This window comes from Zalophus californianus, chromosome 6, assembly GCF_009762305.2.
Source record: "Zalophus californianus isolate mZalCal1 chromosome 6, mZalCal1.pri.v2, whole genome shotgun sequence".
In the NCBI taxonomy this organism is placed as follows: domain Eukaryota; kingdom Metazoa; phylum Chordata; class Mammalia; order Carnivora; family Otariidae; genus Zalophus; species Zalophus californianus.
Window position 1 is genome coordinate 38,123,148 of NC_045600.1, and position 144,179 is coordinate 38,267,326.

A 144,179-nucleotide genomic window follows, 5' to 3' on the forward strand; every position below is an offset into this window, starting at 1 on the left:
CACTTTCCAGCAGTTATTATTTTGAAGTTTAGAATTTCTTTGCACTTTCAAAACACTAAGCAATTTTAAGTATTTGTGACAAGTCTGTACAGTAGTTCGCTATTATCTTGAATTTACAGCTGAGAAAAGATTTAAACAAAAAGGAATTTTTTAAGGATATATAATGAATCAGTGGCAGAACTAGGATACAAATATTTGACTTTCTAGTTTCTAGGTCAGGAAAATTTGTCAAATCATTTAGATAAATGCATTTTGAATACATTTCCCTATTATACCACTGTTCTGGAAATCTCTGTAAGAAGACAAAGTCTTTGCCTGAAAGTTGATTCATTATTTCTCCTTTGGCAGTAGAAAATAGCTTGCAGATGGTACAACTGTGTGTTTCAGGGAACAAGCACTTTAATTGGGTATTTAAGAGATTGGGGATGTTTCCCTACAATAAATATATCCACTCACAGAAGACCTTTGAGGCATTAAGAAGGGGTTATAAAACCAAATGGGATCATAGGTGTGCTTACAATATAAACTCAAAAGAGTACCAGAAAAGAAAACAAACATGCTATAACTTATAGAGAACTACACGTTTCCAGGGTAGTTTTCTTCTGAAGACATAAATTACAATACTTCATTTCCAGTTGAAAATATTTCCCTAATCAGTATCTGTACAACCTCCATTTCCTTTATGGTTCCGCTTCTTTCATTCATGGTTTGTTCTAGATACTCCAAGTAAACCTGGCATATAACATTAAAACTACTATGATTCCAAGTCTCTACTTTGAACAGTACTTTCCTATATTAAGATTTCTGAAAGTGGAAGTTTTAAAATACATCTTGTGGCTACAAACACTGCCACGTAACTCTTCTTCACAAAACATTAGTCATTAATATTAAAATCAGGTATTTATGACTTGGTGCAGTTATAATCAGGGTGACAATACAAATAGCTTAATAGGTAGCTAGTATTATGACACATTTTAATTCTGAAAGCCCACTGTTAAACGCAGTATTTTCTATTTGAATTCTATTTAATAAGCTTCAATTTCATATTTAAAGCAAATCAAGTGATTCACACCCTACCTTCATAATATATTCATGGAAAACTTGCTATCATCTAAAGCATACACTGTGTCAGATGTAGCCATATAACACCTCACGACTGTTTAGTATGATTTTGTTACTCTAGGGGCGCCTGGGTGGCTCAGTCGGTTAAGCGGTTGCCTTCTACCCAGGTCATGATCCCAGGGTCCTGGGATCAAGACCCATATCGGGCTCCCTGCTTGGCAGGAAACCTGCTTCTCCCTCTCACTCTGCCTGCCCCTCCCCCTGCTTGTGTGCTCTGTCAAATACATAAATAAAATCTTTAAAAAAAAAATGTTACTCTTAACTGTCTTTCTATATTTTCTGCTGTTAAGATTTAGGCTGTATTTGGGGCGCCTGGGTGGCTCAGATGGTTTGAGCGTCTGCCTTCGGCTCGGGTCATGATCCCAGGATCCTGGGATCGAGCCCTGCATTGGGCTCCCTGCTTGGCGGGGAGCCTGCCTCTCCCTCTCCCACTCCCCCTGCTTGTGTTCCCTCTCTCTGTCAAATAAAAAAAAAAGATTCAGGCTATGTTCAACTGGCAAAAATTATAGATTGGTAACAAGTGTAATGGAGATGTGGAGAGTCCCTTGTAAATACTGGTAGTAGGAATGTAAATTGGTAATCTTTTTGGAGTTCAATTTGGCAATAATTAAAATTTTTTATATATATGTATGTCTATATATACACACATACACTGTCCAACACACAAATTCATGTGTAGATTTATCTAACAGAAATACCAACCTAAAGTGAGCCAAGATACACACACAAAAGTCAACACAGCATTATTTGAAATAGTGAAAAATGAAATGAACCTGTGCAGAGAAGAGGCACCAGCCAAGTCTGAGATTGCAGTCCTTAGGCCTGCTTGCAAGGCTGGCCCTTGGCTGACATCTGGGAACTTGGCTGGTGAACTGTTCCCTACACTGAAATAAAGCTTTCCCTGAAAACCCAAACCTGTATATGAAGCCATTATGGAAATGACCTACTTTACAACCCAGAGCACCACCCTGCACTGAGACTCAACTGGTTTTAACCTTTCCTTACTGCTTAAGTCACTGCAAAATAGGGTTTTACTGCTTGCAGTCAGAAGTACTCCTCTGGCTTTCCATTTCTGTTGGCTTATATAAAATGACACTGAAATTATAGGCAAGAGCCCTAAATTTGTATCCCAGATGCATCACTTACTAACTCTGTGAATGTGGGCAAGGCATTTACCATCTTAAGATAGTTTCTCCATTGTACAAGTGAAATGATACTTTTTCTTTTGCGTAAGTATTATGAAAAAATAGAGGCCAACTCACTGTGTTAGCGGTACAATGTTTGTAAATGTTAATGATCAGACAAGTTTTAGCAAATAACCTAGTACACAAGAGGCCAATGTTATCTCCAAGTGCCTCAACACTAGAATGTTTAAATCCCAGAAGCTCTGTCCAACATCCACATTATGAAAACTGCCCCATCTACTACCAGGAATATCTGAAATCAGAGGAAATAATTTTGTTTAGTAGCTAATGTGATAGCATACATTCTAATAAACAAAAGTTTACTTGGGCTAGCATCAGTATTTTTATTTTAAAAGATTACAGATTTCACACATTTTTACTTACAGGACATTTGCAAAATTCCTGAATATACAATGCTAGAAAACAACATGGAGTATAATCAACTGTAAGACAGCCTGAGCCAACCACATGATGTGGAGATAGTCGGCTAGTGACAGCAATTCAAACATGGCTTAAGTGATCTCCATTTAAATAAGTGAGAATTAACAGAGGCACATCCACAAAGCTTAGAAATCTTTTTCTGTATCATCTATTCTGTACCATAGACACATTCTGGAATTTACATTGCCACTCTTAAAGGTTTTGTTAGAAATAATCAGTATTTAGTATTCAGTCAGTTAAGTGGCCAACTTTTGAGGATTCCCCCACCCTCTCCCTCTGCCCCACCAGCTACACACGTGCACATGTGCACTCTAAAAATAAATCTTTAAAAAAATTAAAAAATATTTAGTATTTAAATGTATTTAAATAACATACTGAACTAGTCATACATGTATACATATGGACACATGCATACATATATCTATACATACACAAACATACACATATATATACATGTTAGGCCAAAGGGAGCTTTAAAACAAGCACCAAAGACTATTTAATTGATTGCAGAAGTAGAAACTGGGCTTCCTAAATATCAATCATGTAAGTACTGACCACTGAAGTTTCATATGTTCAAAAATAAAGCAAATAAGGCAAAAACTGTACTGCACTTAACCATACAATATATAAAACAGTTAATACACATCATAAATCCATTACCATACTATAAATGTAATTAGCCACTTGCATGTAATAAACATTACCTCAAGAACAAGTATTTTAAATTGCTAATATCAGAACTGTAAGAAGTATAACATCAGAAAAAGTTATAGGAAACAATAACCTGCAAATAACAGGATTATTTCTATTACATTCTAAATCCAAATTTTATTTCCATTTATGCAGATTTCATAAAAGGAAATGTTAAAATTAAATCTTGAAGTAAATTCTTATTTCTAATTTTTTGTTCCTTTATAAATCTAGAGCAATGTTAAGATATTGCCATTTCAGAGAAATAACCTATAGTTTCCCAGAAGAATTATTTTTAATACTGGCAGTCTTCCTGTTCAATATACAAAATATAAATCTTTTCTTCTGTCAGAGATGTCAAAATTAAGAATTCTTCACCGGGTTCTTTGTTCTGTATTTTCTTCTCCTCTTGGGCACAGTGAACTCTAAAGACATAAAATTAAGTCTGTCAGGTCTACAAAATAATACTTTAACTGATAATAATACATTTAAACGATACAGCTGTTTAATTGGAATGCCCTCACAACAAAGCTCCAACAAGAAATCCTAAACCTAACATATACATGATTCTTTCCTTCAAAATGATACTGCAGTTGAAAACTTGCTAAAGTAGATTCTAGTCTTCCTAAATCCTATTTAATAATAAGCTACTATGAAGTGGTTTCATATGGGTATGCTCTCCCTAAACTACAGGCCGGTGCAATGAGACAGAGTGATTAAGATTTGAATTTCACTTCAATTAAACCTGAAAATGAAACCCAAATCACTAGTACCATATATCTTTTTTTATTTTTATTATTATGTTCAATTAGCCAGCATACAGTAAAACACAACATTAGTTTTTGATGTACTGTTCAACGATTCCTTAGTTGCGTATAACACCCTGTGCTCATCACCACATGTGCCCTCCTTAATACCCATCACCCAATTACCCCACCCCCCTCCCTTCTGTAACTCTTAGTTTGGTTCCCAGAGTCCAGAGTCTCTCATGGTTTGTCTTCTTCTCTGATTTCTTCCCAGTTTTCCCTCCCTTCCCCTGTGGTCCTCCGTGCTATTGCTTATGTTCCACATATGAGTGAAATCATATGATAATTGTCTTTCTCTGCTTGACTTACTTCACTTAGCATAATCCCATCCTGTACATCTTTTTGGCTATGACAGCAGATGCCACAACCAACACTCAAATAAGTGTTTATCTAGAAACAGCTGTGAACCTAAAAATTACAAATCATTAAAAACAAAGAAAACAGAAAATACAAAAACATGAAAATTATGAAAGATGTAAAGAAACAAAATATTCCCCACTAATGAAAAACAAAAGAAGAGTGATAGGAAAAGGAACGAGAAAAGACAAAGGAGAAAGTATGAAGAAAAAGAGATTCCAGGAATCTTCTAGGTTCCTAGAAGACAGCAGCGGCCAGGATGGAGTGCAGCAGGCCAAGAGAGCAAACTGTCCAGTAAAGCAGGTCAGAGGTCAGCAAAAAAGTTCTTTAAAAATATGAAAATGACAAAATCCCTAATGTGTTTGAATATCCCAAGAGGAGATTTACACACTGAGGAAGAGTTTGAAGATAAATTCATGTTAAGTCTATAGAAAAAATAAATTAGTAAGACAAAAAGTTATCACTCTCTAGGGAAAACAATAAATGTACAGAGTAAGAGTCATAGTACATTACATGGCTCTGTGGTCAATAACGTTCTACAAATGCAGAATACCTACAAAGCTGAAGTAATTATATTGGAAGGCTGGGGCCTGAGAAGCATACATGTGTTTGAAGTGGGAGGTGAAGAATATATTAAAGAAAACTATACCCTTGCCTTCCTCAGTGGAAAGTCAAGATATAATCCACAGAACTAAAACACAAAGAAGTGATAAAATACAAATTTTTTAAAGACATAAGAGGTAAATACCAAAACAATAGTCAAAAGTGATGAACTGTTGAACACTACATCAAAAACTAATGATGTACTATATGTTGGCTAACTGAACATATTAATAAAAAATAAATAAAAATTAAAAAAGTAAGAAATGGGAGTCAAAGTCAGAAGACTGTGGTTTCTTATAATGAATATAAAATTATCTGAATTAAGTCATGTATATGTCATTATAATTTAACCAAATTTTTAAAAATCACAGATTTTATTTATTTATTCTTTTTAAAGATTTTATTTATTTATTTGACAGAGAAAGACACAATGAGGGGGGGAACACAAGCAGGGGGAGTGGGAGAGGGAGAAGCAGGCCTCCTGCTGAGCAGGGAGCCTGATGCAGGGCTCGATTCCAGGACCCTGGGATCATGACCTGAGTTGAAGGCAGACGCTGAGCCACCCAGGCGCCCCACAAACTAACAGATTTTAAAATGGGACTTGCCAAAGATTCATAAAGGTGTGTTTGTTTTGTTTAACTGTTTACTCACAAAAAAAGTTACCAATCAAGACTGGAAAGAAACTACAGTCTGAAACTCATCACAAGATTGTAAAGGACTATTCTGACTATTTTATGCTGACATCAGCAAATCACAGAAGCACATTTCTGAAAGAACATTCCTTGTAAAATGTCTATTCTTTGTCTTCTATATACTTCTGTAACACCGTTTCTATCTACCATAATGAACTGGCCTGTTTTTCTCCCTAACTAAATTCTAAGGTCCTCGAAGGCACAGACTGATCTGATTCATTCAACAAATATTTACTTAAGTCCACTATGGGCCAGTCACTGTGCTCAGATCTATAATAACTGTGATCAAAATAAAATGGTTTTTAAATTCCAGTAGTATATATCTTTATACCCTGTACATAGCTAAGTGTTTGAAACATGACAGGCACTCCGCATATGCTTGCTGAATGAATATAAAACCAAATGAAAAAAAAGTCATTAGGCATTATTAACACACATTATATTCATTATCATTGATGGATTACCAATTATCAAGCCTAGCCTGCTAAATATAACTTATTCTCTGTAATACTATAATTATTACTAGAGACAGTATTATTTAAACTGTTGTTTAGGGGCGCCTGGGTGGCTCAGTCGTTAAGCGTCTGCCTTCAGCTCAGGTCATGATCCCAGGGTCCTGGGATCGAGCCCCACATCGGGCCCCTGCTCAGCGGGAAGCCTGCTTCTCCCTCTCCCACTCCCCCTGCTTGTGTTCCCTCTCTGGCTGTGTCTCTTTCTGTCAAATAAATAAATAAAATCTTAAAAAAAATAAATAAATAAACTTGTTTAATAAACACTACAAATTATGAAAACTACAACACTAAAAGGTATAGCCATTTTATGTCATGCAATTTACAACTATTTAGTTACAATCATCATTCCATAGGTGAAAATTTTACATTCAAATTTGAAATAACTATTTTTTAACAATAAAATCTCTTTAAAGTTATATTCAGAAATTTGTATTTTGTGAACCAGACATCCTCATGATGAGGTATATTCACATATTAATGGTACTTTACCTATCCTTCACTTCCCGCCCCAACTGACCACTACCTCTCCTTTCCACTTATTTATTAACATTTACTTTTAAGTGTCATGATTAATACTAAAATTCTCTAATGTGTCAAAGAAAAAAGCATCACAAGAACACAGAGCTAACCACCATGCTCCTCAAGTGTTCTAAATCTTAATGCTCTCCGAGCATAACTTTTCATCAGTATTTGACAAAATTTCATCTGTACCTGTTTCACTAACACTTTCATTGTCCTCTTCTTCTTCTGTAATTACAGGCATACTCAGCCTTAACGATTTATCTTCTTTATGTACATTCTGCATGTTATCTGGAAATAGTTGGGAAAATAATTTCATACAAAAACAAAGAATGTTAATCTTTGAGAAAAATTCTTACACAAAATAATGTCATTACTACAACATAAAAATTAGGTATTTAAATGCGAAAATTGGAATGGTAAAGAGAAATATGCATTTTAAAATACATATCTATTTTTAAGTATTATTATATTTGTATCTCTGCTTTGAAAATAATCTAATTCTTATCATTAAATGAAGGAAAGGAAGAAAAGGGAAAAAATGACAATATTATTTAAACTGTTATTTTTTATTTATTTTTTTAAGATTTTATTTATTTATTTTGACAGAGAGAGACACAGTGAGAGAGGGAACACAAGCAGGGGGAGTGGGAGAGGGAGAAGCAGGCTTCCCGCCGAGCAGGGAGCCCGATGCGGGGCTCGATCCCAGGACCCTGGGATCATGACCTGAGCCAAAGGCAGACGCTTAACGACTGAGCCACCCAGGCGCCCCTTAAACTGTTTTTAATAAACACTACTCAAGCTTTATCACACACATTATGGGTTATATCTGCAGATATCAGGGAATAATTGTGTGCCTTACTTCAACTTTAGTAACTAATTACAAATGTAATTCTAAAGGTAACAGCCTTGTTTTTCAAATGTATACTTTCTCTTCTCACTACATCTGCTCTACAAAACAGATTTCTCTAATCATAATTTGCCATTGACTTACCATTTTCCAAAACATTTTTCTACATCAACCTTCTGGTGCCTAAAGAAATATCCTAATCAAATTTATCAAATACCATTGTCTTATCAGGTCTCACTTAGCACTTAACTTTCAGGTCCCAACAGTAATGCCCACATACATTCTCACTCCTTATGCTGCCTTTATTCTTCTCTACAATACTTTCACCACCTGATCTATTATTACATGTTAATTTTTTTCTCTATGGTCTGCCTCCTCCCACTAGAATGTGAGTTTCACAAGGATAGACTTTGGCTTAAGTCAATGTATCCCCAGCACTTAGAAAAGTGCCTGGCATGCAGTAAAGCCTCAATAAATATTTATTAAATGATTAAATATGGGTTCAATGATTTTATACCACAGTATTTCATTTAGTACATATGTTAATACATACCTATCAGCACTTCTCAGAAGGCAAGAAATTAAAATGAAAATAAGCTTAAAGTTTCTGCTCTGAACACATATATGCTGAGATCTTAATGGGGTATAGAGTATATGGAATAGACTGCTCTAAGGTGGAGCTGAGTAAACTGCAGCCATAAGCTTCCATTTAAATACAATTTAAACTTGATAATAAAAAAATACCAGTTTCCTATTAAGTCACTAAAGCAGAATTCTGCCTTTACTTGCAAATCATAAATATTAATTACAGTAATTTATTACATGATTTTTAAGATGGTAGATAATGTTTTAGGAAATCTCTTTTTACATCTAATCACGTTTTTTAAAACTTGAACCTACAAAATTTTCCAGTTCACAAAATTGCAATCAGTACAATCTACCCAAAGTTACTGATACTGTTCTTCACAATCTTTTAGCATGTTCATCCATATCCATTATTAATGACTTTTCCCTAAATCCACATTTACAACTTGAAAGAGTCTATCCAACGTCAAGGTAAGGATTTCTGAGTTAAAAACAGATAGTTGAGGGGCACCTTAGTGGCTCAGTCAGTTAAGCATCTGCCTTCTGCCTTCAGCAAAGGTCATGATCCGAGGAGCCTGGGATCAAACCCCACGTCGGGCTCCTTGCTCAGCGTGGAGTCTGCTTCTCCCTCTCCCTGCACCCCACTCATGCTCTCTCTCCCTCAAATAAATAAATAAATAAAATCTTAAAAAAAAAAAAAGACAGTTAAGAAACAAGTCTTCATCTAGTCACATGATCATTGTGTTTTAGAGATGGATCTCTACATTAAGTATGTTTAAAAAATAAAAAGCAATGTTCTCTAAAAGCTCTTAAAAAAAAATACAGTGCTTCACCCACCTAACATGCAGCCAGGAACCAAGAAGTAAACATACAAAACTTCAGATGTTTAACTCAAAATCCACATATTAAATAAAGCTCGTGAACTTTAGTCACCAGTATGTTCCGCAGACCTTTATCCAGAACCTGATTACATTTATTTTACATAAAACTGAAGTGAACGGCCAACCAGTTTCTGAAACCATTACAGTTAAACAGCAGCAAAAGGGAAAAAAAAATGCTATAAGCCACAATGAGAACCGAAAGACACCTACCACAATAAATGTAACAGAAAAACTTTTAAAAAAATAAGACATAAAAACTGACAAATCTTGGATGTGAGAAAGAACCAGTTCTTAAAAGTTAATCTCAGAGTTTATGAAAATGTTTTAGGTAGCTACATTAAGTAATAAAATATAGTTAGTGAAGGAAGTGATATTTTGTAAATTACACCTGCCAAATATTTAAGATAAAAAGAAACTTTCATCGAAGTTCTTTCCTAATTTTGCACTTGCTCCTCCTTTGTTCCTCAGGCCACATAAAAACAAAACAAAACAAAAAACTGTTTAAGAAAGCCGCTTGGCCAGCTGACCTCTATGCACTTGTATGAGGTTGATTACTAATAAAAACTGCTTGTGCAGCTTTCAAAACCCAAGTTATCTTTGATACCTTAGAAAAAACAATCCTGCAGAAGTTAATTTTTAAATATAATCAAACTAATCAGTCTTTTCCTCATGTCCTCTGGTTTGGGTTTGTTTGGGTTATTGATTTATACATAATAAAAGTCACCAGGATTTTCAATGTACAGATTTAGGAGTTTGGACAAATGCAGTTGTGCAGTTACCACTGCAACCAAATACGAAACAATTCCATCATATCAGGAATTTCCCTGCCCTTCTGCAGTCAACACCGCCCCCCACCCTCAGTACCTAGCCACCTAGGATGTTTTCTGCCCCTATAAATTTTGCCTCTTCCACATTGTCCTTACGCCTTTTGTGTCTGTCTTCTTTCTCTTATTTGGCACAAGGCACATGAGTCACCCACGCTACTACATGTATCAGCAGCTGCTTTATTCTTGAGTAGTATCCCACTGCACACTTATTCCATGGTTTGTTTACCCAAGGACCAGGTGAAGATATTTAGGCTGGCTATCATTTTTCACAATTATGTACAGAACCACTATAAACTTTTGCATACAACTTTTTGTGTGAATATATAAGTTTTCATTTCTTTTGGGTAAATACCAAAGAGTAGGACTGCTGGGTCATAAGTTAAGTGTGTGTTTAGCTTTATTAGAAACTGCCGAACAGTTTTCCGAAGTGACTATACCATTCTGGAGTCCCACCAGCAATGTATGAAGGTTCAGCTGTTCTGTGTCCTATTCAGCTTTCGTTATTGCCTATTTTCTTGTTCTGTTTCTTGGTTTTTGTAGTCATTGCGACAGGGAGTAACAGAATGCCACTGTGCTTTGAATTTGCATTTCCTAATAACTACAGATGTCAGACATCTTTCAAGATGTTCATTTGCCATGCACACATTCTTTTTGAAGTATCTGTTCAAATCTTTTGCCCATTTTTTAATTGGGTTATTACTAAGTGTTGACAGTTCTTTATATATTTGGATACAAGACCTCTATCAGGGTTGTATTTTGCAAATATTTTCTCCCACTCTGTGGCCTGTCTTTTCATTTTCTTAAAAGTGTCTTCCAAAGAATTTTAATTTGAGGCAAGTCCAATTTATCAATTTTTTTCTTTTATGGCTTATATTTTTTATGTCATATATAAAAAAATCTTTGCCCAATCCAAGACATTTTTTATGTTTTCATCTTTAAGTTTTATGATTTTAGTTTTTATATTCAGGTCTGTAATCGATTCATTTTAAGTTAATTTCTGTATATGATAAGAGGTCTAAGTCGAGGATCTGTTTTTTGCATATGGATATAAGATTGTATCAGCGCCATTTACTGAAGACTATCTTTTTCCACTGAATTGCCTTTGCACCTTTGTCAAAAATAAAATTGACCATGTAAGTACAAATCTATTTCTAGATTCCCTATTCTTTTCCATTGGCTTGTGTGTCTACCTTTTTGCAGATAGCACACTGTCTTGATTTCTGAAGCTTTATAGTTATTTCTCAAAACTGTTTTGGCTACTCTAGTTTCTTTCCATTTCCATATACACTTAAGAATCAGCTTGTTATCCTGGGATCGAGCCCCACATTGGGCTCCCTACTCAGAAAGGAGCCTACTTCTCTCTCCCCCACTCCCTCTGCTGTGTTGCTGTCAAATAAATAAAATCTTAAAAAAAAAAAAGAATCAGCTTGTTTATTTATATAACTGTTGGGATTTCTTCTTGGGATTACATTTAATCTCAGAACAATAGGTGACTTAACTGTACTGATTGGTCTTTTTTTTTTTTACTTTTTTATCTTATTATGTTATGTTAATCACCATACATTACATCATTAGTTTTTGATGTAGTGTTCCATGATTCATTGTTTGCTTATAACACCCAGTGCTCCTTCAGTACGTGCCCTCCTTAATACCCATCACCAGGCTAACCCATTCCCCCACCATCCTCCCCTCTAGAACCCTCAGGTTGTTTCTCAGAGTCCATAGTCTCTCATGGTTCGTCTCCCCCTCCGATTTCGCCCCCTTCATTTTTCCCTTCCTACTATCTTCGTTTTTTTAACATATAATGTATTATTTGTTTCAGAGGTACAGGTCTGTGATTCAACAGTCTTACACAATTCACAGCGCTCACCATAGCACAATACCCTCGCCAATGTCTATCACCTAGCCACCCCGTCCCTCCCATCCCCCACCACTGAGATTAAGAATTCCTCATATCAGAACAAACAATGAATCATGGAACACTGCACCAAAAACTAATGATGTAATATATGGTGATTAACATAATAAAAAATAAAAAAAAGAATTCCTCATATCAGTGCGATCATATGATACATGTCTTTCTCTGACTTATTTCGCTCAGCATAATACCCTCCAGTTCCATCCACATTGTTGCAAATGGCAAGAATTCATTCCTTTTGATGGCTGCATGATATTCCATTGTATATATATATACCACATCTTCTTTATCCATTCATCTGTCGATGGACATCTTGGCTTTTTCCATAGTTTGGCTATTGTGGACATTGCTGCTATAAACATCGGGGTGCACGTACTCCTTCGGATCACTACATTTGTATCTTTGGGGTAAATACCCAGTAGTGCAATTGCTGGGTCATAGGGTAGCTCTATTTTCAACCTTTTGAGGAACCTCCATACTGTTTTCCAGAGTGGCTGCACCAGCTTGCATTCCCACCAACAGTGTAGGAGGGTTCCCCTTTCTCAACGTCCCCGCCAACATGTGTCCTTTCCTGACTTGTTAATTTTAGCCATTCTGAGTGGTGTGAGGTGGTATCTCACTGAGGTTTTGATTTGGATTTCCCTGATGCCGAGCAATGTTGAGCACTTTTTCATCTGTCTGTTGGCCATATGGAGGTCTACTTTGGAAAGATGTCTGTTCATGTCTTCTGCCCATTTCTTGATTGGATTATTTGTTCTTTGGGTGTTGAGTTTGATAATCCATGAAGCCCATATTATCTCTCCATTTACTTAAATCTTCTTTGATTCATTGTTTTGCAGTTTTCAGCATACAGATCCTGCACATACATTGTTACCTATATACCAAACTATTTTGTGGTTTTTGTGTTATTATCCTTTAACATTTTTTTCAATCACTAATTATTCCATTGTTAGTATACAGAAATACTAACCTTGTACCTTGTGACCTCATCAAACTCACTTATTAGTTCTGGTAACTATTGTGTACAATTTTTGAGACAGTTTCTGTGTAAAAAATAATTTCATTTGCAAACAGACACAGTATTATTTCTTCCTTTCTAATCTAAATGTCTATTATTTCCTTTTCTTGCCTTACTTCACTGGCTAGGGCCTCCAGTATGATGTATAAGAGAAGCAATGAACAGTCATCCTGCCTTGTTCCCAATTTTAGAGGGAAAGTATGGTTTCACCATTAAGTATGATGCTGGCTGTAGTTTTTCAAAGAAGTCCTTTATCAGGCTGAGGAAGTTCCTTTCTAATCCTAATTTTCTCAGAGATTTTATCATGAATAGATGCTGGATTTTGTCAAATATTTTGTCTACATATACTGAGATGATTATATAGTCCTTCTCCTTTATTCTGCTAATATGGTAAATTATGCTGGTTTATTTCCTAAATAAACCAGCCTTATATTTCTGGGATAAACCCAAGTTTGTCCTACTATATTGTCCTTTTAATATACTGTTGGATTCAATTTGCTAATATTTTGTAAAAGTTTTTACATTTATGTTCATGAGGGATATCAGTCTTTGTCTTTTCTTAAATTGTCAGTAAGCTGGGAAGTGTTCCTTCTTGTGTCTTTTGAAAGAACAGCATAGTATTCCTTCCTTAAATGTTTCCTAGAATTTCCGGCAAAGTCATCTGGGAATTTAACTTTTTTAGTAAATGTAGAACTACTCAAATTCTCTATTTCTTCTTGTTGGTTTTGGAAATGTGTGTCTTTTAAAAAATATACCCATTTTATCTAACTTAACTAACTTATTGGCATAAAAGTATTCATAATTTTTCCCTATTATCCTCTTAATTTCTGTAAGGTGTATAGTGGTATCCCTTACCTTACTAAATTTTGTGTTCCTATGTTTTTTCCAGTGAATTTTCTTTAAAATATTTTTACACATAAAATCAGTCATTTGTAAATCATGGTAATTTTATAATTTTTCTGAAATCATGTCTTACTTCACTCTCCTGTCTAATTACATTGACAGGCAATAGTAATACAACTGTGATACTTCTATGTATTATCAACAAACAAGAGGTGGCCTTTTGTCAAATAACACACATTCACATACATACTTTTCTTGCGTTAAAGTATCACCAACTATTTTTTTTTTTTTTTAAGATTTTATTTATTTATTTATTTGAGAGAGAGAGAATGAGAGGCAGAGAGCATGAGAGGGAAGAGGGTCAGAGGGAGAAGCAGACCCCCCGCTGAGCAGGGAGCCTGATGCGGGACTCGATCCCAGGACTCCAGGACCATGACCTGAGCTGAAGGCAGTCGTTCAACCAACTGAGCCACCCAGGCGCCCTCACCAACTATTTTTATCTGGAGCAGAGGCTGACAAATTATGGGCCCAGGCTAAATCTGGTCTATCACCTGTTTTTGTAAATACAATTTTACTGGAACATATTCCTTTGTTTATGTATTGTCTGTGGTTACTTTTGCCTTACAATGACAGAGCTGAGTAGCTGTGACAGAAATCTTACGGCCTAAGAAGCCTAAAATATATACCCTCTGGCTCTTAACAACAGGTTTGCTGACCCCCTAATCTAGAGGATTCCTTTTTTAATCAAGAATGGATGCTAGATCTTATCAGTCTTCTTGGGTTACTGTTAAACTGAATTCACATTTTCCCCTTTAACCTATTTGTATGGCAAATTATACTGATAGATTCCTAATTGCACCATCCCTGCATTCTGGAACAAAATGCACTCAGTCAAGTTGTTTTATAGCTGGGATTCTTTCAATACATGTAACAGGATTTTTTTTCAGTAATACTTGTAAGTGAGATTGGTCTAACAGGTTTCTTCCCCACATCTGCAGCCTTGTAAAAAGACCTAAGAAATTCTGCTTTTGAAGTATTTCCTAATTATCCTTAACAAATGTGGTCTCTCCTCTGAATTTTCAGTATACTTCAAGCAACTGTTACCAAACTTAATCATATCTGGACTATGTTAAAGGTAATTAACTTCAATTCTCCTTCTACTGCCTCAATATAGGAAGGGAAACATTTATGTTAAAAGGCCATAACAGGGGCACCTCAGTTAAGCGTCTGCCTTCAGCTCGGGTCATGATCCCAGGGTCCTGGGATCGAGACCCGCATCGGGCTCCCTGCTCCGCAGGAAGCCTGCTTCTCCCTCTCCCCCTCCCCCTGCTTGTGTTCCCTCTCTCGCTGTGTCTCTCTGTCAAATGAATAAATAAAATCTTTAAAAAAAAAAAATTAAATAAATAAAAGGCCATAACATATCTTTATATATTGCACTAGTAGCTGGGAGTGTGTTTTATACTAGGCATTGAATATTTACTAATGTTTCTAATGCCTTTTTTTTTTCTTCTGAGCCTGCTAATGAGATTCCAACTTTATGTATGGTGAATATATATTACTCGTGTAATTTTTTAAAAATTAAACTATTAAAATATATAGTCATTTCTTTAAGAATCAAATTCCAAGGTTTTTATAGACATACTAATTTAAAAGAAAAGGTACATCTTAATTAATGCAGCTAAAGGGAAATATAGTTTATAGAATGTATTACTCACCTAATTCTACACATAAGTTTAATTCACACACAAAAAGTACTTATTAAGTATGCTCTGAATAATTCTAGACTGATTCTATAAACAGCTATTTCACTTTTGGACAAGTTATTTAATCTGTATGGACCTAAATTTCATCATCTATGAAATAATAAATTTGATAACTCCTAGGGTCCCTTTAAGCAGTAAGACTCTAAGAATCTAAGATAATTAATTTTTTATATTAAATCTCTCTCACAAAGTTCTCAAACAAGTATCTAATCCCTTTTAATAAAAGGGGGGTGGGGAGGTTGTAAACAAGATCCATTATCCCTTGTTGAGTCTCAAAAAGACTTTAAAAAGTTACCTCTATTTCTGGAAGACATCTTCCTTCCTGCTGATTTCAATGTTTCTTTGTTTCTTTTTTTCCTAGTTGCTTTGATTTGTCCTTGACCAGATGCAGAATCAGAGTCAGAAGAGTCAAGTTTGACTTGACGATGCCTTCTTGACTTGGATGCCTTGAGAGTTAGAAATGCAATTAACCACAATGAATCACAAAATGAATCCAACTGATAGACAATTTAGGAAAAGACAAAATACACAAAGATGAGGAAAAATAAAAGTCATAAAGTACTTTACCATTATACTGGCTTGCTTAATACTTGTTGCATGCATATATATTTATCTTTACAACAGGATAGGCCCCCTGCAACTGTCATCACCATCTACTCAAATTGGGTAAAAAATATTAATTGTTGGGTTAAAATGTAGTTGTTGTTGCATGGCTGGGAAACAGGTGTAAAGGATGAGTACTGTCTTTTACTGTCTACTAACCTATTCTCCCTTTCTTCTAAGAACAATTATGTTCCCTAGTTACCACCATGTCTTTTGAGTGGAACCAATTGATGCCTGGTTCCAGGTATGTGCCACTGACCTAGTCAAAAGGTTCACATCACCACGGCCACTGATTTGTTCATGGGTGGGCATGTGATCTTTATCACAGATCAATTTTAGAATTCCGTGTAACTATTAGGAAGGAAAATTCTCCATTTCCACTGAACTTAAGGCTGGGAACACGCAAAGCTGGCTGTCAGGAACAACAGTTGAAGACAGTGAAAGCAACACAAAAGGTGAGAAACGGAGGGACAGTGCAAGGACATTTTCGTTATTATCAGTCAATGAATTCCCTTGCTTGAGCAGAGTCCTTACAGGAGTTTTCAGATCCAGGTATTAACAATTATTAAAAAAAATTACCATGCATTAAATGTTAATTGTACCTCAATAAAGAAAAAACCTGCAGCTATGTTATGACGCACTCTTGTAACACTTTATGGGAATTACAATTTAATTCTCATAATCTCTTAAGATACACATTAAACATCAATTAGCACTATATAATGTGGAACAGTTCTGGTTTAAAGCAATTTGGATTAATTAACTTATTGTCCTTCGTGCTTTAATTCAACAGTATTTTGTACTCAATTTACTGTGGGGTAACAAATATGTAACACTTAACTATCTAGAATTACTTTTAATTTTTTATTTATTCCTTTTCATTTCTACAGCTAGAAAATGATAGTAATTTCCCACAGAATAAAGACACTTCTAGGGGTGCCTGGGAGGCTCAATCGTTAAGCGTCTGCCTTGGGCTCAGGTCATGATCCCAGGGTCCTGGGATCGAGCCCCGTATCAGGTTCCCTGCTCAGCAGGAAGCCTGCTTCTTCCTCTCCCACTCCCCCTGCTTGTGTTCCCTCTCTCGCTGTATCTCTCTCTGTCAAATAAATAAATAAAATATTAAAAAAAGGAAGAAAGAAAAAAAGAAACACACCCCTAGGCTCATGAAAACAATCGAGGAAGAAATATGGGCTTAAGCACATAAATTTATCAGTTCTCTCTCCTGAAATCCCACTAAAATAACAGTAAGAAAATTTCTGAATAAACTCACAAAACAGAGATAACAGAAAACAACGCAGCTGCTAAAAAAAATTTAGTAGTAGGAACAGTGAGTGATAGCTGACAATAGGAAGAAGAAATCTGAAATCTAATTGCCTGTATTGCGAAAGTTACTATAAAGCAAGCTGATCCAAGTGGATCAGGAATTAGAATCATCAGAAATTTGTCTAAAAAAATGGTAGAGGGGCGCCTGGGTGGCTCAGTCATTAGGCGTCTGCCTTCAGCTCAGGTCATGATCCCAGGGTACTGGGACTGAGCCCCACCTCGGGCTCCCTGCTCAGCGGGAAGCCTGCTTCTCCTTCTCACACTCCCCCTGCTTGCGTTCCCTCTCTCGCTGTGTCTCTCTCTGTCAAATAAATAAATAAAATCTTTAAAAAAAGTAAAAAATATTTTTAAAAAAACGTAGATATGCTGAAAATCTACAAAAGCAATAGTGTCCCATTTCCCAACCTCAAAACTACACAACTGACCTCCTAGAGAAAACAGGAGGCTTGCTCTCTGGAGAGTTGCTAAACCAGAGATGTTGTAGGCCTGAGGAATGGTATAGCTGAGGAAGAGGACAAAGCTTCTTGCTGAAAATAGGGAAAGTATGTGAAACCTGCATAAAGAATGGTAAGCCTCATGACTGATTCTCTCTGTAGGCTCCCAAAACATTGGTGGTTGGGCTTATTTACCCTTCTTTCCCCCAGACAAGGGAACGGAAGACTGCTCTCTGGTAAAAATGATGCGATCCAACAAAAAGAAATACCGAGGGTAACAAGTCATATCTTCACATGACCACTCTTAAATAAGATCTGAGGCTCTTTAAACACTTGAAAAAAGCCACCAAAATGAAACAGATCAAAATAAACAAAACGAGGAACTCTAGGGGAAAAGGCATAAACTTCAAAACACTGTAATTAACATCCTCAAGGACATAAAAGATAAAGATATTGCATCAGGAAAAAAAATACATTTTTTTAAAGAAAAGATTCAGAGAAGGAAAAAAAAAAGACCTTAGCAATAAAAAAGAAAGTCAGCAAAAATAAAAAATTTAATATAATGGTTCACAAGACAAAGTTTAAGCAATCTCCCTGAAAATACAGATTGAAAACAGAAAAGAAAAATAAAATAAAAATTCAAGAGAAGGAGCAAAAATGCAGCAAATACTATCAAAGAAACAATATAAAAAACTCCTCAGAACTGAAAACAGATCAAAAGGATGCCTGTCATGACAGCCAAGGACAATGATGGAGAAAAGATCCACACCAACTTAAATTATCATGAAATTTCAAAACTCAAGGGATAGAGAGAAAATCCTAAAACCTTCCATGATCAGGAATACTAAAAGCTGGAAGACAATAAAAAACAAAGGCATCAAAATTCCAGGTAAACACCAGAAGAGATAACTGAAAGAAAAAAAGCTGAAGATGGATTAGGAATGTAGGCGTGGAAGTGGTAACCAGGAGACTGCTGGGTTATATAAGCTCAAAAGTATTATTAAACTTTTTAAACTATGTACATGTATTACTTTGATGAAAAATAATAATACTGTTAAAAAACCATCAAGTCAATTACCTTACTAAAGAAATAACTTACCTGAACAACAACTGAAAAGGCCTTTGATTTTATTCTCGCTAAAGATTCTGCCCTTTCACATCTCTGGATAAAAAATAAACAGGAATGGGAAAAAGAAACATAAACATTAAAAGAAATTATGGATTCCCAAGTATTTGTTATCAGAAATAAGATGTGAGACGGAAGGTAGGGTCATTTATTGGACACACATTGACCAAAGACATATAAACGCACACTACATTCTCATAGCAGGTCCACAATACCATCCTTATGGCTACTGATTGTTATTATTCAGGATTTAGGGAGGATAATATGAATGAAAGCCTTAGTGATCAGGCCATTACTCCCTCATCTGCCTATGCCCAAAGATGGCTCTTTGTCTCATCCACTAAGATGGATGAAAACTCTGGAGGCAGGAAGCAGTAAATAGTAGCTAGAGCTCCACACTGGTTTAAAGTCAGACAAGAAGTTAAGAAAAGATATACTATAAAAACCCTACTGTCTATGTAAGGACGAAGAACACCCTCCACCATTATCCTCCCCTTTCCCTGAAGAAACACTTACCATAGTCACTCCCAATCTACACTTGAAGTGTCTTTCATAGCGTTTCCAGTGAAGAACAGACTAAGGCTTCAGAGAACTGATGTTTCAGAATTGTCTGAGATAACTATGATAATACTGACCAAGGGTCATGATACTTGTATACAGAATCACAGCCACGTATCAAATGAAAAGAAGCTAACTAAACTATTGCCCTGTGAACAATCATATAGTGAATTTTTCTGACCTCTGATTCTTGTGAATTTCCTTCTCTCTTTTCTTCTCCATCTTTAACGTTTGATTTTAAGGGCGGATTCTGAAAGAAAAAAAAGTTATATATACACATTTATAATTCATATTAACTAAAAATCAACTGCAAATCATTTCAGAGCAATGAGAAACATTTAATTACTACAAAACTAAAAGATCATTTCACATTATTACAGCATGGTTCACCACCTGACATTAAGATCAAGGTTAGGTTTCAGAATAGTTGTAAAATTTATCAACGAAATGCCTAAATCCTCCTAACTAATGAAGGAAAACATACACTTCATATAGCAGTAAGAAAACTGGTTTATTCTCCTTTCCTTCAGGTTTTCAGAAGTCTTAGTAATGCTAATTAGAGTTTATTAAAAGACAGTACTACAAAAAAAAGGATACTATAAGAGAGTACCTAATAGATTTTTACATGAATTGCCTAGGTCATTTGTGTAACTCATTTGTAACAAAGTATTCAAACAGTCTAAAATGTACTGTCTCTCATTAAAATAAATGTGGGTAGAAGCAAATTGTTTCCTCCTTTCTAAGACTGTCATCCCATCACTTTATCTTTTCTAAAATTTAAGTTTTGAGCCAGCTCCCCTTTTTTTTTTTGAACCAGCTCCCTTTATACAATGAAAACCAAAAACTGGCAGCCAATCTTTCTAAAAGACAATATATAAAATAATAATACCTATGTAGCATTTGTGAAAATACTATTATCAGATACATAGTAAATCATCAGAAATTGCTTATGTTTTACTTTTATTTTTTCCCAAAACGATTTACTAAAATAAGACGGAGTAGTGGTTTCAAAGTTAAATTTAGCAAGGCTGGCCACGAGGTTTCCAGAGTAAAAAAGTTTCTCTAGGTGAAAAGGTTACTGTGAAAAATGGGGAGCTCTAGCTAGCATCAGTATTTGGATCAGAAAACTAAATTGAAGATTTGTGTTGATGAGTTTGTAAATGGATAAACCAAGGCAGGGAGAGCATGCCCTATCACAATGGAAGAAGCCACAATTCAGGCCTAGCAGTCTGCTGTGATGCAGAAAGATGGAACCAGTGTTACCAAACCACTGACTTAAAAAAAATTTTTTTTTAGATTTACTTATTTATTTTAGCTAGAGAAAGAGTGTGGGCATGGGAGGAGGGGCAAAGGGAATCTCAAGCAGACTCCATGCTGATTCTGGAGCCCAACACGGGGGCTCGATCTCACAACCCTGAGATCATGACCTGAGCCAAAATCAAGAGTTGGATGTTTAACCGAGTCACCCCAGGTGCCCCCAAACCACTGACTTTTAAGAGAAGTTGGATGTCTGGAATTTTAAGTGAAGTCACAAAAATTTAAATTCTAGTGACTAATTCAACTTTTTAAAACAACATTAGGATCAACACTGTGTCAAACAAACCACACCTGTCTGTAGGATTTGACCCAAAGACTGCCAGTGTGCAACCTCTGGAAAATGCTAAATTATAAAGATAATAAATCTGTGGTATATCAAGATTACTTATTCCTCTACAGTTACACTGATATTATATATAATGTATATTATTTAACACATGTTATAGAATTGTTATTAACAATTGTTTAATTATACAATTACGTAACAAAATCTGTAAGGTTAAATAATACCACATAGCTGATAACTGGCAAAGCCAGAGCTAGAAAAATAAAGCCCTCGAAATCTTAACTCCAGAAGAATATAGCCACTCAACTAAGCTGCCTCTCAATTTTATCACCCATGTCAAGCCATTAGTGTATAATGCAAATACAGTGGGGAGGTATCAAACAAGCAGTCACATACCTTTCTGTCTTTGTGCCACTGCTGATGCTCCAAAACTATGTTCTTAATATTGTCAAAAAAATCATCCTTTATCAAGCTGAGGGCTTTGTCTGGATTGGATTTATCGCCTGAAATTATATGTTTCATGTTCTGATAATGATCATGAACATTCAGCATTTCCTAAAAGTGAAAAGATGAGTCTTTTATTTCTAAAATTTTTGAGGAGAAACTTAAAGGCAAAACCAACACAAGATAAAATGACTAAGTTGATAAGGAATAATATGCTACAATATACTGAAAATAATACAGTCATGCAACGAAAATAGTACAACTTTATTAATGAAGAGGCTGCTTTCCAGAGATAATGGTTCACTGAATTTAACTCAACAAACATTAATATACACTGTATGGAGAGATGCAGGGAAAAGACAGGACATAACAAAAATTATTTGTAGTATACCATTAAATATCACTAATGATAACTAAGATCACATTTTTTAAAATTTTGTATTATCGTTTCAAAGATATTTACATAATTCTTTATGTTCAGCCATAAATTCCTATGTAACAACTCTCATACAATCCTCCACAGAGATGTGCTGACTTTCACAAATCTCACAGCCCATGTGCCTGTAAGCTTCATCATTTTTTCACTAGTAAGATCCAGGATTAAAAGAAATAGAAGGCAACTTATAACAACATTTGAGGAATCATTTATTACTTAGACGTTCATTCCCCAGAACCTCCAGCGAAATGGGCAGATCTATGGGGTAAGGAGAAAGATAATACGTTATAGGCAGACTTCAGAATTCAGATAAAACTGGTATTGAGACTTAGCTCAAAGACCAGCAAAGAACTACTGACACTTCCATCATAGATGACCTCTGCAACATCTGAGTCATCCTCAAGTTAGGCTTATCCATTCATTTCCAGTAGGTTTTGATGGAAGTGACAGATAACTGTTAAAGCAATGAGAAACTGCTGGGTAATGGTGAGTGCTCACATATGCAGGATCTTCAAAGGAGAACAGTGTCCAGCCATAGGGAGCCCCTAACTTTTTTAAAGCTTACAGTGTACTGTACTCCTATATTTTACTACATGCAATACAATACAGGGGAAAGACCACTAGCTGGACCTGATTTTGAGCCTGCGTTCTGTCATTTGCTAGATTGACTTTGAGCAAATCCCTCAATATGGGAATCATATTCCACATTTGTACAAAATTAAGTGATGTCATCTAACCCAGTATAAAAGTATTTATTAAGTGTGCTTATACAAATGGGAGTGTTCTATAAAATGTAAAGCACTATACAAAGGTAAAGGATTATGAAATAAAAGAAAGTACATGGACTTTAAAGCCTTACAGGCTCGGACATTCAAATCCAGTCCGCACCTTACTGTACTGTACTTTATGGAAATTACTTAACTTCTCCGAACCTCAGTCTCCTTGGTTTTTTTTAAAGTTTTATTTATTTATTTGAGAGAGAGATAGCGAGAGAGAGAGAGAGAGAGAGAGAGAGAGAGAGAGAGACAGAGTGCACGAGCAGGGGAGGAGGGAGAAGCAGGCTCCCCGCTGATGTGGGGCTCGATCCCTCATGACCTGAGCCGAAGGCAGACGCTTAACTGACTGAGCCACCGAGGAGCCCCTCCTTATTTTTAAAATTAGGAAAATACCACCTCCTTTAAAGGGTTACTAAGATTATTAGTGAGATAACAACATAAAACGTCTAACATAGTTCCCGGCATATGTTGAAAACTCAACAGTTCATAGCCATTATTATAACTGTAGAAATAAAGACTCAGAAATGAAATGACTGGCTCAGGGTCATATTTAAGTAGCAGAGTTAAAATTAAAAATCAAAAGTTTCTTTTTCCCCATATACTTTTTTTTTTAATTCAGTTATAGTTAACATACAAAGTTATATTAGTTTCGGTTGTACAATATAGTGATTCTACAGAAATCAGAAGTTCTGGTCCTATTCTTTTCATTTTATTATGCCTCCTTAACCACAAAGCTAGAACTAATGAGTGGCAAAATGATGACAAAAATTCAGGTGCTGACAGGCAGACTTAATAGCATCTGGGCAGAAGGAAAGTAAGCAAGTATTGAATGTAAGGATTATCAGTGAGAATGGATCAAAGACTACACTAAGACAGGATAGAGTCAACTGAGGTATTAAGAGATAAGGCTCTCAAAGAAGATCTGAGGCAAGCCAAAGACCCTAGTCAGGGTGACTTCATACAGGAGCTTCTAGGAATAGGCATTCCGTAGCTTGGCCCTTCTGACCCTCCTCCCCAATCACCCTAAAAGGACATGCCTTTGTACATCACCTCAGCTCTGTTCTCTAAAATCTTCCATACCTGTCTGCTGACATATACAATTTTTCTTTTTTAAGAGGAACCTTTAATTCAACACCTTCAGAACCTTTAATTCGTAGAGTAAAAGAACTTAAAAGCAAAAAGCATGTTTAAGAAGGTATGTTGAAAAAAAATTAACATTCTACCACGTTAGTCCACAACCAAAAATTATAACCAATTGGATTCAAATCATCTTTTTCATTAGAAGAATACGGATAAGAACAATGTAATGTCTTGCTGTTCTAAAACACCCTCTGCCTCTTTATGATTTAACCTCAGTACTTCCTGGCAAATCCTTTCTGGTATCCCCAAACCTTTTGTTCTTCACCATGGCTATTCCAAACTTTCTCTATTCTCAATTCCTTGAACCCCCAATGCCCTCTCTTAAAACTTAGACTATCAGGTCTGTTTGCCTTCTACTTTTCTTCTTCACAATAAATCATATGAATCCATTTTCACCTCCTTTCTCCAAGTTTTAAAGGAAGAATTATGCCTTCTCCTGCTCAAGGTAATCTCTCCAGTGGGTTTCAATCACAGACTGCCTACCTCCTCTACAGCAGGAACCCTGCACCTCCTTCTTCCATATAACCTCTCCTAACTCACTCCTTACCCTAAGCCTAAATATAAACTTGAAGTTTAACAAATAATTAAAAATTGTTTAAAACACCTATTTGGCAGGAATATTATGAGGAATAAAATAATCTATACAAAACATCTTGTTTAGCTCCTGCACTATACTATGTCTTTAGACATTTAGTAAATAGCTTCCTTCTAAGGCAGTAATACTTACCTTTTGGTGGGGGGGTGCGGGGTGGAGCATGAACACCTTTGAGAATGTGAAGGTAGTTATAGTACCTCAACCAAGCATCCATACGTATGACAGCTTATCATAAAACATAGGGAGAAAAGGACACATGGACCATCTGAAGGCCATCCATGGATCCTAAATTAACAATTCTTGCCTAAAAATAGTTACTTTACAGAGCACACCCAGAGTACTTTCAAAAATCAATTTGCTAGGCTGCCTGGGTGGCTCAGTTGATTAAGCGTCTGATTCCTGATATCAGCTCAGGTCATGATCTCATGCGTCCTGAGAATGAGCCCGGCAACCTGCTCCACATTCAGTGGAGAGTCTGCTTGAGATTCTCTCTCCCTCAGCCCCTCCCCCAGCTCTTGTACACACTCTTTCTCTCTTTCTCTCAAATAAATAAATCTTTAAAAAAAAATCAATGTGCTACCTTAATTACAAACATAATAGATGAAATCTGATAGGCTGAAGCTATTAGAATATGATGGCATCTAAAACATAGAGAAACATTTGAGCATATCAAAGATCTGATCCCTCTTTCACTCCTGATATAGGAAAAGATTGAATAGAGTTGAAGAAAAAAAAAAGAAGTAACATTTATCAAGAGCCTACTACATGCCACAGGCCATCCTCAGCATTATTCAGAGATAAATCATTTTCAATTCTCACAACTGGATGAAATAAGGATGGTAATCCTAATATTAAAGAGGGGGAAACTAAGGCTCAAACAAATTAAAAAACCTGACCAAGGCTGCTACCTGGTTAGACTCACTCGCTCATGAGAACTCTTTCTCTCTTTAGGTTTAGATATACCCATTCTTTTGAAATGTGAATATATTGTAGATTACAAGGCTGTAGTCAGTCCTGTAATGGGTTTTGTTTTAACCTCGGGGCAGTGCTTTTCCATGCATGTAAAATTCTATTGAGTCTCACTACTGATCCATGTGAAGGAAGATTTTTTTTTTCTCAATACTGAACAACTGAAATAAAATACCAAAATACATTAGCAGGTAAAGCTGCTCTTATCCATAATTCTTGATTTCAAATTTTTGTTTTATCACAATTGCCTCACTGTTTTCAATGGGTTTTAAATAAACATTGTAAAAAGGAACTTAGGAAATGAATACATAATATTAAAAAATAAGTCACTTTAAATTCTTGTTTTACGACCTATCTAAAGTCAAATACAAATGATGGTTTCAGTATTTGAATCTAAATATCCTGAGTCCAAGTACAGTCTTCTACATCTTTTTGCTTGAGTTTCAAGATTTATTCCATAAATTTTCATATATTTAGGATGTATTATTTCTGATACTTTGGAGGAACAATAAGCATTCTATGGTAGGTTAAAATCGTTAGAAAAATTTCAGTATCCCACAGATGAAGGTATAACTTCAATATATAGTTAACAATAAAACAATTTTTTTTTTTATTTCAAGGGCATAAAAAACAAATTTACCTCTAATACATCAGAAGTGATAAGTTTCATTACACGATCATTTGGGTCCTTAAATTCTTCTGTAACTTCAGCTCGTTGAATTTTCTTCTTCATCCTATATGATAGCTATATGATAATGAATGTCTTTTAAGAGATTATTTTTTAGATAATCCATTTTCCAAAGACTATTAGACTTTTATAATAACTTTTAAGATGACAAGCCACATGCTTATAAATTCAGATGATATTCAGACAAGTTACATGGTTTGCCAGCTGATGTCAGAACCAGAATCAGGACTTAATGCTCTTTCTAGTGTCTCAATTGTCATTAAGACTGAAGAAATATATTTTATTAGTGGAAGTTTCAACTTTTCACCAACTGACATTAAAATTCCTTGGTCCTCTTTCAGTAACCTGATGTATGAATAAAGAAATAAGCAAATGGCAGATGCCAAATCTAATTTCCTCTTCTAACAATTTAATAGACAGCATTTAGAAACACACTACATTTAAAAGCAGAGACTAAATTTTTGTTTGCAAAAAAAAAAAAGTAATCAGAAAGCATTTTCTCCTATTTTAAGAAACCTTTCTATAAGTATTAGAAATTACATATGGAGACTGAGATACTTTATAAACAATGAAGCATAAATTCTCATTTTGAAAAATGATCTATTTTAGACAACATACCAATTTGGGCATTGCTGTAAAGTGAAATGCTTTGTCTAGTCGTAGCTTCCTAAAAATATATGCTGCATCAAAATGTTGCGCATTTATCAAATCTTGCTGAAATTTTAAAACTTCATCCCAATCCTTCAGGGCAACTCTAATCTACAAACAAGAAGAATAAAAAAAATATTACTAAAGGTAAATCTTTTTTCACAAATGTATTCTAATTGTGAAACACTGGCATTCCTCTTAAAATCAGTTGGTTGTAAAAATATTGTACCTATTTCCTATTTTGCTGAGGGAAAACAAGTATTACCTTTTGTTTTGGCTGACACAGTTGGGTGTTATATAATCCATACAGCAGATACAAAGCACCAACTCTGATCTGGAAGGTGTATGGAGGTAAAAAATATTGCCAAGCCAAAGTCAGTGCTTCTTTTGTAAACATGTTCTTTTCTAAATTTCTCATTCTACCACTAGAAAACAAAGAGAAAATATATTATGACTCTAAGTAAATAAGTAATGAACAAAAATTAGAAGAGGTATATCCTAGAAGCTGCTAGAAACTCAACGGGCATTCCACATCTGATCCTTTCATGATCAAGCATGACCTAATTTTCTGCTGTGCTTCTCACCCTGAGGCATAGACATACACTAGGTAAACATAATACTCTTTGTAAAGCATCAACTTTACTTGCTGAATTGAGGAGCAAAAAGGGAGGGGTTACAAATTATTCCTGGGTAAGAATTTTAAACATTTAACATATTAACATATTAACAAATTAAAATAATTTAAACAATTAACATATTAAAATAATCATGGTTATATTACAGAATAAAATTTAAAAATTACATGCATTTTAATATATAATGGAGATTTTCCCCAATACTCTCAGGGATTCACCCTACACCTCATTTGTCTTTGAGACACCTAGATGAAAAAGTTAGAGAACCACAATACAACCTAACCCTTGCCCTCCTCCCAATTCTGCAGGGTAAAGCTCACCAAAGTAAAGAAGGAGCAGAGTAGAAAAGCAGATCACCCTATACTCCCAAAGCCTGGGCTCTTCAAATAATAAATATACTAAAAGAATGCAAAATACCTACTGTGGTATTAGCAACCAAAGCAATTTCTAAAGAAATAACATCACTACTCAAGTAGTCCCTACTTTTTTCCTCATTTTAGTTTTTGCTCATTAGCTAAATATTGAAGTAACCCCAGCAAAATTGTCCTTAACTGCGACTTTTCAGGGGAAATGCACTGAAAGACCATGGGTTTTGGATACAGGCAGACATATAGGCTTCAATATCTGCTCTACCACCTACTAGCTGTGTGATCATGAAGATTACTTAACCTCCTTAAGCCTCAATTTCCCCTTCTATAAAACAAGGATAATTATATACCTGCTTTTCAGAGTTGTTCTATGGATTAAATACATTAAGCTATAATCACATCATATTTAATAGCCATTAAAAAATTAGTTCCTGGGGCACCTGGGTGGCTCAGCTGGTTAAGCTACTGCCTTTGGCTCAGGTCATGATCCCAGGGTCTTGGGATCGAGCTCCACATCGGGCTCCCTGCTCTGTGGGGGAGCCTGCTTCTCCCTCTCTCTGCCACACTCCTGCTTGTGCTCTGTCAAATAAATAAAATCTTAAAAAAAAAAAATTAGTTCCTTTCCAGGGTGCCTGGGTGGCTCAGTGGGTTAAGTGTCTGCCTTCGGCTCAGATCATGATTCTGGGATCCTGGGATAGAGCCCCAAGGGGAGCCTGATTCTCCCTCTCCCCTCGTGCTCTCTCTAATAAATAAAGTCTTTAAAAAGAACTAGTTCCTTTCTTTTCATTAACTGTACAACAAATAGCTCTTTATCCTCCAACCATGCAATGTACAAACTACATAAGTAATTATTATATTAAGACAAAAAAGAGAACTTTTATTTTTTCTTCAGGAAAACATAGAGTTTTAATCACAAGAACTCATTCAGCCAATTATTTAGCTTTTGCAATATTATATATGTTATGCTAATGGATACCAAATTCATACAGTCACCGTCCTCAGAGCTCTATGGAGTGGAGGGAAAATTTTAAAGCAATAATAATAGTGATGAATACTTACGGAGTACTTAGAGTGCACTTAACATCTATTAGCTCATTTAACCCTCAGACCTACAATATGATGTATTATCGCCGTCTCCATTCTACAGATATGGACGCTCAGGCAAGTGAGTTCCCCAAAGTTAAGTTACTCTGTGGACTCTGATTCAAAATCAGGCAGTGGGACTCAGTAATCTGCTCTTAACTACTATACTTTACAATAACCTGTGGTAGAAGTCCACAGATAAAATAAGCAGAGTGCTCTCGGAAAAACAGAGTATGAACGCCTCACTTAACTCTAGGAGGGGAAAGGAAGGTTTTCCTAAAGAACTGTCATCTGAGATTAAAACTGAGTGAAGAAAAAGGTGGCCTAGCAGAAAGAGCTGGGGGAAGAAAGCTCCAGGCTTTGGAAACGCCTGAAGAGGGCCATAGGCAGAATGGAGCAATTGAGTGCATGGAGGATGGAATGGCAGATAAAGCTCCTGAGATGGGCTGAGGCCGGTCAGAGAGCGTCTTGCCTGGCATATTAGGGAATTTGAACTTTATCCCAAGGGCAGTGGAAACCACTGGAGTGGTAAGCAGGGGAGTGACAGGCTCAAATCTGCACTTCTGAAAGACAACTTTGGTTGTTGTATGAAAAATGAATTCGGTCGTGCAGGGGTTTGTCCTTGCTTAGGTGTTTGTTTTGTTTTTAAACATGGAGGATAAAGCACGGAGGAAGGCAAATGAGGGGAGATGCGCAGGGTGAGGCAGAGGAGGTGCGAGAGGAGGGTTTAGAAGGACAGCCAGGCAGAAATAACATTCGCCTGGGGACGCCGCAAAAGGATGCAGCCGAAACCAATGAAAGTGCCCAGGAAGAAGGCCCAGGAGAGCTGAGGGCAGCATTCTGAGACTGCCGCCTTTCTCAGCCTTTCCCAGGGGCGGCGATGCCTCCCCCGACCAGGGAGAGGGGCGGGCAGCGGAGTAGAAACACCCACCAGAAGATGGTCCCGAACTTCATACTTCTCCAGAGTTCCGTAAAATCCTCGAAACGCACACTATCCGTCTCCTGGAAGCGGCTGAGCAGCGCCTCGCAGTCAGTCTGTAAGCCTGGAGGAGTCCCCATACCTGCGAAGCCCACACAAAACGCGCCAACGAGCCCGCCCTTGTCGCCGGGGAAACCGGGGCCCAACCTTCCACCCCCTACACGCGACGCACTTCCGCTCCGTGACGTACTATCCGGCCCAGTTAGCTCCGCCTCCAGCCGGCCTCGCGCGAGCCGAGGTTTTCTTACTGCGCATGCGGGGGTCCCTGTCGTTTTTACCTGCTCAGCTCTCCTTAGCAGGGAGCTAAGGTCAGTCCTTTACATTTCATTGAAGAGGTTTATATCTCAAGTGTCCTGTGAGCCCAAGAAGGATTTTAGGTCTGCATTAGGCTAGTTTGTGTTAATTGGCTTTATCCTTACTATCACTTTACTTTAAAGTGACCCTAGTGTGACTAGGCAAGAACAGTTCCCCATCTTCAACCTACCTCCTTGTGGAAGCAGGATCTGAAGACGGTTTACTAAGAGGAATGGACTGGACTCTTTCTGTCACAGTCCACAGCCACATAATATAGTGCTTAATGTGTCTCTCGTTGTAACCGTAGCAGTCTTCTGCAACCACAAGTTGAGAAACTTGTGAACATCTCCCCGCCACCACCCACCCCTATGCTCATAATAATCTAGCACAGTACTTAGCCGAAAGTATTTATTCATATTTATTGATTATTTGGCTTATTGGCTCTCTGTACACTCCACCTCTTAGCTTCTCCCTGGAACTAGATATGGAGCTGTATTTTGTACTTTTCACCATTTTCAGATTGCAGGACATGCTATATTTATTCTTTAGGACTGGTATCCCGATATAATAGCATTAGATGATCTGTCCGTAGATCTGTTCAACTCACGTAACGTTCCTGATTGTTGATCTATTTTTTAAATTTTATGTAATATGTATACAGAAAACCTTATGTAAAACCTTATGTAACATATCTGAGATAAGAAGCATAGCGATGAAACAAATATACGTGTACCTTCTGCCTGTGTAGAACAGGAGCACTACCAACTCTGTCGCATTCATCTGTGAACTCCTCCCCTAACCTATTCTTCTACCACTACCTTAGTAATAACTACCTTGTTTTGCTTCTCATTCTCTTGTATATACTTTATGACATGTGTATGGACAGTATATTGTTCAGTTGAGGTTGGTTTTGAGTCTTATGAAAATGGTATTTGCAATTTTTTTTTTTAAGTAAGTTCTATGCCCAGCTTGGGACTTGAACTCATGGCCTAGAGATGAAGGGTAGCATGCTTTACCAACTGAGCCAGCCAGGCACCACTCCCCTTTCTTTTATTTTTTTTTTTACTTTACTTTTTTTTTTTTTTTGCAATTTCTAATATATGGTCTTTGAATTATTTTTTATTTTATTTTTTTTAAGATTTATTTATTTATTTATTTATTTATTTATTTATTTATTTATTTATTTCACAGAGAGAGACACAGCGAGAGAGGGAACACAAGCAGGGGGAGCAGGAGAGGGAGAAGCAGGCTTCCCGCGGAGCAGGGAGCCTGATGCGTGCGGATCCCAGGACTCTGGGATATGACTGGAGCTAAAGGCAGACACTTAACGACTGAGCCACCCAGGCGCCCCTGAATTATTTTTTACATTAAATAATGTTTCTAAGATTTATTCATAGCTGTAGTTCATTTTCACTGCTGCCTAATGTTCTGTTGTGTGAATACATAGTTTATCCATTATTTCCTCTCTGCAAATTTAGGTGGGTTCTAGATTTTACTATTATAAACAGTGCTACCATGAACACTTTTGTACATGGCTCCTCTTATTTGTAGGATTGCCAGATAAAGTAGATGAGGCCAAGTTAAATTTGAATTGCAGATAAAATTTTAAAAATTACTCATTGTTTATCTTAAACATAGTTTTGGTTTTTTTTTTTTTTTTAAAGATTTTATTTGACAGAGAGAGACACAGCGAGAGAGGGAACACAAGCAGGGGGAGTGGGAAAGGGAGAAGCAGGCTTCCCACGGAGCAGGGAGCCCGATGTGGGGCTCGATCCCAGGACCCTGGGATCATGACCTGAGCCAAAGGCAGACGCTTAACAACTGAGCCACCCAGGCGCCCTGTATCTTAAACACAGTTTAACTGTATTTTTAAGGATGTCCTTTAATTTTGTTTGCCAAAGTTGACAATTTTGCTTACATCTTACAGCAGTATATACATCGTACAGTATAATTGTTAGATGATAATGGGTGCAAGTGTGAAACTTTAAAAGATAATGTTAAATTGTTTTTCCAGCACGGTTGAACTGATTTTCACTTCACTATCAGTGCATGGCAGTTCCATATTCAGCCATATCGTCTCAAAAACTTGGTATCTAATTGTGGTCTTAACATGCATTTCTCTGATTATCAACGTGGTTGTGCATCTTCTTAAATTCTAATTTTTTTCCTATTCCCTCTACTATGAAATGCCTGTTCATATATTTTGTCCATGTTTCAATTGGGTTGTTCACCTTTTTCAGTTGATTGGTAGGATCGCCTTATATATTCTGAATACTAAACTGGTGTATGTTATATGTATTATAAATATCTTTCCCCAGTCTGATTTGTTTTTGTTTACTATCTTTATGGTGATTTTTGTTGTACAGAGATTCTTATTTTTAGTGTAGGCAATTTTTAAATCTTTTCCAATAAGGACTTTTGTCTATAAATATGTTCCCTGTATTTCATTATTAGCTAAGCTAATGCCAGTAGTGTGACTTAATAAACTTAAATGCTCAGTAGCTTAACACAAAATAAATTTTTTTTTCACGTTAATGGCAAGATGGGGCAGGAAGGGGTCTGCTCCAAGAAGTCATCCAGGGACCCAGACTGATGAAGTCTCTGCCATCTTCAGCCATTGTTTTTTTAAAGTCACCCTGAGCATCAACATCTAGTCTGTAGACAGGGGAAGAAAGAATGTGAAAGACTGCATGAGAGATTTTTATGAGCCATGCCTAGGAGTGGTGTACACTCAACAGGTGGTTTGTTAACCTCTGCTGGTCCACAAACTATTTACTACCTCTCTATCACTTAGTAGTACAGAAATTAAGAATAAGTATTTGTAAACTTTTAATAGCAATCTGGCAAAGTAATTGTATGTCTGTTAATTCTAATAATAAAAAATGGGCTTGCATTTGGTCTGACTTTTTAAATATCAATTTTGTGGTAATTTATTTCTGTTTTTGTTTACAAAAGTATTGATCCATAATAAATTGGAGACAAATTGTCCATTACCACAGATAGTTTAAGAAGCACTGGTGTACATTATTTCAGTCCACATCCTGTTATCTGAAAGTCACTCACATAGTCCTACCCCGAGGCAAAGAGACCTGGGAGACATCCCTAACTGGGCAACCTCTTCCCCACAACAACTCTATGGAAGAGGTGCATAATCTTTGTTAAATTGCCAACATTGCTGCCACAAGTTTATTCCAAAAGTCTTAAAGTATTGCCTTTCACTTTTAATTCACTGTATCCATCTAAAAATTTTTCTATGTATGGTATGAGTTAAGGATCCAATTTCACTTTTTTGCATATATATATATATAAAACCATATATATCTATGTATATGTATTTTCCATATGTGTAATTTCTTTGCCCCTCCTATTGAATAGTCCACCGTTTCCCTAATGGTCTAAAAAGTCACTTCTGTCGTATATCAAATGTGCAGGCCTAATTGAAGCCAATACACAATTGTATGGCTCTGCACCTGTTGTTAAGGTACCAAAATATTTACTGTTAGTATATATAATTTATTGTAGCAATTCTCAATACCGATTGCTCCCTCTTTCCCATGGGGCTTATTGTTTTTGTTTTTTGGTTTTTTGTCCTTGTTTATTTGTTTAGTGACCTGGCTGGACTATTTTAGTGAAGTCCATTTCCCCCAGGTGAAGCCTCTTAAGTAGCTACTCAGAGGGTACAGCCCTGGCTTTGCACACAGTTACCTGGGATGATAGTGGTTTTAGGAAGGCTTTCTTTGGCTGTCTCTTCCAGATCTCTCTGTTAAAGAGCCTCTGTTGTTATCACACCCAGCCATTAGGCTCGAGGAATTGCTTATTGATTGCTCCATTGCTTTTGACAGTGTCCTAGGGGCATGAATTGCTCCACAGTCTAATCCAATTACATTTAGGCTCCTTTGCAGAGGTAGTCTTTGAGGCCTGTTCTGATCCCAAGAGGACTTCCTCTTAGTTGTCTCTTTCCTTGACTTTCTCTGGTAGAGTCCTTGGTCTGCAGTTTAACTTGTTGCTGCCATGGAGCTACCAGCCTCTTCTTAATTACCACCAAAACATACATTGTTTTTAACAGCACCTTAGGGTTTGAATCTTCTCACACTCTTCCAAATAGAGTCCATTCCTGTGGGGAGAGCTTCTGAGTTTCTGTTCTAATGGACTTTCTCTCCCTCTGGGCAAAATCTCAGAGCCACTGCTATGGAGCTGGGGATGGGGACAGAGGCCCACTTCTCTCAGAATGATACCTTGCTTTAGGAGCAGGGCTGTAGGAGGGGGCAATAATTCTTCTCAGGCTGCCTCTGCTAGCATGGAACTCCCAGCTTACAAATGTGAGAGCTGAGGTGAAAGCAATTGGGGTCCTACCACTCTTGGCCTGCTGTGCCTGGGATAGAGCCTGTCCTATGAATAGTGTCTGAAAGGAAGAAAGGAGTTCCCGATCTCTCCAATCTCTTACCTTTGCAACATGAAGTTAAAGAGGATGAGAAGTGCTGGCTGCCTGGCCCTCCCAGAAAGATACCATAGCCCTTTGGGATGTAGGGGAAGAGGGAGCCCTTTCTTGGCCACACCCAGCTGGAGTTGAGCTTTTGTCATACCGAGCAGGGTGGGGGAGGCAGCAGGTCATGGCTCAAGTGTCACTAACTCTTGATGTTCTTACCAAGATTTAGTATATTTTCTTAAATAAAATTTTCTTCATCTGCTGTATTCTCTTCAGACAAGTTCAAGAAACTTTAAATGGTATTTTTAAAAAAATCTTGCCAGTTGTAGTTGTTTCACTGGGGAACAAGTCCATGGAGCTCCTCATACTGCCATTTTCCTGGAGATGCATTTAAAGGCATAACTCCCCCATCCAATGACTGATCAGTGTAGGGGTGTAAAGGCCCCAGCCCTCTCTGTAACTTGGGACAGCTCTCAAGGACTATCCCAGGTCTAGAGCTCCACATATGGCTGCTGAAGATCTTTGTTGGGACTGCATCTCAGCTTGGTTTCTCCCTCTACCCACTTCCACTTTTTTGCTTTCTCATGTTGTCCCTTAAAGCGCTAATACATGACCTGCAGTCTCCATCTCAGAGTCTACTTCCTAGGGAACCCAATAGCAGAGACTTGGGCATCATTATACTATTCTCTTTACTTTTGTACATGTTCAAAATTTCCAAAGTGAAAATTTAAGGAAAAAAAAGAATTGAGTCGGACTGGATATGGTGGATACGGACGTAAGTGACAAGGGACCTCTAGGGATTGGTTTGGGACACGGAGCAGGGAATGCAGGAGGAGGAGGCATTTGGAGAACGTATGATGAATCATGTGGAGCACAGTTAGTTTTTCAGAAGCCAAATTTGAGGTTCCTGTGGGGAGCAGTGTAGTCTGGATACAGATTATCAAGCTAGAAACAATTCATGAAAAGAAAAGGTAATGGCGACTCAGAACATCTTAAATGGCCAATAAATATTATATTTAGTTTTCAGTCATGTTTTGCCCAATAACAGTTGAATGTGTGAGTAGCTCATAGAATGGGCTGTTGATGGTAGGCACCACATTCTGGAATATTTGTATCATCCACAGGTCTTAGAATAACATTGTCCTAGTCTGTTCAAGCTGCTTTAAGAAAAATACCATAAACTCGGGAGCTTATAAATAACAAACACTGATTCCTCACAGTTCTGGAGGCTGGTGAGAACCCTGTTACACTTGCAGATGGCTGACTTCTCATTGAATCCTCACACAGCCAAAGGAAGCAATGGAGCTCTCAGGAGAGGCTATCAACATTCCTATCTTGAAACCTAAACTCCAAGATGATAGTTTTAGGAAGTGGGGCCTTTGGGTAGGGATTAGATCATGAGGGTGAAGCCTCATAAAAAAGGTGTCTATTATAAGGGCAGGAATCCCTTTCATGAGGCTCCACCCTCATGACCTAATCACTGCCCAAAGGCCCCACTTCCTACTGGTATCATCTTGGAGGTTAGGTTTCAACATATGAATGTTGAGAGGAAACAAACATTCTGAATATAGCAAACACCTTGGACTCACTCAACCCTCAGTAACTGTTCACTGAATGAATGGATTTCACTGGAAGACTAGAAGATAGTCCTGTTTTCCCCATTCTCTTTCTCTGATCATAATTCTTCTCTGGTCCCCTTGTCACACGAGATCCTCTCCCACCTTTAATCATGTGTGAGTTGTCCTTGTGCAAGCAGAATGGAAGGTTTTAAGGAGCAATCAAAGATGAATCATATGGAATCATGCTGGAAGGAGATAAGAGCTTTACTGGCGAAATGAGACATGCATAAATGACCAATGAAGCTTAAAAAAAAAAAAAGAAGAAAGCTAAAGGTGTAGTGACATGGCAGTTCACAGGGGTGGCAAATATTTGCAGTTCAATTTGCCTGGGAGGAGGCATAGCACCCACCCAGTATGTGTTGGCTCCTCTCTAATTTGTAGTGTTAATACCTCACTTTTGTTTATGCTTTTGTTTTTGCTTTCAATATTCTACCAGCCTACTGGGAAATCAGGAGACAGTTTATGATGGTTTACCCCACAGCTGTTCAGAGCTCCTATGTCTGTCATAGCAGGTATGTGTAGAACCATAAAAAAAAAATGTTTCAAAGAGCAAATATTATCCAGAAATACTTGGAAAGGATCTCTATATAGTGTTTCTTAATGTTTTAATGTTTCAAAGATCTCTAAAAAATAGATTTGACTTAACAGAGTTCTAGTCTACTTGTGAGGCTATATGATGTTTCTCAACTTTTTAAAATGCATTGCCCTTGGTGATAAACATTACAGCCACCCACCCCACCCCCAAGCCTGCTCTGCTCTGTGGAGAATCACCAGTTTATGATTATTAAACATCCATAAGACCAAAAGAGTTGTAGCACTCTCTTTAAGTGGCACCTCTCTAAATCAATAAATACAAACACACAAGATGATTGAGGCTACAGATCAGTTTTTATTAGTAAAACATTTAAAACACCTCGATCACTTTTTAAAAAAATGTACTCTTACTTTCTTGGATATTCTGTTTGAAAAACCATGAACATTGAATTTTCCTGAAGGAAACAATGTAAAATAAAATGTAAAATGTTGGCAACTGTGGATATAAACATATGAGGTTATTAATTTAAACAATACCTTTCTGTGTACTTTTACTACAAACTGCACAATCTTAACATACTAATTACAGGAGATTAAATTTAATGCCGCAGGCTTCTCCGTATTCCATAAACTCACCTCCCTTCTGTCCAACAAGATTATCTTCTCCCAAACTATTCTCAATAGCTGGCCTCAATAGGGTGCTGGCACACAATATTCAAAAAACACGACAAACAAAAAGCAAAACCAAACAAAACACCTGGGGCAGCTAAAGTTCCAATTTACTTGATCAGGGATATCTCAAAGTGCTTTATATAAAATAAACTAAACCTCTGAGTTCCTCATGGGAAATTTATTTAAATAACCGAAAGAGTCCTCTGTTTTTGACCAGATTAGTAGATGACTAATTTTTAAAACCTGTTATATAGTTAAACAAGGTCCAATCTGTTAGGACACCTCAGATATTTTTCTATTCTAATAAAGCACAGCTTCACACCCCAAAGTATTTGGGAGTTCCGCAGACAGCTCCACAGCAACACATCGGGTCTCTGTTCCCTGCATCTCCCAACCCTCTCATGCCAAGAGAAGTGGGGGCAAGGACCAGACATCAGAATTGGACAAATCGGCGAAGACAAAGGGCACTGCTGACCACCAGCGCACCCGGCCCGCCCGTGCAGACGCGGCAGAGGCCGCGCCTCCCACATGAGCTTTCACACGTAGGCGGGCGCCTGGGAGCAGCAGCCCCACGGAGCGAACCCGGCCTCCGAGCCGAGGGCGGGGGCTGGGGTTGCGGTGCTGCGCCCGAGCACGTACCGGGGCGGGGCCTGCAGCTCGGCGGGCGGGGCTTGGGCAAGTTTTTCCCAGCGGCTTGTGTTTCGCATCCTTATCATGTAGTACCGGCGGCACCAGGCATAGAAGGGGTGACCGGTCCCTTCCGCATCCTTCTTATTTTCCCCGCTGAGGGGTCTGTCTGATCAGTGCTGCTCTCAGGCACCTGTCTTTTCTCTCCGTCCCGGATCATGGAGCCGAGACAAGGGAATAAAAGAAATTAAATAGTACAAGGAGATCGGGTGTCTGGGCAGCGTCTTGGATAAAACCGTCCACTACAGGTAAGAAAATTATGTCCAAACCTCTGAAAAGTGTGAACACAATAAAGCTCCAGAAGGCGTTTTATAGGAGGGTTTGTTTGGTAAGGTATAGCTTTTATAGTACAGGGAGACTATTTCATATCAAATTCTACAGATCGAACAACGATCTGTAAAACGATCTGGAACAACGGGTTCAGCGCTATTTTAAGGGATGAAATACGAGTAAAGTGGTTAGTGGCGGACCTAAAAAAAAAAACCAAACACCTGAGTAAAAGATTTTTTTCTTTACACTTTTGTTGGTTACAGTTGGCAACATGCTGGCAAAGGTTTTATTTAACCAAAACCCTATTGTTAAAAAAAAAAGATTCCATATTCTTTGCAACTTGTTTCTGATGTTGCTACATTAGAAATCTGAACTTTTAGAATCTCAATATTTAAGTTTCTGCAAAGCCAGTAACATTAAGCTCATCTTTTCTGTATTTTAGAGGTTGTAGGGGAAAAGAGCTATTTGAAGTAATAGTTGCAAAGTTATACAGACTTAAAATAAACGTGTCTGTTATGCCATTAAGGCAAACAGCTCTGGGAGAACCGTATCGTACATTGGTATAACCTTTTATATTTCGTTGACGGGCTTTCCATAAATCACCTCTTACTTGTGAGTTAATGTCTCCATCACCAGACACCTGAATCTCTAGTTCAAACTCAAAATTCGATAGCACTGTAGAACACCATTTTTACTCATTTCCATTTATGTCTTGCCATTTCTTGCTTAGGACATCCCCTTAGTGTGTTCTGATATCATTACCTTCACCCCACTGCTTTCTCTTGCTATTTAAACAGTTATCAGGGAAAAGGATATGTTCTCCTGAACTGGCTGGCACCCTGTGGTGTTCAGCACCATGGGCTATGTAGTCACTGATGGCCAGCTCAAATGCTTTGAACCTTGAGCTACCTCTCCAAGACTGTTTCCTCATCTATAAAATGAGATATAAATATTAATTCATAGGTGTTTTTTGAAGATTGTGAGATAATATGCAAAATGCTCAGCACAAACTGTAACATATAATACCTGAAAGATGTCAGATTCATTTTAAACTCCTAATCTAAAAGCCACTGTATTTAGCTGTGGTAAGCTCTCTGTGGAACTCTTTTTAGTTACAAAGTTAAAGGTAAGGCTTAGAACAAAAGAACAAAATACACTAAACTCCTTTGCCATACTTTCTTCAGGTGTGAAAATAATACTGTGATCATTCACTCAGTGGCACCAGAAAAGTGGGTGATAGGCATGCATAAGGAGAGAAAAGCTATTAGAGAATTCTAGTTGCTAGAGTAGGGTTATACTTCAGAGAAAGGCATTATAAAGAAGTAAATGAGTCTCAAAGAGAGGGCACAATGCTGGGAAGGAAGGGCCGGTTCTGCTATTTCCAACAGCTTCAAGCACTCCGGGGTGTGTGTGTGGGGGGGGGGGGGGGGATTTCTGATGACCAAGAGGTGGGTGGGTACTTATTTCCTTCCAGTTCTACTGTCCTTTAAAGTGACTTTCTCTTCTAAATCATTGCTCTTACAAGTCATTTTCTGACTCCTGGTCATTACATATAATCTGACCACTTACTAATATTTGAAAACTATACATCCACTTCTAGTTTTCAAATAGAGCTAATTTGCTACCAAAATAAGCAGGACTTTTGGTATTTTGACCTGAAAATATGAAGCAACTATTTTATTCTAAAATACCACCTCTATGCTGAAATGCAGATGCACTTCGCATTGTAGTATTTACAGTGAAATATACATGGCTCCCCAAATCTTGGAGTAAGTCTTCGTATTATAAATTTTTGTTCCCAAATTTTCATGTAATTGTAGTAACATTTTCTTCAGTCTAAGAGAAAAACAGCCACCTAAGATCTGGGGCTTAGTTCATTTTGTTCAGGATATTTTGTTCTTATAACATCAGGTTACAAGACCTAAGGCTCTGGCACTGCCTCTGTAATTTGTCCATAAAAATCATTTGCTGTTACTTCTAGGTGCAGAGGTTCACAGTGATTTTTCATCTTTTTGTACTAAATTTTTTAAAGTGAGAATATACTTTTATAATCAGAAAAGAAATATAGCAAAATAAGTCAGAGAAAGACATATATCATAATAACCTCACTGATAATGAGAAATTCTTAATCTCAGGAAACAAACTGCGGGTTGCTGGAGTGGTGGGGGGGTGGGAGGGATGGGGTGGCTGGGTGATAAGACATTGGGGAGGGTATGTGCTATGATGAGCGCTGTGAATTGTGCAAGAGTGTTGAATCACAGATCTGTACCTCTGAAACAATGCAATATATGTTAAGGAAAAAAAAAGCACGAGGGGAAGAATGAAGGGGGGGAAATCGGAGGGGGAGACGAACCATGAGAGACGATGGACTCTGAAGACCAAACTGAGGGTTCTAGAGGGGAGGGGGGTGGGAGGATGGGTTAGCCTGGTGATGGGTATTAAAGAGGGCACGTTCTGCATGGAGCACTGGGTGTTATGCACAAACAATGAATCATGGAAGACTACGTCAAAAACTAATGATGTAATGTATGGTGGTTAACATAACAATAAAAAATTAAAAAAAAATATAGCTATTCCATAAACAAAATACAGGAAAAATGAGTAAAGTTATTTTAAAAATATATACAGTATCATTAAAACAAAAAATGCAAGGTTTGTTCTAGTTTCATATCAGAGTCAGAAGACCTAAATTTAAATCTTTGGTGTACCATTTATTACCTTGAAGACATGGACAAGTCGATTATCATTTGAGGTCTACATTTCTTCATCTATGAAATGGGAATAGATTGGAAATCTTTAGAGGCACTTCTAGCCCTTACAACATTATGTAACTATAATGTTCAGGATTTGCTTCACTCATCCCAATCACCTGGGATTAAAGCATTAAAATCGGCTTTACTTTAATAGGTTCATAAATTTATAAATGATTTCTTTTCTAAAAGCGTATTTTTTTACAGTGGAACATTATAGTTTGATTTTACTTAACATAACATTTAGGGACACAGTATAAAGTGATAAAGAAAATAAATGTAGAAATAATCATTACTGATGTAATTTTCATAATTAAATTGTTGGTAATCAATTTTATGAGTTGGAGGCACTGAAGCAAATATTTTAACATAAAAGCTGATCAAAGGGGGCCTGGTCCACAGAAGATGTTTATTTGATGTAACAAAACAATACAGTTAGTGTTAGATCCAACCACAAAAAGCAAAAGGAATGAAAAATTTGTACAATGCACATAGAAAAACAAGATGTTTACTGTGACAACTATATATTTCTAAAATAATGCTTCTAAAATTACTCAATTATTGAAATCTATATGAAAACAGAAGGATGTTAATAGCGACAAAGTGCATAAAACCAAACATCAAATTTTGAGCAAATTAACATACTAGGCAATTTTGCTAACAAAGCATGATTTTTTTTCTTGTTCACAATCTGCTCAAAATATCATTATACCAACAGGGTGGGCAGAACATTTAGGTTTAATATCAATTACACAATATTAGCATAAACTTCCACAACTACAGATAGGATATTGTTTTCTTTTGAGCTGGCAAAGTGACTACAGAAACATCAGATCATTTCTCTGAATTGAGAATTTTATCCAAATAAATGTCACATACCTTCCAGATATATGCATATCTTTCTATATCATGTAAATGGCTTTACCCATTTAAATAATAAACCATACAAGCATTTAAGAATCATTATTATATGATTAACAAAGTCATGTTCCAGGTTTAACAATTTCATAGGCCAAAAAAAAAAATTTCTTCTTAAAAACTAGTTTTATAAATGCAGAATATATTGCATGAGTAACTGCTGGTATTTTTTTAAGAAAATATATTGTGCAATTGTGGCTACCATGTACTGCTGGCAAATCATTGTTTATGTAAAATGTGAAAAAACTGAGTAAAAATTTTTCAAACTGATCATGATGAAAGGTTACTGCCTTCTTAAAAAAAATTATATTGGCATCTTATTAAAAATAATTCGATAAGGGACAAACTCCCTAGCCCAAAATAAATAAATAAAAAGGTGCATTTTAAAAATGACGCTACTGCAATGTAATGGTTTAAATACCAAGGAACCGTGAAAACGTGCTGTGATCTGGCATGTACTAAAAAAGAGCATTAATGTAAATGAAGTAGAAAGGGGATCAAGACTGAACTAACCAAGTTTGTGCAGTATTGTAGCCAGGCTTCTAAAATTAGATATAGAAAATATAAATAGACTGCTTTAGGTAATGAGCCACCAGTGTCCAAAAAAAGGAATGAGATTATGAAAAAGCTCAGTTAACTTGATCCAAAGCTCTGAGTAATTCTTCACCCTGCAGTAGGTTTCTGCTGCCTTGTATAGGAGCATTAACTTCACAATCATAACTGGTCAGTTGTGGTAATCCACTCTCATCCATTGATTGCCCCAGCAGTCTACACGCTAAATCTGAAAAACAAAGACATGTGTAAGTATTCATTCACCTAGTCAATGAATATTATTGAACATTCACTATGCTATAGATATTGCAGGAAAATAAAACAAGCTCTGGGTTTTTAGACTATGGTTTAGTCTGTGGTTTTAGGGCAAAACTACAGCTATGTAAACAAGTAAGTGCAATAAAGAGTTACTGGTGCTATGTCAGAAGCAATTAAAGGACACAATGATGGCACAAAGGAGTGATAAATCAGTTTTGAATAAGGCATAGAAATGTACAAGTTTCAGCTTCTATTTAATACTGACAGACATAGACACAGATATATAAATAAGATAATTACTAAAAATTAAAAGTTCCATCTTGAAATAGCTATTCCTGCATTACCACCGCTAACATTACTTTTAATGATGCTAAAGAATGAAAATCACTCTCACTGACAGTAAAGCTTCTAAATAAAGTTTCATATATTTTAATTCTCTGTGGGATGTTCAAGGGTAGAAAGAATAAACTAACCAGAGGGTATTAAAATAATTGTCTTTTGCTCCATTCCACTGTGTTCACTAGATTTGCATCCTTTTACGCGCTTCCAAGAAAGTGATGTAGTAGTTGCACGATCGTCTGGCTGCTGTAATAATGTTCCCTAAAAACAGTAAAGTTATTTCAGTTTTACTGTGTTGAAATTTTTTAAGATCAAAAACGCTGAAATCAGCTTAAGTGTAATAACAGTATGCAGGCATATTTCTTAAATACAGCCCTAAATTTTCTTTCTCTTAATACTATGATAAAATCATTTGCCACTCATTATGGCAATTGTTTCTGTAAATGCTTTCTAGTTAATATGATCTGAAAATATCAGTATGAATTACACCATCCCTGACTTAACATTAACTACTGTTTTTAAAGGGGGGTAAGATGGGAAGTAACTGAAAGCAAAGAGAACAAGACTGGTGATGAATGAGTGGAAAATTTCACTTTTCACTTAAAATACATCTGTATTGTTTGGAATTTTTACAACGAGAATGTATTCATTAAATGTATTTTTATGAAATAGTGCATACAAAGTGAAAGAATTTTTAACCTCTGAAAATACAACTTCTGTATTTGGAAGAAACAAAGAATTACTTATATACAACACATTAGCTAGAACAGAAAAACAAACATGTACTCTCACACTTACAATTCCTACTGCTTGAAAAAGTGAACCATCCTGTTCTATTTTTCGCTTTCTCTGAGCATTCTGCAAAGCTAGTATCTTTGGATTTAGTTCTTCCTCAGGAATGGTAGTTCTGAAAAAAAATATGGTTGCTTTATTATTTTTAAAATATCCAACTAAGTTGTTTTTGAAAATACATAATGTCTGCTTGCCAACATTAAGGAATATAATGTTGTATGTAAGAGAACTTTCCTGATTACTAAAGTTTATTTAAAAGTCAAAGCTCAATTTTTAAAACAAAATTTCTTAAAATATGCATTTACCTATTTATAAAATAGATCTGAACAGAACTAAATGGATATTTTTATAGGTTAAAGTGAAATACTGATTCTTTATTCCACCCAGTAAAATACACAGATATTCTTGGGACTACAGGAATACAAGATTTGTTTCACATTTGTATAGTGTTTTTGTTTATAAAATATTGCATGTTCATTAGTTCATTTTAGCCTCACACCAATCTCCAAGTAAGGAGGTATATAACAACTATTTTATAAATGAGAAACCTGCAGCTTGTTAGCAATGGGACTTTAAGCGAGTTACCTAGTTAGTTGCAGGTATGGAAGTACATTCTAGATTTCCTGATACCCACTCGCTCCCAGTAATCTTTTCCACTAAGCCACTTTGTCCTCAGTATTGATCTGCTTATCAAACCTGAACTATCTGCATTTAAAATTAATATTAAACAGCAAAGAACTGTTTTATGCATCAGGCACATGAATTCTGTTATCTGTTTTGTCTTTTCAAGAACTCCTCTCCCCAGCCCATACACAATCACAATAGCTCCTTGCTCTGTTCCATATAGTTAAGAATGCCATATGGATAAGTGATACATTATTCAAATTGCTCTCCTACATGAGGTTTTGTTTTCTATTTTAAAAAATTCTATGAAACCTTCACTATACAGATAGGCAGGTTTTAAAATTCCTATACATTATCTTTATGAAGTATAACTCTGTCATGTAAATATCATTTCAGTAGTAGTAAAGAAAAAGCCTCTATTTCTTCAAGGTAAGTTCATCTCTTAAAAAGTGTTTAGTGTATACTATTTTGGAACTAATGTGGAAAAAAAACTTGCTAAAGTGACTAGATGTTAGACTTTGGTTTTGACAGGTACACAGTTGTTCAGAAAACTGAACATCCCATAGTCCTCTTGTAGCTAACAGTAAACTGCAAATTCAAGGTCACTGCCAATTCTATAACTATATTCATTCATCCATTTATCCATCTAATAACCATTTACTGAACAAGTATTACACATTACATACTGTACTAAGTATTAGTACCATGAAAATGTCTAAGACATTGTCACAGCCTTAAAGGAATTTGAGTCTAAAGTCAGTTGGTGACATACTAATTTATAAAGTAATGTAAATATTACATTTAAAATTTTTTTTTGTTAAACTAAAGCCCCAAGATCTTTTCCTAGTTCTGGGAAAGGTTCCTCCTAGCATTCTAGGTCAAAATAGTGATGAAGGGCAAGAGAAAAAAAGCCATAAAGTCTTGTTATGGCAGTGCTTTTTTTCTTGCTATTGTTATTAATGGTTTCTTTCCTCCACAAACTGCCCCACTGACTAGCTAAAACTTGTTTCCTCTGACTACAGCCTCAAATTTAAAATATCAAATCCCACTATAAAAGTTATATATAGAAACTATAACTTAAAATTTGGGTGGTGTACAGGTATTTGCTCAAACTAACTCCATAAAAGCAACATCCTACATCATGCTTAGATTCCCGTTATAGCTCTTAAACGATTTAACTTATAATACAGCTAATGTTCTATAAACATGTCATGAAAAATAAAAGCAATTTACACATACATTTTAAAAGAAGGCTTGTAAATACCTGTATTGAATACTGGGGACTGAAGACTATCAGGCTTAATTTGAAATGGGGAATTGGAAATACCCTTACATTGGAAGATCTTTTATTCAGGTAAGCTTTAAAATAACTCGAGACAGAAACAGTGAGGATAGTTAACTAGTCTGATTTAAACAACTACAAGAAACTGGGCCAATTTTTGTACAGTTAAGGACTTACTGACTGCATTACATTTTTTAAAGGTACTGGAAGACCCTCCTACCTCCTACATTTAGATAGGTGATATGGTTATTTTCAAGAAAATAAATACACAGTTAGTTTAGGAACATTTTTTTGAGTGCTTGTTTTACCAGAATTTGTATGTCAATTTAATGTTCTTAAAGCATATTTACCAGAAAGTTAGCTATGTTTAGAAATAAGCTACCACCACACACGTTTTCTCAAAAATAATAAAAGAATGGTAATAACTTTAATGTTATATATAAATACCTTTGACTCAAAGTGACAGATAACACGTTAGGGCTTCTTGGATGAGATTTTTCTGTCTGTTCTATGACTCCTTTTCCTGCTCTGTTTGGTGAGGCTGTCCGACTTCCAGTATCACTGTATGGTGATGTTGTGGCACTAGCAGTTACTTTAGGTACATGGGTAGGAGATGGAGATGCAATCAATATTTTAATGTCTTCTATACCATCTTTTGTCACTGTTTTTAATTCATCAGTGGTAGTGGTACTGGTAGTGGTAACAGGAGGCTCTTGAATTTGCGTCGGCTGGAATACTGTAACTGTGCTCGCACTTTGAGGGTTCGTAGAACTGCTTTCCAGCGGTGACAACTGATCGAAGGAACGTAACTGGAAGTCATCATCCATTGGGATATAAGGAGCTAACATCTCCAAGTCTAAATCAGTGTCCTTCAAAGCAACAAGTATATGAGTTTTACAATGGCCACATCTTATAAAAGAACAAGAAGTTAAACCCAGAATCACTTCAAACTAAAAATTAATAAAGTTTAATAGAAAATATAATAAACAAGTTCCTATACCTGGGTGGAAAATGGATTCTTTGCTTCTGTGTCTTCAGCAAAAAGTTTCTCTACTAATTCCAGCTTAAATTCATTGACCATATCACTATCCACATCAAAACAATATTCACTGGGACTGTTAGGCTGTAAAAGGAATTCAATGTGTTTACATTTCCCTGAGGAAACATGCATATTTTGCTAGTTGTTAGAATTCTCAAAGCACACCTCAGAGAATCCCTAACAAAGTCCATCTCTTCCAACACATTTTATGTAACTAGTGAGAAGTTAAACTTTTGAGCTTACATTTTTAACTAATTTTGCCAATATATACATTTCTGTGTAACATCATTCATAAAATTAGGACTAAAAGATACATTCGTCTGCTTCTTCTGAAAAATAAAACTCCTCTAATAATTCAACTCCCACATGGTACCTAACTGGCCAATAATACACTCACTGGAATCTACCTTTGTTCTGAGAAGCCACACTTCTGTGGGATGTACCTAAAAATCTCACATGTATTCTGGGGTAGGGGAGGGGTGGAGACTTAAGTTCTTCTGCTTGCCTTCACCTTAATGAATACAGTACTATTTTAGGAATTCTGAACAAGGATTCTAACCAATAAACTGTAACTACATAGTCTAAGCATAAACTTTTGCTTCCCTCATTTTAACATCTTTGTTAGATTAAAAACAAAACGAATCAATAGATTTTTATGCTGGTAAGCAGAGTAACCACAGCACAGAATATATTCTCCAGAAGGCTGTGAGATGTCAAATGTCCTACTCTTTGCTTGCCAGTCTGAACTGATAAATATTTAATGTAAAATTATTCACCACTTACTAAGACTTACTTGCGCATCACTCGTCATAATACTCAAGTCTGAGTTGCCCTACTCCTGAGCTTATTTTTAGACACAGGAAGCTCTGAAGTGGAATCATTCTAGATTTAGAAATAGAGCCCTATGTGACATCTTTAGTCCTGGCCTCAGCCTAGCCCTCAAAGACCATTTTCAGTGTTTACAGAAAAACTATTATCAAGACAGAATTTGAATAAAAATAATTAGGGGGGCGCCTGGGTGGCTCAGTCGGTTAAGCGACTGCCTTCGGCTCAGGTCATGATCCCAGGATCCTGGCATCAAGCCCCACATCGGGCTCCCTGCTCAGCGGAAAGCCTGCTTCTCCCTTTCCCTATGCCTGCCCCTCTGCCTACCTGTGCTCTCTGCCTCTCTGTCAAATAAATAAATAAATAATATCTTTAAAAAAAATAGTTATTAGGTATTTACTCTGTGTAAGACTTGGTATTTTCATGTTACACTAATCCAGAACAGTAATGGAAATTGGGCTAAATTAGGCAAATAGCTTAGGGTCCTTTCCCTTTTAAGCTTCGCTAAAATAAGCCTTTTGCTACTTGACAATTCTCCAACTCAAAGGGTAGTTATCAATGGCTTGGAGCAATTACAGGCACACACACTGTTCTCTGTGGATGTCTAAATTCAAGACTTTTTGTATTCCTTTTATGAATACATTCCTGAACATTAAAATATGAAAGTTACCCTCTTCTTATATCATGACACCTACCTCAGGTGAACTTTGTCTAGTGCTTCCATCAGAAGGACTAGCTGGCTGATCTTGAATCTGGGGCATAGTAAAAGAAAGTTCCAGGGACTCTGGATTTGGCTCTAATTTTAATGCAACTTCTTGATTGAGTGCAGGATCAGCACTACTTCGAAGTGGCTTTGGAGTTTCAGAAGCAGGTAAGGGAGACATTGCCAAATTTATACTCTGTAATTTGTCGTTGGATGAGGGGAGCATTACATCATTATACAACGGAACCTCCTCAAGTTGTTGGTCATCAGTTTCTGTGTCTATAGGGAAAAAAATTATTAGTCAATTAAGAATAGCTAGATTTTAATAATATACAGAAATGTATCCAATCAAACAAAAATGTTACCAAATTTTCCTTAATCAGAAAGTTTACAGATATTATAGTATAAACATAAGTCTGAGTTATTTTTCCAATCTACTATTGACAGCTCCTATTATATTTATGGCATAAAAACCCCTGCAATTCCAACCTTTTCATACCTTCTATTCATTAAAATTTAACCAATTCTGAAAAGCAGTTTTTATTTTCAATGTTTGATATTATGGTATTACTGTTTATTTATCCTTTAATGAACTACACTTACTGCAATATAACTGCTACATTGTGGAGAAAATATGGCAATAGGATATAGAAACAGAGTAGCGGAGAAACATTAAAGTGGGAAGAAGAAATACCTAAGAACCCTTTGAAGCACAAGTTCCAACACTGTGAAAGCAGCAGGAATGCTGAGAAATTATAGGGGCAAAAATATTTAAGCAAGTATTGAAAAAAACTCTGAAAAACAAAGTATATAAGACTACAGTGTCCAGGGGTGCCTGGGTGGCTCAGTCATTAAGCGTCTGCCTTCGGCTCAGGTCATGATCCCAGGGCCCTGGGATCGAGCCCCACATCGGGCTCCCTGTTTGGCAGGAGGTCTGCTTCTCCCTCTCTCATTCCCCTGCTTGTATTCCCTCTCTCGCTGTGTCTCTGTCAAATAAATAAAACCTTTAAAAAAAAAAAAAAAAAAAGACTACAGTGCCCAAATGATTACCACAAAAACATGTCCAAGTTCAGTTAAAATAGCCTTGTACCAACAGACATAGTTTTTAGGCAATCAAAAGAATAACTAAAGACCCACCATTGCTGCCGAAATCTAAAGATATGATTGTGTCTCCAGCAGCTGGGGCCAGCAAAGTTAAAGCATCAGGTTCCTTCTTAAGTTTATCAAAGAGACTACTTGTATCTTCTGATTCAACTTTGGTGAATAGCTGAGTCATTTTCATATCTGAAGATTCAACTGGTTTGAGGACACATTCTGTTTGTTGAAGGGAGAAAATCAAGTCGTGCTGAATAATACCACTGTCAAAAAAGAGAGACGAGTAATTCTTAAATGAGCATTGACACAATGTTGGGGGGGTGTCTCTGAAATAACCTTATCTCTTAAAATTCTTCTTTATGAAAAGGAACATTTTAAGATGCCTTATCCTAATCTCTCATGCATACTTGGTCACATTTAGGGTTTAAAATACCAATATGAAATAAACACATATAAAAATTCATAGTACAAGATAGTTCAAATATTTGACCAATTAAGAAAATTCATTCAGCTATCCCTCTGGAAAGAGTGATGGTGACAAAGAAATATAATAGTCAAGTACATGAAGGGCACAAACAGATCTTCACAATTTTTGGGCTGATTCATATGTAATGAAACTGGCACAGAAGAACTCTTTGGGACTGATGTATGAGGCATGACCTAAGGATGGTCCCAGAATATAAAGATACATAAACACCCAAGGCCTTTCTAAGAAGGGTGCCACATTTTCCTTGATGGTAAGAAAATGGTATCATGGTAACACCTGCAGGATAGAGCTGAAGAGGGGATGATGAACAACAGATCCATCTTTGTGTTTGGCTTAAATGTTTTGTTGTTCCTTTAATCAACAAATATTTAAGTGTTCACTAAGTGAAATGAACCAAGGATACAAAGTTTAAAATACCTAACCCTTGCCCTCAGAAGTTTGTAACCCAGTGTGAAAGTAGATGTGCAAACAATTAAAAAACAAAGTGGTAATTGCTAAAATAGAGAAGGTCTGCTTCACAGCGAAGCCAACAAACTGAAACTCCGGCTCAAGTAGGGTTTTTTTGGCAGATGGGGTAGGGGAAAAGACGGACATTCCAAGTGGGTGATTCTTATATAATGGGAAAGCCACAAAAGAACTTTTTGGCACTAATATTAAAACATGAAAAAAACTGTAAGAACAACATTATAGGATAGTGTCAGAAGTGGCAAAAATAAAATGACCAAAGTCTTCCTAAGACAGGTGTCCATAGTTTTAGAAAGATGATGGAATCTGTGAAAGCATGAGAGTAGAGAAAATGACAAGAAATGATGCTATGCAAGTAAGCCATGGTTTATCTTATGATAAAAAGATCTTTAAAACCATTCTAAGGAAAATGAAATTAGATATTCATGCAAGAAAACTCAGCATGGTGGTAATCTGAAAGATGGACTAGAAGGGGGCAGTCACTTGCTGAAGTAGATCAAATGAAAGATTGGTTTATGATATCCTAATATTCACAAGCCAATCAACTAAAAGAAGAGCTCATGAATATACAAGAGCCATGCACCACATTATACAGCCTTTTACAGTCACCTTTATATAGGATTTCATCTAATCCTCATTACAACCTTCTGAGCTAAATGTTATCATCTCTCCTATATGGGTGAAAGTCAAAGAAATGAGAATTTCCCAAGGTCATGGAGCTAATGAGTGAAAGAGCTATGACACAGATCTAACTATGCCAAGGCCGGTACTCTTCCTACAAAAATAACGCAATTACTTGAGATAGTATATGCTGATAGATATATAACTAGAACAAACTAATCCAACAAACAGGAGATCTCTGGGTTTTTTTTCAAGGTCTTTTTTTAAAAATGAGAGTGAAAAGGATGGAAACAGATAGCTACCGATATTAGTAGAATCACTGCAGAATAGCTGGCCTGGACACTCCAGTCAAGAGTACTAAAAACCATAATTAGGTAGAAATGTGAAAATAAATTTCAGGTAACATTTATAATCTTCTCTTCCTATGAAAGAACAGATTATCCAAAAAAGTAATGACTTGCTCCCCCAAAATATTTACTTTCCAAGCTTACCTCACAACATAATTTACACATACAATGCACTGTGGTTGAGAGTTCTTAGTGTTATATATGACAGTTGCTTGAGTTTCAACCCAGACATATCCACCTCTTTTGGCAAGCATCCTGTACTGTCCTGTGGTGACTTGTCCTTTAGTAAACACTAGGAGTGGAAAGGAAAGGAAAAAGAGTCACGCAGAGAAAATAACTTTGAATTTTCAATCAAATGAATGGATGCTGAATGTTGGTCATCATTTTAGAAAAGAGATGTTTATTTTAATGGAATCAACTGTAACCGTTTAAACAGAGAAAAAGCCCTGGCATAGCCAAAAATATACACATTTCATTCTTCTAACTCCCAAAATAAACTCCTTTCCTGCCAATCTTCACTTTAAATAAAATGAAAGCCAGGAATGAAGGACAGCAGTGACTAAAATTCCTTTAATGACTTAGATGTTGAAAGTATCAGAAAGACTGCAGAAAGAATAATCTTGATTCTACAGAGAGCATTTGAGCAAGTGGCACTGCTATATTTCCTTAAATTTCTACTGAGGTTTCCAGAGAATTAACGATGCTTCAAAATAACTGTGCTAGCATATCTGACTCTCAACTGATATCACGCTGAAATCTTTTGACAGTCTAGGCGATCTTAATCTCTTACTGATTTGGGAGAAAGTACTAGATAAACAGTAATGATGACATTATCACGAGGACTGGGGCCCTGACTGCCGACTTGGGCTCATTCTGCAGTTCAAGGCTAATCTTACTAACTCAGTGACATTCAGATATCCCCAATCACACTGGGAAGCCATGTTTTCAGGCAAGTGATATTTCAAAGTCTTACTTACTTGGATCTTTTAAATAACATTCACGAGTAAAACAGAATTGTATCTTATGTCAAGGGTACTTGTTACCACTTGTACATGACATTGATCACCTTCAAATTCATTGAGTTACTGAACAATTATTTTCTGAGTGCCTTCCATGTGCCAACCACTGGTCTGAATACTTAAGTATGAATTCTGAAAATGATGCTGTAATATTCTATGACCTTTAGTCTTTGTATTTAAAATGCCAAGTTAGTTTTATATATTATTAAATGATTCTACTTTAGTATTCGTTATAACAAACACAAAACATAGACTTAATGGTCAAAATCCCTTATGAAGAGTTCTATTAAAACATTTAGTCTAAGAAGGGTGCTTGGGTGGCTTAGTTGGTTAAGCATCTGCCTTTGGCTTGGGTCATGATCCCAGGGTCCTGGGATCCAACCAGCATCAGGCTCCCTGCTCAGTGGGGAGCCTGCTTCTCCCCCCACCCCTTCCCCTGCTCCTGCTCTCTCTCGCTGTCTTTTTCAAATAAATAAAATCTTAAAAAAAAAAAAAAAAGAAGACATTTAGTCTAGGAGAGGCAGCTGGGTGGCTCAGTTGGTTAAGCGTCTGACTCTTGATCTCAGCTCAGGTCTTGATCTCAGGTTTTTGAGTTCAAGCCCCAAACTTAAAAAAAAAAAAAAATGTTTAGTCTAGGAAGACTGGTTAATTTTAACCAAAAAGTTACATATATGGCTAAACAGTAAAGAGACTGCAAGAGTTAAATAATTAGAGTATCTGTAGTTCTTCACTGTACTTACTATCATGATGAGTTTTGGTCAGATGGTCAGAGTCCAAAGCATGATAATATTCATAAATTGAGCGGCCCAAAAGTTCTTCTGGCTCATATCCCATCAATTCAGTAATTCTGTTAAGTAAAAATTATAAAAGAAAAAAGAAACTAAGTGATAAAGAAAAATTTTGCTTCTCCAAAGTAACTGATACGCATTAAGAGCATCCTCCTTTGCTTAGAGTGAGTTTACATCTCACCTTTGGTAACTCTACAGTTAACTAAATGCAGTACACACCATGCACTTCTGGTAAGTCCTCTGGGTTCATCCTGCTACTTGACTCTTTTATCCCCTTCACCCAAACTTGATACCTATTTTTTTTTTTTAAATATTTATCTACTTATTTGAGAGAGAGCGTGCGCGCACAGAGTCTGACATGGGGCTAGATCCCACAACTCTGAGATCATGACCTGAGCCGAAACCAAGAGTTAGACACTCAACCCACTGCATCACCCAGGCACCCCCTATTTTTATCACATTTTACTGTACTTACTTTTGGTAACAAGACAGGGGATTCATAAATAGATAGGAAGTACTGCTAAATTAAATGATGAAAGTTATAAAGGTAGCCACTGACATTTAATTTGAAATATAAGATTAAATCCAGGGCGCCTGGGTGGCTCAGTTGGTTAAGCCATGCCTTTGGCTCAGGTCATGATCCTGGAGTCCCGGGATCGAGTCCCGCATTGGGCTCCCTGCTCGGAGGGGAGTCTGCTCCTCCCTCTGGCCCTCTTCCCTCTCGTGCTTTCTATCTCTCAAATAAATAAAAAATCTTTAAAAAAAAAAAAGAAATACAAGATTAAATCCATAACATTAGTTTACCATAAAACCAGATTCTTTAACAGTGCCCTTAGGCAAGGCTTCACTTTGGGGGATCAATACTACAGAATTTTAATATCACCAACCAAAGACTATCCACACTAAATGGGAACTTAAGAAATACATATTATGTTGGTTTTAGAAGATGCTCTTATACTTAGTTTTTTAAATAATATAAAATTATAGGAATTCATTTCAGATGAAAAATGATATCAAACTGAAAATGGAATAGAAAATTCAGTTACCCCTTTTGGTTTCCAGGCAACTCTTTTTGGACAGGGATTAGATATTACTTTCTATAACGAGTCTGAAATGGAACCCATTTCATGTGAAAGAGAATACTTAGCACCATACTAAACTGAAATGTTCTCTTTTTTCTGAGTGCAAAACATGAGTTAAACTTTTCATTTTCTCAGGCTTTAGAATTTAAAGGACTTTCTAACTGAGGTGTAAGCAAAGTTACTTAATGCACTGTGTCCAAAAAAACTACAAAAAACACACAGGGGAGATATCCTTCTAAGAAATGTATAATAGTAATACTCTTTGTGTTGTCACACTTTAAGGCAAGATGTGCCATATAGTTTATTCCAAAATAAAAATAGGTAAATAGAAAGTGGTTTATAAAAAAAAACAAATTAAACCAAACCAAGCTAAAATCCAGACTTCTTTACAAAGGGATATCCCTAAACACATCTGCACTAGGTGGCAGCATTACAAAGGAAATTATTTTATAAAAAACAGTCCTATTTCTTTACATTATACTCTAAAAATAACTTTAATTGGTTTTATGTAAGTTATTTAAATAAAATTCCCATGGAATTAAAAAAAACTTCCATTATTTAAATCTTTATATGCATAAGTATGCCTGGTATTGTTCTGGGTGTGAAAATACAAGCTCAAAACTCAACGTTTAGCTAATCTTCTGGAAGAGTTACCATACTACTTATGAAATAATGTGCTAAGTGTAATGATGGGAATCTGTTGCAGGAATCAGAGGACCCACCCTTATCCATTGAGAAGAAATAGTCGGGTGAGGGACAACTTCTTATAGGAGACTTAGGAGTTGAACATAGGCGAGAAGCAGGGAGAGCAAAACCATTTCAGGAAGACAGGATACCAGAAGCAAAGACAGAGATGAGAAAATGCTTAAGATAAGAAAATGTTTGACATTGTGTAAACAAGAAAGACTCATGTGGTTGTGGGGGGCAGGTGAGGAGAGATGAGGCTAGAGAACTAGATTAATGAGGGCCTTGTATTTTCATGTTAAGAAGCTCTGATTTAATTAGGTGTCTGGTCAGTACTTCTCAATCTGAGTTGAGGTATGTCTATCACTGAAGGATACAAGATGTTAAAATATAAACAACATATTTTCCTAGAAAGTCAATTTTATTTAACTTTAGAGAATACATAACTTATATTCTGTACCAAAAAGGGGAGTAATTCAGAAAATCCTATCGAAAAGTGTTAAGAGACTAGGAACCTGTGATCTAAAGCAACTATGCAGCGTATTATTCCTTCATTATAAGCGTCCTGAGGATAAGAACTGTTGCTCTTCATTTCTACTTTGCCATGAACTTGTAGATGCTCAAATAAATGTGTTGAATGACTATATGTGGAAATTGTTACAGTAAATATTATTTGTGAGATATTCTGAATGCCAGAAGTTTGATACATTAGATTTTCTCAAAACTGAGCAAATATTTTTCTAGGTCTCAGTTCTTAGAGGTTTTAGATGTGAGAAGTTCCTAGAAAGAGCTCTAACCAGAAAACAATAATCTCCTGGTCAAACTCAAAACCTTACTTGGTTGATCTCTAAGCTGGCAGTCCTTACTCCTCTGTCATGATCATTTTGCCAGTCTTCTGATATAACCAGAGAGAAATGTCATTCCCTTTCTCAATTCTGATTCTAGCTCCACCACTTTCCTTTCTCTCCAACTTACTTCTATACTTTGCTACTGAGTTCTAAAAATAAAAAATAATTCCTCAAAAAGAGATGGGTATCTTGTTCTATCATATATTCACATGAATAATGGCAATAAACACCCTAAAATACTTGTTAGCTTTTCTATCTTCATTTTTCTGATAGTGGACACCAGTGGTAAAGCATTCACTGTGTGTACTAGGCACTCAACAAACTCCTTTAATCCTGGCAAGAGCCTTTCAAAATATTACCCTTATTTAACAGATAAGGATCATAAAATGTGAAATAGTTAAGTTCAAATACCAAGGCCACACTGTAAGTATCAGAGCTGCAAGCCAGGACTGAATCCAGGATTATGTGATTTTAAAGCCAGAGTTCTGTCACATTTCCTTGTCCAGTGGGGAGGGGGATTCCTATCTATTTTATGATTAAGTGCTTAAAATTGGTTTTCTCTTACAGTCTTTAAGTTGACCCTACATAAAGTTAAGTGTTACAAAAGATGATGAAACAAAAGATGCTTATAAAGAAAAACTAATATGCCCAAGATCACCTGGATATAGGCAGCAAAGTCAGGATTTAGTAGTCTGGCTACAGAATCTATGCCTTCAGCTACTATGTTACACAGCCTTACACTAAAAATGGGACAAGCAAGCAAATAATTACAATAGTAGAAAAAATGTTGTGGCAGACATATGCACAAGGAATAGTATAGTTTCTTGAAGGAACAAGGAAAGCTCCACAAAGGAGTAGATGGCTATTGAAAGGTAATTATGTTAGGGATTGAAGAAAACTTCAGTGCGGAATGGGAAAATGTGTGTAAAGGCACTAAGACAGCAAGTCAGCATGTGGTGGTCTGTAGCTGTAGGATGTAGGGGACCACACCAGAGGAATCGCCTCTCTTCCTGATTAACTTAGAGAAATGGGCACAGGCCAGGTCATAAATATCTTTGTTGGCCATGCTAAGAAGTTTGGGTTTTACTGGAGGTCTATTTTTCTTTCAGCTTTTCAAAATGTACATCTTTTGATAAAGAAAAATCTCCCGCCCTCTTCTAATATTTTTATAAACCGAATTTTTTTCTGTGTAAAGATGAAGGGAAACAATTGAGGCATTTCCAAAAGTAGTATGACAGGATCTAATTTTTACATTAGAAAGTCCACTTTTTGGGAATGTGGATGAGAGATTAAAAGGTTTACACACATCTGTTGGCAGAGAGGCAGCTTAGGAGATTATGGCAAAAATTTGAGTCAAAGGTTATAGTAACGAGCTGAAGATTTCAGTGGCAGGAGAGCAAGGGTAGAAAGGAGGGAATGGATCAAGAGATATATGTAGATAGTAAATCTGTAACATTTAGAGACCAACTGATTACAGATAATGAAAATAAAAGTTAAGGATAAATTCCAAATTTTTGCAGGAGTTGTGTGTCTACAGTGGTATACTAAGCATGCTAGCATTTTAAAAGGAAAAGCAATTTTTAAAGTTGTTTTGGGACAATAGCGGTGCAGTTCAGTCATAGAAATATTCAGTTTATTAATACAAAATAATATCCAGATAAAAATATCAAAGTGGCAATTAAAAATAGTTAGGAACATAAATTTGGGAAATGGCAATAGAAATCATGGGCGATATGTAGGGTGAGGAGATGATCAAACACTTTCCTCTCTAGTCCATAACCAAAAGTAATCTATTCTTCCTCAAATTATGCATTGTCCTTGAAATATGTTTATTTTCTTTTTGAATAAGTTAGAAAGGAAAAAGACCTCATCATTGTGATTTCTGGATAGAACCTTGGTAAAGTACTCATAGTGCATAGTAAGTATTCAGTTAATGTGGCTGAATTAATCTACAAAGTTAATGTAATATTACTGAGTTCTACAATGTATCACTGTATTCAACTTAGTGGAAGGAGGCATAAAGTCTTTATTAGAGTGAACAGTAAAAAAAAATGCTAGGGACTAATTACAATTTCAAATTATATCTTATATATCATTTACCTTTCATCACAGTAAGAAAATTTCATATCCAGACTGTGACGACTGAGAAAAGTCTTGCTATCTAAAGGAATTTCAATATTTGATGGATGAGGAATGGGTTCACAAATTAGCACCAAGCACGTCATGGGTGGTTTCTTATACCCACACTGAGATTGGTTACTGTTGGTATCGTAGACATGAATATGGCCTGTGCAGTGAAGTACCTGTGTACAAAGAAAACAGTTCTTTAAAAAATGTAAAATGCTAGTAAAAAAAATGCAGAGATAAACAGCTGAAGTGTGACATGGCAAGGAAGCTCTGATAACGATTATCTTTGAAATCAATAAATGTTTCCCCTATAACACCACGCATGACTCAGGTACCATAAATTACTCTTTAAAAAAATTTCCTTCAGCCAAATCTGGGCTGATTTTTCATTCATCCAGTCAGAGTGGCTTTTTGATTTATTATTTTGTTATTTCTTGCTTTGATGACTGTTTCAACACTGAGCAAAGAAATGTAACAACAATAAATAGAAAATTAAGCTCTATCAAAATTCAACACTGGGTGGATGGCAAAGCCAAATGATGAAGTTAGCTCGGTACACCAGTGAGACAATTCACATAATTTAAGTTCATGCCTCAAACTGACAAATTACTAGTTTTAGATGGTAACTCTGCAAATGCCAATGAACAACTGTATGTTTTCCCTCACAGTTCTAATGCTATCTTAAATATCTGCAGTGTTGAGATGTATACATCACCACTTACAAATCATTTTTACTTACTTTCCATGTTGCTGACTTTATGTTCATAGTTCTCCCCCGGCTAGTTAGGGTACACTTCATTCTGAGAAAAAAGCTTCGCTGTGTATTCTGCTCTTTACCCTTTTTCACAAGGCCTAATGAATGAAAGCATGAAATAAAATTTAAAAACATAATTAAATGTTTAAATTTGTCACAGTAAGAGTAGCACTTAGGTGCTATCTTCAATTAAAAGTCTCAGCATGAATAGCGACTCACATTCCACCACGTCCAAGGGATCTAAGATGCTTCAATCAGTAACTGGGGTTCACAACTACAGTGATTCCCTGGTTTCAAGTAACAGTTAATCACTTCACATTCAAACCAGTGAAGTTGGCAAAATTACAAAGAAATAGAATTGTGCTATCAGTTTACAAGCATACCCCAAAAAAAGAACTTCAGCAAACTCCTCCAAACCTTTGCTAAATGTGTTAGCTCAATTGATAATTGAGCACTCTATGTATTTATAGAACTTTTAAAATAGCAACTTTCTTTTCAGAGCAAATAACATTTTTATATATTTGATTTTTCTTTAAATCTTCCTGTAAAGCAGGCATGACATTATTTCTACTTTGTTACTAGAGGAAAAAACAAAAAAATACTGAATGACTTTTCAAAGCAAAATTAGAGTGAAATAAATTCAGGTCTAGTTACTCCCATTCCAAACCTTATAGAACTAAGAAATGGTGAAAAGGAAAAAAATGAAAAGCACAGAGGTGGGGAATAAAACACATATTCAGGGGACAGTAGATAGTTCAGGTTGCTGCAATATTAAGTACATGCAGAAGGGGACTGAGAAAGTTAGAAAGGCAAGATGAGGGCTGTAACAATGGAGGGCTCTGGATGGCCTAATGGGAGTTTAGTGTTAAATATACAACATGGAGCTTCTAGAAAATTCTGAGATGGGAAGCACAATCAGGAACTTAAGGTACATTAATCTAGAAGCAATATATATGATGTATTAGAATTGAAATACAATGATGGGAATCAGGCTGAGCAGTAGCAGAAGTAAAAAGAAGGGTGACAAAAGACTCATGAAGAACCAGAATCTATAAAAACTTGGAAACTGATAGAAGTAGGTGGGTAGAAGAGAAATTTAAAAAGAAAAAAAAAGATCTGGAGATTTTAAGGCTAGTATATTGAAAGAAAAGTGCCAAGTAGAAAAGAAACAAGGTTTTTTGTTTTTAAGATTTTATTTATTTATTTGACAGAGAGTGACAGCACAACCAGAGGGGAGCAGCAGGCAGAGGGAAAGGGAGAAGCAGACTCCCTACTGAACAGGGACCCGATGTGGGACTCAATCTCAGGACCCTGGGATCACGACCTAGGCTGAAGGCACTTAACCAACTGACCCACCCAGGCTCCCCTGAAAAGAAACAAGATATTAAGTTTAAATTTAGGCTTGCTTAACTAGAAATGCTGGACTCTTGAGGAAGAAGAGTTCCAGAAGAAGTGTTCTAGTTCTACATACTAAAGGAACTAGGCAAGGGGGAGGTTTTGGTGCTGATACAAATTATTTGGGTTTACTCAAATAAGGATTAAATTTGCCCTCCCTAGAAGCATTTGAGAATGGATTTTAAAAAGATGCCACAAAAACCATACTGGTCTCAGTTGCGGTACAGAACTGGGTTGTGGTTGTGGTGCCAGCAGAAATCTACTTGTAAATTCTCTGTGGATTTTCAGTCCTTCATAATCTAAGCTTGAATTGTACTGACCTTTGGAAACCCAAAGCCTTTAAATTAAGACATGAAGATTAATTTAAAAACCAAGGTACTAGCATTTTCCTAATTGGGGGAAAAAACATTTTAAAAGAACTAAATTTTCAGACCTCTAAAAATAAATATTTTTAATAATTTAATGACCTCTAAGTCATCATTTTAGAATTTAAATGAAAAAATAATAGGACTATGTTGTATAAATACACCACTGGTTCTCATTGAAATGTGATACATTGCAGCAGCCCTTTTCTAAAAGTGAAAAGTGCATTTTTGTTTCTCAACAAAACGTCAAACATTCATTACATTAGGAATAATTTTCAGGAAGTTCATGTGTTTTAAAAAACCATTTGTCTAAAAAAATTAGAAAAAGTCTGTTTAAAAACATATATCTAAACTATATTATGCAGAATATATTTGATTTAGAATAATGCATTAATATGATTACCAAATCAAAACAAAATTTCCTAATATCCATCCATTCATAGTCTAGCCCTAGGTAAGCACTGAACAGCCAGTACAAACCTCAGTCTAAACATCCGAAGTCCTATATTAAACTAATTGACAGCCCGCTTAGGTCCCTGTGTGAAGTGTATTTACTCTTCCTTTATACAAAATTCTAAAAATTATACATTTGCTTTCCAAGTTCAGAGCAAACACAAAGTATGAAATTAACAAACAGAAGAGGCCTCCTACTGGCAAGGTTAAAAGTGGTCACAGAATGTAGTGAGAGTTGGTGAACATGAAAGATCTCCAGAGTACTAATGAGTGTAGACTTGAGCTCATCTAACCTGAGCTTAACCTGCAGTCTGCCATTTACGAACCAAGTAATCTTGGGTAAGTTACTTAATAACTCTGTGCCTCAGTTTCCTCAGTAAAACAGAAATAGTAACTTCACAGGATGTTACAAGGAAAAAAGAAAGCATATAATATGCAGAGAACAGTGTTCTGGTGCATAGTAATCTCTCAATAGAGGTTAACTATTATCATAAATGAAATGAGATGAAAAAGAAAACCATAGAAATATTCAAAAAGTGCTATGAACTTGAGTTTCTTTAATATAGAATCAAACAAAAATATACTTAAATTGGAGAACTACAGAGAATAATGACAAATTTTCATTGTGGTAACTATGAATTATCAGTATACTTTAAGATGGCACAGGTGTGAAGAGACTTTCTTTAGTAATTAAGTTTTTGTAATTCAAGAGATATTTTCCAAAAATCTTACTTTTTTTTAACAATTCATTCCTAAGAGTTAAGAGGTCTTAGCGGATCTTTTTTATTGTTGCTAATGTGGGGGCATCCATATTATAATACTTGGTAATTTTACTACATAGTCTCAAATAATTGTGAACATTCTGAGGTCAAATAAGCAGCTATTAGGCTCTTAAAAATCTGGTGAACTTTCTCTTTTCTTTATCTTGGTACTTTAGAAAGCTTGAACACACACTGGTACCTTAAGTGTAATCACTATCTAAAATCTTATTTGATTATGACTTCCCCTGGCTTAAAGTTGTATGTTATAAATTGACTTCTTCGAAGGTCCTGATTTTTATTTACTTTTCCATTTTATTTTATGTGGTATTATATCTATATAATTATTCATGGAATTAGGTGGGTTTAAAAAATTTCTTAGGTATTTTTATGGAATTTCTAAAAAATAGAATAACGTAGATTTCACAAAGCACAGAGCAAAATTTTATTAAACATGAAATGATGTTTTGAGCCTTAGGTTAATACAAGAGCAAAACTTAAATATTAGTACCAGTATCTTATTATGTAAAACCATCTGTCATATTAAATCAAACAAGAGACTTTTCTTCTTACCATTTCTGTGTGTAAGCATTTCTCTCATTTCCTCATGGTCACATGGATGAGTAAAATCAAACACACTGTGTCCAGTTAGTTCAAACTGTAAACACATTAAAAAAATTAGATCTATATCATAAAATCATAAAAACATACAGAGGGCTCTTAATATGTGGGTATTTTACCTGAGTCAATCCCATGTATTTATTCACATTATCAGAAATGTAAATCATGTCACCATCATCTGTGAGAACCATAACAAAACCATCTAGGGCTTTCAAATAAAAGCAATTCATCTGTGCCTTCATTTCATCTTCAATATCTAAATCACCTAAAAAAGGCACAAGAAAAATAACTTAAAAGTTATACTTACATGATAATATTTAGATATTTTTATAAATATATGATACTTTATCTAAAAATTACAATTAGATTTGCCAGCTGTTTTAATGATTATTTAAAGTAACACAGCAAGCAAACCATTGAAAAGAGAAAGAAAGGTCATGTTATTAAAAGGAAGACAAGTAGGAAGTTGGGGCAAGAGAAGAGGGGGAGAAAGGCCAATATCTTAAAAATTCCTTATTGAAGTTTTAAAAGCAGGTAATAAAAATCACATTAAAGAAGGACTGAGTATGACCACCTTCTAATTACTTCTAATTTCTAATTTTTAGGCCTATTACACTTTTGTAAAACAACTCACCAGCATCCAGAAGTTTCCTTACACGCAAATAGCTGATGGTAAGCCTCATAACAGAAGCCTTATCAAGATGCGAGCTCACATTATGGGGAAGTGGCAACTGATGAGCAAGCTCATAAAAAACTTCGGACTCTTTACTTCTCCGAGATCTAGCTGCATCTCTAGACTTTTCTTTTCTACGTTCAGAACTTATCCTATTTAACAAAAAAGGAGGAGGAAGAGAGAAAAAGAGAAAATTTATATAAGTGAGTTTGCCTTTGCTTGGACACTATATATTTTTCTGCTTTTCATGGAACAATTTAAAGAAGCCATGTAAATCAAATTATACAGAGATTTGTCTATTACACGAATGTATAAGTAAGAATGTAAAATACAGCTACAAAAATTTTTGGGTTACTGAAGACATAAGGAACTCTCACAAGAAGTCCAAGATGAAGCTTTAAACCTTTCTGAAACAGGTATTTCCTCCCTGGAATATCAAATTGGAGAGGATGTTTTTGTTTTAACCAAAATCTTAAAAGTCGCCTGCGTATCTAAGGCTATACCCTCACAGCCATTCAGTAGTAGTCTCAACATAAAAAAAAAAAAAAAAAATCACCATTAAGTCTAGAGAAACTAAAGCTGTACATATTAACTTGAAAACAGGAAGTTGTTAAGCAGGCAGACTACAGACTGCAGCTAAAACTGATTTTTGACTCAAGTTTCTTTTGACGCCAATATTTTCCCATCCTCTACCTCTACCCTACCACATGAGCAATACTGACTGTAAGCTATAGATACTTATATTAGCTGCTATAATAAGTTACCATTTTCAGGTTGCTTCTTCTCTTAGCACCCCTTAATCTATTACTGGCACAACAGGTACCAAATAAAGGCAGGAGTAATAGAAGAAGATGTGGTACAACAGTAAGAATTGAAAGAAACAGGTTAATAAAGATTACTAAATGTGTCAAAACAATGACATATCTTTAGGGAACTCTCCCAAGAATAAAGTCAGTCAGAAAGATTTTCCTAAGTCACACCAAGCAGAGACATTTTCCTCTGCTTAACTGTAGCAACATCTACTCCTCCTGACCCAGCTGGAGGTAAACAACGCTAAATCTGGTTCTGTCCTTAGCTTCTTCCTAACAGCTATTTTTTATTAAAACCTACTATGTGTCAAACGCTAACCTGTACCAGGTAACTAGTTCTCTCATAAATTGCAAATAGGTTAAATATTATCCCTTTTTACAGAGGAGGTTATATAGTGTTAAAAACAGCCATTATGTAGCAGACGGGATTTGAACACAGTTTTTTTTTTTTTAATCCTAAATCTTTGCTCTTCCACAGTTGTTTTAAGGAAGAATGCTGTTTCTACCTCAAATACTCGGCTGCTGTCCTATGACAATCAACCTAATCCTGTTAAGTCAATTATTTATTAAATGTTGAAAAAAGCCATTACCATTTATTGAGCACTTAGCAAGTAGTATGGTAAGGACTTTGCCAGCATTATTTCACTTAATCCGCCTTACAGCCTATGAATAAAGCATAATTATATCTACCTCACATCTCTCCTCCCTTCAAATCACCTGCAAAACTGCAAGGTTCAATCATAGAAGCAATATTCTCAAAAACAACAACTAAAAAAAACCAGGCAGGGTTCTCAGCACATGCTCCTACTATGTTGTATAACTAATGAATAACAGTGTATTATATACTAATGATAATGTAGTTTTAGCACTTAAGTTTGTGTGCTTCATCTGACTTTTATAACTTAATAAGGAATGTGAATATTTTGTTTTAGTAACTGAACTTTGATACAAATTATTCAATTTAAGCACCTAGATCAATTTAACTTGAGTGTCTTGAGATTTAAGGTGAGCTATTAAAATTACTACTTATAACTAGTGATCTATGTAAATCAGGATTTTCTTAATTTTGCATAATTTTTAAAAACCCATGAAAATAAATTAGACTGGGGCTATCATGAAAATGCAACAATGTCAACAGTCTGTAACTTCATTTTTTTATGTGCTTAGAATTGCCTCATTGTTCTCATTAACTTTAAGTGAATGTTTTAAATTTGAACTTAGAAACAAATGTACAACAATAAAAGTTTTCAAAATCTATTTTATACATATACCAGAGTTCCCAAGTATGGGGGTAGAGATCCAGTGTGTCCCTCCCCCACCACTGGCTCTAGCACCTAACTTTCCTCACTTCTTTCCCCTATGGATTGGCGGGTGAGAGGAAGGGATGGTAGTGGGAAGCAGATTCCTATCTGGTTGAAGTAAAACCACCAAAAAGTGTGATGACCAATGATCTCATGATAAACCTGAATATAAGTTTAAATGTCACAATTAGTCCAGGTGATCAGAATTTGATTAATCAGAAACTTTCATCAGACTTACTCACCTTCTTCTCTTAATTACTCAACCAAATTTAAGCGACCAAAAAATGACTACCCAAATGAAACACTTGGTAAAAAATTTAAATCCTTTTATTACCTGCTATATGCTTTTAAAGGGTATCTGATTTAGCTAACCATGGTGATTATCTCCATACCTTTAGAAATACTTGTATTGTCCACAACTTTGAAGATAATAATTGTCAAAAAATGTGGCAACTAAATTTATAAGACAAATCCGTAAGAAATGTGAGCTTGGATAAAACATTTAAAGCATAATATACTTATGCAGGGAACACTAGAAGAAGAATTTCAGGATGAGCCAGAATTCTGGAAGAGAAATAAGCCTCAATAAAATAGGTAATATGGTACTTCAAGAGTTGACAAACTAAATTAGATTAGAAAATCAGTGTGTCTTCTATTATATAATCTATCTAGACATAAAACAATCAGGTGACCTATAAAAAAGATTTAATATGGAAATGTATCTTATGTTCTTCACATTTAACTATGGGAGCTCTTAAAACTTTGCTTAGCTAAAAGCTACAACTTCCAAAGTTCTTATGAGTTTCAGCATCTGAACTGCCTAGCTTCTTGTCTACTCAGAGGAAGGCTCTTTTTATCAGTCATACCCCACAGAACTACAGTATTGAACAAGAAATTTCTGGTAGACCACATCATGTAGGCCCCAGAGAGATGATTCCTGTACTACTTATTTACTTACTACTTAGATTGCACAATAAAAGTTTTGTAGACCAGAAGAAAACAGGCAGATTTTCTGCATATAAATAAGGTCACTGTATTTCTCTAAATTATCAATTCCATCTTTTGTTGTTTTTATTAAGTACAGATCCAGTGAAGTTCTGCACTGACAAGTCTACATAAAGTGCTATTTCACATCTGCTAATCATAGTAGAAATCAGTTAAGGGTACAGGAAAAATTCTGTCTTTTGAACAGTTTACCTATTTCTATGACTGTTCTGGGACTACTGTTTGAGTAAAGCAGCAAAATAGCTTAACCTTTGTGGTACTATAGTTTTCACAAACTTATTATTTTATTATTATTTAACATACAGTACTAGACAAGAAGCTAACAACTGTATCTTAAAATTATTTTGTATAGGAAATATATTTGGGAAAATAATCTAGATCCACTGTCACGAAGCTTCTTGTATACAAAGTTAAATAGCAATAGCCATTTTACAGAGAATGCTTAGTATTCTTTAGATTAACAAGAACACAAAATTGCAGATATTTTAATTCATCTGTGTTGTCTAATTACAGGAGAAAAGCCTGTTAGCATTCCTGATTGTAAATATATGTGACTTTGAGAACTGATGTTAGGGGTGCCTGGGTGGCTCAGTCGGTTAAGTGTCTGACTCTTGATTTCAGCTCAGGTCATGATATCGGGGTCATGGGGTTGCGGGATCGAGCCCTGTGCCTGCTTCCGTTCTGAGGGTTTGTCCCTTTCCCTTTGCTCTCCCCTGCTAGCATGCCCTCTTTCTCAAATAAATACTTAAACAAAAAAAACACAAAAAAACACAAAAAACTGAAGTTAGAGCCAGACATTCAAAGTTCTAACAGGTAATCCATCCTATTTCTAATAAAGTTAATGTATACATTTTTTTTAATCTCTCAACTCTATTATTTGTTTCTTTAAAAACTCTTTCTGGCTTTGAAGTTACAAGTTGTTGTTTTCCAGTTCTTATGTTAGTATTTCTACATAGGATAGACCTTCTGAAGTTAAATTCCATGATCTAAAGGATGTGGCATTTAATTTACCTTTCCAAAAAGGTCTGTACCCATTTTTGTCTCTGCTAAGTGATGAATGTGTTTATCTACTTCCCCACACACTCTGCAGCAATATATATTACGGATCTTCTTATCTTTTGAATTTTTGTCAAGCTGATAGGTGAAAACTGTACATCTCACTTCTTTTTTTTTTAAAGATTTTATTTATTTGAGAGAGAGAGAGAATGAGAGATAGAGAGCACGAGAGGGAAGAGGGTCAGAGGGAGAAGCAGACTCCCTGCTGAGCAGGGAGCCCGATGTGGGGCTCGATCCCGGAACTCCAGGATCATCACCTGAGCCGAAGGCAGTCGCTTAACCAACTGAGCCACCCAGGCGCCCCCATCTCACTGTTTTAACTGCCCTGCATGTCTTAAAGTTTCAGGCCAGAGGAAATTTCCATGTTCTTCAGTTGGCATTTTGGCCTACAGCTTTAAATCCAAACTCCAAGGTACTTACTACATACACAATGGTATTCTAAACATTTCTCATCAATTAACTTACTTTTTATTATTTTCACGTTACAGATAAGGAACCTGGTTAAATAACGTATCCAAGTTTATGGAGTTAAATAAACTGTAGAGCCTATATTCAAACTCAAGCAATTTAGCTCTAGAAACTACGCTGTTAACAGTATTATTACACTGCCTCTCAGAAACTCATTCTAATTACTAAGTATGCATACATCCAGGCATTATAAAGTTCAAAATTTGTCTACTTCACATCTCCAAAGACATAAAGAGAGGTGTGGAGGTTGGCTTTGGAATTTAGGACTTGTAAGCCATTCAGAGGGACTCATGGCCAGGCTCTTTCCTGGAATCTAATTCAAAAGCACCTATAATGGCGATGCTCTGGGCTCCACTGTCCACCAGCTCTTAAAGGCAAAACAACCTTTAATGAATACTGCCAACCACTAAGGGAAGAGAATCAGAGGCTAGTAATTCAATCTACCTCAATACTCCCACCAGACTTTAATTTGTACAGAGGAGTTATTCTAACATCTCAGCTCACTACTGTTGGTGTTTTATTTGCTCAACATCTGGATCCCCAAAGTAAAACCAATCTGCATACTCACTTCAGACGTAGCTAGGCATAAACCAATTGCCAAGATACCTAATCACACAAAGTACCATAAGAGAAAAGATGAAGAGAATTTTCCCCTTCTAACATTTACTGAGCACTTAGTATGTGTCAGGCACTGTTTTAAACACTTTCATGTATTAGCTCACTTAACTATAACTCTATATAGAGAACAAAACACAAGATGGGAAGTGGCCTTCCTGAACCTCAGAATAACCTCCTTCATTTAAGAAATACTCATTAAGGGGCACCTGGGTGGTTCAGTCATTAAGCATCTACCTTCGGCTCAGGTTGTGATCCCAGAGTGCTGGGATCGAGCCCCACATCGGGCTCCCTGCTTGCCAGGGAGCCTGCTTCTTCCTCTCCCACTCCCCCTGCTTGTGTTACTGCTCTCGCTCTCTCTCTCTCTGTCAAATAAATAAATTTAAAAAAGAAACATTCATTAAATAAATATTTATTGAGCACCTAGTATGCACTGTGCCAGTTACAAGGAATGTAGGGATACACAGAACAGCCCTCATGGAGCTTAGACAGCTTCCCACTTAGTCTACTGTAGAAATAGTTACCTAATGCCCTATTTTCAAATGCTGGTCTAGGTGCATCATAATTATTTACGGACATTCAACATGTCAAACTTCTGGGCTCTGTCTTCATAAATTCTGATTCAGTAGATCTGAAGCAGGGCCCAAAATTCTGGGTTTTTTAAAACTCCCAAGATGCATACGATATACAGTGAGATTTGGGAACCACTAACTAAACTACTTCACTATTACTCTGCTTTAATTTCGCCCTCAAATTACTACCACAATCATCATTCCAAAATAAGAAATCAGATATTATACCCTGCTTAAAATCCAATCAAATGTATACATAACAAAATCTATTTTCTAAGGAAACTGTTCCCTGTCCATCTCTTCATCCTCATTATTTCCTATATTCTTTGGCCACGTGGCAGTTACTCAAAAGCATAGTATTTCATTCTTTCTGGCTCAGTCTTCCTCTGCCCGAGGTACCCTTCTCAGTAAGAGGCTTGCTGTATTTATGTGAGAAATATTCAGCATTACTTTGTTTCTCTTTTGTCTTCCAAAACTGTTCCTCTCCTCTAGATCTCAAATTCTGATTATTTTGCTAGATACACATGACCCTTGAACAACACAGATTTGAAATGTGTGGGTCCACTTATACATAGTATTTTTTTTACAAATACAATACAGTACTGTAAATGTTATTTTTCTCTTCTTTAGATTTTCTTAATACCATTTTCTTTTCTCTTACTTTATTGTAAGAATACAGTATATAAAACATATACAAAATATGTGTTAATAGTTACCGGTGAGGCTTCCAGTCAACAGTAGGCTATTAGTAGTTAAGTTTTTTGAGGAAGGCTATTTGTAGTTACATTTTGGGGGAGATAAAACTTATACATGGATTTTTGACTGTGCAAGGAGTTAGCGCCCCTAACCACCCGCACTGTTCAGGGGTCAACTGTATTTATCTTCCTCTAAAATTCTTAAAGCTTCTTGGAGGCGGGAAACTACCTCATTCATCTCATTCATCGTTGTATTTTTTTTTTATTTTTAAAGAGTATTTTATTTATTCATTTGAGAGAAAGAGTGAGCGAGCACAAGCGGGGGAGAAGGGGAGAGGGAGAAGCAGGCTCAAAGCCAGGTCCCCACAATCACGACCTGAGCCGAAGGCAGACGCTTAACTGACTGAGCCACCCAGGCGCCCTTCATCTTTGTATTCTTAGTAGAGATGTGCATAAGTTCTACTTGGCTTTAGTATTTGGCCCTAATCTTCTATTTGACTTTGACTTAAGCCCATGGAAGGCTGACTGCCCCTTCAACATTTTTTTAGGATCCCTGAATTTGTGTTTCATCAGTGCTCCTGTGACACTACAGACTGTGGTAATTGAACAGCATAATAATAATCAGTACTATAAACAATGCATACTGTTTGGATTTACTGTGATTACCTGGATATGCACTTTCAAATGTAAGTAAACATTTAGTAAGCATCTGATGTGAGTTAGAAAAAAGCTATTGATTTAAAAAAAAAAATCACCAAGCACTACAACAGTGAATGGCACCAATACTATCACCAAGGAGAGCAGATGACTTTGCCAGAGAAGAGATTTGGAGGCACAGGGAGGAAGCAGAGAAACTAGAATGCCATTTATTAAAAAGAGGTGAAAGGTTTAAGAAAGGTTAAGATTAAGATTATTTTCCCTTATCACTCTAGAGTATAGTATATCACTATACTCTAATGTCTTTTACTGTTTTGTCCTAAGCTAATGTGGACAGGAAAATGCATGAGTTGTAATTAATGCTGTTAACCAATTAAATCAATACCTTTATAATTATGTCTTCCTAGCCCAGCTGGAAACAGAAGACTTGACTGTTTTCTACAATCTTTTTCAAGAAAGTGTTGTAATTTTCATCCTAAGACATGAAAGTTTTCATTAGGTTGATTTCTAATCCTATTGGCTTTTTTCCAGGGCAGGGGGTGGTTACCCTCAGACAAATTTAGAGTATTCTTATGATTATTAGGATTTGTTGTTATATTTTCTACCTGGTAATTGCTGCAAAACCGGAATAGTTCAAACAGGTAATGTTTAATAAAAAAATGTGCCCCTACTTAATGGAAAAAACAGCAAAAATTTGACATTTCAAATAAATATAAATTAATTTTCAGGATAGCTAGCTATTCTTTGTAATTATTTTCTCCAGGAAAATGTCTTCTAAGTTCTAATCAATAAACTTAAAAATGAACCTTTAGGATATTCATGTTAGAGAATGTCATTCATTTATTCAACAAGTATTTCTTAGTCATCTCCAATGAGCCAGACACTGTTCTCAGCACAGGGCAATAAACAAAACAGACCATGTTACTATTCCCATGGAACTTATATTCTAGGACAAATATATCTTTATGTTTCTTGTCTTTATTTGATAGTAGTTACTAGAGTCAACCCCTAACTCACAAAACATTAGGCCTAGGAATAATCGTTGCTTAAAATCAAATAACAAAACTTTAAGAGACAAGGCAAAATCTACGAAAATTAATCTGTGCTTAAAGAAGATGTTATAACACAGCATTATGTGAAAAGTTATACAACAAAATTTGAGTATGAATCCATTTTTGTAATACATGTGTACATATGTAAATGTGTATATAGGTACACATATACATATGGACATGTAACTCATAAGTGCAAAGATAAAACCAGAAAGATACAATATATAGTTAGCAAAGTTTACAAATATTAATAGCAGTTTCAAGATAGCAGGATCATAGAATATTTTATACTTTAAGAAAAATCCATCAGTGAACTGATACTATTAATGCACCTGCATTTGTCAGAAAAATCCGAAAGAAGTAGTCATCTTACTTTTTAACTTGTTTTACAGAAGGATTAATTAGAAATGAGTTAAATGTTTTCTTCATTTTGGGAATGAAGTAGGAACAATCGTATTTCTTTCCAGAAAGTGGAAAGTAGAGACTGAGTAAGCAGTATAATTCAGTATTTTAAGTTTCTCATTCTAATTATTGGCTTTTGAAAATTCAGCATTCATAATTAATTTGAAATTCCAAAATCAAGTGAAGTGGTTTCTAAAGAAAAATATTCAGAATATATGTACTTATTTTTTTTAAAAGATTTTATTTATTTTATTTGAGAGAGAGAGAGAGAGAGCACATGAGAGGGGGGAGGGTCAGAGGGAGAAGCAGACTCCCTGCCGAGCAGGGAGCCCGATGTGGGACTCGATCCCGGGACTCCAGGATCATGACCTGAGCCGAAGGCAGTCGCTTAACCAACTGAGCCACCCAGGCGCCCTGTACTTATTTTTGAAAGAAACTTAAATTTCTTGGTTTAGGTGTTTATTATCTTACTAGCTTGTCAACATCTTGTAAATATCCACAATTGGAATAATAGAGAAAAGATGGATTATTCCCCTTCCAATAACCTCATGAAAATGTTTAAATACTCAATTTTCTAGTGCTGCAGTAAAATAAGCAAGGAAGAAAGAATCACTGTTTTAAATTCAGGGTACATTCTGAAAAGAAAATCTATATCACATCTGAGGTAGAATTAATGTGAAAATGTTCTATTTATACATTAAATAAATTTATTAATTAGCTAACAGATTTACATTTGTTGACAATATTGTATATTAAAATTCTGTCTGTAAAAGAATATGCTTTTGTTTTTCGATTACTCCTAACTAGTGATTTAAATAAACTCTCTCCTGGTTCAAAATTAGTACTGAGCCTCTCAAAAAAAATCTTTTATCTCCTAATATATATAAAGTAGTGGATAAATACCAAAAATGTGTATGTGAGGCTGTTACTCTAAGATGGAGGTTCCCTAATTTTAGTTTGTATCACAGTCACCTGGAGGGATTCTGCAAACACAGATTACTGGGCCTCACCCACAGTTTCTGATTCAGGAGGGCTGGACGGGGCATGAGAATCTCCATGTCTAACAAGTTAGCAGGTAAGTACCAATGATGCCAGTCCGGAGAACACTTTGAGCCTCTCTACTCTTAAGAAAATACTTCATGTGTCTTTCAAAAATACCCAGATGGTTCAACACCTAAAACTGGTTAAATACTTTCTCTCAAAAAATCTGCCCAAATGCTTTACATACCATATCCAACCTCTTAGACATTAACAATGCCACATACTTAGGAACGCAAAAACTACAAAATACACTAAGGACTTTGACCAGATTAGTCATGGGTTGACCTGTGGTATACATCACAATCACCAGTGGAACTCTTTTCCTAGATATCTGTGCCTAAATCCCAACCCTGGAAACTCAAATTGTAGACTTGGCATGTCTCTTTAAAAAACAATCTCCCCCCTCCCAAAAATAAATAAAATAAAATAAAATAAAATAATAAAAAACAATCTCCCAGATGATTAGCACTCTAAGCTATTCAAGGTTTGTGCTTCACCTATGGGTGCTTGTAAACTTTACAAATTCCTACACTTGACCTTAGCCAAAAGGCCGAGAAATGCTAATTTTACAAATTCCTAAATCTCATCCCAAAATTACCAAATCAGAATCTCTGGGGGGTGGGTACCTGGAAATCCTTATATTAACTAAACACCCAGGTGATTCTTAAGCCACAAAAGTTTGAGATCTCTTATAACAGAGATTATACAGGTTAGCCAGCAAATTCTGAAAAATAAGGAAAATTTATTTTTAGCTGCAACTACATACACATACTATGACAACTATGTTTGTCAGGCAGAATACTGCACTGAGTGCGTTGGGTGATACCGTATAGAAAAACTGCTGGGAATAAGAAGCTAGAGGTACAACTCAATGACAAGCAAGTAATAAAGTCTGTGCTTAATAAAACAGAAGAGCATAATTAAGCTTTAAAGATGACCAAATGAAAAATGTAGTAACTGTAGAATGATTTTTTCAAGTCTTGGAAACAATTTTTAAAAATCACCTTTAAATCTCTTTATGAATGCTACAAACATAAAAGGGGTTGAGAATAACTGTCCACGAATAACAGCTGTGTGTTAGTGGCTTTCCCCATATCACCTATTCTATCACTCTTCTCCCTTTGCCCTCTCAGCTTGAAAATGCTTTTGTTTTCCTTATTATATGCTTTTCGATAACAGAACTGAAACTGGAACTTAAAGGTCAGTGACACTACATCAGTGTGTGGATGTGTGTATTCAGAAGGACGTGTCCTTAATTATTTGCTTAAATACAATAGAAGATATGTAAAAGTTATAGTACTTATACAATAGAAAAAATTCACATGTATTAGAATAAAGGTACACACACAGAAATCACATGCTGAAGATTTTTCCTAGTTAGTTCTAAACCCTGACCATAATGAAGATTCTGGAAACAATGACAAATGAGAAGCTCTCCTAAGCAAATGTCTTGGTACTTCACCTACACTAATCTATCCTATCCAGTGTTAGCCAATAAATTCTCCCAACTAACCCTCTGATCCCTATTTCCTTGTATATAAAAAGGGAATGAGTAACACTATTAATTAGCGGTAAGAGAATGAAGCCCCCATATTTAATATAGCCTATGCCTTTCCACAAATCAGATGTTCAATAATAATATTTAAATCAAAAGATTAAAGAAATTTGGGGATGTTTTTATTTAGGAATAGAAATAACTACCTTCATGTATTTGAAAAGGATGTCGTATGGAAGGCAAATTAGGTGATTTATTCAACTGCAGAGAGTAATACATGGGAGTTAAAAGATGGCAAGGGTTTTGCTCAGTAGAGTTAAAGCAGTGTTGAAGGTAAACTTAAAAGAATTTTTAAACTGTGTTCTCATTCTGATGGCAATGTAAGAAAAAGAAAAAAAAAGCATATTCTGGATCATCTAAATGATCTCTACATAGGTCTATATTCTTGCTACAAGCCTTCTGCGTTTGAGGTTACATTTGTTTATGATCAAATTAGTACCAAATGATCACTAAAAGGAACAGTTACATTTTTTTAATGTGCACAATCAGAATGACGTTAGTGGGCATATCTCAAAGGTTCACAAGGATTACTTTGCTCCAAAAAAGATCTAAACATTCGTGAGTGTTAAGAAATACAAGAACAAAAAACTTTCTAACATATCAAGCTGCCAAAAACGAATAGACTATTCTGTGAGAGTGCTTCTGTGTGTGTCTAAGAAAATTCTCAAAGCAGACTGACTTAGCAAACACAATTTAGAAGATGCTACTGTGGTAACTGATATTAGTAACAAAACTTAAATCCCAGTTTGTATTGTTCAAGAATCTCAAACGTGAAATTACTAAAAAATGAAAGATGCAATACATAATGAATGTTATCAATTAACACCACAAACTACTCAACTATGGCCTAAGCCATCACAATTCAATGCTCTGCTTGACAAATTAGATGTACAAATAACTGCTAGATAAATGAATATACAATAATCAGTTACAGGCCATAGTGGTTAGGTGCTAGAGTAATGGTGTCTTGGGTTGAAACCAAATTTTTGAACCAATGAAATAAATCAACTTGTTCACGTTACCCAAGAAAGATACCCCTTCTTCCTTTCACGGTGAAGGCTTTGCTTACTGGTTTGACATATACCCATTTAAACATTTTAGCTATGTTATCTGCAAAGGCAAGGAAATTCCAACTCTCCTCTGCAAACAGGTTAAAAGACATTTAATGAATTCCTGACACCAAAAGAGCATGGAAATGTAGACTTTCTTAATTTGCCATCTCCAACAACCAAATAAAGAGCCTTCAGAATTTTTCTCCTTTACCATTATCACTATGGAAAATGATATTTTAAAATAGCATGTCTATACAAAAAAAAAACCAAGTATCTTCATTTAATCTGCAAAGGCCAGACATTCATCAAAAAAAAACCAATGTAGAGGAAAAGCATCACTAATATTCTACCACTATTATATAGGTTCACTGATGGTGTGGCCCAAAGGACATCATCCTTTGTCAGATTGTCCCAAAGAAGGCTAGAGTGATTCTCAATAATGAGACTTCAAGAGAGTAAAATTCTTCTGAAGAAACTTATTATTATAAAAATGAATCTAATGATAGTTTCTAGTTTATTAAGTCCTTACTTTGTGCCAAGAACTGAGTGTTTCACATGGGTTAATATCTCTTTAATCCTCACAACAATCCTATAAGGTAAATATTCTTATCATCCTAATTTAGAGATGAGGAAAGTGAGACCTAAAGAGGTAAAGCAACTTGTACAAGATCACATAGCTAGTAAGTGGCAAAACAAGCAGCCAACCTTTAGAGCCTAAGTTCTTAGCCATTATTCATTACTATCCCTTTCTTAAGGAAAGGAAATGAAATGAAAACCCTGAATCCATAGAAGAGACTTTAAGCTTTCTAAAAGGCACAGCAAGAATAGCTGCAGAACAGTTATGATTGGTAAAAAACTGAAGAATATGAATTAAGATGATTTTCAACAAAAACCTATAGCTCATTCATTACAATACCAGCAATGATCAAGAGTCCTAGATAAGGAGATAATTAATAATCTACACCAAGACAATCAAATACTTTATAATAAGACATCTGACTCATGTAATCAGGAAACCCTACTGACATGGTTAAAAATGAATAGTCCAAGCAAGGCAAACTGGCATTCAATTTGCCAGGAGACTGATATATGGATACTAGAAAGGAGAGGGAGTTTCTTTTCATTTTTTTAATACAAACTGTATGAATGCAGGCATGGGAATGTGAGGCGCCATTTTTCATACCATACAGATACCCTGTCAGTGGCAGAATGAGGCCAACATACAAGTAGAACAAAGGCATATAAACCAAGTCATATTCAAGAGAAAGTCAGGAATTACACTATGAGAACACCCCTTGAGACTCTAGATTTAACTGTTCTTCCAACCAAAACTAGATTGTGTAAGCCAGTAACTGCCTTTCCCCCTTAAACTAGCTTAAGCTGTGTTTCGTCATTGCAATAAAAAGAATCCCAATACGTTTACAAACTCCAAGTATTTCATATTAGGAACTTTAAGGATGACCAAGTAAAAGAAAGTGGCATTCTCCAACACTGCTGGAGAGTATAAACTGGTCCAAACTTTCCGGAAGTTTAGAGCAGACTTAAGAAACAACTGCTAAAGATAAAACAAGGTAAAGATACTTTCCATACATTTATCTGGCTAATTTTCAGCAGCCATACACATAGGGCTCTTTCAGGAAACTTTTTTTACTCAGTGCTCTAAATATATAGAATTGGCAGGCACTAACTTTTCACATACCTTAAAATAGGGCACTGGTTACTTTCAAGGCCAAGGACATGTGACATAGCTGTATTTATTAACAAAATATTTTTCTAGCTTGGTTCTAATAGATACTATAAATATTTTTGAAATGACAAAAAAAATAAAGTTCAAGATTCAAGAAAGTTCTAAAGTAGCACAAGGCATTTCCAAGCATAAGAAAAATTCCTACGAAAAACAGGACATAGAAGAGGAAAATAATGACTTCCATAAAACCTTTTAAAAACCTTAAAATCTTTCTCTGCTTTTCTCTTTGTTCATTCATTTTTGTTTCATTTGTTCATTCAAATACTTATTAAGAACTCACTGTGTGCGAGCATTCTCTTTCACATTGTAAGTTTCAAATTCAGTCTATTTGTGATCTTGCCCATTGAAATATGTTTCAATTTTTTAACTGAAAAAAGGGGAGGGGGTCACTTTAGAAAAATCTGGTTAGCATCTTAATTTGTAAGATCTGTAAGAACAGAAATACATGCCAACTCCTAAAGACTTAAAACTTTCTGCCTTTAAACCTTATGTTTATTTTTGGGCGCCTGGGTGGCTCAGTTGGTTAAGCGACTGCCTTCAGCTCAGGTCATGATCCTGGAGACCCAGGATCGAGTCCCACATCGGGCTCCCTGCTCAGCAAGGAGTCTGCTTCTCCCTCTGACCCTTCCCCCTCTCGTGCTCTCTCACTCTCCCTCTCAAATAAATAAATCAAATCTTAAAAAAAAAACAAAAAACCTTATGTTTATTTTCTACCATACTATTTTTCAAGTGGAAAAACAGTTCTCACTATTAGGAAAAAAGAAGCGTCACAGGGAATGGTCACTAATGAGTGAAAATTTCAATATTTAAGTAGCAGACATTTAATTTCCCTAAATATATTGTGACTTTCAAAACAAGTAGGTGAAGAATCACAGTTAAATTATGTTCCATCACTAGAATTTTGTCCCATTTGCAAGAGAAGAAATTGTGAAAATCACACTTCGAAATCAATTCTATGTTTAATATTATAACCAAATGAAATTTCAAAATGAAGAAACACTCATAAATGACAGTTGAGGTCACAGAACTAAAAGGTACATGTTGGAGACCATTTTCTTATGAAAATAAGTCATTTCCATTATTTTTTAAAATCTTTTAAAATAAGTTACCAAGTAAGTGGGACTTTATCAACAGCAAAACAGTTATAAACCATTTTAATTAAGTATTTTTCTGAAAACGTACTGGCAAATCAAATCTTTCTAAGTCCCTAGAAAAACTTAATTCTCATTTTAGAGGAGCTTAACTTCACTTCTGATAAAGCTTCCCTGGCAACTGTTCTCTGTTGTTAACTTCAAGTTGGTTATTACACACAAACAAACCCTTAAAAACACAACCTCCTCAACATGTCCATTATCATAAAAACAGAAAATAACAAATGTTGGGGAGGATATGGAGTAATAGGAACCCCTGCGCACTATTGGTGGAAATGTAAAATGGTGCAGTCACTATGTAAAACAGTATGGCAGTTCCTCAAAAAAAATCAAAAATAGAATTACCATATGATCCAGCAACATACTTCTGGGGATATATCCAAAAGAATTGAAAACGAGATCTTAAAGAGATATTTGCACACCCACGTTCATAGCAGCAGTATTCAAAATAACCAAGAGGTGGAAGCAACCTAAGTGTCCACTGAAAGATGAATGGATGAACAAAATGTGGTATTTATTAGCCTTTTTAAAAAAGAAGGAAATTTTCACACATGCCTACTACATGGGTGAATCTTGAGGACATTATGCTAAGTGAAATAAACCAGCCACAAAGACAAAAACTGCATGATTCCACGTATATAAGGTATTTAGCAGTCAAATTCAGAAACAGAGAGTAGAATGATGGTTGTCAGGAACTAGGAGGGGAAACTGGGAGACTTGTTTAATAGTTATAGTTTCATTTTTACAAGGTAAAAAAAATTCTGGTTACACAATGTGAATATACTTAACACTCTTGAACTGTACACCTAGAAATGTTTAAGATGGGAATTTTTACATTAGATGGGTTTTTGTTTTTAACCACAATTTTAAAAAAAACCCTCACAATCACTTGAAAAGCAAGTCATGAGGAAATCGCTTACATTTTTTTATAAAATTTAGATTTTATGTTTTACATTTTTCTGAAAGGGTCATGTCTGGCAAATAATATGGGTTTGATAGTTTTTATTGCAAAAAACATGAATTTTTTTTTAAAGATTTTATTTATTTTAGAGAGAGAATGAGATAGAGAGAGCATGAGAGGGGGGTGGGTCAGACGGAGAAGCAGACTCCCTGCTGAGCAGGGAGCCCGATGCAGGACTCGGGACCCTATCCCGGGACTCCAGGATATGACCTGAGCCGAAGGCAGTCGCTTAACCAACTGAGCCACCCACGCGCCCAAAAACATGAATTTTAATATAAAACTCACTACACATGCAAAATAGTTAATTCTCTTTTTTTAAAGATTTTATTTCTTCTAGAGAGAGAGAGTGAGTACAGGGGGAGGGGCAGAGGGAGAGGGAGAGAATCTCAAGCCGACTCCCCACCAGTGGGAGAGGTGATGGGCTGGATCTCAGGACCCTGAGTTCATGACCTGAGCAGAAATCAAGAGTCAGATGCTTAACCAACTGAGTCACCCAGGCACCCCCCCAAATAGTTAATTCTTGATGCTCCAACAAATAGAGAGGAATAAAATTATTTTTAAAATCCCAAAATCTAGTTATTTCAAAAATTCTTGCCAAACTTTCACCAAAAATACTGAGCAATAAGACTGACTTATCTTAGCTTCAGAATTTTTTTCAAGCTCCGTAGTTAAGCAGAAAACATACATAACACATACACTACAAGTAGCAGAAGGCTGGCTAAAATCCACCAGCTGGATAATTAGTTCCATCATTAAAAAAAAAAAGAAACAAGATTAAAGAAAGAGAATGTTCTTATGAATTAAAATTAATTTCTTAATAGAAAACGAATCCAACAACACATTTATATTATTTTCTCCTACTTTAGAAACCCTTATGTTAACAATCTTAGAAACAAGTAACAATCTTAGTAAGAAAATCGCATTTTGGAAATATTTAAATATTAAATTTTATATTTATTATATATACATATTATATATAAAATATAATAAATTATATTTTAGGAGGACAAATCTATGAACAAACAGTAATCTAACCAAATCTTTAACATCCACATATGGTAACAGTTTTTTCACCACCAAACATAATCAACTGTTATGAGTTCTTCAGAAAACATCAGTAGAGACTAATCTCTCTCAGCCTCCTACACACCATTCTTAACATACAACAATAGAATATAACCACAAAATCTTAACTTTGAACCCACACAAAGATAATGGAAATCAGCAGGTAGAAAGATTGGACATTCCCCAAACTGCACAAAATGTTTTGTAGTGGACCACAGGAATGAACTACCACAGTACAAGTAAAAGAATGCACGGAACATAGATTTCATACAAATCAAGCCTCAAAAATCAGACTAACATACAGTGTGAAGCCTTGCCTTGAGGTAGAAGCCAACAGTCTTAACCGGAAAAATTCAAAAGCAAGGTTTTTCTATCATGTGGGTTCACATACTTTACTGGGAGTATTTTATTAACTTGTCATGTTTAGCAAAGGTAAGTATTTATAAAATTGTCTACTCTAAGTTGTGGTGTCAAGACAAAAAATGTTTTAAGTTACCGCCACTCCTAAGACTGCAGTGCCTTGCACATACCTTGCTGAAATGAACTTTAAGAGTAGTGTACGTCTTTATGACTCTAGTCTCTGAAATCCAGAGTAAATTCAAGTTTCAAGCGGCCTATTTGGGGAGGAAACGGGCGTAAGAAATTGTGAAGAAGGGGGCCTAGAGTAGACAGAACAGATGCTCAAGAAGAATTGATGCTAGATGCCAACATAACCCAGGGATGTACTGTTTTAGCTGGAAAAGAACCACCCCCCTTAAATCTGAATTCAATGTTAGTCTTTTCATTTTTAGGAGATTTAGAAAAGATGCATGAAGATGGGGAGAAGAACTAACACAAGAAATATTTGGAAACACCTGCAAAAAGAGAGTTTTTAAGTGCTATGGAAGTTCAAACTAGAACTTGAATATATAACGACTATTTTCAATTATAGTGTTACCAAGATTCCTAAACCAGACAGTGGACATTACCTCATTTAATCTTCACAATTACCTCTGAGATGGTTGCCATTATTATCATTTCAAAAGGAAGAAATAGGCTCAGAAGCATTCAGTAACTTGCCCAAGCTCACAATGCTAACAAGTGAAAAAACTGGACTGTTAGTTTTAACTAAGAGGTGTCTGGGTCCAGATCCTATGCTACAAGGCATGTTCTTCTTCAAAAAAGAAGAAAATCAAAGTAAAATTATAACAAGAAAAAAGCTTACGAATAAATGAGAGAGCTTCTTGACTTTTAATGACCAAAAGTTAAAGAAGTTAAGAAATGTCCATTCTCAGAAATATTACTTTAATGATCCAATAACTGGTTTTGGATACTGAAGGAGTCTGGCCTGAAACCTGAAAGAGAACAATGAACCTCTTAACCTTCCCTTGAAATCTAAAAATCGGTATTAATGTGCTATTAAGTCCATCCCCTACCTACTGCTAAGGAATCAACATGAAATTCCCTGTTAAACCCATTATAACCATACCTATCCTCTGTTCTGATTTCTTCCAATGCTTCAGCTTTTTATTTTCCTAGACCTCCTTTAAAGAAGACAAATTTGTCCCCCCAACCTGGGCCCTAGAGCACATTTAAAATGGAAAAACTGTAAGGAGAAAATACCTTGCCCTGTAATCTCTTAATTACCTCTTCAAAAAGTTTTAAAATTATTAGTTAGAAAATGATAAAAAACAGAAAATGATCAAAAATCTTTAACAAATAGCATCTAAACGTTGTTGTGTAGCCACTTATTAACATTTAATTTTCAGTTATAAGAACCTCTATATTAAGAAATATGACTCAATCTGATCCAAGTTTGCTGAATTTTCAAATGAGAATATTTTGAAACTAACAGATGGGACTGAGCAACATCTAAGAACTAGTTTAGAATTGGGAGTGATGCACATTAACTAATTCATTTATATTAAAGCTGCTTGTGATATCCCAACTGCTGAACTGCAAAGGAAAAATGAGTACAATGTTGCATATAAAAAGGGATCGGTGCATAACTTGATGCACAATATTAAGTATGATTCAGCATAAGGACTGAAAATTGGCACTACACGGAGGTAATCTGCTTTACCTTTATAATCTAGCAGCCTCATCATTTCATCAAAAGCACTGTAATCACTTCTGCAAAATTAATTGCAAATTAATTCCTGTCAACTCTTGGAATTAAAAGTCTAGACCTGTTTACTCACTTTTTGAATTTTATAAGAGCTTTCTCTGGTGTACACAAACAGAATTTATCATTCCACTAAATAAGGATCAAAATGGTATCTACAAAACAGCAACAACGCAAGTTTATCTTCTGCTGATACTGATTAGGGAAGTTAATCTCTCCAAGAAGAGTGGAAGGACTTTAAGGAGTAAAGCCAGTCTACTAACCACAACTCTTACTATAAATCTCCAACTCCTTAAAATGATTTCCACAAAGGTTAAAATACCAAAAGTGTACCAAATTGTGCGGGGTGTGTGTGGAATCACTCTTAATCCCACTGGTTCTACTTACAATTCTTAATCCCATAATGTACTACCTAGACTCAAACTTTAAAGTGTTTTAAAAACTTGCCTTAAGTTCTAACAAAATGATTATTTACGTCGGATATATCTAGAAGGTTTTCCTTTAATATACTTCACTTTCATGAAAATAAGTGTTCTAAAAATGTTGATGCTACATTTCATTTGCTGCGATCACATTTTTTTTCAGTTTCATTAATAATGTTCGCCTAAATTCAGCCAACCGCTACATTTCCAGTAAGACACTTTTTTAAGAATGAATTTATAACGTCTGGGCTCTCTTGACAGCTGATACAAACACAAGTATCCAATTCTGATGTTCTCTTTAAAATGTTACGATTTCTCCAAATTCCCGTTACTCTCTCAGTCTAGACAAGTTTTTCAAGGCAATTAAAACAAAACAAAACAAAACCTGCACGTGCAAACTAAAGTTAGCATCTTCAGGCCACCGCGACAAATCCCTAATGCACAAAGGCAAAGACCCCCGCCGCGGCTAGACAACCGAACGGCCAGACCGCATCCGACCACGCGAGCCCCTCGGTCGGAAACCCAGGGCCCCGAGCCCACTGGGAAGGCAGGACCAGTGTGCAGGGTCCGCTCCGGGGCCGAGTTTTCAACAGAACCGGAGAGAATGGGGGCGGGAAGGAGCGGAAGCAAGGGTGCATACGGCGGCGACTGAGCTGCGGCTCGTTTCTCTTGCCGGGGTTTTCGGGCTAGGGGAAGTCCACCCGGATGGGGGTAGAGGGCAAGCCGGGTTTTCCTAGGCGGGCAGCAAGGCGGTGCGAGGCCCAGGCGGCAGGGAGGCGAGGGCTACCAGGGCTCAGCCCCCGGCCCCTGAAAGCACTTTCGATGCGTCTCCCACCCCCCACGACAAGATGGCGACGTGGGCAGCGGGGGAGCACGGCCGGCGAGGCTGGGGGAGAGGGGAGGGGAGAAGAGGCAGAAACAAAAAGGCGCCCCCCCACCCCTGAATGCTGAGGCCGGCCCGCGAGCCCGTGGTGGCGGGCGGGAGGGCGGGGGCGCCGGCGGAGAACGCGGCCGGCGGAGGAAATGGGCTTACTTTTTCTTGTCGTTCGCGCCGCCGGCGCCCTCCATGGCGAATCGGTCTCCGCGAAGCCTTCACGGCCGGCCGCCCCCAGGCTCGCTCCGGCCTAAGCGTTGGCTCCCTCCACACGCGAGGAGAGAAGGGGAGGCACGTCCAGAGGTGGGAGGTGCAAGGCGGGAAACCCCTCGTAAAACACAAGCAGGAGGAGCAGGCGGCAATCGCAAGGGTCCAGGTCCGGCCCCGAAGATCCTCCCCTCGGGCTGCTTGTCAAGGCCCGGCCCGACGCACTGGCCGAGGAAGCGACGAGGTCGATCCTCGCGTCCCCTCAGACTAGGCGGCTCTGTGCTCTGAGGAGCCGAGGCAGCGGCAGGGGGCGGGCAAGGGCGGAGGCGCGCTCGGCGGCGCGCAGGCGATGGAGGGAGGAGAGTGTCGGGGGCGCGCCCGCCCGCGGAGCCCAGCTCGCGCTCACGCAAGCCCGCCTCACCTGAGGGAAGGCGGGTTCCCTGAGAGCCAATGGCGAGCGACGCAGGCGGCCAGTCCCACCCCAGCCCACGTCTGTCTCAGCCAATCAGGAGGCGGTCAGCTGAGGCACAGCTGGGACGCGCTACCGCGCTCACGTGCTCGTCTGTGTGCAGCTGCGGAGGAAAGAGAAAGGAGCTGGGGTGCGGCCAACCTGGGTCTGGGGACGCTCTGCCTTCTCCTAGGAAAAGCAGCGGCTGGCTTTGGGAGGCGCTGCTGAGAAGGGATTTCGGTTTTTGGGTCTCAAGCCTGCATCACGTTTCCTGCTCCGGGTGCAGCGAGTCTTGCGCTCTCTTTCTCCTCTATGGCTGTGTTGTGCAGGGTTGCCGCCAGCTCTGCTGAGCTCCAGTTTAACAAAGCCGACTTTTCGCGTCGCAGCAGAAAACCTTTACGACCCTTTGCTTAGATGTGTTACAGTGGGGTTTTTCTTGCCGGGTTATCCAACCACGGGCCATGTCACCAACCGCACTCTTTGCCATGGAACACAAGGGTACTCTCCTTGTTCACTAAGTTTTTCTGTGATGAAGTTTGATTACTGAATAAATGCAAATAAAAATAGAAAGCAAACAAACCCCTCATGCTGTAAACTTCTCAAGGGAAGTTAAGATAGGGAAATCTTAAAACCTGAAATTACTTTAGCATTTACAAATAGGTGTTAAGTGGCTTTAATAAAAGCATAAACCAGAAATTCAGGGAAAGAGGAGGAAAATGGCTTTAAGTGGACTTTCATTTTACTTTCTCGTTGTTTGTAAAAGAGCCAAAAATAATCTTAGACTGGGGAAAAAAAGGAAGAAGACCCTTAGTTTGAGACTGATCACCTTTAATTCACTGTGTAAACTGAAAAGAGGAAGGATTCTCCAAACCCACCGCCCAGACTTGGGCCAGGAGGGGACTGCTGAACCGGAGTAATTCGATATGGTGGCGGCCAGTATTGTCTGTTCGCTAACCTGAGTTTGCAATCTACTGAATAAAACATCATTTTTTGACTTTGAAAGTATTATTTCAAGGCTGTCAGTCTTTTAAACGAAAAAAGAATGTATTTGGAGTTCAACAAAGAATCATTGGCCTTTTATTTCCACTGGACACTGGATTATTTTACTTCTCACATTTGCCTTATTAGTTATATTGTTACAATCCAGCTTTGAGTTGTATATTATTGTGGATATCTGTAGTGGATTCAGTTATATTGATGTGTAAAAACAAAGGTCTATATAACATAGCACTAAACTTAACTGATTCACAAAGCACCTCATTTTAACTGGTCAGTAGTCCCGTGAAAATATAAAGATTGATCTTAACTCTTTAGTTGTTTGTTTTTGTTTTTTTTAGATTTATGTTGCTGAATGATATGTTTTCTTTAAAAATACCATTGGAAATGCCTGAAAAGAGGAAAGGACCAAAAATATTTACTCATGTTTTGTTTTTTAATTGTGAAAACGATGACTCCGTAAAATACAAACCTTTTAAGTTAACATTCTGAAAACTCAATGTTAAACATAGTTTTGCCAGTCAGGAGTGAGTTTGAATACAGGCTCTGACACTAACAAGTTATTTAATCTCTTAGTGCCTCAGTTTATTCATTTATGTCTATGTCACAACTATGGCATAAATCAGTGAGATAATACATTGTAAAGCACTTTAGAACAATTCATGGCACATAGTAAGCAGTCAATAAATGTTAGCATTAGTATTGTTGGTGGGGTTTTCTTTCCATTCTTCTTCTTACTACTACCCCCAAATTTGTGCCTCTGCTAGTAATAATTACTCGGGCTTCTGCCACAGTTCAGCTAGTTTTAACTCTCCAAGAATGCCTACTATGTTAATATAAGTCCACATATATTCTATATTTTCAACTTTGGAACTGCCCACGGGGTTCCCATTCTTGTATGTAAACATAATGGCAGAGACCTTCAATCAGTTCCTTTCTCGTTATACTTGTAAGAAATTCTCTTTAGCCAGTAATTATAGCCAAAGTGTATAATATTTGTTACATCAAAAAAAAGAGCATTTTTAAAAAAAGATTTTATTTATTTGCCAGAGAGAGAGAGAGCACAAGCAGGGGGAGCGGCAGGCAGAGAGAGAAGCAGGCTCCCTGCTCAGCGGGGAGCCCAATGCAGGGCTCCATCCCAGGACCCTGGGATCATGACCTGAGCCAAAGGCAGACACTTAACAGACTGAGCCACTCAAGCACCTGTGAGCATTTTGTAATAGCAAATCTAAATCACTGAAAAAACTTTTGAGCATTTCAGAAGTTTAAAGCGGAGGGATAATTCAATCAGCAAAAGATATTTTTGAACATTCATTAAATTTGCCCCCAAAATGTGTAGAATATGCTATTTTATGTATGTGTGAAGAAATATGTATGTATATATGTTTATACACACACATACATATATGAGCATGGAAAGCAGTAATATTCAACCAATTTGTTTTCACATAATTACAAATGAGCCAAATAGTATTCCATAATCCAATCAATCCTGTTAAGTAACAGAATTTGAAAAAGCCAAGTTTTCTGTGGGATAAAATTTTAAATCATCCTCTTTACAACCACCTATTAGTAAATGTATTTAGGTTATTATAATTTAAATAATCCTTAATGAAGTCTTATTCATTCACCTTGTAATTTTTATAAGTGTTCAAATTTGAATCCAAAATACTTTGCAGAACTTTCTAGGTAGACTGATGATGACTTGCAAATGACTTGACTATTAACCCATATTAGTAGGAAGCAGGAAGTTGGGCAGTGACTGAGGAGGAGGCAAGGTATAACTTGAAATTTGGATTACTACTAAATAATATGGAACATTGATGCTTTTAAAGAGTGAAACACATCAGATTCAGATAGTTTAGAATGTATCAAATTATATGGGAAGAACTTGTGGTCAATTTGTGATTCTTGTCTTAGTCTTATTATTACCCTTAGTTCCTCCCCCACCTTCGACCTATTGTATTATAAGAACAGTAACAGACCGAAGGAAACAGATCATTGGAAGGAAAGTGCTTAGCAGACAACTGACATTAAAAATCTTTTGTTTTTCTTTCAAGGATCAAAACAAAATAAATACATATATCTGTCTGAGTTTGCAGAGAGTAAGAATAGCCTGAAAATTTGCCACTAGCACTTTTTAATTATGATAGAGATTTTAAGCATAATTTTACAGGGAAATGCTGAAGGATTTTCAGTTTCTGGTCCAACATGTAAAGTGCTTAGAAGCTCTCATTCTCACAGTAAGAAAATAAAGCTGAACAAACTGAAAACCAACAACTCTTCTTAGATCCATCAGAGAATTGAGGTCACTGGGCAAACTGCTGCCCTGAAAACTGGAGAGACAGACGGATAGAGAGAATCGCAGCTTACCAGAAGATCACAGTTTACCAGGAGTGGAAGCCAGCAGCTGAAGCCAACATGACAGTTGGAGCAAATATCAGTAGGAATATTTTAAATTCTAATTGTGGAATTGCTGGAGGCTCTGTGTGGACCTGCTTGAGAGCTAAAAACTCAGGGGTTCAGCCTTAGAGGGGTCCCACAACTTTTCTGAGTTTTACCTTCAGGAACCCTAATAAATTCTCACTGTGAAGATCTGAGAAATCTTCATGGGGAAAGGGAAAAGTAACTTTTAAAAATATTCCCAGAGCACTCTGTTCTTAACAAGATCTTAACAAGATCTGCCCTCAAAGGAAACTATTTTGCCAGAGCCTAACTGACCTTGGGGAGGGGAAACACCCAACTCCAGCCCCTCTAGCCTTCAACATAGGAGAGGGGAAATACTCAACTCAGGCTCACTAAAGTCTGAGCACTCATCAGAGGACTATAGAATGCTTTCCTTCCTCCCACACACGACCATACTACCACATCAGTAAGGCTTTTGTGTAATAGTAGGGAATTGCTGCTAAAAAACTGCAAACCTCAGACCCTATTTAAAGAGTCACTTAGGGACATCCAAAGACAACAAGAGAAATAAAAACAAGGACACAAGAGGCAATTTTAGCCTCAGACACCACAGCTACAGCAAACAATAATGCAGCCTCTTAGCCAGATAAACATAAAACTTCTATCTGCCTAACTTCCTTTGACTTGATATAGTATGTCTGGCTTTCAACAAAAAAATTTACAAGACATACTAAAAGGCAAGAAACACAATCTGAAGAGCTAAACCAAACATCAAAATGAGACTCAGTTATGGCAGAGATTTTGGAATTAGCAGACCAGAAGTTTAAAATAACTATGATCACTGTGCTAAGGGTTCTAATGGAAAAGGTGAACAACATGCAAGAACCGATGGGAAATATAAGTAATGACCTGAAAAAATGCTAGAAATGAAAAACAATGTAACAGAAATAAAGAATGATTTGGGTGGGCTCATCAGTAGACTGGACACAGCTGAGGAGAGAATGAAAGCTTGAAAGTATATCAGTACAAACTTCCAAAACTGAAAAGCAAAGGAGACAAATTAATGACAAAGATGGAACAAAATATCCAAGAACTGTGCAACAATTACAGAAGGTTTAATGGAAATACCAGAAGGAGAAAAGAGAGAAACACAAGAAATGTTTGAAGAACTAATGACTGAAAATTTTCCAAAGTTAATGACAGACAGCAAATCACAAATCCAGCAAGCCCAGAGAATACCAAGCAGGATAAATACTAAAAAAGCTACAGTCAGACATAGCATATTCACACTGCAGAGAACCAAAGACAAAGAGAAAAAGGTTTAAAGAAGCTAAGTAGGGGGTTGGGTGGAAATACCTTACCTATAGGGGAGGAAGAATAAGAATTACATTGTTCTTCTCTTCAGAGATCTTGCAAGCAAGAAGACAGTGGAGTGAAATATTTAAAGTGTTGAAGGAAGAAAACACACTGACCTAGAATGTTCCCAGTGAAATCGTCCTTCAAAAGTGAAGGAAAAATAAAAATGAAAAAATTTCTTGCAAGTAGACCTGCCTTGCAAGAAATGTTAAAATAAGTTTTTCAGAGACAAAGAAAATAATATGGGTTAGAAGCTTAAATCTAGGGGCGCCTGGGTGGCTTAGTCGTTAAGCATCTGCCTTTGGCTCAGGTCATGATCCCAGGGTCCTGGGATCGAGCCCCGCATCGGGCTCCCTGCTCAGCGGGAAGCCTGCTTCCTCCTCTCCCACTCCTCCTGCTTGTGTTCCTGCTCTCGCTATCTCTCTCTGTGAAATAAATAAATAAAATCTTTAAAAAAAAAAAAGAAACTTAAATCTACATAAAGGAAGAGTGTTACAGAAAAAATAAATGAAGGTAAAATATTTTTTTAAATTTTTCTTAGTTGTAGCAAATTGTTCAGAAACATAATAGTAAAGATATATTCAATGATTATACCTCATGGACAAATGAAATGATTGGCAGCAATGTTAAAAGGGACAGAAGGGAGGAATGGGGAAAACTCATAAGGTATTTGCATTACTGGTGAAGAAGTATAATGTTACTTGAAAGTGGACTTGGATTAGTCATAAATGCACATTGCAAACTCTAGGGTAGCCACTAATTTTTTTTATCCCACCTCTGGCCCCACCCCTTTCCTGGGCCTAAGTTTTTTTTTACATCTAATTAAAAAGATAGGAGGAAAAAAAAGTAATCATATAAAATAAATCAGATGAAATGTTCATTTTTAAAACCAAAAGGGCAGAAAAAGAGTGGAATCCAAAAAAAGAAACGGAGGGCAAGAGCAAAAATTGAATCCCACAGTTTCAACAAAACAAAAGCAAAAACAAAACAAACAAAAATTCCTGGAATGAATAAGCAACTATAGTGAGATTGCAGGTTATCAGGTTAATATAGAAAAGTCAATTGCTTTTCTGCATCCAGAAATGAGCAATTGGAATTTGAATTAAAAACACAGCAGCACTGGCTAGAGTTAACAATACCGTATTGTATACTTGAAGTTGCTATGAGGGTAGAGTTTTCATGTTCTCACCATAACAAGAACAACAAAATGGTAATTATGTGAGGTAAAAGAGTGTTAACTAATCTTTTGTGGTAAGCGCTTTGCAACGTATACGTGTATCAAATAATCACATTGTACACCTTAAACTTCCACAGCGTTATATATTAATTATACCTCAGTAGAGCTGGAGGGGAAAACACAACACCATTTACATTAGCATTCCCCCTCAAAAGAAAGAAATACTTAGGTATAAATCTAACTTAATATGCACAAGACCTATGTGAGGAAAACTATACAAACTCTCAGGAAAAAAAACAAAGATCTAAATAAACAGAGATTTCATGTTCATGGATAGGAAAACTCAATATTGTTAAGATGTCAGTTCTTCCCTCAATTGATCTATAGACTTGATGCAATCCAAATCCCTGGGAGGTTAATTTTCATTGTCAACACACTAAATTCTAAAGTTTATATGGAGGGGCACCTGGTTGGCCAGTCGGTTAAGCATCTACCTTCGGCTCAGGTCATGATCTCAGGGTCTAGCGATTGAGCCCCACATCGGGCTCCCTGAATAAATAAAAAAAATAAATAAAGTTCATATGGAGAAGCAAAAGATCAGAATACCAACCACAGTACTGAAGAAGAACAAAGCAGGACTGGCACTACCTAATTTCAAGATTTAGTACGGAGCTATAATAATCAAGACAGTGTGGTATTGGCAAAAGAACAGATAAATAGAACAATGGAACAGAATAGAAAGCTCAGAAATAAACTCACACAAAAATAGCCAAGTGAGCTCTGACAAAGGAATAAAGAAGGCAATCCACTGGAGAAAGAATAGTCATTTCAACAAATGGTGCTAGAATAACTCAACATCCACATTTTTAAAAAAATGAATCTAAATTCTGACCTTATCACACCTTTCACAAAAATTAACTCAAAATGGATTTTAGACCTAAACGTAAAATGCAAAACTATAAAGTTTTTGGTGATAACATAGGAGAAATATCTAGGTGACGTTGGCTTCAACACCAAAAACATGATCAATGAAAGAAAAAGTAGATAAATTGGACTCTACTAAGTTAAAAACTTTTATTTTGCAAAAGGCACTGACAAGAGAATGAAAAGACAAGCCACACACTGGGAGAAAATATTTGCAAAACACAGATCTGATAGAGGACTGGCATATAAAATACACAAAGAACGCTTAAAACTCAATAATAAGAAAATAGACAATCCAATTTAAAAATGGGCAAAAGACAACGACATGGATGGAACTGGAGGGTGTTATGCTGAGCGAAATAAGTCAATCAGAGAAAGACATGTATCATATGACCTCACTGATAGGAGGAATTCTTAATCTCAGGAAACAAACTGAGGGTTGCTGGAGTGGCGGGGGGTAGGAGGGATGGGGTGGCTGGGTGATAGACATTGGGGAGGGTATGTGCTATGGTGAGCGTTGTGAATTGTGTAAGACTGTTGAATCACAGATCTGAAACAAATAATACATTATATGTTAAAAAAAAAAGAAGAAGAAGAAGAAGATAGCAGAAGGGGAAGAATGAAGGGGGGGAAATCAGAGGGGGAGACGAACCATGAGAGCCTATGGACTCTGAAAAACAAACTGAGGGTTCTAGAGGGGAGGGGGGTGGGAGGATGGGTTAGCCTGGTGATGGGTATTAAAGACGGCACGTTCTGCATGGAAAAAAAAATGGACAAAAGATCTGAATAGATGCCACACCAGAAAAGATATACAGACGGCAAAGAAGCATATGAGAAGATACCCGACATCATATGCCATTAGGGAATTGCAAATTTAAATAACAATGAGATACCACTACACATTTAAAATGACTAAAATCCAAAGCACTGACATCTAATGCTGGCAAGGATGTGGAGCAATAGGAACTCTCTCATTCATTGTTAGTAGGAATGCAAAATGGTACAACCACTCTGGAATACAATTTCTCAGTTTCTTACAAAGCTAAACAGTGTTACTATATAATCCAGCAATGACGCTCCTAGGTATTTACCAAATGAGTGGAAAACTTACGTTCACACTAAAACCTACACGTGGATGTTTATGGAAACTTTATCCATAATTGCCAAGAATTGGAAGCAACTAAAACTCACAATAGGTAAATGGATAAACCGTGGTACATCCAAACAATGGAATCTTATTCAGTGCTAAAAAGAAATGAGCTATCAAGTCACCAAAAGACATTAAATGCATATTTAAGAAGACTTTAAATGTACATTGCTAAGTGAAACAAGCCAATCTGAAAAGGCTTCATAACATATAATTCTAACTATGTGACGTTCTGGAAAAGGCCAAACTATGGAGACAGTAAAAAGATCAGTGCTTGCCAGGAATTAGAGGGAAGAGGGGAGGGTTGCATAGGTGGAGCACAGGGAATTTTTAGGGCGGTGAAACTATTCTGTATGATACCTAATGGTGGATACATGACATTATGCCTTAGGCAAAACCCACAGAACACTATAACAAGTGTGAAACTAATGTAAACTATGGACTTTACTTAATAGTAATGTATCAATATTGCTTCATCAGTTGTAACAAATGTACCATGCCAATCCAAGGTGTCAATAATAAGGGAAATGGGTATGTTGCAGGTGGGGGAAGAGGGAATACATGGGAACTCTCTGTACTTACTGTTTAATTTTTCTATAAACCTAAAACTACTCTAAGAAATAGTCGATGAATTATAAGACCAAAAAAAGGAGTACCTTTCCAAAGTCAAGTTTTCATATTTTCCTGAATAAAGCAAAAAGCATAAATTTGTAAGAATAAACCTTGATAAAGCATCCTTTTGACTAAAAAGAAAAGTGATACTTGGATATTTTTCCAGTATCAAAGTCAGCAAAAAGATACTGAAAAGCCACGACTCCATAAAAGTTTTCATTTCTAGAAAGGAAAGCTATAAAAGAAAAAAAGAACAGAGTCCTATCTTTGAAAATTAATGGTAATACTACCTCCTGATCTGAATGCTTATAGGATTTCTATACATTTTTTTCACTTGTATATAATAAGTTGGTACACTAATAACCCAAAGAAAGATGTTTATTAAGAATTTGCCTTCCCCGCTTTCTATCCCCGACCACACCAATATGTTAGCATACTTAGAGTATATCATTGTATCATTCATTAATTCTGTATACATTGTGTCCATTCCATTATGGGCCAGACATATATTTTTTGTTTAATCTATAGGTTTGTGTGCCATTGTAGAGTGTGAGCTCCTAGGAACAGGAAACTTATTTTGGCAGCCCTAGAATTTGGGATGGTGCCCAGCATATAAGAACAATCATCCCTTAGCACCTGTCATATTCTAAGCACTGGGCTAAGGATTTTTTTTTAAGATTTATTTATTCATTTTAGGGGGGGAGAGAGAGAGAGAGAAAGAGAAAGAGAGAGAGAAAGAGAGAGAGAGAATCTCAAGCAGACTCTGGGCTGAGCAAGGAGCCCGATGTAGGGCTTGATCCCGTGACCCTGAGATCATGATCTGAGCCAAAACCAAGAGTCAGACACTTAACCAACTGCATCACCCAGGTGCCCCTGGGCTGAGCATTTTTAGAAATACTCTTTAATCTAAGCACCATGACATCCCTGTGAGGTTGAAATTGTGGTGATCTTGTCATGGATCAGTAAGTTAAAGGTCAAAGAGGTAAAAATACAAAATCACAAAGCTAGGAATCAGTGGAACCAGGATTATAGACATGCCACTCCTTTATGGTACTTAAACTGTGATACCTGTATGTCAGGGGATGCTCAAATGTGTGGAAGGTGGGGTGGGGAGGATAAAAGCATAGTTCATCTTCCTAGAGCATCCTCATTTTAGAATGAGGAAAAGTTGAGTAACATAACCATGTGTGTGATTGTGGGGTGTGTTATGCTTTTGGCTAGAAAAAATTCAAATTCAACAAATGAGCAAATACAAAAAAGTTCTCCTGACCTCCCTCACCTTTTCCTTCTCTGTAGAGAAATCCACTGTTATCGGTATTTGTGTGTCTATCCAGAGATATTCAAATAATATATCAAAAGATCTTTTTGTGTCCTTTCCTTTTTGTACAAATGATAAACTAGTATATACTTTGACTACCTACTGAATTTATTTCATATAACAATATCATTTGGAGCTTGTGTCTCACCAGTTTGCATATATCTAATATTTTCAGTATTTACAATAAACAGATGTATGATGACACAGAATGCAAAATCGCAAGAATTTTAAACTAAAATTAATGTTAATATCTATGAACAAATATCTTTTAATTTTGATTGCAAATAAAATTGGGTTTCTCTAAGCAGGTTAACAAAGAGACATTTAACAGCTAGAAAGACAAACTTTTATATTATAGTTTGCTTGGCAAAACCTCACTATGTCAATTTCCTTATCTGTTTGTGAAAGCTATCATCCTTAAATGAATTATAAGTGGAAAAAATGCCTGTATTTCACCTGTATCAATTATTCTAACCAATTAAAAATATCTTTTTCTTTTGTCCTTACTATCTTTAGAGGAACTACCCTGATTTTGCATATCATACATCATTTTTTTCAGCTGCAAGGACACAAAACTCCTTCATTGTAAACAACTAATGACTTAAAAATCCAGTTCAAACCAGCTGGGTTTCATCTGATTTTTATGAAAGTGAAAAGTGAAAAGGACACTATGAATCTAAGAATTCTATAATAAGAGCTTTAGGAATTCACTTAATAGATTTTGAGCATTTCTGATTGTGGTATGAATTAATATTACATAATTATTCTTCGGGATAAAAATTTAAATTTGCTCACATATTTCTAGACGAGAAATATCTTCAAGTTCTATATACAGTCTGCTGAGGTTCTGTCAAGACCCTGTTAAACAATAAGTTCTTGCAAGACTGTAGCCTTCCAGAAATTCTGTGTATCTCCATCGAACTTTGTTTCAATGCTCTAAGGAAAAAAAGTTTTCAGATTATAATACAGGTAGCCAGATGATAGACAGTAGGTGAGAGAATCTTAGAATAAATCTTTGGACAGAAGTGCTTACTTTTAAAAAATTGTTTATGTTCAGTCAGCTAACATAATAAAAAATAATAATAAAAAATTAAAAAAAAATAAAATGCATCTGAGATGAGTGCCTCACTCACCTCACTCTACATGTAAGTATACACCTGGCCCTGGTGCATATGTATGTCAAGCCCTATTAAACTGTACACTTTAAATATCTGCAATTGATATAAAATATATCTCATCGAAGCTGTTAAAAATAAAAATGAAAAACTTCAAAAAATAAAATAAATAAAAATAAAAACTGTTTGTGTGATATACTTATTCTCTCCAAATCAACTGTGGTTTCTATCAGGAAGAAAACACTACCAGAACAGTAAAAATGCCAGTGAACATGGCATTTAAAAGGTACTTTTCCTCTAGATGTTACTTTCTACTATAAGTTTATCTTTCTTTTATCCAGGGAATTTGAAATAATCATTTTTAAGTGAAAACCTGTGATAGAAAAAATTATAGCAGAAAGAAAACAAGAATCTTGCATTGCTTAATATTTATCCTAGCTTGGTTTTCTTTCCATGTGCACTAAGCCACTGGCAACTCATATTTTCCAAATTTGGGGTGGGTAATATTTTCCTTTTGATTTTCTTGTGGGTAATGCAGAAACGTTAGCTGTTTGGCTCTTATATTGGAAAACTTACAAAGATTCCTTTGGTTAAGTGTGTTAAGACTTGCCTATGAAGAACCAGAGGCAGTCACAAGAAGTTGATTAATTTTATACCTGGACTTGCAAAGACAGGTTAGCTACTCTCCTGTTTGAGTGTAAATTACACGGCAATACCAAATAAGCCAAAGCTTCACAGCATTATCTTATTATCAGGGCTCATGATATTAAACATGCACTGTGTGCCAAGGTTTGGGGTGGATCTTGGCAATTGCAGACATTGTCTATCATTACTTCAACCAATACCTTCTAGTCCTGACCCTCACCTCCACTCCCTACTTCCTGTCCACTTTTCTAGGATTGTAAGGGACAAAGGGAAAACAATCCAATAAGTTGTTAAAAGTTTTTTGTATTTGGACAGATAAGCATCTGGATTAATGAACTATTTCTCCATACCCCCCGTGTGGCCAGACAGCAGAACATCTGTGATGCTTGCTGCATAAACATTCCCCAAGCCCTCTCCAGATCCCGTTAGCAAGATCTATGGCAATTAGGTTTGGGGACAAGAATTTATCCCAAGGTGTTATTGCTGCTGGTACTTCATTGATACTTTCTTTTGGAGCAAAGACAAATCCCAGAGCTTTGCTATCTTAGGACCTGCAGAAGGAAATAGCTGAGAAAATTATGTGGTGGGAAAATAGGGGTCCATCCTAAGACGTTATCATGCTGATATGGTGGTGGATACACAAGTATGTCCGTATTTCAAAACACACCAAACTCACATAAGGTGGTTTTATTTTATTGCATGTAAATTACACCTCAATAAAAGTGATTGGAAGTGACACTATTATAAAGAGGCTAACCACCTGTTCACTGTGCCACTGGTCTAATTTCTGACCCTTTCTTTGGTATTATCTTCACCAGGCTACATTTCAACTATCAGTTGGTTGATCCCCTGACTGCGGCCTACATGCTAGTCCTTGGTTGTCTTTCATCTTGGCTCGGTCTATGGCTCACTGAATCCTGGATTCCAGCTTCATTTTTCAGAGCTTTACATGCCCTGTTCTCACTACTCCAACCAGGAGACTATAGAGCAGTTGATGGTCAGCTGGCATAAAGGAGAAGAATTCAGGAGGATAAAATAGCTGAATGAATTTCCTCTGCTCCAAAGTGTGAAGGGAAAGCAAAATGGCCGGACACAGATGTTAAAAAGTGGCTCTTTTCTCCTTCCTGCTCATGTAAGGGCTGCCCTGTGCCTTATGAATGAATGTTACCAAAGGTCTGTATTAACAATATATGTTGTCACTGAGTATGAGGCAGATGCCTGAAACATACAGGTGTATGTTTCTCATATTGCCTGTGGGCCTCTGTAGGAATATTCTTAAATGGTGAAAGGACTTGGAAACTATTTCTAGGGAGACTGAAACTTGAATATTAGTCCAATATGGAGAAGAAATGTTCCAATAGAGACTTCCAGCTAAAGAAATACACTGCCAAGGAGAACATTAGCTGTGTATCCTATAGGCTTGAGAGAACGGGTTACCTTTAACACATATATTGCTTTTATGTCTAGTGTTTCAGTAGAATATAAGCTCTATTATAGCAGTGATTTGTCTGTCTTGTTGAATGCTGATCTTCGGTGCCTCAAATTGTGCATTAAAGGGACTCAATAAATATCATTTTGTTGGTCTCTTAAAAACTGGGCTCTATGAGCACTAGTGTGTAAAAGCTCTGGGGATAGGAATGGTGTGAATGAATATCATATAGCTTACCTGGAGGTCTGGTGAATGACCTTGATGGACAATTGTTCATGTTGAATAATCTCTGAAAGGAATTAATGTCCTTGAGGGCAGTCTTCTATGATGTGGTGAACTGAGTAATATGTATTGATCAGGATTTTGGGTTCCTGACCTTTTATACTATCCACAACTGAGATAACCTATCCTTCTTTGGGACTCGATTTCCTCATCTAAAAAATGAGAGATTTGAGCTATGTAATCTCCAAAGTCTCTTCCAGCTCTAATATTCTATGATAAAGCTCCTCTAAAGTAATTTATCTTATATATCCTTTAAAGGTTGACTGAGAAATGCAGAGTGACTGTCATAGCTTAGTTAGTAGGTGGACAATTAAATTTAAAAAGTAAAATTTTAATTAAATATTATAAAATAAGAATCCTACATACTTGACTAGTTCAGTTAATATTTTACAAGCACTTTCATATCTATTTATTTGATTATCTGTTTGATAATAAAAACCACCTTGTGAAACTATTTAATACGGTGTGGTAAGAAATAGGTTCAACAGCATGAAGTCACACAGAAAACTCGAGACAGAGATAAGACTAGAAACCTGATTTCCAGATCATAGTTTTAGGGTGTTTTTTTCTTTCTAAATATATATGTACTTTTATTGTTGCACAGTAAAAGCCTCCATGCTTTCTCTGAGAATGTAATAGGGCATTCTAGCTTGGCTAAAACTAAAATTCTAATACAGCTGTAGGCAGAGACAGGCAACTTACTGTCTATCTGCATTTATTTATATCCATTCCATTTGATTCAATTTATACAGATGCTGATAAGCCCTTGAGAAAATCATTGGGATGTCAATTATTGGATTTCAGGCATCTATAGGCACCTGTAAATTGTGAAGAACTCAATGGAAGCAAATTACAATAAAAGGACAACTAAATCTCAAAGACAACTTATCCTATAGAAAGTCTGGTGTGGATTGGATTTAGCAACATAATCTAAGTAATTGAAGAAAGCAATTCCAGTTTGCTTGTTTGTTTATTTTTTTTTTAACATATTCGAGTTTAAGAACGTTGCTATGATATTGTTACTGGACAGAGGACTGGTTCCGACCTCAGGTTTGGCTCTTGTCCTCTGGAGAGACAAGTATTGGTTGGAAAGGAAAGTTTGCTTTATTCAGGAGTTTGGCAACCTGGGAAAGTGGAGGACTCCTGTCCCAAAGACCATCTTCACCTTGCAGGAGAAGCCAGAGATTTTTATTTTTTTTTTTAAGATTTTTTTTTTTTTTATGAGAGAGAAAGAGAGCACACGATGGGGCAGGGGAAGGGGAGAAGGAGAAGCAGACTCCCTACCGAGCAGGGAGCCCCAATGTGAGGCTCAATCCCAGGACCCTAAGATCATGACCTGAGCCAAAGGCAGACACTTAACCTGCTTAACCCACTGAGCCACCCAGGTGCCCCAGAGATTTTTTTAATTTTATTTTATTATGTTATGTTAATCACCATACATTACATCATTAGTTCTTGATGTAGTGATCCATGATTCATTTTGCATATAACACCCAGTGGTCCATTCAATACGTGCCCTCTTTAATACCCATCACCAGGATTTTTTAAAGAAGAAAGCACAAGAAATGGTGAAGGGACTAGTTGCAAGAGAAGCCGGTACTCAGCAGTTAATCATTTGTCCTGGCAAGGCTTCCAGAGTCCTCCGCTCTGTTAGTAATCAAGGCTCCCAGGTGTCTCTCAGTAAAAGATACCCCTACAGCCTGACAAGCCAGGCCCTGGCAAGGCCATCCACACTCCTTCTGTATCAGGAATCAAGGCTCCCAGGTGTCTGTTATTGAGGATACCACAGTCAGTGGTGGCTGTTTTTGAGTGTGGTCAGGCCTTATCTTCCCAAAAGTCTGGTCCTTTGTTTCTCAAGGTCAGCGGTCTGCAGGATCTCAAGGGAAGTAGGTTAGTTCTGTTATAAATTATGGGGTTTAGGTCAGTAAGCAAGGAGTGCATAAGGTTGAAGTAAGTTAACCCTTAAGACCAGCTGGAGTGCTGTTACAAGACCCTCTAACAACATACTGCAGAGGGGGAGAAAACAGTTTCCCTTCTCACTTTGCAGCTCAGTGCTGCTGGACTATTACACGCAGCAAGGTTGAGCACATTGGTAGCTGGAGTGATGAGCAAGAGTATGTACCTGGCGTACAACGTCAACATGGCGGAAGCAAGCAACAGCATTTAAGCAGATCTCCAGCAGGCACTTACCACAACAGAGCCTGAGAAATGCGGGGGCCAGCCATAGTAAGGAAGTGAAGGACTTGGACTAATCAGTTAAGGTATGTGAGATACTTCTCTAGAACTCTCAGAAATACTTTGGGGAATTGGAGGTCTTACCTAAACAGATAGGAACTTCTACTAACAAAGTGTCATGCAGGATTATAAGACAATGACTTTTTTCCCCCCCTGGATTTGGCTCTTAAGCCATGCTGCTGTAGCTTGCTATCTGGTTAGAAGTTTGACTTAAACTATCTCACAAATTCTTAGCCTTATTCTTAGTGACTAATGCATTGATTTCGGTTAACTACTGCATTCTGTTACATCATTTTCTCATTTAATTGATTGAGAATATTTCCAGTTTTTCAGTGAAGTTTGCTAAACTTGCATATTTATGTAAGATATAATTTCACTTGAAGTTGAAATGATACTTATATTAAGTTTTTTGAAAAATTCAAACCATAGTATTTGTTTTTTGTGTTTGCTGATTTCCTTTGCTAAATCTGTCTCCTTTGCTTTCTGAAAAGGAATTATTTCAAAAGGGCTTACAGATCTTGTTAGATAGTTTCCTTCAGGAAGCCATCTGACTTCTGTTTGCAGAAGAACCCTCACATACTGTTCCTTATCAACATTAAGTTTTATGAAAGGGTAATTATATTTGCTATGTGACTTTATTTTATTGATGGCTTTAATTGTAATAGTGAGATAAAGGACTGGGCTAACGTTGCAACCAGTTGATGTTGATGCACAATGCACTTTATTGCAAGAACTTCAGGACATACATCCTTTAGGTGGGCTATAAATCTTTATGTCTTCCAACCATGTAATTTGCTCCATCAGAAGCACAGGGCACTTAATTCTACAATGGTACTTGTGTTTCATCAAACCAAAATTCTACAACAGCAAAATTAGATGTTCTAGTATACTTAGTTTCTAAAGAACTTACAAACATCCCCTCTAACAGTATATAATCATCACAGAGATAACAATAGTTGTCATTAAAAAACCTTGTAACTGTATTTCATCAATCCGAATAGAAATTTTTCTTGCCTTTTTTTTTTTTTAGAGAGAGAAAGAGAGTGCATGTATGTGCATGGGGAGAGAGGGGCATGGCAGGGGGACAGAGGGAGAGGGGGAGAGAGAATCCCAAGCAAGTTCCATGCCCAGTGCAGAGCCAGATGTGGAGTTTGATCCCATGACCCCCAGATCATAACTTGAGCCGAAATCAAGAGTTGGATGCCTAACTGACTGAGCCACCAGGCGACCCAGCACTTTTCTTGTTTTTAATGTGCCAGTGGCAGTTCTTTTAAAATACTGGATTTTGCTGGATCACTATTGAAATTATAGTCTCCACATTCATACAATAGTCTTGGCAGCTGTATGAGCACTACCAGGTTTTGTAATGATTTCTGCAATTCTCTAAGACCCAAGCACTCCAGGGCTGTTCATTCATGTGTTCTTCTTAACTAAGGAAGTAGCAGGGTTACATAGCTCAAAGTTCTGTTTTAAAGATTTGGATATTATATACATTTACCGACTTTATCAGGATGTTTCCTTTTCAAGTGATCAAGTGGTTTTATAGCTTGGGGAGGGGGGGAAGAACTATCACTATTACATAGAGTTGAATGGGCTTTTAGTAAAACATCATTGAGTTGAATGAGTTTTTAGTAAAACAGAGACCAATAATCAGTGAGATACTGCTGACATCTTTTAAATGCTTGACATAATTAATGATGGGTTGAAGGACTTTTGTGGAATTAAATTATAAAATATAAACTATTTTTACTTAATTATTAAAGTCAAAGTCACACACATCAGCACTGAGGATCAAACATAGACATCTACAAGGTAGTAAATGGCAGCCAATAGACACATACATAGTCTACTCTCACCATATGACTTCAAGATAAAGCAATCCATCAAGAGAAAATCTGCCAATTACAGCCATTATTCACTGTAGTTTTTAAGCACTCATCTTCTATATATTTTGTGTATTTTCCATGAAATCAGTGTTAATGCTGCTCATGTAATGCTCAGGAAAATCCAGTAAGAGAAATGAAATATTAATGAATATGATTTTGTCAGGTAGAGTTGAGCTTTAAAGAACTACAAACCATTGTACTATCTATGAGGTTTTTTCCCACCCAAGAATCATTTATTGTAGGTGCTATCACCCTTATTTAAAATGTGTGTACTAGAAGTATTTGTGGTGGGAAAAGATATCATTTGTAGTTCATGGCAAGTCTCAAAGGGAAATCATAACCTCTGGCATTCTGGCACAAGGCCTTGCCTTCTGCTGTGAAAATTATACACATTCAAAAAAGTAGTCAGTGGACTGTTGGGCCATGGTAGAGAGAGAGCATATTGACTGTGAGACATCAGGTAGTCTTCCGGTTCATGCTGCCCGTCATTAGCTGGATTTTTTCAGGCCCATGTAGGGACCTACTTTACAGCAAAGGGGTGTAGCAGTGGCACATGGCCATGGAGTCCATTGATCCTATCTCATGCTGTATCCCCCCAAAGCCATCAGTCTGGAAGAGTGGGAAAACAGCTTCCTAAAGATGCATCTGAGGCCCCATCTTGAAGATGATACCTTGTGAGGTTGGCACCATCTTCCAGGATGCTGTATAAATCCTACATGACAAACATTATATGGAATTTATCCCTGATAGGTAAAATACAAAAGTTTGGAAACCAAGGAATGGAAGGGGGCTGTCCTTTTATATCATCACTCCCAGTGACCCATGTGAGAGATCTGTACTTTTTAACCCTGCTTTGGGCATTGTGGGTCTGGAGGCCCTGTTGTCGGCAGGCCTAATAAGAATCCCATTACATTTTAAGCTTCAGCTTTCAACTGGTTACTTTGGGTTCCATGTGTGAAGAGACTAACAGGTGAGAAAGGAATCACTAAGGTAATTAATTGACCCTAATCATCAGGAGACTGCTCCATATAGGGGCAATTGGATGATCTATTAAAGCCTCTCTTCATTTTCTCATGCCCTCTTGTTAGGTGTAAATGGACACCATCAGCAGCCACCACCTGAGGAGGGCAATGGTAACCAAAGCCTCAGACTCCTCAGAGGTGAGACCCTGGGTTACTCTACCAGGAAAGCTGCCTACATCACAGAGGTGCTAAATGAGAGTGGATGGTGGAGGAGGATAATGAGTATCAATTATGGTCCTAAGATCAACTGCAGCATCAGGAGGTATACTTCATTCCACTAACCTTTCTAAGTTGCCCAGGAAACATGAGATTTCCCAACAACAAACTCTTGGAGAAGCTATTCCTGGATGGAGTAAATTTCGAAGAAACAAGTGGACTGTGGTGAGCAATGGTGGGCTTTCATGGATTCCATGAAATCTTCTCTCTTCAGGGCTGGTTCATCCAACCCCAACTGCTGGGAAAATCAACAGCTTACAGGTGTCTCTCTCACAGGGCATTGCCCTCAGCCACCGAGAATGGCCTTGCCACATGCTGTACCCCCTCTAATGGAGTAGGCTATTATCAATGCCTGGCCAATCTGGGAGTACAAAGGCACAGTCAGACCGCCTCAGTTAGAGACGACTCTGAAGGGCCATACCAGCTTCAGAGCTCTCTGTTGGGCTAGTGGAAGTCTCAGTTGCAAATGTGTTGTGGACTGGCTTCTCCCTCTGCCCAATTCTATTTTGTATCTTTGTAAGTATAACTCCTTAAGAGGTCTCCAGTAAGTCTTTGGCTTGCAACTTTTCATTTCAAATCATGTTTCCAGGAAATCCAATCTCAGATACTATCCTAGAATGTAACCAAAAGTTTCCCCAACAAACCAACACTAAAGGTTACTGTCAGCTACAACCAGGTGGCCAAAATTACAAACCTTGCTTATGACATTATTATTGTTGAGGTCAGATAAAATAAATATTCATTGATATATTCAAGCTTTAAGAAATCTTTTTTTAATGCAGTTTACCTGAATGAGCACAACATATATTTGTAGAACAGTACAAATGTTTATCACTCGGTAGAAAGCGGATTGATTTTTAGTGGAAAATAAGGTGAGGTGGTGGAGGTGAAAGGGCAGAAAGGACGCATCCTCTTTTCATCTATTTATTTCATGGATTTTTTTTTTTTTTTGAGAGTAAAGGCTTTGGTTACTGATGGCTAAGAGAAAAGTGCTCCTAATTTAAGTCACATAAAAAAATGAATGGGTAATTGGATAGTGGGCATTAAGGAGGACACTTGATGTAATGAGCACTGGGTATTATATGCAACTGATGAATCATTAAATTCTACCCCTGAAACTAATAATACACTATATGTTAACTAACTTGAATAAGTTAACTAAATAAAATCTAAAAAAAAAGAGAGCTCTCCCTAGACCTTAGTAGTCTTAAGACAATGTCTTACCATTAAACACTTCTGCTAATTTTTCAATTTAAGGCTTGCAGGTTTATCATTTATTCTCATAAAATGTGTTTTCAACTTTCTACCTCCTAACTACCCATAATAAAGAAATGAACTTATAGAAGAGATTGACCTAAAACCAATCTGGTTAGGAGATTATATTCTATGCTGGTTAGGAGAGCGATTCCTGAAGATCACATGCACTGCAATGGATTCTTAGCCCAAGGGAGTTTTATGGCATGCTAAGTAAAAGCTGTGTTAATCCAAGAAATTTTTAAAATACCTCTTAAGAAAACATTGTCAAAACATGGCTTGGAGACCAAAGTATCTTGCACATTGCATAGACGCACTAAGGGCCCTTCACATACATTAAACATAGGAATTGAGACCCATACGGTTGTGATTTAAGTGCTTTGGTTTACGGATGAGCATTGTGAGGCATAGGGAGATTATTTCTATCCACTGGCACTTGTTCAAGCAGATTGTACTGTAATTATGACTGAAATTTAAAATAATTCTCAGACAATGAAAAGCTTAAAGAAAAATGAAATTATGTTATGGATAGTTTAGTGTAGTATTGATTGCATTCTACCCTACAGTTCTCTAATTTCATGAAAATTGGTATACATGCACAGTATGCGTGGAAACTATTAAACAGGTCCATCCTATAACCTTGCTGTTTGAATTGTCCCCTCATCCCTATCAGCAACTCTCGGGGCCAACATTTCACAAAGAAAGTAGAGGTGGATGGACAGGCCCTTACTCTGCTTCTTGGGTCCCCTAACAAATTTGCCTGTGTCTATTCCCGTCCTTAACTCTCTGCCTCCAGGAAGAGATCTCTCTCCTGCCGCCAGCAGCTAATCTCTGCTCCTGTTTGGATTTCATCACCTGCCCTTTCTTAGGGGATCTGGAAACACCGCTTATCTCCTCTCTCGCCTCCCTCTTCAACCTCTACCCTGATTCTTTTCCCTCAGAGTACAAACAGGCTCAGATGCCTCCCATCTCAAAAAGAGACTCTTTCAATAGTCCCCTGTTGCTGTCACCCGATACCGCTTTCCCTTCACAGCCAAATTTTCTTAAAAGAGTAGTCTGCGCTTCTCTCCACTTTTCACTTCCCAATCCCTGTTTATTCCCACTGTCTTCTACTTCCACCACTCCGTGAAACTGCCTTTACCCAGGTTTTAAATTACTTAGTTCAGTAAATGATTTAGTTCTTATCTCACTTTACTGATCTGCAGAATTTGACACTGTTAATTACTTCCTTCTTCTTGAAACACTTCCCCTGATTTTTAGAATACTGCCCCTGCTGGCTTTCTATCTGCCTTTTAAATTGCATTTTCTTTTCCTTCCCTTTTATGTCACTCTATTATCTTTTACTTTCTTCAGCCTCATCTCACTTTTTCTCCTCAACATTTTATTATGAAAAACTTCAAGTTAAAGAAAAGCTGGAAAAATTGTGCAGTAAACATCCATGTGTCCATTCCATTCTCACTCCCATAGCCACTGCCATCCCCGGTTGAACTTTTCTAAAATCAGAACTATTTAGTTCAAATGCAAATTTCTTCCTTGATGGACAAGAGACATCTCAAACCCAACATGTAGAATTGAACTCATAATTCTAGATTTACTCTGTATTTTTTCCTCTATCTTATCAGTCACCAAGTCCTGTCAATCCTGTTTCTTTAATATCTCTCTACTCTGCCCACATTCAGGCCCTAATCTTTTCATGTCTAAGTGCTCTTCCTGTAGCCAGCCTTGCTTGGCTCTAATTCACTTACCATACAGCTTCCAGAGTGGTGTTTGTAAATGCAAGTGTGGTCCTCTCCATTCTTTGTTTAATGTCTTTAAAAAATTTCACTTTAAGCTCTTAACTCGTTAGCAAGGCCCTTCTTATCCCTAATTAGCCTCATTTTTTACTATCTTTCCTCTCAAACTCTACGAACCAGGCTATATGAAACTACCTAAAGTTCCTGGAATATTCCTCTGTGTTCACACCATGTTAACTTTCCTTACTGGTATGCTTTCCCTTGCTTTTTCACCAAATTGTTGTTTTTCTAACTGCCAACCACCTTTCCAAGTTGTCCTTCAAAACAGAGTTTAGATATTACCTTTTCTGGGAAAACTTCCCCAGCTTTTCCTTCTCAACATTCTACCTCCTGGGTCTGGGTGAGATGCTCCTTATATGGCACCTTCCCATTGCACCTTGTGCTTACTTAACTGATTGAATCATTTAATAAAGGTCTGAAGTCTTGCAATGTGCTGGGCACTGTGTTAGGTGATGGGAATACGACAGTGAATAAAATAGAGCTCCTGCTTTCAAGGAACTTACACATTATTTGAGATTTAGTACAGTAAGGGGACAATTGTGATAAAGCGTGGTTAGCTCATGAATGAATATACACAAGGCACTCTGGGGATACTAAGAAGGGACACAAGTCTAGACTTGGAGAATGAGGGGTAACTGTTTGGAGGAAGACTCAGCTAAGATATGAAGAAAGAATAGGAGTAAGTTAGGGGATGGGAATGGGTGAAGCAGGGAGTGGCTGGGGAAGAGGAAGGAGAGGTTCAGGTGCTGGTTAGTAAGAGGCTGGCTCATTCAGGTAGGAGGGTCCTGAGTACTTGGTCCAGTGTGTGACAGAGAATAGGCACTCGGTGAACATTTATTGATTGAATGCACACATTCAGTGAATGAACAGATGAGGCTGAAGAAGGGGCCAGATTAGAAGGACCTCATATAAAAAAGAATTTGGATTTTGTTTTGAGGACACTCCATTGGTACTACATAGAAGGAAGAAAGGTAAGCAAGAGGTTGACATAATCAGATTTGTACTTTCGAAAGATTAGTTTGGGTGAAATGAATTGGAAGGAGAGCAAGAGGCAGGTCTAGCAGCAGGAGATCAGTGGAGAGGCACATGTGGTCATGGATGTCAGGGCTGATGGTGGCCTGAAAGAAGGATGTGCAGCTGGGATGGAGAAGAATGGTTGTTTTGAGAGACGAAGGCGACAGGGCTGTCAGAATGAGGGTGAGAAAGCAATCAAGGATGGTACCCAAGGTCTCAGCTTGGCCAGTTGTTGGCAGCAGTCATTAAGGGGGGGAACACAGGAAGATGAAGACGTTTCTGGTGATAGGGTTCAGCAGCGAGGGGAAGGAGAGTTCAGTTCTGAACACTGTGAGTGAGTCTGAGGCATGTATTGGCCCTGGGCATTTGCTCACAGCACATTTTCCTTGCTGTTCCCTACTCTGTTGTGTATCAACACGAGCTGACTTGCTGGTTAGGATTCCCAGGCTCCCATGTTGGCTGGCCTGTGGCTTGATTTGGGCAATGGGAGGCTCTGGCAAGGGATTAGAGAACAAAAGGAGGGGAAAAGCCAAGATATTGTTCCTCTTCCTTTTCTACCTCCAGCAGTGTCTCCAGCAGTGACTGTGCCTGCTCTGTGGCCCAGCTCCCTCCCGACAGGCTTATTTCATTCTCCTCCAATAACCCACAGCTTGTGTTCTAGTGACTCAATCACCTTCCCTTGTCCCTTCGCTTTATGGGTGGTACTGGCTTCCTAGTGTTGCCAGAGGCAGGGTTTCCTCAGAATCTCCTGTTCGGTCTCTTACCTCCTCTCTCCCCTCAGTAGCATTAAACTTTCTCTGTTTTAAAGATTTATTTGTGGGCGCCTGGGTGACTCAGTCCGTAAAGCATCAGCCTTCAGCTCAGGTCATGATCCCAGGGCCCTGGGACCGAGCCCCCCCCCCCAACCTACCGTGCTCCCTGCTCAGTGGGGAGCCTGCTTCTCCTTTTCCCTCTCCCTTTGCCCCTGCTGCTCCCCCTGCTTGTGTTCTCTCTCTCTCTCTGTCAAATAAATAAATAAAATCTTTAAAAAACGATTTATTTATAATGCAACTGATAATTCATTGAACACTACATCTGGAAACTAATGATGTACTGTAAGTTGGCTAATTGAATTTAAATTAAAAAAAAAGGTTTATCAGAGAGAGAGAGAGAATGAAAGAGCGAGCAAGCACATGAGCAGGGGGAGAGGCAGAAGGGGAAAAATCCTTAAGCAGACTCCTTGTTGAGCCCTATGTGGGACTCCAGCCCAGAACCCTGAGATCATGACCTGAACCAAAATCAAGAGTCGGGCGCTAAACTGACTGAGTCACCCAGGCACCCCTAAACTTTCCCTGTTTCAAATATTCAAAGAGATGTCTGAGGAACATCTAAGTGACGATATTCAAAAAAGTCACCTGAGTATGTGGAAGAGATAACTGGAGTTTCTATCATAGCTCTTACTTTCCTGAAGAGCAATTATCTCCTCACCTTTATGTGTCCTGAACCAGCCCTGGAGATCCTTAAGTCCAAAAAAAATTATCTTATTTCTGTCCATATTCCCAGAACCAACTCAATACCTGGCAAGGAATAGGCACTCAGTAATGTTTGCTCACTGGATGAAGAAATGAATGCATAAATCCTACACATTATTTTTAGGTGACATTTATTTGTGGATACATTTTTACAATAAAGTTAAACACATTTGACGTGGAGAATGCCCAATCTGAATTAATAAGAAATCTGAATCGTTGAATATTTGTTACTGTATATAGTATTATTGCCCTCAGGATTGTCATGACACAAATAAACGAATAGGAAAAAGTTGCCCCAATTGTTAAGTCGTGTATTGAGTAGGTAATAATAATTAGAAATCATTGCACTTGTGTATACAACTGTGTACAAAGAGGATATTGCTAAATAAATTGAAGATAACAGGCTTGTCCAAGTGAGTTAAACATTCTCCTGAATCCCCTTATCTTAGATACACAATTAATTTCCCCGGAAATGATTTGCAGAAGTAACCTCAGCCAGGGTCCATATTACCAACTCTGAACTGTGGCTGAATAAATTCGATGTTACAAACAGGGCGTTACAAAATGTAGTTGTTGGTTTACCTTGAGGAGAGTCAGGTCTGTCTCTGAGACTACAGGTCATGGGCTTTGCTTCTGTCACCAGTGGGAGGGGCCATGCTGGGCTCTAGGTGCTGCACACACATTGCATACTGCTAGGTTTGCAGGTAGGAGGGAAGGAACGAGGCCAGTAACAGCTTCAGTTCGTCCTCTGTATTCTGGTAACTAAGAAACCATCAGAAACCTTCCCCTTCCTTCCTATATCAAAAAAAGGAAGAAACAGTGAGAAGTTAGGGCAAGTGAGTCTTTGATAACTTACTTTGAGTATCAGTGATGAAACTTGTGTTTTAGAAACATTTTAATTTTGTAAAACAACAATAACAAAACTAAAATGTACAGATAAGGAAAAAATGAAATTAAATCATTCTTCATTCCACTGTGTAGAGGTAACCTCTTCTGACAATTTGGAATAAACTCTTTTAAACCATAGCCACACAAATTGCTATAGACTAAATGTTTGCGTCTTCCAAAATCATATGTTGAAATCTAATCCCCAATGCGATGGTATTTGGAGGGAGGGTCTTTGGGAGGGGATTAGGTCATGAGGGTAGAGCCCTCATGAATGGGATTAGTGCCCTTATGAAAGAGACCCCAGATTGCTCCCTTGTCCTTTCCTCCATGTGAGGACACAGCCGGAAGACAGCCATCTATGAACCAGGAAGCAGGCTCTCACCAGACAGTGAATCTGCCAGCACTTTGATCTTGGACTTCCCAAACTTCAGAACTGTGAGAAATAAGTGTTGTTTATAAGCCACCTAGTCTGATATTCAGTTATAGCAACCTGAATAGGCTAAGATACAAATATGCATATTTAAAAGTGTATACTGTGCATACTGCACTGTAACCCACTTTTTCCATGCAAACTATGTCATGAATAATCTTTCATGTCAATACATGATTGCATTATTGATCGTTGTATGATACTCTATTTTATAAATTTACCACAATTTATTTAACTAATCACCCACAGAGAAACATTTGGCTCAGCTCCAATTTTTCACTACTGTATATGTAGGATGAACCACCAGCAACTGATTTTTAAATTGTATCTTCAAGCACTTGTAGCAAGATATTGGAACAGGTTGTGGGAAGGAGATAATAAGGATTGGAAGGGGCCCAAGGGAGAGAAGTATTTCTGCAATGATATTGTTCTTGATATACAAAGGACATCAGTTAACAGGAATAAGGTGGGGAAGGATGGTGTGAGGTGGGAGGAAGCAAGAGAGGGTGAAATGACAGGTCTGGAAGGAGAGAGAAACACAGTCAGACTATAGGCTGAGAGACAGATAGACAAGGAAAGAAGGAATGTGGCTAGAATAAATAGAAAAGATCAAATAATTATCAAGTCTACTCAAGAAAAAAAAAGTTTTGTGATTATCGCCAAAAAGGACAGTGACATTTATACCACGCAAATGATGATATATCACTGAATGAATGAAAAGGGGGGACAAATTCCTCAAAACCCAAAGGGGACTTTGATTATCAAAGTAGATACAGAGTGACCTTTAAAAAACTCTGAAACAAAAGAAAAATAGTATTAAGGAATCTCATTCTACTTCACTTAATTCACCAACCTACACACATGTGCATATCATGTGTTGAACATTGCCTTTTAAAAATATATATATTTTTAAAATATATGTTTAACTCTTGCCTCTGATGCTTTTAATCATGTTTTCTCTTATGGTGATTGACTGGAGTTAAAATATTTTTCATCATTGCTTTGCATCACAGCCCCAGAGAAAATAAGAGGAAGGAGTTAGCTTCCCCTTTCTCCCTATTATTGTGCCTGCTTCCTGTTTTAGAAAAATTAAGGTGTGAACAGCCACTTTCTCTTGAACATCATTCTTCTGTATATTTGGGGAGTAGGGTGGAGTATATATTTGCAGGAGGTGGAGGATGGCTTCAATTACAAAACTTCCTATATACACTTGTGGGGAGCAGTGAAAGTCACTTGTATCATGAACATCAGTTATGTACCTATTACAGTGAATTTGAAGTTTTTAAAAAAATCAACTTTTAGAAAGAGAATGACATTAATATCTCATGGAAAGCTGTGAGGCACAAATGAAATTATGTGAAAGTATTTGGCAAACTGTAAAAGCCTGTACAAGTGTAGGGTCTTTTTAATTATTGGAACTGTATTACACTCTGGCATCAGAAGAATCTTACTAAAGACAGAAATTTCTGCTACTTTCCTACACGCAGGAGTTGGAGTGAGGGGAATATATCCACAAATAGCCCCAGTATGATCTTTTGCATGGACAGAAAAATTAGGAAAATGCCTTTTCCTTCGTTGAACTATAAGAAATGGTCAGGTTTTGGGTGCCTGGGTGGCTTAGTTGGTTAAGCGCCTGCCTTTGGCTCAGGTCATGATCCCAGGATCCTGGGATCGAGTCCCTCATTGGGCTCCCTGCTCAGTGGGGAGCCTGCTTCTCCCTCTCCCTCTGCCTCTCCCCCAGCTTGTGCTCTCTCTTTCTCTCTCTCTTGCTCACACTTTCTCTCAAGTAAATAAGATCTTTAAAAAAAAATGGTCAGGTTTCCCTTATTTAAACTGAAAAAAAAAAAAAAAGAAGAAAGAAAGAAAAAAAAGAAAAAGAAAGTCTACTCAAGACTGGCTTGTATTAATTGCATCCTGTGTGGGCTCTGTCCTGTGTCACTGACACACATCAAGCAAAGGAGGACGATGGGTCATTGCTTCCAATGCTCCTAAGGGCACTTTAATTAAAGCACTAATGCTACATGCTCAACAAGTTTAGCATGATTCAGCAGGATTAGTCACTTATGCTGTCCCAGCCCAGGAGTAGATGAGTGTGTCCAATCACATGACCTTGGAGAACAGGGGTACCAAACCAGACTGCTTTCGGTTGACCGCTTGCTCACATCAGTCCCGTTACTGAAGAGCAATCAGAGACGCTGGGCAGAGTGAGGGCAGCCCAGACCACTGTGGGGTTCCTCTTCACATTTCTCTATCATGTTACCTTGTGTCTAGCTAAGAGTGTGCCAGCCACCTCTGTGGAGCGGGTGGAGGCAAATCTCCTCAAAGATTCTGATTTGTATCTTCCATTTGGAGAGGGCTTTTATTCTGTTCATATGCGTGGCTTTTTGTCCATGAAGGATTGATGCATTGCACACACGAATGAATCCAAAGTATTTCAAGTGAAAAAAAAGCTCTGAGCCTCACCTTCATCAACTATACCCTACCTCATCAATTTTTCATAGTATCAACATAATTTAGTACTTTCTGAGCATTCTGTTCTTTCTGAAAGCATAAGCACTGTATGTATAATTTGCTTGCCTTGTCATTTCTGCAATCTTTTATGCATACAGTTCGGGCATCCTGTTTGCTTCGTATGTGCAATGCCAACTTATTTACTGTAAAAAATGTGCTTCTTTATTCTTCTGGAAAATAGGAAAATTAAATATAACACACAGATTTAAGCTGTCCCAGTATTCCAGTCTAACACAGAGGCTGCTGCTGAATACTTTAACACAATGTCAGGGGATTTCACAATCCTGCTTGCTTTTTGGTTTTATTTTTGTATTTTTTTTTTAAATGTCATATTGTTCAATTGCTACAGTACAGGGCAGAAGGACATTTTTAGTGTCTAAATGATACACAGTATCTTCACTCACTTTGGAAGTTTAAAATTGGCCGATTCTGAAAGTGGGAGGTTTCAAGAAAATGAACATATGTGGTTAATTGTACTTTTCATGACTCAGGTTTGTGTTCCGGAGGTATTAGGTACTCAGATTGAAGACAAACATATCTGTAACTGCTCCAACAATTCTGGTATTTAAAATTTTTGTTGGTTTTGTGTGGGAGCTTCCTAACCTGCATGATATTACTCATGTGTATTTGTAGGTTTAGTTTTGAATGTGGAAAGGATGCCACTTGGTAAACTTGTTTTTCTTTTGCTTCTTGGAATTTTGGTATCAAGCTCAGAAATCACTAATATCTGCTCCCTTGGGCTTTAGGTATCTGTTTGACTCTACATTTATATTTCTCCCCCTTCCCCTTTTTTGTCAGTAAACTTGACAGTTGCATAGAAATGTCATCTGCACAAATTCACTCTTTATGTAGCAGAGATATTTTTTTTATCCCCTTCCACTTGATTTTCCGTATACGAATAGCCTTGCAGATCATGCTGTGATATGCTTAGGCCTCAGAGTAGCCACTGTGGTAGATAATGTCTGAAATTCTATATGTACATTGATTTCTGACCCCTTGGAAAATATAGTCCTTGAGAAGTTGAGTTGAAACCCACACAAACTTTCAAATGCTGGATGGTTTCAAATTCAATACCCTTTCCTTTGAAGTTGTTGCTAGGAAATAATTTGAGTAACAAGTCTAGTCATCACCATGTCCTGATAACCCACCAGGAAGATAAATTGCTTCCTGTAAGTTACAACATTTCACCTCCTCCCACACCAGTTCATTATATTACCCAGTTGTCTTCTAAGCAAATGATGTCTCTGAAAATAGTTAAAAGGAACCCAGTGTAAAATATACTCACAAGTAGTCACCTAAGTACAAAGTTGCATAGTATTTAGAAATAAATAAGTAAACACAACCTTTTCTCCCTTTAAACATGTCAATTACTGAAGCTTTCTGTGGCATCCTGATCCTAAAAGGAACCTCACAGAACCATGTCATCCATTCTCAGACATCTGGACAGACTGGCTAGCATTACGCTAGTCTCTCACAAAGTGGCCCTTTACGGTTTTGCTTTGTTTGTGGATTGGGTTTTTTCCTCTCAGCTGAATATATCTGCTTGAGAATATTGGGTCAATGACGGGTTCCACCTAAAGGAGCAGAAAAGAGAAAAAATTGCCAGGACAAACTTACTGGGGACAACTACCATTTTTAATTTGGCAATTGTTTTCAGACAACACAATATCCAAGCAGACATGACATGCACATTATTATGAAATTATGTAAATGTGGCTTTAAAAATACCTTCTAATTGTTCTGTAGCTTGGCTGTTGTTCCTTCTCTACCCACTCAGAAATGGAGCTTTCACGACTATTTTCTAACAGCTATGCATCCATACCAGTTGAGGAGTAACCTGACATTTGATCCGTGGCACAATGATCTAGATCATGTGCATGTTTTAGGAATGGAGCAGACAGGTCATTTAGTAAATTGCAAGTTTGTTTCTTTGATGGTCCAATAAGTTGTCCAGGACTAGGCTACATCACAACTGTGTGTACTTTTTATCATAGTTCCTTTTTGCCCACCGGAATCCTTTCGTGGCTTTTCAGTGTTTAGATCTAATTTAGCAATTCCCAACAATTATACTTTTTGAGAAAGTCTATCTTTTGTGCTTGTTTTCTGTAATTTAGTTGCTTGTCATTCAGAAAGTCTTTTACCCAGATATCCTGTTTATTTAAGGCCAATTTATTCACTTTGGTAGTATCTGTTATTGTCATAAAAAGCATTGCATTTTTATCCTAATGGGAATTTATCTGATCTATTCCTCTCATTTCAGGGTTAAAAAATACTGAGCCCAGAGAAACTAAGTGAACTCTTTATGGTTAATAGACGCTGGAGTAGTTGACAGAGCTGAGACTACAACCTTTTGATTTGTGGTCTAGGACTTTTTTTGGGGAGGGGAAGAATTTTCATCACTTTATGTGTTTTATCACGTGGATTTCAAAAATCCTACTAATAATTTAAACGAGTGGCCAATTTCTCCTCTGATTTTTAAGATTATATTAACAGTTCCTTAAAGATTTAAAATTTATTTTTTTATTTTTTTAAAGATTTTATTTATTTGAGAGAGAGAGAATGAGAGATAGAGAGCACGAGAGGGAAGAGGGTCAGAGGGAGAAGCAGACTCCCCACCGAGCAGGGAGCCCGATGCGGGACTCGATCCCGGGACTCCAGGATCATGACCTGGGCCGAAAGCAGTCGCTTAACCAACTGAGCCACCCAGGCGCCCTAAAGATTTAAAATTTAGTGCAAGTAGGGCTTTCTCCCACTTGAAAGTGGGGACAGTATTTTCTGGACTCACTCTTCTAGGGGCCACTAAAAAAATAAGCAAAAATATTTACACTTAGATGGATATAGTGTTGTACCACTTAACTTGCTAGTAATCAGCCTGGACCTATATTTGAAACAATTATGTTCACGTTTATTTTCTCCTTCCAGAGAGTGTCAAGAATACAAAGCAACTCCCACCAATCTTGCTTAAGTCTCATTAGAAAGAATTTCAGGAAAAAAAAAATTCAAATATCCAGTACTGGGGAATTCAAGCTACATCAGCAAGTAGGCAGTAAGCAATTTCTTGAGACAATCAGAAGGTTTCAAAGAAGTTGGAAAAAGTCAATGTCACGTCCCCCACGATCATGCCATGCCATAATCCTGGGAGCTTCCATCTGTTAGGCAGGGCACAGAGCTCATGCTTACCTCAGTACCTTGGCACTTGCTATTCCCTTCCACTGGATAGATTTTCCTCAGATCTTTACAGAGCTCCCTCTCATTGACTGCTACTTAAATCTGCTTTATCAGTGAGGTCTTCCCTGACTGACCACAATCAGTAAAATAGCTCCCCATCTACCCATCCACTCACCCATCCAGTCAGTCATTCAGTTGGTCTGGGTTAACTTCCATTGCAGTCTGTCTTGCTTCCTTCCTTATCTGACTCGATTCCTTGTTTTCTTTACATTTTTGGGGGGTTGATTTTATATTAATTTCTTCTCTTGTTGGCTAAATGATATTGTTTGGTGTGTACAGTAGGATTAATTTTTGTAAAACAAATCGGCAAATGCAAAAAATATACAGAAGAATACACAAAACATCTTAACCAAGGGGTAGTTACTGTGATTTTCATTTCCTTTGTTATACTTTTCTTCATCAACTGATTTATTCTAAGTAAAATCAGTCAGATTACACAAATCTCTGTTTTCTGGTTTTTTTTAATCAGAGAAAGCAACAGTGTCAGTTCCATGTGGGAGAATGAGTGCTGTTTAACAGAAGTCTGGAGGACATTAGACTAGGGAGTCAGAATAAGGGCATAGAATCAAGCCTTGTTTAGGGGAGTAAATTTAGTGAAATTCTAGTCTACAAAGAAAAAAGAAAAAAGAAACTCTCGTCTACAGACTGTAGATTTTTTAATTTTTTTTAAAAGATTTTATTTATCTGAGAGAGAGCAAGCGCAGAGGGAGAGACACAGGAAGAGGGAGAAGCAGACTCCCTCCAGCCCGACTCGACTCAGGGCTCGATCCCAGGACCCCGGGATCATGACCTGAGCTGAAGGCAGACGATTAACTGACTGAGCCACCCAGGCGCTCCAGAATGTAGATTTTTTTTAATGGGACTGTGATCACATGGGGTGATGTTAGAAAACAACTCCAGGCTTCTATCCCACTGATGGTGGATCAGGTGTCTTTCTCTCCGAGGACAAAAGACCGTGCCAGCTTATATAGCTTATCAAGTCTTCAGCAATCAGCACTTTCCTCCTGCCCTCCCTGGATTCTGCTTGGAGCATTATAGGGCAGACTAAGGAACTAAACAAAATTAAGATCTGTTAAATTAAATAATTTCATTTTCCCCAATTAAAAATTTATTTTGCATTTACAAAATTGAACTATAGCCTTGCGTTTATTTTTAATGCGGGAAAATATTAGGGAAGCAAAGTTGGCTTCTCCATTTAGGTATTTTGGAGCAAGTTTTATTTATACTCATTGAAATGATAGCTTCTCTGGTAATTTCTCCTTTTCTCAGCAAAGAAACCTTAATCTTCTTTCTGAAAATGATTCCATTTGGGCAGCAAATCCTACGTTGCGAATTGTTCCAGATCTCAAGTTATGTAACTGAACAGATGGCTGTCTCATGGCTTTGACATGTTAGGCTGCAATCGTAGGACTTGCAGAGGAACCAGCTCTGGAGCCTTCCAGTGGTCAAGCAGGCAGATCCTGTGAGCAAGGAGACATGTGTGGCTGTGTAATCAGATTAAGAACTACACTCTGGATCAGCTTCCCATGTTCACCACTCAGGAACAAATTCCTCAGGATCTTGAAAGAGGTACAAATAGTTATGGAGACACTAGTGGTAACTTTAACTGAATCATAAAAATAAACAACTCTCTCCTGTGGGAGAAAACAAAATGTCTCAGGGAATGCTATACCAGAAGAATGATTTCGTTTATGGTGATAGTTGAAATGTCACTGGCAGATGGATATTGAACTGAACCCATCGAACTGAACCCATTCTAGCCTTGGGCTTGGAGCACAAAGGGACACAATGGATAAAAATCCTTGTCTTCGCAGAGTTTGCAATTTAGTGAGGGAGAAAGATAATCAATCAACAAATGAATAAACAAATGTGTGAGTGATAAATGCTAAGAAGCGAAAAACAATAACACAGAGAGATGTGTATAAAATTTGAGATAGAGTGGCCACAGAAGTCTTCTTTTAAAAAGATCACATTTGAGGGGTGCCTGGGTGGCTCAGTCTTATAAGTGTCTGCCTTCGGCTCAGGTCATGATCCCAGGGTCCTGGGATCCAGCCCCGCATCGGGCTCCCTGCTCCGTAGGAAGCCTGCTTCTCCCTCTCCCTCTCCCACTCCCCCTGCTTGTGTTCCCTCTCTTGCTGTCTCTCTCTCTCTCTGTGTCAAATAAATAAATAAATAAAATCTTAAAAAAGAAAAGAAGATCACATTTGAGTAAGACCTGAAGGAAATGAGAATGCAAATCATGTATGTAAGGGGGATAGAGCATTATAGAGAGAGAAAGTAGCAAATGCCCAGAGTCAGGAGATACCTAGAGTGTACAGGGACAAAATGTCCACTGTGGCCCAGGCACTAAATCTTAAAAAAGAAAAGAAGATCACATTTGAGTAAGACCTGAAGGAAATGAGAATGCAAATCATGTATGTAAGGGGGATAGAGCATTATAAAGAGAGAAAGTAGCAAATGCCCAGAGTCAGGAGATACCTAGAGTGTACAGGGACAAAATGTCCACTGTGGCCCAGGCACTAGGTGGCCCAGTCAGTTAAGTCCACACCTCTCGGTTTTGCTCAGGTCCTTATCTCAGGATGGTGAGATGGAGCCCCACCTTAAGCCCTGTGTGGGGCTCCGCACTCAGGCACTCAGCACAGAGTCTGCTTAAGATTCTCTCTCCCTCTTCGTCTGTCCCTCCCCCACTCCATGCACTTTCTCTCTCTCTAAAGTTAATAAAAATATCTTTAAAAAAAGTCCATTGTGGCTGAAGCAGAGCACACTGGGGGTTGTCCAAGATGACATTTAAGACATAATGTGAGGTGAGATCATATAGAGTTTTAAAGGTCATAGTTTGGGGGCACCTGGGTGGCTCAGTCGTTAAGCGTCTGCCTTTGGCTCAGGTCATGATCCCAGGGTCCTGGATCCAGCCCCGCATCAGGCTCCCTGCTCAGCAGGAAGCCTGCTTCTCTCTCTCCCTCTGCCACTTGTGCTCTCTCACTTGCTCACTCTCTCAATTGAATAAATAAAATCTTAAAAAAAAAATAAAGGTCAGAGTTTGGAGTTTGCCTTTTATTCCAAGTGAGGTGGAAACTGTTAAGAGGGTTTTCATCAGAGGGCATGATTGAATTATTATTTATCAGGATTACTCTTTGAAGGAAATCAACCGTCGGGTGGTAAGGGCAGATGAGAGGAGCGGGGGAGTGAGGAGCCGGGAGGAAGCATTTAGGAGGCCATGGAGAGAGAATGAGGTGAGAGATTATAGTAGTTTGAACCACGTTGTCAGCAGTGGAGGTGGTGAGAAGTGGGCAAATTCTAGCTATATTTTGAAAGTAGAACCAACAGCTCAGGTTGACAGATTAAGTGTATCGCCTAAGAAAAAGAGAGGAGTCTAGGATCATTCCAAGTTTGGGGTCTATGTGACTGAAAGGATGGAGTACATCTGAGCTTAGTGAAAAGGAGGAGAATGTGGGAGGAGTAGATTGGGGGAAGCAGGAGTTCAGCTTGGGATATATTGTTAGAGATGTCTATTAGACATCCAAATGGAGGTCTTGAGTGAGCAGTGGGATGTACAAGTCCAATGTGCCAAGGGTAGATTTGGGCTAAAGATATAAATTTTGGAGTCATAAGAATATGCATGATATTTAAAGCTATGAGGCTTGATGGATTTACTTAGACAGTGAGAATGAGTGTAGAACCAGGTGAGTATGGAGAGAGTGATCATATGTATGGAATGTTGCTGATAAGTAAAATGAGGCAAGTTGAAAATTGGATTTCACCATGTGCAAGTCATTATGAATCTTCATCAGAGCAGCTATAGAGTCTAGGGCAAAAGCCTTGTTGGAGTGGGTTCAGGACAGAATGGGGACATTGGAGACAGTGAACAAAAACAGTTCTTTCAAAACATGGGCCAAAGACATGAACAGACATTTCTCTAAAGAAGACATACAAATGGCCAACAGACATGTGAAAAAATGCTCCACATCACTTAGCATCAGGGAAATACAAATCAAAACCATAGTGAGATACCACCTTACATTAGTCAGAATGGCTAAAATTAACAAGACAGGAAATAACAAATGTTGCTGAGGATGTGGAGAAACGGGAAACCTCTTACACTGTTGGGAATGCAAGCTGGTACAGCCACTCTGGAAAACAGTATGGAGGTTCCTGAAAAAGTTGAAAATAGAGCTACCTTATGATCCAGCAATTGCACTACTAGGTATTTACCCCAAAGATACGAATGTATTGATCCAAAGGGGCACCTGAACCCAAATGTTTAGAGCAGCAATGTCCACAATAGCGAAAGTGTGGGAACAGCTGAGATGTCCATCGACAGATGAATGGATAAAGATGTGGTATATATGTACAATGGCATATTACTCAGCCATCAGAAAGGTTGAATACTTACCATTTACATCGACATGGGTGGAACTGTAGGGTATTATGCTGAGTGAAATAAGTCAAACAGAAAAACAATTATCATATGGTTTCACTCATATGTGGAATATAAGAAACACATAGAGGATCAGAGTTGTAAGGGAGGGAAAACTGAAGCAGAAGTCATCAGAGAGAGAGAAAAACCATGAGAGACTCTTAACTATAGGAAACAAACTGAGGGTTGTTGGAGGGGAGAGGGGTGGGGGGGATGGGGCAACTGGGTGATGGGCATTAAGGAAGGCATGTGATGTGATGAGCATGGGGTGTTACACGCAACTGATAAATTATTGAACACTACATCTGAAAATAATGATGTACTATATGTTGGCTAATTGAATTTAAATAAAAAAATTTAAAAAACCATTTGCTTTAAAGAGGAGAGAGATGAAGTGGTAGCTGGATAGAGAGGATCAAGAGAGAATTAAAATTTTTTTATCAATGCATAATGTACATGATAGAAATGCATATTTCTTAAGTGCATAGCTCTATAATTTTCACAACCAAACACACCGGGTAGCACCCATTTTCCATTTACCAGTCCCCAAGAAGTCTCATGCCTATTCCTTCCCAGTCACTGTACCCCCCGCCAACCTCCCTCAAGGGCAACAACTATCCTGACTTTTGAAACTATAGATTCGTTTTGCCTGCTTTTGTACTTTGATAAATGGAATCATGTAATTCATGCTCTTTTGTATTTGACTATAGTTATGTTTTAATCATTCTCATTGCTGTATAATAATCCATCATGTGAATAAATCAAGATTTATTTCTCTGTTCTATTGCATGACAATTGGGTATTTTCCATTTGTATTTTCTATTTGTATTTTCCCTACAAATAATGTTGTTATGTACATTCTAGTATATGTCTTTTGGTGAACATTTATTGGGTATATTTCAATGAGTGGAATTGCTGGGGATAAAGTATACATATATTCACCTTTAGTTTTCCAAAATGGTTATACAAATTTACTCTCTCACCAACACTGTAAGAGAGTAGTAGGAGTGATATTATTTCAGTCTGTCACTTCTTTGTCTTATATCTCATTTTTTTGAGAATTAAGGTAGTGTAGAGGGCTAATATTTACTGGGGCCCCATCAAAACCTTAAGGATGAGATTCTACTGCTCACAGGGTGGTCGTGATGACTGACTGACAGTAAAGTGCTGTCACCATGCCTGGCACAGGATATGTATCCAGAATGTGTTTAATTGTGGCTCTTATTTTGTAGTCATCTTCTCACACCTGCCTCCAGGCAGAAGTAAGGGAAAGCAGTGGTAACCGCACATGCTTTCTCCCCCAGCTCCGGCTTATCCAACCATTCTTGCTTTGTAGGGTTGGGAAAGGATGAGAACTCAGGATGCTTCACCGACCATATTGTAGTGCCAAAACAACACAGAGGCTCAAATACCCCTTTCCATAACTTTCACTGCATCCTTTAACCGGACAAGGCATTTCACCAGGTTGTTGGAGAGGTTGAGGAACAGTAATGCCCTGGCTGTGTTAGGTTTCATTGTAAGTCAACTAATATACTAGAAAGAATACTCTAGCCAGGCACTGAAATTCTAATGGTAGAGATCCTGAGAAGAGCTAATTATGCAGCTAGATATAGTTTCTTGGCTTTTGCAGCTCTCTGGAAATTTTAATTGTTTATTTAGCCAATAAATTAAATATACTTCTGGATTTTAAAAAAATCTCTTTTTCAATATCTTTTTTTTTTCAAGATTTTATCATTTATTTGACAGAGAGAGTGAGAGCAGGAACACAAGCAGGGGGAGTGGGAGAGGGAGAAGCAGGCTTCCCGCCGAGCAGGGCGCCCGATGCAGGACTTGATCCCGGGACCCTGGAATCATGACCTGAGCCGAAGGCAGATGCTTAATGACTGAGCCACCCAGTTGCCCCCCAATATCTGTATCAAACTGAAATCATCATTACATCTAAGGAAATCAATTGATTTTCTACTGATTGTGTCTAATTACACCTTTTATCCCCACGTTGAAACTTGTTTATGGAGTTAAGAAGCAATACCTTTCAGTGATGTGATCTTCTAGGTAAAACCAAAACTTTCCCTATTTAAAAAATGTACTTCACATTTTAAGTAGTTTTATACTTAAATGAAAATTACAAAGATAGTACAGAGAGTTACTACCAACCCCATGCTCAGTTTCTCCTGTCTCTAAGATATTAATATGGTATATTTGTTACAATTAATGAACCAATATCAATATATTATTATTAACTAAAGTCCATGCTTTACTCAGTTTCCTTAGTATATAGCTAATGTTCTTTTTCTATTCTAGGATCTCACTCAGGATACCACATTACATTTAGTTGTTGTGTCTCCTCAGGCTTCTCTTGGCTGTGACATTTTCCAAACTTGATTTCTTTTTGAGGAGTGCTGGTCAAGCATTTTGTAGAATGTGCCTTAATTGGAATTCATCTGATGTTTTTCTCATGATTAGACTGGGTTATGGGTTTTTAGGAGGAAGCCTACAAAGATAAAGAGCCATTTTCATCACAATGTATCAAGGGTCCATTCTATCAATGTGACCTATTACTACTGATGCTGACCTTGATCACTTGGCTGAAGTAGTTTGTCATGCTTCTCCACTGTAAAGTTAAACTCTTTCCATACTGTACTCGTTGTAAGGAAGTCACTATGCACATCCCATGCTAAAAAAAGTGGGGAGATATCCTCCACCTCCTTGAGAGCAGAGTGTCTACATGAATTATCTGGAATTTTTCTGCAAGTGAGATTTGTCTCCTTGCCCTCATTTATTTATATATTCAATCATTTATTTATATTAGTATGGATTCATTGATGTTTATTTTTATACTTTGGACTACAGTCCAATACTACATTATTTATTTTATTGTTCAAGTTAATCCAGGTTTAGCCATTAGGAGCTCTTTCTGTTGGCTTTTATATCCCTTTGACATCCCCCTATTATTGTGTGTGTATGTGTGTGTGTGTTTTGTGTGTGTGTGTTAATACTTCTTATTTTCTGCAACTACAAGATGCTCCAGGACCATCTTATGTATTTCCTGACCTAGTCCTAGAATCAACCATTTCTCCAAGGAGCCCTTGTTCCTTTTATTGGAGAATGGCATTAGAAACTAATATCTAGGCACTAGGAGTGCTTCTTGGTAGTGGGGTGTCATTGTCTCTCAGCTTACTCAGCTGACAACATGGAAATATACTTGTGTACACTAACTCCTGTATATGCACTAACTTATAAATATTTTTGTATGTAACCATATGTATCTATGTTAAGCTAAACATGAATTCATACTGATAGCTCCAAATCTAGTCCATTACCACATAGAATATTCTAGCCTCCTCACACTGTTGATCTGTAAACTCCCACTCCAACAGTGAGAAACCTGGCTCTTCCTAATCCATTTACTTAATGGTTCAGTTTCACTGTATGTGTATAGCACTATCAAAATTCTTAACCTGAAACCCCATGGGAAACAACTTTATACTCAACTAAGAGTTATAGTTTGATGTACATTTTCTTTTGCCTTTAGAGGGTTTTCATTTTTTTAAATGAAGTATAATTAATATATGGTGTTATATTAGTTTTGGGTATACATGTAATAATTCAACAATCCTATAAATTACTCAGTACTTGTCAAGGTAAGTGTATTCTTGATCCCCTTTATCTACCTCACCCCTTCTCCCACCTACCTCCCCTCTGGCATCCACTGGTTTGTTCTCTCTATTTAAAAGTTTGTTTTTTCCCTTTGTCTCTTTTTTTCTTTGTTTGTTCATTTGTTTTTTAAATTCCATATATGACTGAAATCATATTTGTCTTTCTCTGGCTTATTTCATCTAGCATTGTACCCTCTAGGTCCAACCATACTGTTGTAAATAATAAGCTTTCTTTCTTTCTTTCTTTTTCTTTCTTTCTTTCTTTCTTTCTTTCTTTCTTTCTTTCTTTCTTTCTTTCTTTCTTTCTTTCTTTCTTTCTTTCTTTCTTTCTTTCTTTCTTTCTTTCTTTCTCTTCCTTTCTCTTTCTCTCTCTTTCTTTCTCTTTTTCTCTTTCCTTCCTTCCTTCCTTCCTTCCTTCCTTCCTTCCTTCCTCCCTCCCTCCCTCCCTCCCTCCCTCCCTCCTTTCCCTTCCCTTCCCTTCCTATCTTTCTTCCCTTCCCCTCCTTTCCCTTCTCTTCTCTTTCTTTTAAATTTTTTTATTTGAGTATAGTTGATACACAATGTTACATTATGTGTTACAGGTGTACAACATAGTGATTTAACAAGTTTATACACCATGCTATGCTCACCACAAGTGTAGCTACCATCTGTCATCATACAACACTATTACAATATCACCAACTATATTCTTTATGTTAGGCCTTTTATTCCTGTGACTTATTCACTTCATAACTGGAAGCCTGTATCTCCCACTCTTCTTCACCCATTTTCCCCATCCCCCACCCCTCTGGCAGCCATCAGTTTTCTGAATTTATGGGTCTGTTTCTGCTTTTTGTTTATTTATTTGTTTTTTTAGATTATACAGGAATGAAATCATATGGTGTTTGCCTTTCCCAGTTTGACTTATGTCACTTAGCATAATACTTTCTAGGTCTGCCCATGTTGTCACAAGTGGCATGATCTCATCCTTTTTTAATGGCTGCATAATATTCGTGTGTGTGTGTGTGTGTGTGTGTGTGTATGTGTCTCCCACATTTATCTATTTGTCTATTGTTGAACACTTAGGTTGTTTCTATATTTCGGCTATTGTAAATAATCCTGCAGCAGACATAGGGGTGCATATCTTGTTGGATTAGTGTTTTCATTTTCCATGGGTAAATACCCATTAGAGAAATTATTGGATCATACAGTATTTCTATTTTTAATTTTTTGAGGGAATTCTGTACTGTTTTCTACAGTGGCTGTACCAGCTTGCCTTCCCACTAACAGTGCACAAGGATTCCTTTTTCTCTACATCCTCGCCAACACTTGTTATTTCTTGTCTTTTTGATTCTAGCTATTCTGATGGGTGTAAGGTGACATCTCATTATGGTTTTGACTTACATTTTCCTGATGATTGGTGATGTTGAGCATTTTTTCATGTATCTGTTGGTCATCTGTATATCTTCTTTGGAAAAATGTCTACCCAGGTCCTCTGCCCATTTTTTAACTGGATTATTTGGTTTTTGTTTTATTTTGTTTTGTTCTTTTGGTATTAAAGTCTTTATATATTGTGGATATTAACTCCTTATTGGATATGTCATTTGCGAATATCTTCTCCCAGTAGGTTTTTGTTTTGTTTTGTTTTTGTTTTGTTTTGTTGATGGTTTCTTGGCTGTGCAAAAGCTTTTTATTTTGGTGTAGTCTCAATAGTTGATTTTTGTTTTTATTTCCCTTGTCTGGGGAGACATATCTAGAAAAATGTTTCTACATCTGCTGTCAAAGAAATTACTGCCTTTGTTCTAGAAGTTTTATGGTTTCAGGTCTCATGTTTAGGTCTTTAATCCATGCTAAGTTTATTTTTGTGTGTGGCATCCAGAAAGTGGTCCAGTTTCATTCTTTTACATGTTCTTTTGCCTTAGGTCTTACAGACTCCACCCATTTCCAAAATTACTTAGGTCAGCGCTTTTACCCCTACTTCCTTCAGTGAAGTTGTTTCAAATATTTTTAATATGTTTAGATTGTTCTGTCACTTTGTGCATTCCATCCTAGGATCCCTTGACCTCTAAATAATTTTTAAATTTACATGCATTAAGGTTCACTCTTTGTGCTGTAAATAAAGTTCTGTAGGTTTTGACGCGTGTGTAGTGTCACGTACCCACAATTACATACAGAATAATTTCACCACCCAAAGAAATTGCCTGTGCTTAATCTATTTAACTCTTCCTCCTCTTTCTCTGAGCCCCTGGAAATCACTGATATCTTTCCTGTTTCTATGGTTTTGCCTTTTCCAGAATGTTATGTAGGTGGAATCATATAGTATATAGCCTTTTCAGACTAGCTCCTTTCACTTAGCACTATGCAATGAAGATTCATCCATGCCTTTTTGTGACTTGATAGCTCATTTCTTTTAATCTCTGAATAATATTTCATTGTATGGATGTACCACAGTTCATTTATCCATTCACCTATTGAAGGACATTTTGGTTGCTTCCAGTTTTTGGTGATTATAAATAAAGCTTCTTTAACATTCATGTGCAGGTTTTTGTGTGGACATAAATCCTCAGATCAGTTGGGTAAATACCTAGCTGAGTTACGTGGTAATTGCTGAGTTAAATGGTAAGACTGTGTTTAGCTTAGCTGCCCTATTTAGCTCACATGCAACTCCCCAAAATCAGGTAGTGACCACCCCTACACTTACTGACAGCCATCTGTTATCTGTTTCTTCTGCCCCCATTCGAATTTTTGCACATAAATATAGTTACTGAGCTTCCTTCCTATGTCAGAATAAACATTCTGCGAACCTTTCTCAGTCCTTTCACATACATGATGGTAGTAGCAGTATAGTAACTAATCTATTCAAGGGAGAATCCAGTTTCTGCCCCTGACCTATAAAATGACCCTGGGAAAACACCTGAATCCTTTCACGTGTGAAAGGGGATACTAGTAGCACCTATTTAACCCTACTTCAATGGTTATGAGGATTTAATGAGTGCTTAGAGCAGAGTCCTTCTTTGACCAAGCACAATGCTGTTTGAAGGCTCTGTCAAGAGTAGAATGTGAATCTGTGCATTCCTATTCCTATGCTTCTTTCACTGGAGATGAGATAACACCCCAACTTCATTTTCCTGTTATCTAGCCAACATATGGACTTTGCTGACACCGAAGCAATTGATCTACCCAGTCAATTCAGGAAAGCCTCTGGTAACTTTCATGTATATGCATGGTAGGCAAGGGATCTGTTTTTAGTTAAATAGGATGATCTAGTAGTCATTAGCAGAAATAATTAAACTTTTTTCATCTTTAAATGGAAGAAAAAGGACAACAGACTTCATTTTAAGGTATAGGCTTGCAGATGAATGAATGGGCTAAGCACTGAAGTGGTTTAATAATCCATGAATTAAACTGCATGAACATGAAATAGTGCATTAAACTCTATGGACATAAAATGGATCTGTTCAGAAACAAGTTTGGGCAGTTCACATCTGGTACATAGTGTTTTCAGAATAAGGTTTAATTTTTTAAGAGGTTTTAGAGCTCTGTATCCTAGCCAGAGAATGCTTATCTGCTTTATGCTAGTTTTTACCTGCAGGGTTTTTGTCTTTGTGACATCATTTATTTGCTCCTGTATTTTTAAATGCATTGCACAATGGTGGGAACTCATCTAAGAAAGTTAATCATACCCTGACAATCCTTTTTTTTCTTTTTAGGATTTTATTTATTTATTTGAGAGAGAGAGCATGCACGCATGCATGCACGCACAAGCTGGGGGAGGGACAGGGAGAAGCTGACTCCCTTACTGAGCAGGGAGCCCGATGTAGGGCTTGATCCCAGGACCCTGGAATCATGACCTGAGCTGAAGGCAGAGCTTAACCAACTGAGCCACCCAGACACTCCTACCCTGTCAATCCTTGAGCATGCTGGTAGTTACTGAGAAGATTTTCAGAAGGATGTTATATCAAGATACACTAGATTTTCTATATGGTCAAGTTGATTTCCTATGATCATTTCATTGAACAGTGAAGATGCAAAAACCCTAGAGAACTGACAGGCAGAGATTAATACTGTGTTAGCAAGATCAGCAAACAAAAAAAATCCACAAATGCTTTCACACACACACACACACACACACACACACACACGCATGCACAAACATATCTTTGCTGGTATCTGTTTGTCTTGGACTAGTTGTATGTGTGGGATGTAACTGGAACTACCAAAAAGGATCACCACATTTCCAAATCACTTGCAATGATTGATATCAGTTAAAACTGCTTGAATTATCCAATTGATCAGGGTCACAGTCTAGTTTGGAAACCATTTATAGATAAAATTACATTCTAAACGTAACAGAGCAATTTAAATATATAGATGTCTCTATAAAGATATAAATGTTTCAATTAAATGTTAATTACATCCTAGTGTCTTTATCAGGGAAGAATAATAATCAAATCATCCAGTGTTCTTTTTACAATTATAATGTGAAGGATAACTCTCTATTGGATGGGTCAAATATGTGTATCTTGAATATTGGTATCAGAACTCAGAGGTATTTCTTTTCTTTTTTATTTAAAATCAATTAATTAACATATAGTGTATTATTAGTTTCAGAGGTAGAGTTTAGTAATTCATCAGTTGCAAATAATACCCAGTGCTCATTACATCACGTGCCCTCTTTAATGCCCATGACCAGTTACCCCATCCCCCCACACACCTCCTCTCCAGCAGCTCTCAGTTTGTAGTTAAGAGTCTCTTATGATTTGTCTCCCTCTCAGAGGTATTTCTTGACCTACATACTCTTATCAGGAAAAGCACGAGGTGTAGAATTTTTTATTCATTAATTCACGTAGTTCATTCATTCTACAATTATTCAACACTATGTACCTGGCATTGGACTTGTTACTGGGGAACAGACAATCCAGTGATTGGTTGTTTCAGGGAGTTGAAACAGCTATAGAGCCAAGTGATTTGATTGACTTAATGTTTTTGTTTAAAGTTGAAGACTCAGGAAAATTAAGCAACCAAAAAGTCTTGACCAATTTTACCTGTGCACACCCAATATGCCCACACCAACCTTCCACTAAATCTCTCTTGGAATCTTTGCCTGCTTTCTAACCATTGCCTGTTGGCTATAACTCCAGTCTGTATATTGGCTATAATTGACAAACGTGATGGTTTATAAATGCAAAATATCTTATTCACTTTATCTACTCTGTAGATACAATGAGACTCAAATAGATGTCATCTAATACTAAACAATGAGATATGAGGTTTTAAATTTTCACTTAAAAACATCAAAATGGACCCAGAAATGACCACAACAGAGGCAGGTGGACATCCCCTGGAACCCCTTTCAACTGTCCATTTTCTGACACTGTTTTCCTATAGCTTATTCCTTCATTTTGTATCACAGATGACTACTTGGTAAATGTGTTTAATTCCCCTGCAATTAGATTTGCAGAACATATTATTTCATTTTAATGAAAAAACTTTTTGAACCACAACCAAATAGCTGTAGGACAAGCAGATTTTGTTTTCTTACAATTTTATTAGTAAAAAAAAATGAAGGTCCCAATATTGAAAAGTCACAAATATGAAGTTTTAAGTCAAATATCCGTGTTTTCTTAAAGGAGAAGATCCCTTTTTGAAGCTTGGGAGTTTCCATTAGAGGACAAATTAGTTAAATAGACATTTGTAATGGAAGAAAATTCCCACTAGTGTGGTTGAATTTTTTGTTTCACTTCAGGTTTATTTCATTATAAAAATAGAAAAAATCCACATAAAATTATTGAAGAATAAGAAAGAAAACAATGAACTTTGGCTCCACCATGTAAATGAGTCTGATGTGCTTCACTGAACACAAAATGTAGCCTGAGACTCCAAGAAGCTGTTTTTTTTTCCCCTGGCTTGGCAGAGCATCTGTTTCTCACAGATGCCTGAAAAAATACTCAGCTCTCTGGATTCCTGGACCTCATTTCTGGTCATTGCACTACCGTGGCATGGAGTATAACCATGTAATCTTTATGTAAGAGATGGAACACTGTAGGTGGTTTTGTTGAGTGTACTTCAAATTCTATGTATGCTGAATGCTATGGACTGAATGTTTGGGTACCCCCCTCTCCAATTCATCTGTTGATGTCCTAATCTCCAATATGATATTTGGAGGTGGGGCCTTTGGAAGTTAATTAGCTTGTGAGGGTAGAGGCCCCTTGAATGGGGTTAGTGACATTATAAAAATAGACATGAGAGAGATGATCTCTGTCTCTGCCATGTGAGAATACAGTAAGAAGGTGGCCATCTGTAAATCAGGAAGTAGTCCTCACCAGAACCCAACCATTCTGGCACACTGACCTCAAACTTCTCGGCTTCCAGAACTATGAGAAAGAAATTTGTTTTTTAAGTCACGCAGTCTGGTATTTTGTTACATAGGCTGAGCAGACTAAGACATTCTTGTACAAAAAAAAAAAAAATCACATCAAATTCATGGTCCATGGTTATACAAACAAGGAGAAACACTGTGTTTAATACTACAAAAAAGCAAGTGCAAGAAAATAACAATCTCTTTTTTAGATACAGAAGTAGAGAGGACATATCCAGTACGAAGGAAGGTGTGAGTGCTGCTCTTGGTTTTGGGAATTTTATCTTTAATAATTCCAGAGAGATGCTGACAAGCTGGAAGGTGAGTGCATGACTGTTGTGTTCCCTCCTGAATACACAGCCCTGGTGTGGAGCACTTAGCGGACACTCACAAACAGTGGTTGAGTAAATACAGGGAGAACAATTGGAACTGTGGTGGAGTTCTAAACAGACCCTGTAGTTAAAGAAAATGAAGATACCTTCATCCAGGAAAAAGACGACTCAGAGCACACAACAGTTCTCTTTAAAGTATTTGAAAGAAATATTCATGTAGAAGGAGACCTAGACTCAATCCATGGAACAAAATAATTGGCATTATAAATAGGAATTTACCACTACAGCTGCTCCCAGTGGAAGAGTAACCCCTGGGATAACTCTTGACATGTCTTGACCACTTTAATTTTTAATTAGTTCCCACATCTTCCTGTCACTGGGGTTGCTCATTCACTCATCTATTCATTCAAAAACATATACCGAGCATCTTCAAAATACTCTATGAGGTACCAGGGAAACAACAGTGAACCCAAGAAACATGGCATCTTTCCTCATTCAGCTTATAAGCTAGTGAACAATGAGATCAGATACTGCAGTGAGTTGCTTAAAAAGAAGCTGCGTGATCATCTGTTAAGGCTAGAAAAAAGGGAAATTCTGAATCACATGGAAGGGCTGGACGAAATGATCTTGCTAGTTCTTCCAAGCCTGGAGATTCCTGGGATTCTTCATTTTCTCCCTGGATTCCCATTTTTTTAGAGACCACTTGATGACACTTGGGAGTCATTATGTTCACCTTCATCCTCCTCACCTCCACTCTCAAGTCAACACTTTCTTTTTTGATCATTCTAGTTCTAGTTTCCATACCCATATCACAAACTCATCCTCACGGTTGCTGACATCTCCTAATTGGGCCCATATCACTAGTCCAGCAGTATGCAAATGACAGAGCGCAGCATTCTAGGTCCTCCAGGAAACCCTAATGCAGCTTTTCTGCAGATCAGAGGTTGAAAAATACTATTCTGTAGTGGGTTGAATGATGACTCCCAAAAAGAGAGGTCTATGTCCAAATCCTTGGAACCTGGGAATGTTACCTCATTTGGAAAAAGAGTCTTTACAGATGTAATTAAGTTAAGGATCTTGAGATGAGATCATTCTGGATTCCCCAGGTGGGCCTTAAATGCAAAGACAGGTGTCCTTGTAAGAGACAGAAGAGGAAAAGACCAACAGAGAGGAGAAGGTGATGCAAAGACAGAGGCAGAGATGGAAGTGATAGGGCCACAAGCCAGGGAAGCCAAGGATTGCTGACACCCACCAGGGGCTTGAAGAGGCAAGCAAGGGTTCTCCCAGAGAGCCTCCAGAGAGAGTACAGCCCCCGCCGACACCTTGATTTTAGACTTCTGGCCTCCAGAACTTTGAGAAAATAATTGTTTGCCTTTTAAAAGCTACCTAGTTTGTGGTATTTGTTGCAGCAGCCTTAGTAAACTAATATATTGTGCCTTCCACCAACCATCAACCAGTTTCTCACAATGCTGTCAGGGGGGTCTTGCTGAATGTAAACATGACCATCTCACACCTCTGTTTTAAGCCCTCCCTTGTCTCTATGCAGCCTCTAGCAGCCCTTCCTTTCCTCGCCATGACTCCAGGAAAGACAGTGTTCTCTTGAGTGACACACACCCCTGGAGGTACACAGGTGATGCTCGACTCACAACACGATGGAATTAATGCCACTTTTCCTCCCACTCAAGAATTCATGTCACAACGGAACAGAGATGACTGATGTGTGATGATGATTATGGGGGTAGACACTCTGATCTCATTAAACTTAACAAAATCAGAGAAGAAACCATTTTCAAATGGTTGCCTGCCATTAGACTCCTTGAGACTCATCCCTGCTGATCACACTTTGCTGGTTGCCTGGTGTCACCTGGTGTCTGCCTTTCTCTCAAGCTTTTTTCTCCCCTGAGCATGCCATGCTTCATCTGTGCCAACCTGCTTCTGGTCCCTGAGACACAACTTGCTCCTTCAACCCTCTTTGCCTTTGCACACACCCTTCCCTTTGCTTGGAATGCCCTTCCACACTTAGCCACCTGCTAACCCCTATTCATCTTTTAAAGCCAATTCATATGCCATTGACTCTAGGAAGTCTTCCTAACCCTAGGAAGATTTTTGCCCCCATAAGTTTTGATCGTGTCCTCTTTTTTTGTAATGAACTTACTTTTTATAAAATATAAAGTCTTATTTTACTTATTAAACTATACTGTAATCCTTTGTTTATTTGTCCATTTTCTTGACACCCAGGCCATTTAAAACTCACCTTAGTATTCTGAGTGTCTAGCACAGAGACGAAGCTCAGTACCGGTCTATTGAATTATATTGATTCAGGATTTACACTCTGGAGTTGGTGATCATGTTTGAGGCTTGTGATACTTCTTTTGTTACGAAAATAGCACAAATATCAATATTTAATAGAATTTTCCATGACTTTAAGGGAGCAGCTTGTGAGAGGTTGGTAGAAAGAGTGAAGAAAATGTATTTATTTCTTAGGACATTCAATTATTAGGCAGCAACATTGGGTTTTGTACAATTAATGTGAGAACTGAGAACTTGATGATCTACTTTTATGAAGGATTGGTGATAAAATTAAAAAAGAGTTACTTCTATTCTCCACAAAAAGAAACAAAAGTAGTTTTGAGAGTGAGACAGCATTTTCTCTTCAGGCTTCACATGTGGCTTTGTCCTGGACCCTGGTCCTTATCAACTGTCATCTGCTGGCGTCGCTTCACGCCCCTCTCTCAGCCCGTTTCCCCCCAGAGACGCAGTAGGACATCGCGGCTCAGGGCTCCTTTGGGAATCGATGTTTGGAATAAAAATAAGGCAACGATACCATTTCCATGAGTTCTCTAAATGGCTTGAAAGGATGTCTCTTGGTAAAAGCACCATTTCTATCCTTGTCCGCAAGCTCGGATTCCGGCCGAGCTATTTTCAGCATTGTTTCCAGTTGCCACTGGTCAGAGGCAGCATTTCACACTTGACTGCCACTTCTCATTACTGCCCACGGCTCCCCTTCTTGGTAAGGCTTGTCCTCCCAGGCTGGCAAACGCGGAACTGCCCCTGCCTTGCTGGGCCAGGAAGGGGCTCTGCGCAGTCTGGTGTGTTTGTGTTTGCCAGGTTAGGCCCTGCACGTCACCTTCCAGAAAGATAGTGTTTTCTCTATCCTGGAACACTGAGCTGTACGGACAACATCTATAGGTTTCCTTGCACTCGAGCTTCAGGTGGGGCTTGACCAATGCGGGGGGCAATAGGTGTTGGAGGCAGGGAAGTGAGGTCAGGACACATTTCTCCCCCAACTCCTTCCTATGAGGTAGCCTCAGGCTGGCTGCGTTCCTTGACCTAAGTCACTGCTCTTCTCAAGTTGTTTCTCTGCACAGGACTCTTTTTCTGAGTTCCAGTAATTGTCTCCCCCTTTGTTCTTTTGGGCGCAGGAGTGGTAAATGCTCTGCAGTCACTAACCTTGGGTTTCTGCACAATCCCCTGTGGCTCTAATCAATCCCTCCCCCGCCACACACACACACCTTTGAAGTCTTCATGTTGAGTGTGCCATCTGTTTGCTGTTGGGGTTCTTATCAATACACTCACCTAAACTGGAGTTTCACTAAAAGGTTTAGTGAAAAGGGGTTTTTTGGTTTCCAGGGATTATTTGGTTTCAAGGAACAGAGACTCACTCAGACTTTGAATGAACAGAGGGTTGATTGAAAGGACACCACAAAGGGAAAAACAAATGAAGCACAATAAAAGCAAGTCATTCCTCTGAGAACTAGGAAGACTCTATTTCTTGATCCCAGCTCTGTGCTTTCTTGTCTCTATCATCTGTTCCATTTGCTCTATAGAGCATCTTCCCCTGCTTTCTCCTGCTTCTTCCTTCACTCCCAATCCCCAAACTTTACCTCATGCGTGATTTTGTCTTGCCAAGATACAGACTTCAGTTTTCACCTCCAACATGGCAGTTGCCTTAATAATTAAATAGACATAAATGGCTTATAAAGCAAATTAATAAACTAACAAGATTGTGGTTATCAATGAGGAGATGAAAGCAAAGTCAAATCCTTTTTGGAAGATGCAGAGTACAGTAAATGTTTGCAAAATATGGAAAGCTGAGTTGCTTAAGATATGCACTAACCTATTTCTATAGGTTCATAAATGCTGACATATGTCTACTGTGTACCTGTATTTTTCAGAAATGAGGGTCAAAGCCTCCAGCCAGTTGAAGAGGACATTGTTGTTCTCACACATGATACTTTCAGGATAACATGGAATGGGAGGCTAGAGTCTTCTGTACATAGCAGCCTCCTGGCTCTGCCTCCCTCAAGCTGGTCTGACTGTCTCTGGGACCTCAGAATGTTTGCCCCTTAAAATGGTGATAAAGAATCTACAGCAACTTCATAATGGTTGAGTTTATTAGACCTCAAGAAAGAATCTGAGTAGACTAAGACTGGACACCTGACCCTTCTTTCTGGTGTGTGGCCCAGACCATAAGCATGGATTGGAGAAAAGAGTAGAGGACTAAAACAGGGTTGTTTCATCCAAAATGACATTTATTGCTGAAAAGATCATTTACTTGAATGTTCTTATTTTACATGAGGAAATTGAGGACCAGGAAGTTGAAGGGTCCTACTCAGAGTCTCACAGAGAATTGATGTATACTGTCCCAATTTCTCTATAGTTGATTACCTATAGCACCAAAGATGTTTTCAAATGTAGGATGGGCTGAATAGAAGCAGATTTCAGGTTCATGGAAAACGCTTCAGTAGGTTGACAAGATGTGGCAATAACCATATAATTTGTCATTCCAAATAAGACCTTGAGAGTGAAAATTAGTGCTGTTAATAACTGGGCCAGAACATTAGGCATAACATGAGAGTGTATTACCAAAAAAGAGACAATTGCAGAGAAGTGGTAAAGAGGAAACTTTATGCTAATCCTGGACACCAGTGAGGCCTGAAGAATCTGTGCCTATGTGAGCAGGTCCTTGTCAGCAATGTTTACCAATGTTCTGAGCCTCTGGCTACTGAAATCTAGAAGAAAGGCTTGGGCTGAGATTCTTCATATAATTGGGGGTTTACTATTCCTTTTGGTGGGACAGGGGAACCATTTACCTCTCAAAGTATAGACCACTAGTGTGTTGGACAGTTCTCAGAAGCACTCAAGTCTTCTCAAATTATGGGGTCAAGTTTTTCAGCCTAGTACCTTGTGTGAGGAGCAAGGAGGTTACGGTATCAATTCCACTACTGATTTTGCTCTATTCTCTTTTATTTTATAAAAAAGTAGGTACAAGTAATAGAGGTCCTTTCATAGTACAGATCAATTCCCTCATTTATCTCACTCCATATGAACAGGGGACGAAACTCTATAATCTGTTTTCAGGTCACTGGCCATTACTACTTTTTCTGTGACTGTGTCATGATACCACTGTCAAAGTCTTGTGTTAATTGAACTCCAGCCCTAAACTGTACAAAATTGGACTGTGTTCTAAGTTCCTTATCTCTTCTTTCCAACATATATTTAAATTACCTTATTACCATTATGCAAAAGAATAGGATCAATGCCTTCCAGGTAGAGCAAAAGGAAGACAAATTTTTGCTGAGGGCTCGATTATATTTTTTTCAAAACAGAAGCAAATGAGCCTATTGACTTATAATTTCCAGGAAGAACAATATGGCTAAAGAATACTAAAACTAAAGTCTCTCAATTAATCAACAATCTTTCCTCAATTAGTTGAAATATGAAACAACTCCATCACATAGATAATTTATTCACTCATTTGTTCTTTCCTTCCATCAGTAACTCTTGAATTCCTTTGGTCTGGCCCTGAGCTAGATACTAGTTGCCAGGTTAATTTATCATGTTAATTTTTGGTATATTTTTCTTCTAATCTGTCCTGCCTAACTTATCAAGGAAAATACGGAGAATTCGATGTTTTCCAGAAGACTTAGTGAAGTTCCTTCATGATCAAGGCAGTCAATTGTTAACACCTATTCTTAATATTTTTCATGTCAAAATCATATTTTCCATGTTAGCACAGAACTCTGCAGTGTCAACCAAGTACCTGTCTGCATGCTTAGGTAGATTCAGTGCTTTCCTTTTGGAAAAATATTAGCGTCACTGCCAGGTACCCTCATAGCTTGCACCAACACCGAAGAGGAATGACTTTCTTTTTGGCTAGCTCTGAATGACAACTCTTCCTCCCTCATTCCTGTTTTCTTAAGTGCCTGGCTAAATCTCCCTGCAGTCAAAAATAGTGTCTCCATACTTTCCAGTGTCAGAAAATGCCCTTTGACATTTTCCAAGGCTTCCCTTGTGACAACTGATATTTGAAAAGGACAATCCAAAGGATGTTACCTGGTTCTTCCTCCAGGTTCCCTCCCTGTGTTGAGCTAGAGCACCTTCTCAGCCACAGTGTCTACTCAGACCTACACACCCTTTGGGAAACTCTCAGAATTCTATAAGATGGAAGGCATTCCAAGACCTCATTTTTAATGATTTTATTTAATGAAATGTCCTATATACAGATGAAAATTAGTGTTGAAATATGAAATTATATAGAATTTTCTATCCTCTATGTAATAAAAGGAATCATATTTCTGTCATTTAGTTTTCTATTTCAGGAAAGGGCATTACTGCCTCGTAATCCTTCTAAGTTTAACATGAAGTTGGGCTGGTTCATATTTGACACCACTAGAAAAATATCAAAAGGAGAAAATCATGGGGAAGACATGGATTTAGAATTTTTAGTGTGTGATACTAGATAGATAAATGGTAGTTTCTCCTGAATCATTCTCTCCCCTAACCCCCTTGACATGGGTGTTATTGCTGGACCACTCTCTGTGTCTTAACTCCTGTGAAATCCAAGTAGAGGACTCTGCAAATCTGTCATCTGCTAATAACTCTACTGTAAATACAGGATCAAGTAAAGTTTGAATCAAGACCACGATCAAGGTATGGAGTTTCTTGGAGGTCACACTTACTAATTCCTTTTATGAGAAAACATAAGGGTTGTACTAAGGAGTTAGATTGTTAATATATTTTGAACCTCATTAATAGACAGTAAATAATTCTATTTAATATATGTTTTGCACTTAAATATTAAACATAGACTCTTTAAATAATGAAATATTTAAGTTCAGAGGGGTCATGGGAATGGAAGAAAGGAGAGGGGCCATTTTGGAAAAGAGATCATGTTGCCAGTAATTTGATATTAATACTAGTTAGACCATTGAGGTTTTTTTTTTATTATGTTATGTTAATCAGCATACATTACATCATTAGTTTTTGATGTAGTGTTCCATGATTCATTGTTTGCGTATAACACCCAGTGCTCCATTCAGTACGTGCCCTCTTTAATACCCGTCACCAGGCTAACCCATCCCCCACCCCCCCTCCCCTCTAGAACCCTCAGTTTGTTTCTCAGAGTCCATAGTCTCTCATGGTTCTAGACCATTGAATTTTGCCAGTGATTTACCTACTTTATTTACCTAAATATTTAGGTATTAATATTAAATATTTACCTAAATATTTACCTAAAAATATTTTTGTTTGTTTGTTTTATAGAGAGAGATAGAGCATGCACAAGTGGGGGGGTGGCGGCAGAGGGAGTGGGGGGGGCAGAGGGAGAGAATCTTAAGCAGGCTCCACACCCAGTGCAGACCAGTACATATAGCCCCACCCTGACATTACAATCTAAGCCGAAATCAAGAGTCTGACCCTTAATCAACTGAGCCACTCAGGCATCCCTTACCTTCTTTTCTAAAGTAAAACAGTATAAAGATTATGCTTATAATACTGTCCCCTTGATTTGTATCCAGATGTGCTCTCTTGAATGGGAGAGAAAGAGAGAAAGGGATGCAGAAGGAATTAATTATCCATAACTGATAGTTTTGTGGCAATATTTACTCTTTTAAACATATATGCACTTCTGTTTTGGTGGAACTACAAAATTAAATCATCATAAATAAATTTCTTATTCAATTTCACACAATGTTTCCAGTGAAATGCCTTCACTGAGTAAGAGTTTAATTTTGTATCTTCAGGCTTTATATAGGATCAATACATGAAAGTTCTCTAGAACACTTTCATAATTTTATAAAATTGTTGTTGAAGAAATTATGTCCCATTGTTTAAGGACCACACAGCAATTCATCCCTGAATTCAGGTTAAACATTTTTAATTTTATGCAAATTATGCTTATTTCCTTTTATTAGACAAAGATACAATATAGCCCAGTCTGTTCCTATTTTTCTCAAAGCTACTAAGAAGCTCCAAATTAGATTCACTGCCCCAGCTGGAGCAATTCATTTAGTTCAAGTGCCTGGTGACTTTTATTTTCTTATTTTAAAAGTTGGCCATATGATGATTCATACTGACCATGTTAAAATGAAAAGGTATAAATATGAAATAGATTATAGAGTACATGTTTACATTCATAAATTCTGTTTGGTTGCTTTTTAAAAATTTTTCATTATCCTAGAGTCATACTGTTTTTGCTTTGTTTTTGCCAACATGAGCATTATTTATAATGTTGAAATACAACTTCATTGATATTGTAAATGGGGATTATTATAAATAGCAAGTTTGTTAAAAATATACACACATTTTCTCTCACACCACAGTTAGTAGAGGGGATCATATAATTAACTTCTAATCCTTTGCCAAATTGGCCAATGGTCAGGAATAAATATTGGTTGCTTTCTCAATGTGTTTATTTTCAAAATTTACCAATATGGTCTTCCTTGCTATTTGCCTTAAAAATAATTATGGATACAGACTTTGTTCACCTTGGTAAATGAACATATTCTCTCCTTTACCGTGTCTTGATGGAAAAAAGGAATATATTTACATGAAGTAAGTAGCATCCTGCCTGGGGATAGATGAGCTCTGACTGAAAAGATGGAATTCGTTTTCTGTGACGGCAGCTGCACTGCAATATGTGTAGGAAAATCAGTGAGTTCTGATTCTCGGAGAACATATGTTCACAATTCCTCTTGACTTCCAACAGGCGTCATGCTCATAGTTCCTAAGGATACTCACTTCATCAGTATTGCATGTAATAACTCTAACCAAAAGTATATATATGACTTTATGGTTTATAATATAAATGGATAGGCAGCCCCAAATTTTGTCAATGTCTGCATCAGTTAGGATTAAATTAGGCTATATAGACAACAAATAATAATAAAAAATACACACATAAATATATAAACAAAATTACACTGGCTGAAAAAAGTAGAATGGTAATTCTCTTTTAGTCTAAGAGAAGATCTGAGATAGGCTCTCTTGTGGCTCATGTACTGGCTTGACAATATCTTGCTGCTCTGTCATCCTTATTATTTCACTTTATGGCCCATAATAGCTGCTTGCACCCCAAACTTTGTGTCTACATTCCAGTCAGAAGAAAGGAGGAACAATGACATGTCTGCCTCCCTCCATTTTAAGGAAATTCCGCAGGAGTGCTACATAACAGTTCCACTTACACACATCAGTCAGAATTTAGTCACATGATCACATCTTGCTGCAGGGGAGGCTGGGAGTTATTGTCATTTAACTGAGTACATTGCTTTTCCAAATAAATCCAGAGTTTTGTTACTAAGGAAGAGGGTGAGAATGGATATTGTGCCAGGCACTGATTTGTTCAATGGATGAAGAGCATCAAGTTACGGTCAAGGGCGTGGGTTTGGAATCAGGCTGCTTGGTTTCAGATTCTGGCTCCTCCCATACTAGTTTTGTAAATTTGAGCAAGTAACTAAAATCTTTCAGTGCCTCAGTTTAGAAAATGAATTGACAGTGAAAACTAACCCATAGGGTTATTGATTGTAAGAATATAAATGACAATATGGTACCAGACACATAGAAAATTATCAGTGATAGCTATTAATGTGCTTTTTATCTTATCTCATTGATTCTTCAGAACAAGTCTATGAAGTACAAATTCTTATCCTTATTTTACAGATAAACAATCTGTAATAACCACAGAGGTTAAATAGTCTCTCTTTGGGCAGCAAATGGCAGAGACAAGACCAGAGCCCAAGTCCCTTGAGTCCAAATCCTCACTCTTTTTATCATACAGACTCCTTCATTACTACATGTTGGTTATGTGATATCTCAGCAGTAAGAAAATCCCAGGGTAGAGGGTCATACATGTATCATGGACATGAGGCAAGGCATTTTTAGGATGTTCCTGTGCAAAACAGAAGCCCACACAGGGTTGGTACAAAGAGAAGTGGCTGGAGCTGAACCAGTGTCCATGGACCCTGGAGACAGATGAGGTCAAGAGGAACTAGGGAGTGCATAGAAGTTTTGACAAATATGGCTACCAATACTCCCTTAATAAATTTTTCATAGCTCTTAGCTTGCACCTAGGTCAAACAGGATATTGCTTAGTGCAATTGTCTGGTTAATCTTACACTTCCAGGTTTAATAGCAGTTAAATATAAATAGGAGTAAATGCATTTTGACCAAGGCACCATGTAGCTGGGGTTGCCAGGTAAAGAAGAGGATGACCAGTTAAATTTGAATTTCAAACAAATGATGTTTAAGTATGGGTCAAATATCTCATGGGCACCATGTTAAATTTGACTTTTGGCAAAGTATTCATTGATAATACCTTTTTTACTGCAAATATGTCCCAAATATTGTATAGGACATACCTCTATTTAAAATGTTGTCTGTTGCGGGTGCCTGGGTGGCTCAGTTGGTTAAGCATCAGACTCTTGATTTTGGCTCAGGTCACGATCTCAGGGTTGTGAGATCAAGCCCCGTGTCAGGCTCTGTACTGGGCATGGAGCCTGCTTAAGATTCTCTCTCTTTCTCTCCCTCTGTCCCTCCCCCACCCTCTAAAAAATAATAATAAACAAATAAAAAGATGTTTGTTGTTTATCTGACATTCAAATTTAACTGGGTGTCCTTTCTTTTCTTCTCCTTAAACATAAGTGCTATCTCATGTGATCATTTAGGATTCTAGCTAAGCACCCAGAACTGGCTCCAGACAGAAGTAAGCAGGCATATAATACATGTGATTGAAGAAGGCAACAGACCTTTTCTACTTAAAAAATGTTCCCAATAAATTTGTAAGATAGGAGCTAAAATTTCTACCATTTGAATAATTTGCATTATGACATTTTTCACCATGACAGCGCCATAATTTGTTATACTTTATTTGAGCTTTGCAAAATCCTAGAAGTTATATGAATATAAGTAGTCCCATTTTAGGGATTAAAAATTTACAACTGGAAGATCAGGGGACTTGCCTGAGGTCACAAAGGTGGTAAGTGACAGGAAAGAGACTGATCATACATTTCGTGACAGATTTCCTGCACTTTCTACATCAGTAGAGCTCAAATTTATTCAAGTGGCTGAGCCCCTAAAGCTATGGTATTCCTTGTGGAACATCTATTTCATTAAAGACTACATTGTGTGTGCACAACACAAAAATCAAAATCAGGGGTGCCTGGGTGGTTCAGTTGGTTAAGCGTCCAACTCTTGATTTCAGCTCAGGTCGTGATCTCAGGGGCTTGGGCGCGGAGCCTGCTTAAGATTCTCTCTCCCTTTCCTTCTACCCCTTGCCTCCCTCATGCTCTTTCTCACACACACACACTCTCTCTCTTAAAAAAAAAAAATCAACATCATAAGCATGTATATCCACATGAAAAACTGGCTGTTAAAATACAGATGAACCATCTCCAAGTTTTTCCATAAATATTGCCATAGTAATTGATAAGCAATTTACAACAACCCTATGAGACAGGTGCTGATACTACCCTCCTTTTGCAGATGAGAACATGGAATAGAGAAGTTAAGTAACTGGCCCACAGTCACACAGCAAGTGGTGAAGGTAAGAATCAAACCCAAGGGTGCCTCGGTGGCTCAGTTGGTTAAGCGACTGCCTTCGGCTCAGGTCATGATCCTGGAGTCCCAGGATCGAGTCCCGCATCGGGCTCCCTGCTTGGGAGTCTGCTTCTCCCTCTGACCTTCCCTCTCGTGCTCTCTATCTCTCATTCTCTCTCTCTCAAATAAATAAATAAAATCTTAAAAAAAAAAAGAATCAAACCCAGGATATCTGACTCTAGAGCCCATGTTCTTTAAGCTTTATGCTGTAATTTTGTCATTGATGAGAAGGAATAAAAGTGTAAGAGAAATTTAAGAATAAAGAAACTTTAAATGGGGAGAAGATTATATGTTAATGTGTGTGTGTGTGTGAATTAGAAAAGGTTGACATTATTCAATTTTAGTGGTAAAACACCTCAATCCACCAATGGTGTCCACTGCTTAGAGGGAGTCCAGTTTGAGCATTTCAGCATTGGAATATGAGAGAAAGACATCTGATGAGGTATGACTATAAGAAAAATAGGAGTGCCCTGGGCATCTTCAGTGACTGGCTCTCATTGTCAAATATACTCTATGGACAATGTTGTCTTAAGATTATTTCCAAGCCTTGACAAAGAAGTAGAGCTGTATAGTCCCCATATGGGATACACGTATTAAAAGGCCAGATGCCAAGTTTTGTTTAGTGAACAGTGGGCAGAAATTCAGGGGATAGTCAAAAGTCACCTACCTCCAAGATTTATCTACATTCGTACTACATCCCCCAACCTGATTACTTTATTGAGCACTGCAACCTACGCTTATACTATTTCTGCATTTTGGAGAGCTGCCGGGCAATCTGAGTCAGTGTCTGGTTGCAAGAAAGGCCAAGTAGCTTCCCTGGAAGAAACTAGGCTTAAGGTAAGAGAATCAGGATGCTTGATACCTTTCCTTAAGGTAAAAGAATGAAGGTGTTTGGCTCAAGGACAATGGGTCATGGTCCAAAGACAGGGGGTAGAGACTTTTTTAAATGTCAAAAAGCTGCCCTTTACTCAGTCTTTTCTAGCTACATTGGGGAAAGGACTGCAAAATAGAGTCAATAAGGGCAATTTCAGACTTTTTGCTTTTGCACGAAACAAGTTCACTCTAGCTCTGATCTGAGAAAACACATTCAGCCAGGCATAATTCCAAGGTAACCCTACCCACTCTGTTTAGAGGCAGGTCTATTACAGTATGGTGGTTCCTCAGAAAGAACTACCCTATGATCCAGTAACTGCACTATTAGATATTTCCCAAAGGATACAAAAATACACATTTGAAGGAGTACACGCACCCTGATGCTTATAGCAGCATTATCAACAATAGCCAAACTATGGAAAGAACCCAAATGTCCATTGACTGATGAATGGATGAAGAAGATGTGGTGTGTGTGTGTGTGTGTGTGTGTGTGTGTGTGTGTGTGTACAATGGAATATTCAGCCATCAAAAGGAATGAAATCTTGCCATTTGCAATGATGTGGATGGAGCTAGAATGTATTATGCTAAGAGAAGTAAGTCAGTCAGAGAAAGACAAATACCATATGATTTCACTCATATGTAGAATTTAAGAACCAAAACAGATGAACATTCAGTAGGGGGAAAAAAAGAGAGAGAGAGGGAAACAAATCAAACAAATCATAAAAGACTCTTAACCATAGAGAACAAACTGAGGGTTGATGGAAGGAAGTGGGTGGGGGATGGACTAGATGGATGATGGGTATTAAGGAGGGTACTTGTTATGCTGAGCAATGGGTGTTATATGTAAATGG

General features: G+C 37.4%; 2 protein-coding genes across 3 annotated transcripts; both read right to left on the reverse strand.

Annotated features, from left to right (window-relative positions):
• Positions 1–2,630: 2,630 nt before the first annotated feature.
• Positions 2,631–30,179, reverse strand: SNAPC1 (small nuclear RNA activating complex polypeptide 1). The gene is made up of 10 exons (XM_027572466.1): positions 29,972–30,179; positions 27,220–27,379; positions 26,925–27,065; positions 26,259–26,363; positions 21,655–21,813; positions 19,837–19,905; positions 19,071–19,133; positions 15,907–16,057; positions 7,119–7,217; positions 2,631–3,862 (listed from the first exon to the last, which is right to left on the reverse strand). The coding sequence occupies exons 1-10, from the start codon at positions 30,097–30,099 to the stop codon at positions 3,801–3,803; spliced, it is 1,137 nt and encodes a 378-aa protein (XP_027428267.1). The 5' UTR covers positions 30,100–30,179; the 3' UTR covers positions 2,631–3,800.
• Positions 30,180–41,661: 11,482 nt separating this feature from the next.
• On the reverse strand, positions 41,662–84,350 carry HIF1A (hypoxia inducible factor 1 subunit alpha). 2 transcript variants are annotated; one of them, XM_027568784.1, is made up of 16 exons: positions 83,949–83,967; positions 70,749–70,838; positions 63,147–63,337; positions 62,632–62,777; positions 62,465–62,549; positions 58,906–59,018; positions 58,140–58,342; positions 53,378–53,484; positions 51,763–51,910; positions 49,741–49,961; positions 48,596–48,882; positions 47,037–47,159; positions 46,484–46,905; positions 44,137–44,245; positions 43,473–43,599; positions 41,662–42,970 (listed from the first exon to the last, which is right to left on the reverse strand). In XM_027568784.1, the coding sequence occupies exons 3-16, from the start codon at positions 63,193–63,195 to the stop codon at positions 42,819–42,821; spliced, it is 2,292 nt and encodes a 763-aa protein (XP_027424585.1). In that variant the 5' UTR covers positions 63,196–63,337; positions 70,749–70,838; positions 83,949–83,967; the 3' UTR covers positions 41,662–42,818. The 2 variants fall into 2 exon arrangements, with proteins under 2 accessions (XP_027424585.1, XP_027424584.1); XM_027568783.2 differs by lacking the exon at positions 70,749–70,838 and having other exon boundaries at positions 83,949–84,350.
• Between the last annotated feature and the right edge of the window lie 59,829 nt (positions 84,351–144,179).

Coding starts and splice junctions, on each gene's coding strand:
- SNAPC1 (XM_027572466.1), bottom strand. CDS start 30,099: ATGGGGACTCCTCCAGGCTTACAGACTGACTGCGAGGCGCTGCTCAGC. Junction 27,380..29,971: donor AAGTTCGGGACCATCTTCTG/GTGGGTGTTTCT, acceptor TTTGTTTTCTAG/TGGTAGAATGAGAAATTTAG. Junction 3,863..7,118: donor TGAAAGTGTTAGTGAAACAG/GTACAGATGAAA, acceptor TTATGTCTTTAG/AGTTCACTGTGCCCAAGAGG.
- HIF1A (XM_027568783.2), bottom strand. CDS start 83,983: ATGGAGGGCGCCGGCGGCGCGAACGACAAGAAAAA. Junction 47,160..48,595: donor CTAGACAAAGTTCACCTGAG/GTAGGTGTCATG, acceptor TTCCTTTTACAG/CCTAACAGTCCCAGTGAATA. Junction 44,246..46,483: donor TCTGTCACTTTGAGTCAAAG/GTATTTATATAT, acceptor ATTTTTTTTCAG/AACTACCATTCCTGAGGAAG.